The sequence below is a fragment of the Vulpes lagopus genome, chromosome 8 (genome assembly GCF_018345385.1).
Source record: "Vulpes lagopus strain Blue_001 chromosome 8, ASM1834538v1, whole genome shotgun sequence".
Classification (NCBI taxonomy): domain Eukaryota; kingdom Metazoa; phylum Chordata; class Mammalia; order Carnivora; family Canidae; genus Vulpes; species Vulpes lagopus.
Genome location: NC_054831.1, coordinates 50,584,297 through 50,706,192, shown reverse-complemented (window position 1 = coordinate 50,706,192; position 121,896 = coordinate 50,584,297). Strand labels below are relative to the sequence as shown.

The 121,896-nt window shown below is 41.8% G+C and overlaps 1 protein-coding gene and 1 non-coding gene across 2 annotated transcripts; one reads left to right on the top strand and one right to left on the bottom strand.

Annotated features, from left to right (window-relative positions):
- Positions 1-215: 215 nt before the first annotated feature.
- On the top strand, positions 216-102,493 carry FOXO1 (forkhead box O1). The gene is made up of 3 exons (XM_041765419.1): positions 216-866; positions 97,258-98,613; positions 99,081-102,493. Exons 1-2 carry the CDS (start codon positions 216-218, stop codon positions 98,593-98,595), a joined length of 1,989 nt encoding a protein of 662 aa, XP_041621353.1. The 3' UTR covers positions 98,596-98,613; positions 99,081-102,493.
- Positions 66,921-67,023, bottom strand: LOC121498289. The gene has a single exon (XR_005989686.1). It is a non-coding gene; the product is annotated as a U6 spliceosomal RNA (small nuclear RNA).
- Positions 102,494-121,896: the final 19,403 nt, after the last annotated feature.

Below are 121,896 nucleotides of genomic sequence, written 5' to 3'. Positions count from 1 at the left end.
GGGACCTGGAAGAGCTCCGAGGGTGATGGACGCGCGAAGTTAAGTTTTGGGCTCGCGCTTCCACTCCGCCGCACCTTCGTCCCGGTCTTCTTCGCCTCGAGGCGCCGACCTCGCCCCCCCAGTCCCGGACCGGCTCTTCGCGCCCCTCCCCCTCGGCCCCCCGTGCTGCGCGCGACCCCTCGGCTCCGGCGGCTGGGGGAGGGGTGGGGGTCACCATGGCCGAAGCGCCCCAGGTGGTGGAGATCGACCCGGACTTCGAGCCGCTGCCCCGGCCGCGCTCGTGCACCTGGCCGCTGCCCAGGCCGGAGTTCAGCCAGTCCAACTCGGCCACCTCCAGCCCGGCGCCGTCGGGCGGCGCGGCCGCCAACCCCGACGCCGCCGCCGGCCTGCCCTCGGCCCCGGCGGCCGCTGTCAGCGCCGACTTCATGAGCAACCTGAGCCTGCTGGAGGAGACCGGGGACTTCCCGCAGGCGCCGGGCTCCGTGGCGGCGGCCGCGGCGGCGGCGGCGGCGGTGGCGGCGGCGGCGGCCGCAGCTGCCGCCACCGGGGGACTGTGCGGGGACTTCCAGGGCCCGGAGGCGGGCTGCCTGCACCCCGCGCCGCCGCAGCCGCCGCCACCCGGGCCGCTGTCTCAGCACCCGCCGGTGCCCCCGGCCGCCACCGGGCCGCTCGCGGGGCAGCCGCGAAAGAGCAGCTCGTCCCGGCGCAACGCGTGGGGCAACCTGTCCTACGCCGACCTCATCACCAAGGCCATCGAGAGCTCGGCCGAGAAGCGGCTCACGCTGTCGCAGATCTACGAGTGGATGGTCAAGAGCGTGCCCTACTTCAAGGATAAGGGTGACAGCAACAGCTCGGCGGGCTGGAAGGTGAGTGGCTTTGGGGCGCACGGCCGGACGGGGCGGGGGGCGCGGGGACCCCCGCCTCCACCGGAGGTCGTGGTGGGGCAGGTGAGGCGCAGCTGGACGCTCGCTCGGCCTCCTGCGGGCAGCGCGTGCAGGGAGCGCGCCAGGAGCGGCAGACGCGAGCGGCGGGTCGGCCCGAGACCTGCCGGGGCGCGGGAGTCGCCGTGTGTGAGCGCGCCGGGGAGAGTTCGAGCGGGGCGGGGAAGGGGCTCCCGGAGAAGTGGGGAGTGAAGAAGTACTACAGGTGGGCGCAGAGCGGGCAGAAAGCTCGCCGGTGAAAGGGGAAGCGGATCCTGGGAGCTGCTGCCCCACGCCCGGGAGGACCCCTGCCGCTGCTCCCTTCCCCCGGGGCCGCGAGGGCCGAGGGCGGCTGCTCTTGGCCGCGGCGCGCGTCCCCCCGGCCTTGGGCTGCGCCGCAGAGCGGTTTCCGCCGCGCTGGGCGGAGGAGGGCGCGGCGAGGCTCCTCGGGGCCCCGCCGCGCGGTGACCGCGCTGTAGGTGGCGGGACGGGTCGCGAGCCGGCCCCGGGGCTGGCCGCGCATTTTGGAGGCCGGCGTCCGTCTTGCTTTGTTTTGGTTTCCTGCGGAGTGGCCTCGAGTACAGGGGCCGGGGTCCCGGGCGCGCCGAACCCGAGTAGTGCATCCAACACGTGCTAAGAGGCGGCCACCGCCTGCGGAGCGCGGGCGCGGGCGGCGGGCGGCGGGCGGCGGGCGGCGCGGGGCGAGCTAAAGTTCAAGTGTGACCCTCGGCGGCGGGGGCGGCGGCGGGGGCGGCGGCGGGGGCGGGGCCGCAGGCGCAGGCGGACCGCGCCTTTAAAGGGCCAGCGCGCCGGCGTGGGGCGCCGCTCCCCGCCGGGCCGCGGGGCTGCGCTGCGAGCGCTGCGCTGCGAGCGCTGCCCTCCGCCAGGAAGTGCCCCCAAACTTGGCCTCGCCCACGATCGAGGCCTTTAATTAGCGTGGAGAGGCTGCCTCGGGCGGCGGGAGCTGGGAGTGTGTGTACCTTTCTGTCGCGTGGCCACCTAAGTGTTCCCGAGCTTCGGAAGTACGAGGCGAGGGGCAAGGCAGGGGCTCCGTGATGAGTGTTTCGGGGGAGTTCCCAGTGGAGGTGCGCGTCACAGGAACGTGTAGGGGACGCCCCGCTTCGACCGAGGACTGCAGAGGGGGCGCCTGGCCCTCTCGGCCTGTCAGAGGGGACCCGGAGGGATTCCGGGCGCGGACAGGTACTTCCGTCCGTGGAGGCGGAGACCCCCGGGGTTTAGGGCAGGCCTGCGGAGGCCCCCCGGAGCCGCCGGCTCCTCACTGGCACAGGTCGCCGGTGGAGGGAGAGAGCAAAGTCTGGCGCAGAACCTCCTCCTCAGCCCCTCTCCCGCCGCGCGGCTGCCAGTCGGCCACACCACGGTCGTCCTACACGCATTGTCGTGTCTGTGGCTAATGTGTGTCAAAGGTCAAGTCACTCATGACGCAGTGAAGCCGGTGGAGAAGGAGCCAGGATTTTATTTTTCCCACAGTGTGTTTTAGAGTAAAGGTACCAGTTACAATCTCATTATTAGACATTATACGCAGTTTTACCGAGTGTTTCAAAAAAGTAAAGTGCGTCCTCCTCCTAAGGTGGGCGTGTGTTCTTTTAAGCCACAAGATCAGAATTGTCTGCGGAATCCAGCTTAACTTTTGAAGTACTTGACTGGCTCATCTATCAACCCTGCTTGAGTTGTTTATCATACAGAGTTTGCCATTTAAGAAAAAAAATTTTATTTTGGATGTTCAAAGTACTGTGTGTGCCTACCCCGTTCTTTTAAGTCCTTGGAAATGGACACAGTTTACCCCAGTTAGCTGGAGGGGCCTTTTCAAGATGGAGGCAGGCGGTGTTTGGGGATTAGGTTTAGTTTTGCCTCTCATGGCCTTAAACCAGAGGGTTTTTGTGTTTTTTTTTTTTTTTTTTTTAAGATTTTTATTTATTCATGAGAGACAGAGAGAGAGACAGGCAGAGACAGGCAGAGGGAGAAGCAGGCTCCACGCAGGGAGCCCGACGTGGGACTGGATCCTGGGACTCCAGGAGCACACCCTGGGTGGAAGGCAGGCGCCAAACTGCAGAGCCACCCAGGGATTCCAAACTAGAGTGTTCTTAAACTAGGAATATGACCTAGACTTTTAAATTTTAGTGCTTTATTTTTTTTTCTTAAAGATTTTATTTATTTATTCACAAGAGTCACAGAGAGAGAGGGAGAGGCAGAGACATAGGCAGAGGGAAAAAACAGGCCTCTCCATGCAGGGAGCCCAGTGTGGGACTCAATCCTGGGACTCCAGGGACTTCAGCCCTGGGCTGAAGGCAGGCGCTCAACTGCTGAGCCACCCGGGGGTCCCAAAATTTAAAAAGATTCTAAGGCCAAATCAAGCCCCCAACTATTTTTTTTATTGGTTTCTTAATTGTTCTAAATTTTTTTTGCCCAAATGCAATTATAATTTTATCTTTAAGAATATGCTTATCGTAGCTAGAAGATCCATTAAGTGATCATAGAATTTTTAATTTGTTCAGAATTGGAGGCGGGAGGCCCAGTGGCAGCTCTTAGTGCGGCTTTGGGAGGGAGCAGGCTGCCATTCTCGAGTGAGTAAATGTTTCAGGTGTAATGAGAGTCCGTTGGTGCAAGTCAGATTACAGCAAGTGCATTTTCACTTTGAGTAAAAGGATATTTTAAGCAGAAAAAAAACGACCTTAAGTATTCTAACTCATACCTAGTCTTCTGGTTACAGTTTTCATAAAAATGAGTTATTTGTTAAAACCAAGTTTCTCAGATTCGAAAAACATCCCTGTTTTAAAGATTCATAAAAGGGACAAATTTTATTCTGACTTTTAGCTTAAAAAGATCAAATTTAAAATGCAAATCAACCAAAACCTAACTGTTTTAGAACTGAGGAGAGGCTGCTTTGGAACTCAATATTTCCTGTGATTTACTACTGGGAATTAGACTGAATCTTTAATTAAATATAGTTTCTTGTGCTTTAACTTCCTGGGGCTGCCAGAGAATTTGAATTATTTGCATAGGACAGAATAGTTGAAAAGCTGTTAAAGAGTTTATAAACTAGTTCCATGGACACTGGTTGCAGGTTATGCATTTTGTATTTGTAGGGATAGTACATTACATCTGCTTTACACTTGTTTTAATATTGGCTATAACTGTCGTAAGGTTACACTCAAAGTGGGAGCTAAGACTTTTGGAAAACCCCGGGGTCTTTTAAACCATGTACACTATTTATAAATAGTGAAACTTCATTTCCAAGATCAGTCGTGTGTGTCGTCCCCCCTCCCCCCCCAACATAGAAAGCTTTCTAGAGCTTGGGAAGTAGTATCCTGAGCTCTGATTCTGTTTCCCCAACCCCTCCCCCCACAGTAGCAGTTTTAAGTTGACTCTTGTTTTTTGTTTTGACATTATTTGGAGCATCTGTGTTAAAAGAATGCTTCAACAATTAACAATGAGACTTAAATAAAGCAACTTAAAATTTTAACAGATATCTCAGATAATTCTTTATTTTGGAATGATGTTTCTTTAAATTTGGCTTGTCAACTGATTGTTTGAAAAATGTTTTTTTTTATTTTTATTTTAAAATTCATCTTCTGTAATTCAGATTTGTAATTTGCAGGTGGAGTGATTTAAATAGCCACAGTCCTTAGTGCAGGGATGACAGCTGTTTTCTTGCTGCACACTCTAACTTACAGAATGGCCTCCCAGTGAGGCCAACTTAATAGTTTGTTACTGAAATTACCTTGATGAAAACCTTGTTTTACAGCGTAGTGAAGATTTCAATATATGTATTGGGGAAGGGAGCATGAGTTAAGAACATTAAAAATGAGTAAGGGAATTATGCAGCCAAATTGAGATCATATTTGCTGAAGACTGAAAAAGGTAGGTGGGACCAATGTAACCGGTCTTAATGGCTGGCACTTTTCTCCCCCCCAGTAATTCCAAAATTGGTGTTGGTGTCAAGTATGAATCCCTTAATTGACGATTATAAGAATTTTATTTTTATTTTACCTATGGTTTTGTGGCAGATCTTTAGGAGAGATGTGGCCAGAGTGGTGATTTCTATTTTTGATTTTTTTTCAGCTTTTCTTAGAGTGGCAAACACTTAAATACAGGAAAGAAGACATTCTTTTTTTTTTTTTATTTTTTTTTATTTTTTTTATTTATGATAGTCACAGAGAGAGAGAGAGAGGCAGAGATACAGGCAGAGGGAGAAGCAGGCTCCATGCACCGGGAGCCTGACGTGGGATTCGATCCTGGGTCTCCAGGATCGCGCCCTGGGCCAAAGGCAGGCGCCAAACCGCTGCGCCACCCAGGGATCCCGAAAGAAGACATTCTTAATTGTCATGTAAACTTTATTTTTTAAAACGGTTTTATTTATTTGAGAGAGTGTGCGTGGGTGCCCGTGAGCAGGGGAGAGGGCCAGAGGAAGAAGCTGACTCCCCACAGAACAGGAAGCCCAACAAGGGATTGGATCTCAGGACCCCAGGCATCATGACCCGAGCTGAAGGCAGATAGCTGAAGGCAGATGCAATCGACTGAGCCACCCAGGCACCTTCATGTAAACTTAAAAAAAAAAAGTTAAAGTTCATTGAGACAACCTCTCCACCCCCTCTTACTGAGAGGCTATCACATTGGCATTGAACACAAATGTGGCTAGATACCATGCGCAGCACAGGGACTCTTTTTAAGGGTACATAAAAAACAGGGAGGGAGCGGAAAGAATACTCAGTGGTGAGTTAGAATCCCTGATAGGCTGAAAATGTTTTGCCTGTGTCTGTGCCTCTCCATCCAAGCTCCTAGACTACAATTCCTTATGATTTTTTAAGATAGCAGCTGTCTGTATTTGCCTGGAATTTCTTTGGAGAGCCTGAATTATTTGCATTTTTCTAGAACACTCTGCCCTTGGAAAGTACCCAGTACCTGGCATCATGGGAATTTAATTGGCTGATTTTTTTCTTTTTTTTCTTTACTGCATGTGTGCCCTAACTTTGGGGCTTCCTGGAATCCTCTTGGAGAGGCAGTATAAACCCTATGGTGATTGGAGAGAGCAAAGGAGCGTTTAGTTGTACAGAGCATGGGAATATTAAGTGAGCAGAATGGATCTAGCCCTGTTTCTTTCAACATTTGCCTTGGCCTTCAGTGACAACTTGCAGAGACTTGCCTTTGGCGCAAACCCCTGGGACCTGCCTTGGGTCAGATAACCACCTTTTTTTGATGTGTACAAAATTCTGAAGTTGGTATGGGCTTCTCCTCAGTTATCAAACAGAAGGGATCAGATGAACTTGAGAAGTGTATATTTTGGTTTCTGAAGGGGTGAGGGCTTGTGTTCCAGTGGATATGCTGTATGTAAATATACCAAAGTCTGGAAGAATTCTCCCTTTTTACTAATTCCTGATAAGGACTAACAACTCATGTCAGTGACACAGAAATTCTTTGTAGAGAATTACTGCTTATTTGTGGTTTCCTAAGGAACATATGAAATGTGAACATGGACTTTTGTACATTAGTGATTTCGTATGGTTTTTTAAAGCCTCCTCCCCCTCATTGGCATCCCACTTTACTTCATTCAGTCAGCCTATGGTTTATAAATTTGTGGGTTAAGCACTGCAAATACTGAGGCTTGGTTCGAATTATTCTTGCCACTTGGAAGGCTTTTGGGATGCTTTCCTTTTTTTCTTTTTTTTTTTTCTTTTTCATCCATCCTTATATAGCTCTGACATAAGGTTTAAAAAAAAAAAAGCGAACTAGTTTTGATATTATGCCAAATAAAATTAGAAAGCTAAATTTGCAGTACCTTTCCAGTTTATTAGTGAATTTTCACCTTAATGCAGTACTTTAAATTCTTTTTTTAAGTATTTATTTATTTATTTATTTATTTATTTATTTATTTTTATTTATTTATGAGAGACGCACAAGAGAGAGGGGCAGAGACACAGACAGAGGGAGAAGCCGGCTCCCCACAAGGAGCCCGATGTGGAACTTGATCCCAGATCGTGGGATCATTCCCCGAGCCGAGCCAAAGGCAGACATTCAACCACCAAGCCACCCAGGTGTCCCTAATGCATTACTTTAAATGAGGACAGAGGGATCCCTGGGTGGCACAGCGGTTTGGCGCCTGCCTTTGGCCCAGGGCGCGATCCTGGAGACCCGGAATCGAATCCCACGTCGGGCTCCCGGTGCATGGAGCCTGCTTCTCCCTCTGCCTGTGTCTCTGCCTCTGTCTCTCTCTCTGTGTGACTATCATAAATAATAAATAAAAATTAAAAAAAAGTAAATGAGGACAGAAATGCAACATGTGTCCTTTATTTCAGGCTATATTTTTTTTTACAGAAGAAAGTGAGCTGGAGCTGTGTGATGAGCTTCTGTGGCCCCCGATTTTTGGTTTCTCAGGATTACTGAAGCTTGCCGTCTTTATGGTCAGAAGTCATTAATGAGGGTATCCCTGGGTGGCTCAGCAGTTTGGTGCCTGCCTTCAGCCCAGGGCGTGATCCTGGAGTCTGGGGATCAAGTCCCACATCAGGCTCCTTGCATGAAGCCTGCTCTCCCTCTGCCTATGTCTCTGTGTCTCTCATGAATAAATAATAAAATTTATATATATAAAAAAAAGAAGTCACTAAGGATGCTCAGGGGAGTGTCTAAGTCTTCTTTCTCAGGTTCCCGTTGACCACTGCTTCCTTTCTTACCGGGGACTCAGTTACATTGGACTATCCTCATTTCATTCTGGCTTCTCCTCTGGTTGAGTAACTCATTAATTTTTTCTTCTATATTCAAACCTAAAGATACCTCCGGACAAGTTGTGGACTTTTTCTTGTGTTCTTTTCTAGATAACTTATTCCCTCTGTTGTCCTGGTTTCCAGTTACTTAAAGGCCATACATGTTCCACTTTTACCTCTCATGGAACATGTTTAAACCGAAGCATGCTATATTTCCTCTTACTCTGAGATGAGATTCCCATCCTGAGTTCCCTGATTGTGTTTATGGTCTAGGTGGTTAACCCTTTCCTTAATTGTCGACTTGGATGTTCTCTTTAGCACACTCTTTTCTTGCTGCTTGGTGCCCTCAAGTCTGTTAGCTCTTCTGTCTCTGGAGATGTTAACTTCCATCTTTTTAGTCATTCACCTAGGTTAGGTTTCTTTAAATTCTAGACCGTCCTGTCCCCAGGACTTGGGTCATCTCATGCCTCTACTGGAAGTTCTAAAAATTTTCCTTAGTCTGCAAAGCTCAGGTCTGTTCTCAGTTCCTGCCTGAAGGCATTTTTGCCTTCTCTCAGTGAATGCCTGGTGATCTCTTAATTCACGCTGTTGTGTATTATAATTTGATGTCTGCATGTTATATTGTCTGCTATATTGTAAATATATAGTTGCAAAAATTTTTTTCTTGAGCCATGGGTCTTTTATATTTTAGCTTTCTGTACGCTCATGATATGTTAGTGTTCATACTAGTATAACTATAAAGATCCATGATTATTTTATTTTCTGTAGATGGTCAAAGTACTTTTATTATTTCCCTCACTTATTAAATGATTTTTGTGTACAGGATATTGTTTGTACTAGATGCATCAGAATGATAGAAAAATGATTCAAACGTAGATCCTGTAGGGAGATGGTATAACCTATAAGTAACTATAGTATATGATAGAAAGGGTTAAATGCCATCAAGAAAAATAGTATTCTGTATTGGCTATTGAGATGGACCTTGAAAATGGGATGTTAATCTCCCAAGATTTCATTATAAAATTTTCAGGGGCACCTGAGTGACTCAGTCCATAAAGCGTCTGTCTTTGGCTCAGGTCAGGATCCCCAGGGTCCTGGAATCGAGCCCCGCTTCAGGCTCCCTCTCCATCTGCTGCTTCTCTTGCTTGTGTGTGTGTGTGTGTTCTGTCAAATAAGTTAAATAAAATCTAAAAAAAAAAGAAAAAAACCCAAACCAAAAGACCATTTAAAAAACTTTTTGAAAAAGATTATTTACTTACAAGAGACACCGTCAAAGGGAGAAGGAGGCTCCCTCTCGGGAGCCTGATGTGGGACTCCATCCCAGGACCCCGGGATCACAGCCTGAGCCAAAGGCAGACGCTCAATCACTGAGCCACCCAGACGTCCCTGTTCTAAAAACATTTTTCATATGTTCAGCAAAATTGAAAGAATTCTACATTGAACACCTGTATAACTGCTATCTAATTTCTATACTTGCTTTGTCATGTATCTATCCATTGGCACACCCGTTTTTCTAATCCATCAGATTATTCTTTAAATTGATTTTCAGAGTGATGGTTTGACATTCATAAAGGCATGAAAATGGGGAAGCATCAGTTTCTCTGAGTGATAATATGAAACACAGGAAGTTTGAAAAGTATAGGTAGACTATTGTCAGATTAAAATTGGACTTTATGGGGGATCCCTGGGTGGCTCAGCGGTTTATCACCTGCCTTTGGCCCAGGGTGTGATCCTGGAGTCCTGGGATCAAGTCCTGCATCAGGCTCCCTTGATGGAGCCTGCTTCTCCCTCTGCCTATGTCTCTGCCTCTCTCTGTCTCTCTGTCTCTTATTAATAAATAAATAAAATCTTTAAAAAAAATCGGACTTTATATATATTATGAAAATAATAGTGTGATAGACCAAATTTTTCTTTTTTAGACCAAATTTTTCTCTGAAATTATATCTTTGTTTTTATAATAAAAGGAATTATGAAAATACAGTCAAGTTTTTAGTTTTTAAAATTCAATTTCTTAGAGATACTCATAAACATAGAAACCCATGGAATGCAAATAAAGCGAATGTACTGCATCTGGTTTAAAATTCATATACAGAATTTGGTAATGGAACATATTACATAATTGACTTAATATGAATAGTAGACATGGGGCACCTGGCTGGTGCAGTTGGTTAAGTGTCAGACTCTTGGCTTGAGGTCGGGTTGTGATCTCAGGTTTGCAGGATTCTGTTTGGCTCTTTGCTCAGCAGGGTCTGCTTGGGAGTCTCTTCTCCATCTGCACCCCTTCCCAGCACCCTCCCTCACAAGAAAAGTATGTGAATAGTAGGTATTCACAAAATACTTAGCTTTTTGCTTGGTCTGTTCTTTATTTTTATTTTTTTTAAAGATTTTTATTTATTCATGAGAGAGATGGGGGTGGGGGGCACAGACACAGGCGGAGGAAGAAGGAGGCTCCATTCCATGCAGGGAGTCTGATGTGGGACTTGATTCCGGGTCTCCAAGACCACACCTGCGGGCTGAAGGCGACGCTAAACCACTGAGCCACCTGGGCTGCCAGGTCTGTTCTTTGAAACTAACCTTTAGGGGGATGTCTGGCTGGCTCAGGGAGTGGAGCATGTGATTCTTGATCTCAGGGGTGGTGAATTTGAGCCCCACCTTGGGGGCAGAGTTTATTTAAAAACAAAACCTAACCTTCATACTCTTGTGTCCTGGGAGCAGAGTGATTTAAACAAAGGAAGCTCATTGTTAAACATAATTCTTGTTTTTTTGAAAAAATGAGAAATTCTAAAGTTAAGAGTTAGCAATCTTAAAATATACTTAGGGCCACTGTGAGGGAAAGTTACTGGCTTCCAAAGATGCTTTAAAATTTAAATATCAGGGCAGCCCCGGTGGCCCAGTGGTTTAGCGCCGCCTTCGGCTGGCGGGATCCTGGAGACCTGGGATTGAGTCCCACGTCAGGCTCCCTGCGTGGAGCCTGCTTCTCTGCTCCCTCTCCCTGTGTCTCTGCCTTTCTCTCTCTCTCTCTCACTGTGTGTGTGTGTCTATGAATAAATAAATAAATAAAATCTTTAAAAAAATAAAATTTAAATATCAGTTCTAGTATTGCCTTAGCTAAATACTAGAACTTCTTGATAGCTTTCTTCTTATATGTCTTTACCAACACTGACTTTAGTGTAGGAATGGAGGCTATAATGAGATACTTAATTGGATCCACAGGAAGTTAAATTTGGATATGCTAAACCTAAAAGTGATACCAGGCAGGTATGGAACTTAATGCATTCTGAATACTTGTGAGTGAGCCACACTAGCTTATGGAGAACTTAAAGATATATGCAATAGGAAATGTATTGGGGTACAGCAAAAGGCACAAATACACATCTATAAAAACTATTAGCCATGTTAGAAATATCAAGTGTTGGAGAAATGTAGAAAGCTATTTTAGTTGTATATGCATACCTGTATGTAATACATACAGACAGCATATCTTGTAAAAGGTTTGGGGACAGGGGAGTGAGGGACAGGGAAACAAACCGAACCTCATACTATGAGGTTTTATTAAATGTGTAAGTTACCTTCCACGGGGACAAAACAGCTTTCACATCACACCAGGATTTTGCACCTGTGTGATTGCTAGTGATGTCAGGGTAAACTAGTCAAAAGCAACTAGGAAATCTGTAATTGGCCAATCTGTTTTATCCCCCACTGTTAATGTTTGTAGATAAGCGAGGTTCAAAATTGCAGCTCATCTTTGGTCTTTTCATTCTGTAAGTTGAGAGAGATGTAAAACATCTTCATTCTTTAACTTGTGTCTTATCTTAGTTCTGATTTTGTGTTTTTGTTTTTTAAAGATTTTATTTATTCATGAGAGACACACAGAGAGGCAGAGACACAGGCAGAGGGAGAAGCAGGCTTCATGCAGGGAGCCCGATGTGGGACTGGGTCCTGGGTCTCCAGGATCACGCCCTGGACTGAAGGCAGACACTCAACCCCTGAGCCACCTAGGTGTCCCTTAGTTCTGATTTTGAAGGGGAGGAGTATGGGGTCTCATCTCCTGGGAGGAGAGGCAGAGCCATTTTGTAGATCTATGGGAGGACAGTCATTTTTTCAAGGTAGCCTTTCCTTACTGATACTGAGTCACAGGACTTCTTTAATTCTTAGGGATGGTGGTTCACTGGTATGCACTGCAGCACCTGTGATCTGGGATGTGCCCTTACCTCCAACAACCCTTGCTCCTCACACTCCTGCTGGCCACAGATGTGGATGTCCCAAGGTGCTGCCTTTGTCACTGTGACTGGTTCCAGCATCTCTGTGTGGATCGTTGAGATCTGAAAAGATCTTTTCCTGCCTCAATTAACTTCTCCCCCTACATGATAGTGGTCTCAGTTACGGTGTGTCACTTCTTGTGGCTTAACTTACTGAGCTGATCTTGATCTTGTGACCGTAGTGGCTTGGAGATGCTGCTTAACTCCTCTGATTAAAGCAGAGCTGTTAGAAAGACGGTGAGTAGAAGGGGTGGTGGCCTGTTTTCTTTGATTCAACACCTTTTTTGGATAAACAGATTTTTCTCAATTGCCACTTCTCCCAAATCTGAAAAATGGGTCATGGTTTTATGAATCTTTCTTTTATTATACTAGGGATCTGATAAACATTAGAGTTGAGAAAAAATGTTTTTCTCTTTACAACCATGATCCTGAAGTTGTTACAGAGCTGCCTTTGCACTGCTCTGAGAGGCCTCCAATTATTGGTTTGCTGAGTTAACAGTTTGAAAGTAGTTAAATGAACCTGACATCAGGAAGGGGAGGGGATCTTGGTGGTTGCATTTTATAACTGCAGTAGGAAAGTCTCAAAGAGCATGATTAACCCTCTAAGTCTTATTTGGATTCTAGCCAAGAGAGAGGCCTAATGAAGGAAGGAGGAAGAGGAGAACCAGCTTGAATTATGTGGGCAGATAAAGATCTTTTCAGTACCTCTCAAATAGTTATGAGGGCCCCGGAGGCACTTAGCTTTGCCTCCTCAACTCCTCCCTGCTCTCTCCCACTACCAGTCCCCCTCCTCTTTTTTAAAAGTAGGCTCTCTGCCCACCATGGGGCTTGGACTCAAAATCCCTAGTTCAACAGTTGCATGCTCTGCTGACTGAGCCAGCCAGGTGTCCTTAGTTTTCCTTTTTTAATCTAGAAAATTAGTGCTTTTCTTCTACCATTTCCACGCCCAGAAGCCTGCCACAGGTGTCTTGACAGAAGATCCATCTTGTTGTCTAGGTGAGAAATCCCTGCATACAGAATGGGAAGGTCTTTATCTTTTCAGTGGTGGGGAGGGTAAGGGTAAAAAGGGCTTACCCTACATTCTTTGTTTGGGGAAAAAAAAAAGGGGGTTTGGGCAGCCCGGGTGGCTCTTGCAGTTAAGCGCCGCCTTCTGCCCAGGGCCTGATCCTGGAGACCCAGGATCGAGTCCCAGGTCGGGCTCCCTGTGTGGAGCCTACTTCTCTCCTCTGCCTGTGTCTGCCTCTCTCTCTGTGTGTGTGTGTCTCATGAATAAATGGGTAAAATCTTTAAACAAAAAAATGGGTTTGGATTTCAAATAGAATATGAAGAGAGCAATTACAGTGAATTACATAATTCCTAGCGTTTAAATATTATGTGTCCTTCAAAGCTTGAAAACAAAATAACCACATAAATATTTGGGAATGGTCTATACAAGTAAATATCAAATACCTTAGACAGTTTGTTGCTTGGAAGCAAGGTCAAAGGAAATGGTTTGCATATGGTTTAGCTGGAGGCTCTTATTTTGGCAGATTCTTGAGGTAGTGACAGTCAAAATGTGGATTTTATTGTACTATTTTGACATGAAAGTAATTTTTTCCCTCTCGTTCTCATATAACCTTAAGCGTAGGGTTACAGCAGGACAAATGCATCAAGATAACGGTCTTCAGCCCCCTAATTTTGTTTCAGAGATGATGTAGTTTCTTGAATTCGTGACATGTAATTTGCAGAATCATCAGTTTGTCACACCAGTGAAGTTTTAGTGTCAGGTTCAGCCCACTATACTGTGATTTGAAAGTAGGAGAAACCCACCTATCTTAAGGCAAGTGATATGTCACCTGTCTGCATCTGGGGACCTTTCTCTGTCTCAGTCTGTGGGACCAGCCCTGAAGGGGGGGGGGAGGGGTGGAGGCAGAGGGGAACCTGCAGATCTTGTAAATATCAACTAAGGTTGTTTGTGTACTGGCTACCAAGCTGATTGCATCTCTCTGAATTTCAATGTAATAAACCTTTTCTCTCTGGATGGGTAGATATGCGTGCCATCATGAAATTTACATGCAATGAATGTGAAAGCTTCCTGTGGACCATCATGCTGACTTTTATGTAATCTGGGGCTTAATTGGTCTCTCCTAATTTTCTTTTTAGTGTCCCGTTATAACATTTGCATACGTTGAATGTAAAAGATTCCTATACTTCTGTTACCTGTGTGTCTCAAATGCTTTCTTGAATCTCTTAGAATTCATGAAATAGAATGGATTATATAGGGCCTAGGTTTATATTTGTTATACGTATTTGCATTAACATGCAGGCTTTCAGATTATAACACTGGTTTTTTTTTGGGGGGGTGGTGGTGGTGGTAGTATATAATACTGATTTCAAACACAGTATTTGATGGTTTTACATTTTAGAAGAGATCACCAGATGATTTTTATTGCTATTTTTTCTTCTGGAGTATTGGGGAAAATTAAAAAAATAAATGCTAAGGAAATGTATTAAGGTTAAAAATTCCTGTAATTTAGGTGTGTGTTTTGATGTGACGTACATCATCTTTTTTGGTTCTATAATGGATATTTCCCCAGCTGTGATCACTGTGCTTTTTAGGAGCGCTGTAATATTATGTCCCAGTATTCCAGGGATGTTTTCTTGAAATGGCATTTTGATATCTTTGAATGGTTATACAGAGAACAAACTTAAAAAACAAGAACAACCAAAAAAGCAGATTTAGGATTACAAAAATAGAAATATAGAAGCATGGCTGTCACAGCTTTTAGAATTACCCAGCTCACACTTGGATGTTTAGATGGACCCCCTGTGTTTGAGGGCTAGTCCCCACACCATCTTTTTACACTTTTTCAGAGACTGCCTTTCTTCACGATCTTTCTAACTTGAGTTTCTCACTGTGGTGTCTAACTCAGAAGTAAATATTCTGGAGTAATTTTTTTTTCAGTTTAGTTGGATTTTTCAAGCCATTTATTTATTTATTTTTAATTTTTTTTTGTTTTTATTTATTTATGATAGTCACAGAGAGAGAGAGAGAGGCAGAGACACAGGCAGAGGGAGAAGCAGGCTCCATGTACCGGGAGCCCGATGTGGGATTCGATCCCCGGTCTCCAGGATCGCGCCCTGGGCCAAAGGCAGGCGCCAAACCGCTGCGCCACCCAGGGATCCCCTTTTCAAGCCATTTAATAAGTAGTTTGAATATTATAGTTTGTGCCATTGCATTTCTTAGTGTGTTTGCTTTATTTTGATCTAAAGGTAGAAAATAGGGGAGAGAGAATAAAATGGAGAGAGTATTATGTTGACACATACGTAGCTCACATGTATGCTGTTCATTCTGCTCCACAAACTGGGAAGGGTGCATGTTTGAAAGTCCGTTTCAGAATTCATTACCATTCAATTGCATGGCTTATAAATTGTATTTCAAAGAAAAAAATTAAAATGACTGCTGTGCCATGTAATTCTGTTGAACACCGTAAATGATCTTGGGTTATGTCAGATGCTGAATGTATTCATAGATTCTTAGACCCTGTTTAATATTTTTTGTGATGAACTTAATCAAAGACAAGCTGTTGATGTCTATGGTTCTTAGACTAACCATGACTTGACTTCTGCCTGTGTTTGTATAAAAGGCAAGAAGAAAAAAGGGAAAACACATTCAGTCCTGGAAGTCAAGAGCTGAGATCATTCTACTATCATTGACAGCTCAGGGCTTCCAATTAAGCCTCATTCACACTTCCCACCTCCATTTGTGTTTCAAATAACTTTTAAAGAGGACTGGGAGGAAGAAGTAAAGGTATCAGAGGCATAAAATTAAAACTTCAAACCTCTCAGATTCTAAGGTAATGAATCAGACGGATTCCTTTCCTGACTAAATTCTTTGTGATCCCTAACTGTGAATATACCCCTGGGATTTGAAATGGAGAGCCCTCCCTTTAGTCACATGCTCTGTTAAGCATGTTTCTGGGAGGCTTGCTGAGACTATTTCAGGGACTCATTTAAAAAAGTGACATAGGGGATCCCTCGGTGGCTCAGCGGTTTGGCGCCTGCCTTCGGGCCCAGGGTGTAATCCTGGAGACCCGGGATTAAGTCCCACATCAGGCTTCTTGCATGGAACCTGCTTCTCCCTCTGCCTGTGTCTGCCCCCCACCCCTGTCTGTCTCTCATGAATAAATAAATAAAATCTTTTTAAAAAATAAAAAAAGTGACATAGAATTTTATTAAGCAAGACTTTTGAGTTTGTGACTTGCCGTTTGCAAGAAGCTCATCTCCTGGCAGGGTCCACCTGCTCCCTCAGTCACTTTGTGACTTTAGCTTGACATACGTTAGCAGCCACTTTCCTGCAGACCTTTCTTCACAGGGCCCTCCCATTAGGGGCCCACTGATAAGAGCATTATGACTTGTTAGACCACATGTATTTTGCAGATGAACGTGAATGTCACTAGGACACCACACCTGTGTAGGCTTGGAAACTTTTGAATTTAATGCCTTTCTTTCATCTTTCATCAAGTTACAGCTTTCGGATTTATACTTATTCATTCTGGCTATAAAATATTAATAGTATTTTTCTTTGGCCAAATATAAGGTATGACCTTTGACATCCTGCCTGGCTGTGCTTGGGAATTTGACATCCTTCAGTTTAGGTGGAATTCCCTTGCTTTGTTTCCTGTGATAGAGTGGGGAATACACATTTTGGCTCTTTCAACCAGAGGTGGAGGAAGACAGGGAAAAAAATAAAATTGGACCGCACAAAGAGTGTATTAATTATTTCGGCTGGGTGTGGTTCAAAACTTGGCATGCTCATTATAGGAGTCTGAGCCTATGAAATTATTTAGTGCAGAATATTAAGAAAATACTATGATATTTAGTTTTTTTTTTTTTTTTGATCTGGGTTTAATTTTTGACTAGTTGGACATTTTAGGTTCTTTGTTGCATTTATAGTAGGAAGAAAATCTGTCTTTTTGGGATGCTTTTATGTCCTAAGTATGCTATCAACAGCAGAGAAAGTTGCAAAAGGGAACATATCGCTTCTCTCTTGAGTAGGAGAGTTTTGCTGTTACATGTGATTGTTTCTTGAACCCACCATTAGTCAGAACCACCATCAAAAATTATCCCCTCTGAATTGTCATCAAATTCAATATCTAAAATTTGATGAGGTCGAGGGAAATGTTGAAGCCAGGCTTTTGCAGCATTTCCCTTTTTAAGAGTCACACAAGTCCACTTTTGCCTAAGTGCTTTAAACAGAACCACCCCCACCCCCATTGCTTTTTAAAGATCATTTATTTTCTCATTTCCCATCTTAGGCTGATACCTGGGGTAGATTAGTAAAAAATGTGGGTTGTAGGGAGTAGGTCTGATCTGTTCTAAGTTATTCACTGAATGAAGATGCCACATAGTCTTCTGAGGTTTTGAGGGTACAATTCTAAATAGCTTATATAAAAGGGTCTTTTTGATCATTTCCTACTCCCCCTCCTTACTTTTTTTTTTTTTTAAGATTTTATTTATTTATTCATGAGAGAGACACAGAGAGAGGCAGAGACACACAGGCAGAGGGAGAAGGCTCCCCTCAAGGAGCATGATGTGTGGGACTCCATCCCAGGACCCCAGGATCATGACCTGAGCTGAAGGCAGAGGCTCAACCACTGAGCCCAGGTGTCCCCCATTCTGTACTTTTTCATTTCCTTTTTGCTTTCTTTCTCATTTCCAGTCCCCTAATTTATTCAATTTGAATACGTTCTCCAACCTATTAATCAGGTGAAAAGTTTCTTCACAAGTTATTACTGTTTACTGGTGCATTTTTACTTCATTACAACAACCCCATTGTATTAATTACTGCCATTGGAAATGGTCACTAAAGTATTGATAGATCTAATCCCATTCTCAGATAGTTAAAAGTAGAAGATTCAATGTTTGACACATTTTATAGGAGTTACCATAAAGTGTTTGTGTTCTCATTTATTTCCTAGGTCTTGAGTTTTGACTTGGGTTTTCAAGTTTATTAAGCTTTGTGTAATGAAGGTATGAAGAATCATGGAGATTTATTTTATTTTATCTTTAAATAATCTCTACACCCAGTGTGGGGCTTGAACTTTAAACCCCAAGATCAAGAGTAGCATGTTTCACTGATGGAGCCAGCCAGACTCCCCTGAAGTTTTATTTTGAGCAAATTTTATAACTACTACCTGATACAGAAGGCTCTGGTTGGCCATTTGGGAATTTTGAGAATCTGTTAATTCTTATACTGCTATAAAGTTTATTTCTATATTGAGCCTATGTGTTTGCCCATAATTCCCCCTTCCCCTGCCCCTGGCTTGCTTCTGGTTCTGGATTTGGTAGCTACTTTGAATTAGCTTAATTTATTTTCCCTTCAGGTACATGAAGCCAATTCCTGTAATTCTTCTTTTCCCAGCTAACCAGTCCTAACCCTTTAATAAGTCTTTCAGAAGACTTAGATTTCTCTATGTTGACAAAACACAGAATTCCAAACCTAGTCTTCTGTTGTGGTTGGGGAATGACCAATGAAGTACACAGTGCGGTTGGTAGTGCCCTTGTCTAGGGACACTGTGCTTCTGGGAGGGTGGCTTGAGAAAGCCTGTGCTAGCTTTTGGATCCTGTCACTCTTTGGCATAGGCATAGAAGAGTGGTAAAAGACTGTAGGGCTGGAGGGGCCTGTGCTGGTTCTAACCAGTGTTTGGAGGATGGTAGTAGTACTGTGCTTCATGGAGCAAGTTGCACATTAAGCAAGGCCCATAAAGAGGACTGTTATTGAGGGGAGTAAGCTAAATGGAAACAACTCTGTGTATTGTAGTCTTTAAGCTAAAAAATCTCTAAGAATGCATTTGCCTGTCTTGAAAGATTTTTACTAACTTCAGTTTGTACTGGTGATAGGCAGAGAAGGGAAGGCAACCGCTTTTCTGGCATCAGATAGTCTGGATGTATAGATGTACATTTCCACTGAATCTGTACTATCAAATCTATCCCATTATATGATGAATAGTTAATTTATATTTGACTTTTGGGAAGAGAGAACCATCCCAAGGTGCTGTAAACCACTTGGGAAGTGCCTGAGACAACACTGCACACGTGACCTATTAACATGCCTTAGGATGACCCATGTGCAGATCTTATGCCATGAGTATTTCTTGGGTTGCATTAAATTGAGATGTTCATCCTGTCTCTGTCTTCTCCTTGGTCCTCCCTCCCTGCATCATCTCCCACCCCTCCTAACATTTTCTGTTCTGTTCTAGGCAGTGAAGTTGCCACTCTCCTTTATCAGTCTTGGAAACATTGCCTACTTGGCTTCATTTGGGGGGTGAGCTGAGGTGGAAGAGGAAGATTTAGTCCTGTCTTAATTACAGATTGTTGGGAGATACATGTTTTAATTTCCTTCTGTCTCAATTTTCCCACTGTAATTTTGGACAGTGGTAATTGGCCAGCCAGTGTCAGTGTCTACAAAACATGCCTCTAGGTCTTTGGTTAGATATGTTTTCTAACACCCCTGGAAAGATGTCCTTAGATCACCCAAGTGTCCTGGAACTGAGGCTGGGGGCCATTGCGGAGCTGTCTTAATTCCCTTTAACGTTTGCATTTACAACAGGCCCCCATGAGCCTCGCCCAATCTGTAATTTTGCCATAAGTATTAGGAGTCCTAGATTCTGTTTTTTAGGTTGGTAATTAGATAATTCATGTTTAGATAAATCCCATCACTGCCCTACTAGCTTCTTGATCTATAAAATGGGGTTGTTGATACCACGGGGAAGTACTTGTAAGGGCAAATGGAAGTGTTCAGAGCAGGAACTGTATGATTATGCCATATTATACATTTTAGCATTAGCCAGAGTCATTGAACTTAAATTTCAGTGTAGCTGAGAGTCCGGGGCTTTCAGTCTTTTGTTTATGGGCTTGTGGATTATATGCACTACTTACTTACTTATTGATTCATTCATTCATTCATTCATTCATGAGAGACACAGAGAGTGAGTGGGGGAGGCAGAGACAGGCAGAGGGAGAAGCAGGCTCCATGCAGGGAGCCGGATGTGGGACTTCCTCCCTTTCTCTGTCTCTCATGAATAAATGAATAAAATCCTTGAGAGAGAGAGAGAGAGGGAGGCAGAGACCCAGACAGAGGGAGAAGCAGGCTCCATGCAGGGAGATTGATGCAGGACTTGATCCTGGGACTCCAGGATCACACTCTGAGCCAAAGGCAGGCACTAAACTGCTGAGCCATCCAGGCATTCTCTATCCCCATTTTTTAGACAAGGAAGCTGAGGCACAAAGTTAATTTGCCCAATGTCACATAGTAAGTGATAGAAGCGAGATGTCAGTGGGTTTTTATTGTAAAATCTCAGGCTCTTAACCATGAGAATGCGTATCTTTGGAATCTTGGAGGAAAAAACTAGAACTTAGATTTAAAGTTGGAAATACAAAGGTAAAATAAAATTAATGGATAGATAATCAGTTAATTAACAATTAAAATCTAAACAGTTAATGCACATACGGAAGGTCCCAAGACAAGTTTTGTTGGCTCATCAGCTGGTTAACTCTTGAGGATGACAAAATACTTGGACATAGAGAACCTTTGGGTTAGTGGATTTTCTTCTCTTCTGAGGAGAGGAAGGGGAGTGCATTTGTGGTGATGATTAATGAATGGTTGGGAGGAGACCATGTGACCAGAGGTAGTTCCGTAGTTCGAAGTGTGGCCTAAAGGAGTTGCCCACATTTTCCTCAGTAGGTGGGTGGATGGATTTCATTCATTTGTACTATGCACTGTCACTCCCTCCACATACTGCGTAAAAGGAAGAAAAGTGTACTTCCTTTCCCAGGGAGATGGGCTTGGCTAGTTCATTCTCTATGGTTGACAAATAGAACAAATACTGACCCTTTTGGACAGAAAAGACTTTGTTCTTGGGGTGAGCTTAAGCTTCAAAAAGATTACTGAGTCCTCAATAAGGGGCAAGGATAAGGTAAAATTCTCAGTTAAGCTGTTATCCAAACTTTGCTAAGTGCTGGTTAGTCTTCCTTACCATTTGGCACTGTCTGCATTGCATGGATAGGAAACTAAGGCCAAGGGAGGCATTGTGGCTTGTTCCAGACCACCCTCCTGGAATTGGAGGAGTTGTGGAATGCCAAGCTGCCCTTCTTACTTAGATCATCAGTTGGTCTGTGTAATTCCTGGGATTTCCCTTGTTGAGTGAGAGAGTCTTTGGTTTTGCTTTGAAAGATGCCTGGAGAGAGTAGTGTGGTTCAGAGGCAGTGATAGGTAGGCACTATCTGCCTTTGGATATTCTTCCAAATGTTATAAATTTTAAGAAATGATGTCAGCTCACAGTGGTTCTTTCTTTTAACTGCTTTTATATGTTGCTTGTATGAAGTGGTGGCATTTTAGGTGTCCTGAACAAGTAGTTCATAATAGATGGACAGGATTTGTGCCAATTTAGCATGAGATTATATAGAAGGTTATTAATATTTGTTTTATTAAAGTGATTGAATTTCTGTTTACCTATGTAAAAGGGCTCTTGGGGGGCCTACTATTTAGGTTCTACTATTTAGAACCTTGAGTATTGTCACCAAATTTATTCAAGCTTGTTGAACTGAGCAGAGCTTTGGACAAGTTGATTGTTGTGAGGACTAAGAGATTGGGGTTGTCGCATAAGAAGGCAGAGGTTGCTGTCTCCCCTGTCCTCCATCCATTTTATCTGCAGAGATTTTTCAGATAGAAGGGAGAAAGGAAAAAATTCTAAGTATTTCTACATTTTTGTATAAAAGGTGAGGCTGATGGTTCTCAACTAGGGAAGATTTTGCTCCCCAGGGCACATTTGGCAATTGGGGAAACACTTTTGGTTGTGGAAATGGGGTGGGGGGTGGCCAATATTGGCATATTTGGAGGTGAAAGGCCAGAGTTGTTGCTAAGCATCAAAATGTCCAGCAATGCTCAGGACAGCCCCCCAACAAAGAATGATCTGGCCCCAAAAGCCGGTACTGTGAGATTGAGAAACTCCGCTCTGCGCAAAATTACCCTGTATATTTTTCCTGCACTAACATCTCTTTATTTGTTGATTATTAAGTGTCTGCAAAACTTGGAGTGGCATGTATATAGAGTTTGCTTCAGTTCTTCTCATCACTGTCTTAAGAGGGCAGGCAATACTCAGGACAGTGCTGCCTTCTGAGATCTTCAGTCCCCCAGGGATTTGTTAGCAAAATGCTCATCCCTGGTGTGGTCCTCAGGCCTTCACGGGATTGGCTTCACTCACATTTGCTTCCTTCCTCCTCCAACACAATCTCTTTTGCCACCTTTATGGAGCTTTTTTTGATTAACTCCCACTTGAATGGGATCTCTGTCTTTGCTTGGATTCCTCATAACAGGTGTGCTTTCTCATGGAAATTCTCCTGGATCTGTCTCTTGCTTCCTGTGTCTCATTGAGCTGCAAGCTCTGTATGGCAGAATGCTTTCATTTTCTTTACTGGTCCTAGAAACACCTGAATGTAGTTCCTCACACATAACAGGCAGGAAAGAGTCCCCATTTAAATGATCAGGTCCGGATCTCTGAGGGATCTCTTGGTGGCTCAGCGGTTTAGCGCCTGCCTTTGGCCCGGGCATGATGCTGGAGTCCCGGGATTGAGTTCCGCTTTGGGCTCCTTGCATGGAGCCTGCTTCTCCCTCTGCCTGTGTCTCTGCCTCTCTTTCTCTCTCATGAATAAATAAATAAATAAATAAATAAAATCTTAAAAAAAAAAAAAAAAGATCAGATCCTTAAATTACCAGGTTTACTGTTATTATTGTACTAACCTAACGTAACCCAATCCATGTGATTCTTAAATTTATAAAGGAAGAGAGTATTCTAGTCTTTTCTGCCACTGAACTGTACTGGTAGAAAAACATTTTAAGAATTAAATAAAAAATAAATTTTAAGTAGGCAGATATCATTGTTAATAAAGTAGGTGGGCTCTAGGTAAAAATGTGTATTGTAACTTGGAAATGACTCTAAAGTGCTTCAGAATTTTAGTCTTGCCTGTAATTGATTTATAGAGAAACAAAATGTTTTTGAAATTCTGTAGTATTGGTTGTCTAAACCATAGATTTAAGTTATTCTCATAAAGTTAATAGTTGCTGCAGTAAACTAGAATGGCCAAGAGCTTGGTGAGCCGCTGATTTTTTTTTTTCCTAAAAAAGATTTTATTCATTTATTCATGAGAGATACACAGGGGCGGAGACACAGGCAGAGGGAGAAGCAGGCTCCTTGCAGGGAGCCTGAAGTGGGACTGTATCCCAGGACCCCGGGATCATGAAATCATGCCCTGAGCCGACGGCAGGCACTCAACCACTGAGCCACCCAGGTGCCCCTGTTTATCTGATTTTTTTTTAAATCTTTTTTTTTTTTTTAATTTTTATTTATTTATGATAGTCACACATACACAGAGAGAGAAAGAGAGAGAGAGAGAGAGAGAGAGAGAGAGGCAGAGACATAGGCAGAGGGAGAAGCAGGCTCCATGCACCAGGAGCCCGACGTGGGATTCGATTCCGGGTCTCCAGGATCGCGCCCTGGGCCAAAGGCAGGCGCCAAACCGCTGCGCCACCCAGGGATCCCTGATTTTTTTTTGAATCTGATTTTTGAATCCTGTCTTCCTCTACTTGTGACTTTCTTTTTTTTTTTTTTTTAAATTTTTATTTATTTATGATAGTCACAGAGAGAGAGAGAGAGGCAGAGACACAGGCGGAGGGAGAAGCAGGCTCCATGCACCGGGAGCCCGATGTGGGATTCGATCCCGGGTCTCCAGGATCGCGCCCTGGGCCAAAGGCAGGCGCCAAACCGCTGCGCCACCCAGGGATCCCTACTTGTGACTTTCTTAATCACTATGCCTCAGTTTCCTCAACTGTAAATTGTGAGAACTGATTGAGTTAGTACTTGTGAAGTGCTCAAAGAACGGTGCCTGGCACACAGTCTGTGCTCAAGAAATGCGGTTGTTTATGATTACTGTTATTCCGATTGTACTTAGGATTGTTGTAGATTTTTTTTTTTATTCGTCTCATGGCAGCCTATCCAAGTGACTATTATCATCAGCAGACCCAGAGAGTTGGAAGGACTTTCCCAAGATTGTATAGCTTGTGGCAGTTGTAAGTGGCAGAGGTCTGATTTTTAATTTATTTAAGTGATCTCTACATTCAACATGCGGCTTGAACTCAAGATGCGGAGATTAAGTTACATGCCTCTCCAGCTGAGCTGGCCAGGTGCCCTGACCCTTCTGATGTATAACTGATGTTTTGCACAGACTCTACTACTGTGCTACCGTGGTCCTGAGATGTATATATTGGGTCTGTGGGAGGAGGCAGTAGTTGGAGTGCAGTGCATCCTAGTGGCCAGGACCACTCAGGCCCCCAAGATGGGTAGAGTAAACCCCTGTGGAGGGTGAGGACACAAAGGCAGCCTTTGTGGCAGCCTTTGTCCTTGTCAGAGGGTGTGCTTGATGGCCATAGGCCCTTCCTGGAAAAGGCACAGCCCTGCCTAATTGTAGAGGGCACTGAGAGAGAGAGTTAAAGTGATTGCCCAGATAGAACATCTTCTAAATTTTTGTCTGTGTACAAATACTGGACCAGATTCATTGGAAAAATACTTTCATGATAGTTTTAACAGGGTATTTGTTCAAGAATTATAAACCCGATTATAGAAATTTAATTAGTGTTTGATGAGTAGATTATGAAGTTGAGTAAAAACTAAATGGATTGTAGTGATTTTTTTTCTTATTAAATGGCCTTGATGGTGTATAAAATACTTCTTCCTTATTCTCATGGATTGCAATATTAAACTATAAATTAAGCTTTAAATGTTACTCTTTTGTATTAAAGGGCTTTTTATTAGAAATGATTAAATTTTTTCTAAGTATTAGAAGAAGCATGTAATGTAACAGTTCTCCAAAGCTGCAGATACTGGGTAGTCTACAGAAAAATTTTATCAGCTTTATTGCTTCTTTCCTCCTAGGAGGAATTGTAGAAACAAAATGAATGGGAACCACTAGTTTTCTAAACTTTTTTTTTGTGGGGGGGTTTAATATGGCATTAGGCTCTATGGTTCCTTGATTCAAAGGCTCTTCTGTAAATATTTTTGGTGCCTAGTACTTCATTTCAGGCAGAACATTGCCAGGTGACCCATAAGGTAGGTGATTTATATACTTAATTGGTCATGACTCATAAATATTGTCAGTTAGGCTTAGAGGCTTAGATTTTGGTGAATGATGCTAAATTGACAGTGAATTTGTAGAGGTTCTTTCCTTCCTTCATTTTTTAGAAATAAAGACCAAAGCCACTTTTCTTAGTAATATACTGCAATGACATAAATTGTACATTTTCTTCTGCAGCTTCTTAGGCTTATATTCAATTCATTGAATGTCCATTTGCTCATTTATTAGTGTCTAAGTGAGATTGGTTATTTACCCATGTGGCAATACAATTATATGTGTTTGTATGTAGTTATATAGACACGAACTAGTTAAATTGCTGAATCTTCTCCTGCAGATTACCCCAACATAGAGCAAAGCTTTGTGGTGTCATTGGGAAAGCTCTTAGGGGACTTTGTCATGGGTAGTTTTATTAGAAAAGTGAAGCTTCTCTACATTTTGCTGTAAAATCATATATCTATGGAATATCAAGCCTTATTACTGATCGTATACCTGTCATGTGGGCAGTTTAATGTTGAAGAACTGTTGTCAAATCCTAGATTGTTAAGGAAACTTTTCATAATTGTCTCCAACCTTACTTAATACAGAGAGTGTTTTCCTTGGAACTTTAGTTTTATAACTCTGTGTGTTTGGCCTACTACGTATAATAGACATTTCCACTGATACGTACCTGGGCTGTTGTTACCAAGGGGGCTGCTGAAGAAAGGTGAGTTCCTATAATTTATTTTAAGGAGACTTGTGAATTCTTTCCTTTTCCACTCAGAGTTACTGTGACTGGTTTCTTTCGGATATGGAATGGATGGACATCTACTTTCGTATTTTTTTTCACATTAGCTTTATTGAGTTCATATAGCATACAGTGAACCCATTTAAAGAGTACAATTCAGTGGTTTTTAGAATTGTACAGTTGTCACTACAATTAATTTTAGAATATTTTCATCACTCCCCAAAGAAACCTGTAACCATTGCAAGTTACTTGCCCCCTACCTTCCAGCCCTAGGCCACTATTTATCTACGTTCTGTCTTACTGGACTTACTTATTGTGGGCATTTCATATAAATAGAATCGTACAATATGTAATCTTTTGTGACTGGCTTCCACTTGGCATGTTTTCAAGGTTTATCCATGTTGTAGCATATGTCAGTACTTCATTCCTTTTTAGTGCCAGGTAATATTCTGTTATTTGGATATACTGCTGTTTATTTCTCCATTTATCAGTTAATGGATGTTTGGGTTGTTTCCACTTTTGATGATTATGAATAATGTTCTGTGATCATTTGTGTGTGTGTGTGTGTTTACGGATCTGTATTTTCATTTCTCTTGGCTTGGTTATATATACCTAGGAGTTAAATTGTCTAGTCATATGGTAACTTCTTGTTTAATCTTTTGAGGCACTGCCAAACTGTTTTCTAAAGTGGCTGTACCATTTTATATTCCTACCAGGAGGGTATGAGGATTTTTTTTTTTAAAGATTTATTTATTCATGAGAGAGAGAGAGGCAGAGACACAGGCAGAGGGAGAAGCAGGCTCCTCATTGGGAGCCCGATGTGGGACTTGATCCCTGGACGTCCTGGGATCACGCAGGCGCTCAACTACTGAGCCACCCAGGCCCCTGGGGTATGAGGATTCTAATTCTTCCATATCCTTGATAATACTTGTTACTGTGCTTTATTTTAGCCATCTTGGTGGATAGGAAGCAGTATCTCACTGTGGTTTTGTTTTCTTTCTGATGGTGAATGATGTTGAGCATCTTTTCCCGTGCTTTTTGCCTGTTTGTATATCTTCTTTGGAGAAGGGTCTATTCAGATCCTTTATCCATTGTTTTCAAGTAGACTCTCTGTCCATTGTGGTTTCCACCTGGTAACCTTAGATCAAGAATTGCATGCTCTACCCACTGATCCATCCAGACACTCCTCCTACACCTGTTTTGATTGATAGATAGATCGATTGATTTTATTTATTAATGAGAGACACAGAGAGGCAGAGACGCAGGCAGAGGGAGAAGCAAGTTCCCTGTGGGGAGCCCAATGTGGGACTCTGTCCTGGGAATCCGGGATCAGGCCCTGAGCTAAAGGCAGATGGCCAACCGATGAGCCACCTAGGTGTCCCCTATACCCATTTTTAAATTGTGTTATTTGGGGCATCTTGTTGGCTCAGTCAGTGGAGTTGGTTTAAGGAATTGTGGGTTTAAGCCTCTTGTTGGGTGTAGAGATTACTTAAAAAATACAGTGTTACTTATGTTTTTATTATTGAGATTTAAGGCTCCTTTATTCTAGATAACAAATCTTATATCCTACAGTTTGCAAATAATTTCTCTCATTCTGTGGATGGTCTTTTCACTTCCTTGGTATTTTTCTTTTTGTTTTTTTGAATTGTGGTAAACTACACATAATTTACCACCTTAACCATTTTTAAAACAATTTTATTTATTTATTTTTTTAACCTTTTTTTTTTTTAAAGATTTTATTTATTCATGAGAGAGGCAGAGACACAGGCAGAGGGAGAAGCAGGCTCCATGCAGGGAACCTGACATGGGACTCCATTCCGGGTTTCCAGGATCACGCCCCGGGTTGAAGGCAACGCCAAACTGCTGAGCCACTCAGGCTGCCCACCTTAACCATTTTTAACTGTATAGTTCCATGGCATTCAGTAGTGTCACGTTGTTGTTCAACCATTACCACCATCTATCTCCAGTGTTCTTTTTATCTTGCAAAACTGAACCTCCACCCATTAAACAGTAACTCTCCATACCTTCCTACCCTCAGCCCCTGGCAACCACCGTTCTACTATTTCTGAATTTGAATATTCTAGGTACCTCACTAGTGGAATCCATTTGTGACTGGCTTTTCACATAGCATAAGGTCTTTAGTAGGCATACTACAGCATGTAACAGAATGTCTTTTTCAAATGCTGAATAATCCGTTGCATGTATATACCACATTTCCATTCATCTGCCAATAGACACTTGGATTGCTTCCGGTTTTTCTACGTGAATAATGCCATGAATACGAATGTAGAAGTGGTGGTGGTGGTCTTTGAAATGCGAAGATCCTACTTATTTAATTTCAGTATATAGTGTGAGGTTACGGACTCACTGTATTTTATGGACTGGTGGCTCTAAATTTGTCCTCCAGTCTGTTTTGGTTATGCCGCTAGGTTGGAACATAAACACTTGTGGTGGGGGGGAGCCCTTCTTCACCACCATGCTGCCACTCCTACCTCCTACAGGACCCCCAAAGCTCACCCTCCCCCCAACCCCAGAGGATTGAGAACTCTGGAACAAAGACTTGGGCAGTTAATTTTATTTTTGCATCCTGCTCATGTTTCTTTATTCAATGTGATGGCTTCATTCTTTCTCACTTCTCTATCCCCACAGCATAATTTCTTTTTTTAAAATTTTATTTAATTATTCATGAGAGACAGAGAGAGAGAGGCAGAGACACAGGCAGAGGGAGAAGCAGGCTCCATACAGGGAGCCCGACGTGGGATTTGATCCTGGGACTCTAGGATCATGCCCTGGGCCAAAGGCAGGCACTAAACCACTGAGCCACCCAGGGATCCCCCACAGCATAATTTCTGTTCAACAGAAAATCCTCCTCAGTATAAGCCTCTTAGGGAATCAGAAGTCACACCTCTGTGGGTACCTTGTCTCTTTTCTCTTCCGAGCCACACTCCAGCAGAATGGTGTGCCAGGAGGGGATCTTAGTGTTGTACCCCAAGGCACTTTCCCTCCCATTTAAGAAATTTACAAGGTTTATGTTTTATTTTATTATTATTTTTTAAAGATTTTATTATTCATGAGAGACAGAGAAAGAGAGGCAGAGACACAGGCAGAGGGAGAAGCAGGCTCCATGCAAGGGAGCCCGATGCAGGACTTGATCCTAGGACTCCAGGATCATGTCTTGGGCTGAAGGTGGTGCTAAACTGCTAAGCCACCCGGGCTGTCCAAGAAATTTATAAGATTTAAAACAAAATGACAGAGTGGTGTTCCCAAAGCATGTAGCCTTCACAGTACTTCAAGGGGAAAAATAGATTGTTTTAGGGCCTTTTCTTATTTAGCAGACCAATCATTAGATGACAAGCCTTTCCTGGTTTTTCCAGTGTGGACAAGTAAGTTTTGCTCTAAACTAGGAACAAAAACAAAAGTAGCCCAGGACTGTTTTGAAGGATTCCCTCTGGCTTGCGTGTATATAGACTACACATAATCAGAGATTCTCAGGGTTTCAGTTCCCCTTGCTGTGGAATTAATAGTACCTGAATTCCTAGAACAAAATGCCTAGCATTTTGGGACATCTGGGGTTCCTGGTTTAGCTAATTATGTTTTAAAACTTCCTTCCCATGTTTTTTGGAGGTGGAAAGGTAGAAGGTATTAGCCAGTTTTTAAGTGGTGAGCCTTTTTTAGTGAGTTAAAAATACTAAATGTGATTAAACTAAAGATAATTATTGCACCAAATGATGGGCTTGAGTGCTGAGCATGAGAAAATCCTAAACCCAGCTACTTGTTGTTTCTGGAGCCTTGGTGACCACCAGTTCCTATCTGCCTTCTAGGTCCTCTGGTTTCAGAATGATGTGTACTTCACTGTGCCAGCACTCATGCAGCCTGTCCTCTGTAGCTTCCTCTTAAGAGAACACAGTGCCCCAGGAGAGCCATGTGGAGGCCAGTGCTCCATAGGGAAACTGGATCTGAGCTTTCTTCCCAGGTCCACAACCCAGTTTGTGAAGGGAGGGCCTTTGGTAGGTAGGCCCCACATCCAGCCACTTTATATACCCACAGACTGTGAATGAAGTTGGAGGCAGTTTAGAGCTTACCCATTGCCACTTACTGGCTGGGCCTCTTCAGTGACCACAGTCCCATCACTGCAGTTCAGTATGTTACTGAATTCAGACATGGAGCTCTTAGGAAGTAAACAGCCAGGGTAATGTGAGGCTGTTATGCTTGTTTGCATAGGTGTATCTTGTTCATGAGGTATACTTGTGATTAACGTGGTAGACTGTAGGTGGCCTTGCAGAGTACCTGGGACAGTACTGTTTGAATTCAGGGGAGAGGGGGGCATGTGCAAGTGCCTGGGAGAAAACTTTAGGAAGAAGGTCGAGCCCGCAGGGCTTTAGACGCATGGAGATAATGACCACTCGGCATTACTTTGTATTATTTCAGTTTACACAGTGCTGTCATACTTTCTACCTCAGTTACTTGGACCTTAAGTTCCCCTCTGCATCTTGTCCGTAGGTGGCCATAATCCCCATTTCACAGATGAGGAACTGGCTTTGTCATTGACCACTTGACTTGACACAGTTTAGATTTAAGTCTAGCTGGGTGAGCCCAAATTTCACTGTTACTTTTCCAGGAAATAACAGTAGAATGAACAAAAAAGCAGAAGAAAGACAAACTCAGATAGTACGGTGAGTTCTTCAGGATTGTGGAAAGAAGGGTGAAGAGTTAAAGGGATCAGAGGGCCTCATGGTTATAAGGTGTGTTGAGACAAGTTGTTAGAGAGCCCACAGACTGAAACCCTCAGAAGGCTTTGAGTGTGTATATATGTTTAAGAAACCGCTTTTTGAGGTATAACTCACATGAATAAACTGCACATATCTTAAGTACACAATTTGATAAGTTTTGACATGTATATGCACTTGTGAAACCACAGTCAAGATAATGAACATATCTATCACTGAAAAGCTTCCTCATGTCGCCTCAAATGGCTAAAAAACAAAATTTTTATTTGGGAATATTTTCAAAAGATAAGCTTAAATAAAAATATAAAGAATTTTTATATACCCTTTGTCCAGATTCACCAATTTTTAACACTTGTCACATTTGTTTGCATTTTTTAAAGATTTTATTTATTTATTTGAGAGAGAAGGAGAACACAGAGGGAGAGGGAGAAGCAGATTCCCAACTGAGCAGAGAGCTCAGCGCAGGGCTCCATCTCCATCCCAGGACCTCAAGATCATGACCCAAGCTGAAGGCAGATGCTTAACCAACTGAGCCACCCAGTTTGCATTCTCAGGTATATATGCATGTGGGTGTATAAATTTATACAGATATACATTTGTACACACAAATTTTTCCCTGACTCATTTAGGAGTTGTTTATATAAATGGTGTAGCTTCATCACTTAATGTTTCAGTATGTATTACCAAAGAATAAGAGTAGACTCTTATGAGTCCATGGTACAGCTATCACATTCAGGAAATTTACCACCTGTTTTATTTACCACCTGTTTTATTTAAGTTTTTTTTTTTTTTTTTTGTTTTATTTAAGTTTTAAGTTTTTAATCCATTTTTAAATTTTGTTCTCTTTAGATTGATTTTTTTTAAAAGATTTTAATGTTTAAAAATGTTCTTTATTTATTTGAGAGGATGTGAGCTGGCAGAGGGCCAGACGGGGAGGGAGAAGAAGAGGGAAAGAATCCCCAGCAGACTCCCCACTGAATGGAGTCCCTGGCAGGGCAGATCTCAGGACCCTAGCTGGAACCAAGAGTCAGACTAACAGGATGGCTACCAAGCCATCCAGGCACCCCTCTACTTCTTTTTTTAAAGTAATCTCTACCCTTAATGTGAAGTATAAACTCATAACCCTGAGGATCATGAGTCACATGCTCTGCTAACTACGCCAGTCAGGTGCCCCCCAAATTTATTGTTACTACAGTGCTTTTCATTCAGGTTTTTATTCCGTGTTCCAGTTGTGTCAGCTTCCCAGTAGAGTCCTTACTCTAGTTGCTTTCTTTTTCTCCTGGTACAGGATCCAATGCAGGGTTGCACAATGCATTTAAGCATTACCTTTCTTCAGTCCCCTTTGATTTGAACAGTTCCTTAGTTTCATCTCTTATGCAGTTGACAGCTGAAAGAACACAGAGCAGTTAAAGAATGTGAGCTTTTGAGCAGGTGGTTGAAATGATCCCTCTGGGTCCAGGGAAGATGACAAGGGTCTGGATAGGAAGATGACAAGGGTCTGGATACCAAGGGTGGTAGAGAGAGGGTCTAGGGTAACAGCCTTGTTACTGAGATTCTGAGGGGCCTAGTTTAGGGTGGAGGAAGTGCTGATAAAATTGCTTGGCAGGGGTGGAACTGGGGAAGAGCAGAGGAGATTTTAGAGTTCTAGTAATTTTCATGATCTAGCAAATTGAAGAAGTTAAGAGGAGGTAGGAGTAAAGAAAAATTGGACAAGGATAGGTTTATGGCCCCAAGTCTCTCTCTCTCTCTCTCTCTCTCTCTCTCTCTCTCTCACACACACACACACACACACACACACACACACACACACTTCTTAATTCTTGACATCATGACACCTTGGTGGGTGCCAGCTTTGTTTAGAAAGAGGTGAGGGATGCCTGGGTGGCTCAGTGGTTGAGCGTCGTCTGCCTTTGTCTCAGGTCCAGATTCCAGGGTCCTGGATGAGTCCCGTATCAGCCTGCTTCTCCCTCTGCCTATATTTTTGCCTCTCTCTGTGTGTCTCTCATTAATGAATAAATAAAACCTTAAAAAAAAAGAAAGGTGAAATGTTAGGTGTTTTGGATCTTCTGGCCAGATAAGAGAAGTTTGTTGCATGAAGGGCAATTGCCAATGAAGACTCTCTTAGATACGTATTGATAGATGGTAGTCCTTCAGTTTCAGATGGAGGGAAGTTGATTCTCTCACTTTCAGGAATCCAGGCTAATGTCATCTTGGGCGGCAGAGTTTGGCTACCTAGTTTTAGGGAAGTTCCTGGGCCCATTGCAGTGAAACTAGACATCTTTCCACAACTCAGAGAGCACACACTTGGAAGGGAGAGAAGTGTAGATGAAGTTTACAACTTTGTTATATAGCCCATTTTTCATTTCTTACTGTATTTAAGAGTCTACTAAGTGGAAGGAGTTACCTCTGGGTCTTCTATATAGTTAAGTCAAGAAAATTTGGGAATCTCAACTGACGTGGAAGGCACCTGCCTGACTCAGTTGGTAGAGCATGTGACTCTTGATATTGGGGTTATGAGTTAAAGCCCCATGTTGGGTGTAGAGATTACTTAAAAACACAAAATACATGTATTAAACAGACCTGGAATTATTTTTATAACCTTGAGACACCAAGAACATTGTGAGGTTTGGCACAGAAGATCTCTCACTGATAGGACAACTTTAGAAACAGCATTACATTTTTAATTTTATAAAATGTTTATTGCTTTGTATTAAGCCATCATGATCACCTAAGATCAGTGAACTTATTACTTGGTTCCTTTGTTGGGAGTTTGGGAATATCCCAATATTTTAAAGTTTTTACAATATTTTAAGTAGTGACATTAGTTAAAATATATCCTATTATTACTAGAATGCCTTTGGGGAGGATTTCTCTTTTATTCAATCTTAGTGGAATACAGATGGCCCTTGATATACGATGGTTCAACTTAAACAGTCTCTTAACTTTACAATAGTGCAAAAGCGATACGGTGTAAAAGCAATAACACATTCAGTAAAAACCCTTACTTTGAATTTTGAATTTGGATCCTTTCCCAGCTGGGCAGCAGTGCCTCCCAGTCAGCCACGTGATGATGGGGGTAAACAATAGATACACTTATAATCATCAGTACCCATATGACCACTCTGTTTATCACTTTCAGTACAGGGTTCAATAAACTACATGTGATATTCAACACTTCATTTTAAAATATCTTTGTGTTAGGTTATTTCACCTAAATGTAGGCTAATAATGTCTGTGTTCTGAGCACATTTAAGGCAGGCTAAGCTAAGCTGTGGTGCTCAGTAGGTTGGGTATATAAATGTATTTTTGACTTAGATGTTTTTTTACATACAATGGGTTTATTGTTTTATTTATTTAAAAGACTTTATTTTTTAAAAGATTTTATTTATTCATTAGAGACACACACACACACACACAGAGAGAGAGAGAAGCAGAGACACAGGCAGAGGGAGAAGCACGCTCCATGCGGGGAGCCGATATGGGACTCGATCCGGGGTCTCCAGGATCAGGCCCTGGGCTGAAAGTTGGCACCAAACCGCTGAGCCACCCGGGCTGCCCAAGATTTTATTTATTAAAAAAATATTTTATTTCTTTATTCATGAGATACACACACACACACACACACACACACACACACACACAGTGAGAGAAAGAGAGGCAGAGACACAGGCAGAGGGAGAAGCAGGCTCCGTGCAGAGAGCCTGATGTGGGACTTGATGTGGGTACTCGATCCTGGGTCTCCAGGATCACACCCTGGGCCGAAGGCGGCGCTAAACCACTGAACCACTTGGGCTGCCCTATCCTAATGGGTTTAATCAGGATGTAACCCTATCATAAGTTGGGGAAGACCTGTGTATCATAGAACAGGTATTTTCTAAAATAGAGTGTAGTGAAGATGAAAAAAGTAATTCCACCTTGATCCGAGGTGCCCTCATTTACACTCTCTTGTTTCAGTTTTAGCTTATAAAATAGAGCTGATAATCCGTGCTATCCTGGAGAGCTCTTAAAAGTGTACATGCTAAGGCATGTATGTCTTCAAGTGGCAAGAGGGGAAGGTTGCTATCCATATAATGTACGTACCATGAGCCACATTCTCCTTTAATTTGCACCTAAAATATTTTAAACAGGCAGTCGCCTTATATAGAATATAACCACTGTCTCCACTTTTGTGGAAAATTAGACTTTCCTTTTTAAAGTAGGCTTCACATGCAGTGTGGCCTTGAACTCATGACCTCGAGATCAAGAGTTGCGTGTTCCCACCTCCTGAGGCAGCCAGGCACTCTGGAATTTAGACTTTTTAGTTAGGTCTAAGCTAATAGAGATTTAAGTATTAAAATGTTTTATAGAGTTTTCTTTTGGGCTACCTATGTGTTGTCTGCTCTTCTTAAGTGTTAATGGTGGGAAACTGGACACCTATTGAGCAATAGTCATAATTTGCAGGGTTTATTGGAAAAGTAATCTATTAGCAGTGGAGACCACAAGTAATATAAATTGTTGATACTGTATTTTACTTGAGTGGGAAGGAGATCCCTTGAGTTAGTTTTTGGATTACACGTTGCATACTTAACCCTTCAAGTAATATAATTTGTGCCATGTCAGATTAGCTCTAGGTCATAATAAATAGTTCATCAATATATGTATGCTATTTGTGGTAATGTTTTTATTTCCTTTTTTTTGTTTGAATCCAGATTAACGTTCTAGTTTATGTTTCTTTCAATTCAGTGTGGTAATTCTATTGCATTAGAGCTTTAAGCAGTTCTATCTTTACTAACAATCCACTTAATCACAATAGTATTTTCATGATTTCTGCTGACAAGTTTATGCACTCAAAACTTTATATATTACTAGACAAAAGTTACTTGCCATGTAGCATTTGAAACCAGGTTTTATAATTGGTTGGCAAAGAGCTTTAGAATATACACACAAATGTTTAATGTTGAAACTGGTATTATTTGGGTACCTAGGTGACTCAGTGGTTGAGTGTCTGCTTTCAGCTCAGGTCATGATGCTGGGGTCCTGGGATCGAGTCCTGCATCAGGCTCCCTGCGGGGGGCCTGCTTCTCCCTCTGCCTTTGTCTCTGCCTCTCTCTCTGTGTCTCTCATGAAGAAATAAATAAAATTTAAAAAATTATATTGTTAAATTTTCTACCTAAGGGATTGCCAGAAATATTGTTATATACGTAAAAAACTATGCATAACTCTCAATGAGACCATTATTTCCATTACTGTAACAATCTCATTGAAAGTTGTAATCACATATTCTTCTACATGTTTACAAAAAAGTACTAGATTGGGAGCGTGGGTAATTCCGTTCAGTTTCAAAATTTCCAGAAAATAATTCAGAGTATATAAGCTTTACAAAATACTAAATTCATATATAGTGTGCTCTTGACATTTGCCTGTCTGACCACCATTTACTTTAGGATGAGATGGTTAGCTACTCTGACCCTGTGACTCACACCACCCCCGCCAACTGCCCCCCCCAGCAGAGTGCCATTCTCATAATATAGCGTGAATCAGAACTATGTTCTTTTTTTTTTTTTTTAAGATTTTATTTATTTATTCATGAGAGACACTGAGAGAGAGATGCATAGACACAGACAGAGGGAGAAGCAGGCTCCATGCAGGGATCACACCCTGGGCTGAAGGCGGTGCTAAACCGCTGAACCACCGGGGCTGCCTAGAGCTCTAAGTTCTTAAGGGATGGGATACAGTAGGCTTTGCCTGGTAAATGATATTTAGGTATTGTTCTTTTTTGGTACAGTTCTCAGATGTGATAAAGCAAAAACAGTAGTGCAGGTTCTGGCAAGTTTCTATGAAGCTCCTGTAGTACTGTTCTTGTATGGTTTTAGTTTTTTCATGAGTGATAATATTTTTGCAACACTATTTGTTGCCAGTAGCTTGCTCGTTTATTTGGTTTCTTAAATTCCACATGAGGGGGGTCATTTGTCTTTCTCCGACTTATTTCGCTTAACATTATTATACTCTGGCTCCATCCATGTCCTTGCTAAAGGGAAGATGTCATGCTTTTTGATGGCTGAATAATATGCCATTATATATACACACCACATTTTCTTCAGCCATTCATCTATCTATGGATATTTGGGCTGCTTCCATAATTTGGCTGTTGTAAATAATGCTCCAGTAAACGTAGGGGTGTATGTATACCTTTGAATTATAGTGTTTTTGTATTTGGGGGGTAAATAACAATAGTATGATTACTGGATCATAAGGTAGTTCTGTTTTTAATTTTTTGAGGAACCTTCATACTGGTCACACTGCTAACCTGCTTTCTGTTGATGGCAGTATCAGCCTAGGATGGGGTTATTAACACTTCCCAGGTGAATGACATCTTGGAATTGAGAGTAGGTTCTATACCTTTTCAGCATCTCCTGCAGAGGGTCATCTAGTCCCTGTTTATCTGCAGAGATGGGGGGCGTCTTTGACCATAGCTTGCCATATTGGCTTCCATTCCTTTTACGGGATGCACTCTCACTAATCAGTGTCCTCCTTAGAGTGTGCTAATCAGGAGCTCTTCCATCCCGCTGACTATGATGTGGTCAGTTCTGAGCACAGTGAGACTTGAGTTTCTTGTGATCTCTCTTTGGTTAATGGCAGCCTGAGACCTTAACAGCTTGTTGAGTATCACCCTGATGGTTCATTTGAAGCTTGCATCAGCAAACGTTTCTCTTTCCCCATCTTTGTTTTATAATTCTGTTGAACTTTCAATTTCCTCTGGATTTTTAACCCAGCACTGTTGCTTGTCAGTGTAATTGTATTGTTGATTTTCTTGCCTGTCTCATTTTGCTTTTTGTCAAGTTTTTTGGTCTGCCTTCTGGGTTATCATGTGATACACAAGGGTATACACACAGAGTAAGAAAAGGCTTATTAATAAGAGTCAGCAACGGTAAACTAATGCTCCACGTGATACCTAGGGTTGCTTAAAAAACACTTTATGTGTTCATAAAGTGACCTATCGATGGATTAATGTTTTATGGTCATGTTTTTAGTAGTCAGAGAAATATATTTCAGTATGATTGTATTATTTTTCAGAAGTCCATTTCCCGTTTTCATTGTTCTCTTCCCCTTTACCTACATTTCTTTTTTTTTTTTTTAACTTTCCCTTTGGAGGATTAAAGGAAAGGTGATTAAATGCAAATGAGGTTGTTTGTTTTCACTTAGTAGTACTCTTGATAAAAGGTATTCTTTCAGTTGAGAATTTGTGTAAATGTATCCATTAGCATACTTAAAGCCAAATAAAATGATTGGCATAGGCTTAAACCTCTGAATCTAACCCTGGAGGCAGGTAATGCCCTAGGGTGTCTTCTCCTGTGTGGAGGTTATTACTAATAAGTAGAGCATCCTGCCTCCTCCAACCTTACTTAAGCTCTATAGTCATTCTTGGGGGAATGGGCATGACAGGAGTAAACTGGGAAATAATTTTTTAAAGGATTGGAATTATTCAGTAAATAATTAAAGAGCTAATTTTTATCGTGTTGTATGTCAGGTATAGAACTATGTACTTTGTATGATTTTCTTTAATCCTCAGGAATAAGTACTTTCTATTAACCCTATTTTATTTTTGAGGAAGTGAGTTTAGGGGATAGTGGAATTATGTGGAACTGGCAGAAGGTTTTGTTACTTTTGTTGAGATATCTTTGATTTGGGAAAGAGATTATTTTTTGCCAGAAAAGAAGGAAACTCCATGGGTGAACTGGTATTCAGGAGTGACATCTCAGGGTGTCATGCTGAGACTTAGACATTTCAGGCAGAGGGTTTTTTGTGTTGTTTTTTGTTTTTAAAGATTTTTATTTTTTTATTCATGATAGACACACACACACACACACACACACACACACACACACAGACAGGCAGAGGGAGAAGCAGGCTCCATAGAGAGAGAGAGACACAGGCAGAGGGAGAAGCAAGCTCCATACAGGGAGCCCAACATGGGACTCAAGCCTGGGTCTCCAGGATCATGCTCTGGGCTGAAGGCAGGTGCTAAACCGCTGAGCCACCCAGGGATCCCCTGTTTTTTGTTTTTAAGATAAACAGCCCCTTATTAATTGTAGCATTTTCCACAATTGTGAAATTTGAGATTTTAATTTTAGAATGAAGGAGAAGTCTTTAATAGAATATAGGCTGTACATAAGAGAGATGTCAAGGTCATTATTTTCCTTTTTTAAAGATTTTATTTATTTATTCATGAGAGACACACAGAAAGGCAGAGACATAGGCAGAGGGAGAAGCAGGCTCCATGCAGGGAGCCTGATGTGGGACCCGATTCCAGGACTCCAGGAGCACACTGTGGGCCAAAGGCAGGCACCAAACCGCTGAGCCACCCAGGGATCCCCAAGGTCATTAGTTAAGATACAAATCTTTTATCATACTGTATATAAATAATTACATAATGCTGCAGAATAATATTAATACTTCGGATCTCTTGAGGAGCTACCAGTCTCAGAGTATTTTAGGGTTTTAAGGATTTGGAAGATCCCTAGTTTTGTACTGCTTTCTACTGCTGGAATGCTGATAGAAATAAAAATTGAGCTTAAGTCGTAGATGAGCTAATAAGATAGCTGCTTTTTAGTTTTTTATTTAGTACTTACTTTGTACTAAATGGTAAGGGCATATCTAATTCTGATTCTTATCCCAGCCATATAAAGTAGATAATGTTGCTATTTCCCTTCTTTATAGTGGAAATCAAGGTTAGATATTTTAGATAATAATACAGTTAATAAAAAGGACAGGCTGGAATCAAATCCACGTCTGTCTGTGCCCAAAACTCTTAGTTTCAGGTTTTGTACTACCTTCATTTTTGTAACTCTGATCTTGAATAAAGTGAAAGTACTTTTCTCTGCCTTCATCATCCATTTGAGCAAAATCACCCACCATAGCGTAATCCTGAAACATGAACACAGCTCTTGGGAGCTTAGAAAAATGAAGAGTGTTTATTTTATTACGAATTGGTATTTATACTTGAACATTTAAAGTTAAATTAAATCTTGAACTAGTTTGGAGGGAATATTGGGAAATGTGGGTAAGGTTATTTTGACAGGTGTGTTGCATGTTGGTTTCTATTTTGTCAATAAAAGGGTAAGGTTGAAGTGCTTATTACTTGTTCAGTGGCCCAAAGTGTGTGAGAGGACTGGAACTCTTTATTTTTTGTTTATGATAATCTTAGGCTTCCACTCCAGAGCTTCCAGTCTCTCCAGATAATATCACATATAGTACATATACCTTCTTTGTCATGCCACGTATCGTATAGAATACCCATGCTTTCCTTACTTAGGAAACTCTGAAATTAAAAATAAGGTACTGTTTATAGTTTTGTGTTCTTCTTAGTTATTTAGCATTATTACTTTCCTGTTTTTAGATCATAATTTCCTTTCTTTCTAATAATTCAATTTATTTTTTTTTCTTGTTCCTTTCTCCAATATAAGTTAGGACTGCATAGATGCTGGCTTATTGAGGTTCGTGTACTGTGGCTCTGTGTCTCTATGCGCTTGGACTGTATTTCCCATCTAGCTCTTGCATACCAGAGACATGTTATTTGGTCTTCTCCTTTTCTGTCAGAAGAATCTGCGGTCTGTGGTGATGTCACCTTTCTTTCTTTTTAGTGGTAAACTTTTAATAACCTTTCACCTTTTCTATTTCCTTATTCATTAGGGATAGATTTGTTCTCTAAAGTACAAGTTCTCTTCCGGATTCCATGCAGAGATTCTAATTGAAGGATCCAAGCAAAGGTGAATACTTTTGTATAATATGTTAAAAGGTCTGTTTTTGTTTTTGTTTTTTTTAATTGAAAGTGATTTGGAATCAGCAGAGTAGGTAGGGGATGTCTGTGTATGTCTTTGTATGTTAGGGTTCTAGAGTAGAACGGGTATATACCTTGAAAAAAGAACCCCTGAAAAACTCAGAATTTGTCTTGTGTATCAATCAACTAACCATTACCAGTTAATTGCAGTTGGAACTGGAGATAGTTGCTGCTTTTTCCACATATCCCCTCTGCCCCCAGGCTCCCAACCAGACTACCAGGTAATGCCAATTTATTCTTTTCATTCCTTGGGTCTCTTTTAGGTCTTAATTTTATTGTGCTTCTTTACCTTTGCATTCACCCTAACTCACTGATTTGTCCTTCACAGAAGCAAAGCTTCATCTTGCCCCTCTGTGTTTCAGGCTGTACCACAGGTATTGTTTCCCCGATAGTTTCTAATACTTCCTCTTAGAATAAATAACATTCCTTATCCTAGCCTTTTTGTACCATCAAGTGTCTCTATTACAAAATGCCCTTTTGGCTACTCCTAGCTAGGAAGCCACAGGCTTCTCATCCAGGGTCTCCAGGATCATGCCCTGGGCTGCAGGCGGCGCTAAACCGCTGCACCACCGGGACTGCCCAAGGTATTTAGTTTTGATTCTTGTTTTTATCGATTAATATTTCCATTTCGTTCATACTTCTGCAAACATTAGCATCTTTGTAGAGATCTGAGAGAGCTCAGCATGGTCTACTGAAGATATTTGTGTTCCATTAAAGTAAATATGCCAAGTAACTCTTTTGAATTTGGAAAGAAGACCTTTTTCCATTCCCTCTTCACTCCACCTGCAATCTTATTGGCACATTCTGCCCTCTACCTTCAAAGTATGTGCAGATTTTCTTCTCACTTCTCACCTCCTCTCCTCCTGGCCCTGGTTCAAGCCGTGTGATTTCTCACTAGTTGCTTGCTTGTGTCTCCTAACTGGTTTCTCGCTTCTGCCTTTGTTTCCCACCAGCCTGACTTCCTTGGTGTAAAAGCTGAGATTCCTCTGTTGGCATGGAGGCTCCCATGGCCTGATCCCCCAGTCATTTCTCTGACCTCATTTCCATCTCCTTGGTATCCTTCTGATCACATTGACGTCCTTGTAGGGGCATCCTCCTGCCCCAGGACTTTGCACTATCTTTGGCCTCTGTTTGTAACACTCTTCTCTAGGTACCTAAATGGCCTACCGATTTTCTTTACTTCATGCACCTCTGTTACTCAGATGTCATCCTTTCTGTGTGACTTTCCCTGACCACTTTGTTGATAATTGTAGCGTCCTTCATGCCCAGTACATTCCCCAGCATGCTCCTCTCTGCTTTATTTTTCATGGTGGCATGTAATACTGTCACCTGACCTACTGCATGCATTCTGCTTGTCTGTCTCCCTGCTATAGCATGGGCGCCATGAAGACAAGCATTTTTTGTTACACTCATTCCTTTGAACCCAGGACATAGTAGGTGCCCAGCAGCTATTTGTTGTGTGAATATACCTTTTTCTATACTTGTGAGTTCACTGTGTTGCCTTCTGTTTTACTGGGGCGATTGGGGAGGTCTTTGGGAGCATCCACTTTTACAATTCCAGTAATCTTGAGTCACATAGGCTACTCTCTGGATAGCTTTTTCAGATGAATTAAATGTGATGCTATCCTACTGCAGGCTTGTGCTTTGAAATGGAGGGTCCCATTTCCAGCAGTACTCTTGTCTTTCTGAAGTAGATTTAGCTCATGGTCAGCACATATTTTGATGGTTTAAATGTATCTACCTTCAAAATTTTTGATTGCTGGAGGAGATGGGAACATAGGGCAGCAAACAGTTTACTGTTGCAGTAGGGCAGCAGACAGTTTGATACTTAGAAGTACCCTGGCATGGCGGGGTGAACATGCACATAACCACTGGCTGTAAGTTAGTTCCCAGGGACTTTTCCAACATTTGTCTCTGTATTGAATTTTGTTCTTATTCCTGAAACAGAGTGGCCACTGAAATCAGGAACTAGACGGCTGGAAAATACCTTTGGAAACCACTGTGTTGAATGGTAGAGGGAAGGTAACTACCAGTTAGTTGTCCAAAAACTGAGTTAGATGGTAGGGGTTCCCCCCACTCCCTTAAAGATGGGCTTTGATTTACTTTCTCGTCTGTTTAAGCTCTTCACAGACTTTTAGAAAAATGAGCCATTTAATGGTGCCAGCTATTAGGGGTGCAACTTGAAATCCTCTGAGCACCATCCTGTCGGTCCTCGTGGCTGGACTCTGATGAAGACCAGAGAGAGAACTGAAAAGGCGGGGCCGCCAGGCAGTCAGTCAGATGGTTCTAGTGTGTCCCACACTGATGTTTGTTCAAGTGACCTGAATGTGCTTCCTCTTTGGGGACCTGCTTTAAATGCAAATGCTAACGCCCCATAATCACCCACTAAATTCAACCAAGTGAGAGCCAGGAAATTCAAAATTCACAGTGCCTGTGACTTGGCCGCATTGCCCACACACACATATCAAGGTCTTAAATCAGAGAGACTACCATATACAGTAACACTCAAATTGCAGATGGGAGCAGAGTTGCTGTTGCTGTGGGAACTGCAACTTTGAAGTTCCAGACTTTGATGTGATTAAAGTCTCAGACTTGAAGTCCCTCTGTGTGTGGTAACTTTTTTTTCTTTTAAACAAACAAACTGAAAATAAAATTGATTTAGATTGAGGATGGGTTGGAGAAGCAACTTGTAAAGGGAGGAGGTCTCTTGTAACCCACGTGTAACTGTGACACATTTTTATGTGCCTAAGGAGAAGAGAGATGACAGGCCACTGACCATTTACAGTCTCTCTCTACTTCTAGCCATTTGTTCCTCATACCTTGTCCCCAGTACACATGCCACCCTCCTAAAAGAGAACACTTTGACTTTCCTAACAAAGATCCCTAAGTTCAGATACTTGGGATCATCTGACAGGTTTCTTAAAATTGTGGCTGGTAAAAGTTTACTTTTTTTGACTTCATGTTGCTGAGAAAAGGAGTATGGGAAAGTAGAGTTTGTAGGTCATTTCCTCTTTTAAAACGTTGCCATTAAAATTCTAGATCACTTGATACCAGTAATGGAACTGACTTTAAAAAGCAGATTTTTGTGCATAGGACTTTTTTTCCCCAAGATTTTATTTGTTTATTTGAGAGCAAGAACATGAGGGAGAGGGAGAAGCAGACTTCCTGTTGAGCAGAGAACTGGACTTGGGACTTGATCCCATGACCCTGAGATTAAGACCTGAGCTGAAGGCAGATACTTAACCAACTGAGCCACCCAGGTGCCCCTGTGCCTAAGACTTTAAAATATCTTTTGGCCACAGAAATTGTATGGTCAACTTTGTTTTTAAAAGAAATATCCTTAGGTATGCTTGCACTTGTGTATGTATTTGTGTATGTACATGTAACGTACACTTGATACATCTATATCAAGAATCCATTCTGTTTTTTTCTTTAGGTTGAAAACCTGAGGTGTCGTCCTAGTACTTAATTTTTTTTTTAAATTTTTATTTATTTATGATAGTCACAGAGAGAGAGGCAGAGACACAGGCAGAGGGAGAAGCAGGCTCCATGCACCGGGAGCCCGATGTGGGATTCGATCCCGGGTCTCCAGGATCGCGCCCTGGGCCAAAGGCAGGCGCCAAACCGCTGCGCCACCCAGGGATCCCCCTAGTACTTAATTTTACAGATTTATGGATATTCTATAACATTTTTCACCCTCATTAATGACACGTTCTCCTAATATTTAAGTGTCTTTGATGTGCTGTGCACCTGCCCTGCTCTATTCCCCTTGAGCTTTATAGAAGCCCAGATTTTGTGGATGGGATTTGAGGTCTCCATGGTGTGACTGCTAAAAAATGCAAGATAGAAAGTGAGAACTCCCAGGGGCAGTTCTCTGCCAGGCCTCTTAAGAGTCTACTGACTTTACCAAGAGTCCTTGGTAATTCCTACAGAAAGGCAGGGCAAAAAAATTATCCCTCTAGTTCTTAGGGTTTGGGTTTTTTGTTTATTTGTTTTTTAGGATTCATAATACTATAGCTGTGATAGGAATGAGATAACAAGGCTCATGAAAGAGCACAGAGTTTGCCTTTTAAAACTCTTGAAAAAGTGAGAAGAACACAGCAAAATATGCTTTCTGCTGTTTGCCTTTCCACATTTCCCCCATTCATGGTTAGGGACTTACAGAGAGTCTGGTGAGAAAGGAATGGGCAGGTAAGTCGGGAACATTCAGCTGGTTTTTCTACCTCTTAGTACCCTTTTCTTTTCAAAAGGAGATGGAATGATGGCTTAACTCTCAATGTAAACAGTCAGTGGAGCTGTGGATTCTTTGTATCCAAATGTATTGTACACTGAGAGCCTTATGTGATTGTAAATGTATTTGTCATATCCTGAAGTACATATGTACCTAATATTGGCTACTGTTTTGGGTAACAAACAAGATTGCATTCTGAAGTGGTGTCATCAGTGGCCTCTAGAACCCATAAGCTTCCCATAGAATGAATTTAAGTAGCAGGACAGCGCAAACTCATTGTTCCTAGAATGTACTGCTCAGTCCTGGTAGTTATTTTACCTGCAAACATGATGGGCTTCTAGTTTGTATGCAGCGTAGTTGTCATTGGGTAAGCATTTTTTGGTGAAAGTGTCCCTTTCTCCCCGACTTTTAGTTGAGAGGTTGTGATAGCCAAGACTTTGGGTTCTGGAATATACGTATGTATTTGTGTATACATATATGTAGTTTTATCAAACCTGGCAACCTTAACAAATGGTGGTGAAATATTTTGGCTGTCTTAACAGTATTATATGACAGCTTAAATAAGCAGGGCTTTATCTTGAAGTGAATGCATTTAATTGGTTATCTTGGCCCAGCAGGGGGTTTGTTGGTAAAAAATTTAATTTTCTTTCTGGATGTTTATATTATTTTTCCTTCTAGATGTTTGCAAGGTATTGTCTTTATAGCTTATGTGGAAAACATGCTTTTTCTTTTTAAAGTGGATTGTAGTACAGAGCTTTGTTAATAAAAAAATTAAAATAAAACTGGTAAAGCAGAATGACTTAGTTATTTTTATATTTTCCTGTAAAAACAGCCTCAGTTAAGTGAGCCACAATGAGCCATGATGTATTTCCTCCATCAGGATGGAAAATAAGCCATTTATTATTTCAGGTCTGACTCAGAGTGAACCTGCTGACACTGGGATGTTTTAAAATCATAATCATAAGGAACAAGTTAGGGCAGAAACTTGGACGCTGTGCCTAGGATTACCTGCTTATTACGATGTTTTACAACTTGGATGCTTTAGGTTTTCTGGCACAGTGTCCTAAACCTCATACACTAAACACCCCCTTGTTGTACAATTATTGCTTGCTGGTTTTAGATGGTGCCAAATAGACAGATGCCTCATCATAATTACCTTTTTAAATTTCACTGTTTTACACACATGCACGCACACACATACACACATTGTTACCTTCTCTGCCTTCCCCCAGTGTGCTCATCTCCCTCTCCATTCAGGATGTCCTTAGTTAATAAGGAGTGGAGAATGAGAGATGTGGCACAATACAAGTGATGGCAAAGAAAGCCAGTTAGGTATGGGAATAGGTGTACTTCTTTATCAATATATTAAAATAACAGGATCTTCTGGTGAGTCATCGTAATTCCGAGGTAACTCCTCATCACAAGTAAATATTTTGGATTTTTGATAGCAACTCTAATGTGAAGGTAACTAAATTTCCATTGGTGCCAAAGTCACAAGTCCTGCTAATAATATGTTGTATTGCAAGTTATGCTAAATTTCAGTGAGAGGTTAGTTTAAAAAAAAAAGTGCATGTCACTTGTTGCCTCCCAGTTTAGGAAATCTCTTGAGCTCTGCTCCATGTTAAGAAATTTGGCTTTGAAAAATAAATAAACAAACAAACAAATTAATTAATTTAAAAAAAAAAAAAGGAAATTTGGCTTTGAGGGATTTCTTTTCCTCCCTGAAGAATATCTTTAGGTATCAGTTTGAATATACATAAGTAAATACAGTCTTCCTAGAAGACAGTGCCAGTTTCCTGGTCTTGATTCAAAACTGAGGAGGAATGTTTGACTTTGTGTTTTTGGCCAAATTCTAAGGAAGTATCTATAGTCCAAAATGGACAAATGAATAGCCTTCAAAAGAGATCCACCAACTCGTTTGACATTAAAACAAAAGGAATAAAGATGCCTTCAAATACGTATTTTTGTTTGTTTTTTGTTTTTGGTGCTGTTAGATATATGGACACTCAAGTACAGGGACTCGTGTAATTCTATACACACTCCAGGCATATAATACTCTTGTACTGATATATGAACTTGGAAATTACATAGTTTCAAAAGAAAACATGTCCTTCTCATTTTGTAGACAGAAGAATAAAGAAAGGAGACATGCTAACCTTGTCATGACAACCAGAAGGGGAAATCAGCTGTGGGTTTCTAGTTTGGTATTCCATCCTGCGAATGACTATTGCATTAGGTGTTCTGTAGGTCTGAACGTAATTTTATTTCAAGTCTACTCAGCCTCAAAAGTTACAAATGATAATTAAGCTGTAGTAGTTTTAACATCAAACTACATGCTGGAATAAGAGATGGTTAAATTGAAGGATGTTTACATGAGCCTTTTTTTTTTTTTTGATGTTATCTTGATTTGGAGGCCCTTTAAAAATATCAGAAACCAGTGTATTTTAACATTAATCGTAGTTGAAGCTTTTAAAGCAGCCTTTTAAAAATCTTTAGTACCTGTGTTGAAAGATGTGTGTACTCCCTCCCCGTCGTATGAGCTGAGAATTATTTTTAATAAATTAGCTGTGATTGTGACAAATCTTACTGCTTTGAAGGGGAAAGAAGGCATTTTGTGAGGTGATACTGACAGGATACATTTTTCTCCAACTCTAACAATACCTACCTTAAGAATCAGTGAAACACTTGGAGATGACACTGTAATTTGGAGATTTGTTCTTTTTTGAAGGTAATTCAAATAAAAGACGGCCCTGGGGAATTAGTAAAATTGAATAAAAAAGAGGAAAGTGGGACTCCTGGGTGGCTCAGCGGTTGAGCGTCTGCCTTTGGCTCAGGGTGTGATCCTGGAGATCCGGGATCACGTCCCACTTTGGGCTCCCTGCATGGAGCCTGCTTCTTCTGCCTGTCTCTCTCTCTCTCTCTCTCTCTCCTCTCTCTCTCTCTCTCTCTCTAATGAATAAAGTAAATAAAATCTTTTTTTAAAAAAGGAGGAAAGTAATTGCTACTTTAACAGCAAGCTGATATTCTTAGGGGATATAGCAGTGACAGGTAATGACAAGTATGCATTTTTTACTTGAAGGATAAGACAGTATATCGGTTATCTTTTGCTGCATAACAGACAACCGAAAAATCTCAGTGGCGTGCACCTACCAAGTATTGTTTCTCATTTATGTATGAAGTTGCCCTGGGCAGCTCATTCTGTTTCTCACTTTGAGGCCCAACCTGGAAGGTCAGTAACTCTGGGATACTTTCTTCACATAATGATGTCAGATGCTCAGGTTCACTAGCATCCTATTGACCAAAATAAATCCTATGGCCAAGCCTGAAATGAAGGAGTAGGGAAGTGCATTTCGTCCAGCAAGAGGCCATAGAAATAGCCACATGGGAACAATTGGGACCAATTGGGACCCATGGGAATTGGGACCAATTGGGACCATGGGAACAATTCTATTTTCCACAAATGCTAAAAATGTTAGCAGCTGAAGGAAGCATTTGGTTATGAGATTATATAGTGCTACCTTGTCTTTGGCTTTTGTCATTTCCTGTGCTCCAAGAAACACCAGTTCAGGTTTTCATGTGACTGTGGACTAACTTAACACACTACAGAGGCCATGTTACTATCAGGTAAGGGGTGAGCTGAGATTTAGGAGATTTGGATTCTAAATCTGGTTCAGCTGTTTACCTTTTGGAGGACCCTAGGCAGTTCACCTAATTTGTCTCTGCGTTGGGCCACTTGTCCTGTAAAATGAAGATGTTGGGCTATTCTTTCTCTGTAGTTCCTTCTGCCATGAGGATTTAGATTTCATTCCCTGTCTGTACTTGCAGGTTGCATTTATTGGCACCTCCAGTCCACCTTTATGTTGCCGTATCTTGGAAAGGTGTAAAGTTTTAGGAAACGTTCAAGAGCAACAGATAGGATTTTATAACTAAAGGAGGTTAAGTAGCAGACAGGAATAAAAACATTGAATATACGGGGACTGATAATTTGTGTGTATTGTACTAAGTTGAATGGAATCGTGCCTGCTGAATGCTGTATTGGGGGCAGCAGGAGCTAAGCTTCTTGAGAGTGGAGACCATACTTTATCATTCATTCATAGTGCCTAGTACAGTGCCTGACATATAGTAGAGCACATTTGGAGCAAATGAAGGTTGTGTGAAGCCCCAAGTGGAAAACCTCATGGAAGTATATCTTAAAAGTGTTTCCCAGAAGACTGTGGGTTTTCTGGTGCTCCTATTTGGTGACTAGATGGATAGTTGTTTGCCTCTGGGGATTTGGAATGTTACAGTAGTCCAAGGATTCCAACATTGATGGAGACATCGCATGTTTGATTCCTTGCAGCCTCAGCAGCATTTTGTTAAGTACTCAGGATGCAGGAGAGGGAAACTTGTCGCTGTCCCCCATTTTTCCAGATGTTGCGGGGTTGCAGTACCATGTGTCTCTTTCTGTAACAGAGGCCCGGATGAGGCACAAGGGAAAGATATAGCGAGCAGTGATCTCTGGCAGGAGAAAAAATAACAGTTTCTTTTGCTTCAGTCCCTAGAAACGCATGAGCCCAGAGAAAGAGGCTTTTGGGTAAAGAGTTTCTGCTTCTCCTGGGGGCCTGAGTCATTCTGAGGATGGAGTCCACACTCAGGTCAGAGAGAGAGAACCAAGTCGGAGAGGCAGTGCCATTGGCATGGAGGAGAGGCAGAATGTGTATCAGTATGGGGTATAAATACTGCCACCGTGGCCCATTTCAAGCTACGAAAGGGATGCCATGAGATCACTCTCATGGCAACAGTGATCTCTGGTCAGGAGAGACAGGAGACCTCACTCAGAAGAACCTTGAGGGGTTTATGGAGAGCCTGTAGGAAATGTGAAGTGGCACACTATGTTTTGATAGCCTATGTACAAAGTCAGACTGTTAAGAGGCAGAGTGAGACAAGGCTGGAGAGAGGCAGGTAGGGTCAGATCTGAGAACCTTGCACGAAGTTGATCTTTACCCGATGGTACCTATACCTTGATCTTTATCTTTCCAGCCTGGAAAAAGAAAGCCACCAAGGGGTTTTAAGCAGGATCAGATTTTAGAAAATGGGGAACAGGAATGGCAGCAAAAGAAGTTGGGTGGTGGAGCTGCAGGATCCTCAGATGACAGTATGGCTTGGGAGAATGGAGCAACAGGGGGATACCTGGGATGCAGTCCAGCATGAACATCCACTTCCATAGTCCTGCCCTAGAATACATGATGTACAGCCCTTTTTCATAAGGTGACAGAAACTAGTGTATTACTTCTGAAATACTGCTAGCCCTTGAAATAGTCTGTTTTAGGTTAGACAGCTATAGGTAACAGGATGGGTGTGGTATTAGCTAATTGTTGAAGGATGTTAAAACCTCACTTTGGTAAATTGTCAACTTTGTATGTTTGAAACCACCTTGGTCACTAGAGTAATGGTTGTTATTTTTGATCTTCAGTTTTTACAATTGCTTTATATTGCTATCAGACATTTGAAAAACTTGTTTTTGTAGTATTTTGGTTAAGTAGACAGTGCCTTTCAGTAAATTCCACTGTATTATTATTATTTTTTAAAAGATTTTATTTATTTGTTCATGAGAAATACATAGAAAAAGGCAGAGACATAGGCAAGAGGGAGAAGCAGGCTCCATACAGGGAGCCTGATTCGGGACTTGATCCCAGGACCCCAGGATCACACCTGGAGCCCACCACGGCAGACACTCAACTACTGAGCCACCCAGGCGCCCCATTCCACTGTATTATGTCCGAATATCTTTTCTGTTGTTCCAGACTTGTTGATATTTTTATTATTATTGATATTTTTATTACACTCATGCGCATCTTCTAGATTATTAGGTTCATACTTAATGAGCTCTAAACACTGGCCAGCTGATATGAAGAGGCATCTTTTAGTGGTTAGTGTTGGCAGTATTAGTGATCTTATTTGTGGTATCCTTCCACACGCTAGTTGGTTGTATTTGCTAGCCCTGCATCTTCACTGATCACCACTGGTGGTGTTCCTTCCCTTTGTGCAGTTGATGATGACAGAGCCTCTTCTGTGAGAGGATATGGCTGAAGCTACTGATTTGCAAGTATTGTCTCCATGTGACTGGAGAGAACTGTAAAAGGGAATGCCATTAGGCTTTAGGGACTGGAAAGGTAACTTTGTGTGGAAGCACTGGGAAAAATACTGCTCTCTCTCTCAAATGGGTGCTGAAGTGAAGGTGAATTTCAACAGGCATTTGGTCTGGGAAGGAGGAAAATCAGGGTGATGGGGCAGCTGTGATCAGAGGGAAGCTGGTGGTAGAGGGTGAGTGTGGTACGGGAATTGAGAAGCGCATTGTAGTTGGAATTGGCTTACAAGAAATGAGGCTGGAAAAGTGAGGGCCATCTACCCATCATTTGTATTTTGAGAGTAGAGCATTATTGGGCAGGGAGTTTTTCATAGGTGTATTGCTGACAATAATACTGTTAAAGTTTTAAGTACCAACCGTGACACTCTAGACTTCTTAGAATTGTAATGGAGCATCTGCAAACAGATTGGAATTATCCTCAAGATATCCTGGAAATCACCCACTTATTACTTACTTTATAAGAATAAAATGATATGATTAAGCAATGGATTTTAAGTTTTATTTTTCTGTTTAGTTATTTACTTGTGTAGACCTGTACTGACTCTTAGTATTGACTTTTTTCTACAGCATGTGGTTTTGCAGACTAAAGGACTGATTACAGTTAATCAAAAGTGCGTGTGTGCGCGCGCGTGCTTGTATATTCAATCATTTTGGAAATTTAAGTTAACAATTTTGTCAATATGAAAGCATGCTTAAAAGAATTTCAACATAACTGAGCATAATTAGTATTCCTAGGAATGCCCAATCTTTTGCTGTAACAAACTTCAAAGTTTTAAAAGTTAAATCATATTTCTTTTGAATGAACAATGAAGAACAGCACTATCCAGTATTATTTGGTTTTTAGTAAATTATGAAATATGTACCAGTTTTTAAATTCTGGAAACAAACAATTCAGGTTTCTATGGCATTTAACAAATGTGATTATTCATAGCAAAATTTGCATTCCTGAAGCAATTTAAGAGGAAAGAATTTCTGTCAAAAAAAACAAAAACAAAAACAAAGAGGATCCAGTTGGATTTTAGGAGGACTTAAACGTATAGCTAGTTAACTCTGTAATGTTAAATACACTTTTGGTTTCTGTCTGGGGAAGAAAATAACATTTTAACTCAGGGGTTTATGGCATATTCTTCCACATAGAACTGTATTTAGGGATGACAGTAATATTTACAAATATGTGAACAAATACAGAACTGTCTGGTTTATTTTTATTTTTTTTTAATTTTTATTTATTTATGATAGTCACACACACAGAGAGAGAGAGAGAGAGAGGCAGAGACACAGGCAGAGGGAGACGCAGGCTCCACGCACTGGGAGCCCGACGTGGGATTCCATCCCGGGTCTCCAGGATCGCGCTCTGGGCCAAAGGCAGGTGCCAAACCGCTGCGCCACCCAGGGATCCCCAGAACTGTCTGGTTTAGAGCCATATTGCCTCTTACGACATTTTGAAAGAAAGCTTCCCACAGGAAAGGGCTTGTGATTATTAAGTAACATCACCTTTCAGCCATCTGCAGCATAGGTTATGTGTCTCCCCTTTCCTTGATGCTGGTGGCTTGGTGGTGTTGTCTAATACCAGACTGACACCGGGCTGAAAGCATCTGAATCCATTCTAATGTAAGTATGTAGAACACGTAGGAAGGTGAACATATGAAGAGAACCACATAGAGAAAATACGTATTCCAAAACTTAGGAGAATTAAAGAAAATTACCTGACATCAAGGTAATTATGAGATCATTGGGGATTACATGTGGTCATATGTGCACATTAACTAGCATGTGCATACATGCACATATATACATAATACCACTATTCAGATTTTCCACAAGATGGGCTTGTGGGAACAAGTAACATGCAACTCTTAGATACTTAAAGTGTTAATATAAGTGCTTCTTGGGTGGCAATTCTTTTTTTTTTTTTTTTTTTTGTAATCAAAGTGGAAACAATTCAGGTTAATTCTGTCACATTCAACCTAAATCAAACATTAAAAAAAAAAAATCTTTAGCCCTGCATGGCACAAAAGTGTTTGGGGTATGTGTTGGTGGTAACACAAGCAACAGCTCTCCTAAGTAGGCCTTCACTTTCCCAACACACACATTAACCTGTGCTCTCATTCCCTCCGTAAAACCACTTACTGGCTGAATGTGGTAAGTGACTGCTTGAACTACCCTCTAGTGCACTATGTTAGTTGTCTTTCTCTTGGAACTTGGTTGTGCTTTTTCAGACGTGTTTGTGCAGTTGTGCTTGTTTTCCCAATTAAAGTTAATTGTTAATCTATTAAATATGAATGAAATCATGTTTTTAGAAATATTTAGTCAAAGATTTTGGGAAGACTTAAGTTACTGATAAATTAGGTGTGATCAGACACTATAAAAGATGAGGGGGAAAGCATGAAGAATTCTGTAGTTGGATTACTATGCCGTGGGCAGATTCCCTCTCCACTTTCAACAAATAAAAATGTAAATATTGGTGACAGTGCATTGTAGATCAGTAAGAGACTAGAAATCCAGCCAGAGGACCTTACCTCAAAGGAAAGATTTTTTTTTTACTTTATGTCAAGCACATTTACATGCATATTTTTCCTGTGTATCGTTTAAAAGTTTTTTTTTGTACTAGCCTCTTTCTCTTTTTGTTTGTTTGTTTGTTTTTGTTTTTAAATTAATTGACCAACTAGGGTTTTGATCTGGTTTGGATTGGCAAACATGTAAGAACATCAACTACTGGCATGCCTGGGTGGCTCAGTTGATTGAACATCTGACTCTTGATTTTGGTTTTGGCTCAGGTCATGATCTTAGGGTCATGAGATTGAGCCCCCTGGAGACCACTCAGTGGGGAGTCTACTCTAGGTTCTCCCCTTACTCTGCCCTCTCACCTCTTTCTATCTCAAATAAATAAATAAATCTTAAAAGAACATCAAAGTACCAAAAAGCCACATCTAACTTACTTTATTTGTGATATCAGGGCTTGTTTTTCCTTATCAGTGTGTGTGTGTGTGTGTGTGTGTGTTAAGATCTTATTTATTTATTCATGAGAGACACATAAAAGCAGAGACATAGGCAGAGGTAGAAGCCCAATGCGGGACTCGATCTCAGATCCGAGGATCACACCCTGAGCCGAAGGCAGATACTCAACCACTGAATCACGCAGGTGCCCCCTCCCTTATCACCGTGTATTCAAATGGTGGATTTATCTTTTAAGTGTGTGCCGAGGGAAATGAAATGCAAATAGAAGGCATAGGCATAGTAAGCTGAAAGAGACTTGAAAGAGTATTGCCAGTGCTTCGATAAAAATGACCAAAGACATGACCCTAAAGGTGGTGTTACTGTTGAATGACTAAAAGAGTGAATGGAGGAGTTGAGTGTGTTTTGTGTGTTGTGTTCACATTCATCCCTTACTCATCCCATACAAAATTGCCTCTAGATTGGGACTTTGAACTAGTGCCAATTTTATGGTAGTGTGAGTAACTTGCAGAAAAACTGTACTTATCAAGCCAATAAGCTTAGTCGTGTGGTTTTGTTTGTTTTCTGTATTGCGTTTGTGACCATCTTTACATGTGTCAGCTAAAAAGGATGTGTTGTTAATCTCTGGCACAAGTCCTGGAAAAGCCTTAAAATTGTCAGTTAGGGGCCAAAGATGGTCTGTTAGGGGCTTTGTAAATCATGCCTGCTAGATAGAATGCATTGCATGGGGATGAAATTAAAATAAATCCTTTTTAAAAAGTTTTCAAATGATTTATTTATTTATTTTAAAGTAAGCTCCAGGCCCAGTGTAGAGCTTGAACTCACAACCCCAAGGTCAAGTCTTAAGTTCTATTAACTGAGGCAGCCAGATGCCCCTCTAAATGATTTTGTCTAGAAAAACATGGGCATTAAAGAAACCTGTAGTGCCAATTGAAGATAAAATAGTCTTTTATATTGCTTCTGTGAATTTCATGCTCTTTTACCTTAAACAGGTACATTGATTTTGTATCTTCCCATGTTCTTATTGAACCCCAAGGGATCTGTATTACTGAATTTTAAGTTTTGAACTTAAAAAAATTTTTCTTTTGAACTTAAAATTTTTTTCTTGCCCTTAAAAATGAGACTGGGGAGAAAAAGAAGGTTTTTAAAAAATTATTAAAGATTTTATTTATTCAAGAAAGAGAGGCAGAGACATAGGCAGAGGGAGAAGTCTCGGCTCCATGCAGGAAGCCTCGATCCCAGGACTCCCAAGAACTGCCCTGAGCCAAAGGGAGACGCTCAACCGCTGAGCCACCAGGCATCCCAAAGAAGTTTTTTTTCATATTTTCTTTGAGAGCTTCTTAAAAATCTTACATACCTATTTCTTTTAAAAATTTCTCAATTGTACAACAGGCCTAAATTTTTGCAGATGACTAGTTTAAATGCTAGAGAATAGATCCACTGTCCTTTGATTGTTTGCTTTCCACGTCCTTCACTCAGATTCACCTTCAGAGAGTTAAGGAGAGGAAGGTATAGGTTTGTTACTAAACCTGTAGCTTGTTGGTTATTAAATCTGTAGCTAGTCTAAAAAAAAAATTTAATTTGTTCCTATGATGATGGAACTGAAAATAAATGAAAAAGAAAACCAAAGTCTTTTGCGAAAGTTTACATGAATTTTTCTTTCTTTTTTTTAAGTTTTTTTTTTTAATTTTTATTTATTTATGATTGTCACAGAGAGAGAGGGGGGGGTGGCAGAGACATAGGCAGAGGGAGAAGCAGGCTCCATGCACCGGGAGCCCGACGTGGGATTCGATCCCGGGTCTCCAGGATCGCGCCCTGGGCCAAAGGCAGGCGCTAAACTGCTGCGCCACCCAGGGATCCCCTACATGAATTTTTCTGTTTATGATTTCAACCAATACTTCTTGGGTCTAAAACTATATATAGTAATTAGTTATATATAATTCAATATTTAATATATTTTATATTTACAATATTAATATAACCAATGCTTCTTGAGTCTGAAAGTTTTATATATATATAACATACATGTATTATAATTTATATATAATACAATGTATTTACTATAACCTATATTTATAATATTAACACAATATAACTATATAATAATTAATATGTAATATAATAAAGAAGTTTTATATTATATAAATAATTTCATTAACAACATATATACTCCCTAGAGTTCGAATTACCTTTTTGTTTTGTTTTTAAAAATTTCATTTTTAAGTAATCTCTGCACCCCATGTAAGGCTTGAATTAATAACTCTGAGATCAGGAGTTACATGTTTACATGCTCTACCCATTGACCGAACTTACAAATCTTAACGTTTTTTTTTTTTTTAAAAGATTTTATTTATTCATGAGAGACACACACACACACACACACAGAGAGGGAGAGGCAGAGACACAGGCAGAGGGAGAAACAGGCTCCATGCAAGGAGCTCGACGTGGGATTCGATCCCGGGTCCCCAGGATCACACTCTGGGCTGCAGGCGGCGCTAAACCACTGCGCCACCGGGGCTGCCCAAGGTTTGTTTTGTTTTGTTTTGTTTGTTTGTATTACACAACAGGTCTGAACTTAGGATCTTCAGTGATATATCCATTTCAAAGTATTTATGAAGTCAAGATTTTTTTAAAGATTTTATTATTTATTTGAGAGCGTAAGAGGAGTGTGGGCAGGGGCAGAGGTAGAAGCGGAGCAGGGATCCATCCCTGGATCATGACTTGGGTTGAAGGCAGACGCTTAACCATCTGAGCCACTCAGGTACCCCTCAAGTCAAGATGTTAATGATAAAACTGCTTGTACAAAGATATCCTTATCTTTTTCAAAAGAACAGCATAGCAAGAGTAGCATTTTGTAATATCTTGTAAAACATGTGCCAAAAAGTGCCAATCTGATCCAAAAAAAACCATTGTAACCACTTAGATTTTTAATAAGAATTCTGAAATGGGATTACATTGAAGTATCCGTGTTTAATGTGTTGGGCAGTTCAGAAGATTCATTTGTTCAGATTTGCTTGGAGACTTAATGAGAACAAATTTGACTTTAAATTTTTATTTATAATTTTAAAAATGTGATTATTAAAGAAAATTTGAAAAGTGGGAGAGTCTGCTGTAGTTTCTTTAATGAAACATCTGAATGTTTTAGCAATGCTTCCGTTTTCTGTGCATTATTTTTTAAAAATCACTACTTAATGCTATGTATAAAACTTGCCAACTTGTTTTTGATTAATAGAGTAAGCTCATTCAGGGAATAGTGTAAAATATCATTGGCAGCATAACTGAAAGTGGCTCCAGCAGATAAAAATTAACTTCAAGTCAAAAGCTATAAATTTCTCTTTTCAAATTATCTATTGTCATCACTTAGAGAAAAGAAGCATGCCTCATCCATAGGAATTCTTAATATCTCGGAAGGGCTGGGCTATCTATCTATCTATCTATCTATCTATCTATTTATTTATTTATAAAATATTTTATTTATGGGAGACACAGAATGAGGCAGAGCGAGAAGCAGGCTCCACTCAGGGACTCAATCCCGGGTCTCTAGGATCACGTGCTGGGCCAAAGGCGGTACCAAATCGCTGAGCCACCCAGGCTGCCCACTCAAGGTTGGGCTTTAACAAACCAATTTATCATTCGCCATTTGGTAAAAGTCATAGTCTGGTGATGGGGGGCAGTGGGGAAGAGATGAATGCAGAGCGGGCAAACAGAGGGGGATTGAGTTAAAATCCGTGCCTCTGGGATAATTTATACACTGACTGGGCATGGCTCAGGGTTTTTTTTGTTTGTTTGTTTTTGTTTTTTTCTTTTTCTCTTTCTTTCTTTCTTTCTTTCTTTCTTTCTTTCTTTCTTTCTTTCTTTCTTTCTTTCTTTCTAAAGGCTCATGTTTTTAGACATTTCTGTGCAGGCATTGATCTTGGATTTTTCTGTCTTTTCAGCTTTTATCTGTAGTGGAGTTCTTGAGGAAGAACTGATTGGTTGTTGATTGGTTGTTAATCATCTGGTATTTGTATGATTAGGAAATCTAAAATATTGGATCTGTTAGATCTGATTTGGTCAGAAATTTGAATGCAGTTTTGTGGATTGCCTTTTAATCATCGTTTGGTGATACGCAAATTGAGCTAGAGTCTTGAATATGAAAAGTACCTTAGGAGTAAATTAGACCGTTTGGAAGCTCTGTTAACTCTTTTGGAGTACTAGGTTGCTATTTAGTCTACCCAAACAATAATTTACTAAGTTTAGCATACCCAGACAGTAATTTGCAAAGTGATACCTTGAAGATGCTAGAAAGAGTTAATGAAGCTTCTGAAGTACCTTGTGTTTTCTTGGAGAACCTGTTTCAGCATTTATAGTGGTTGTACTTGAGAAAAGGGTCTTTAAATTGAATGCCTATTACAGGGATTTTTTGCAAAATTTGTGCTCTGATCTTTTGGTTTTTATCCCACTTGTACCCTATCCCCAGCCCTTTTTTAAAGACTCCTTTTTCGGGATCCCTGGGTGGCGCAGCGGTTTGGCGCCTGCCTTTGGCCCAGGGCGTGATCCTGGAGACCCAGGATCGAATCCCACGTCAGGCTCCCGGTGAATGGAGCCTGCTTCTCCCTCTGCCTGTGTCTCTGCCTCTCTCTCTCTGTGTGACTATCATAAATAAATTTAAAAAAAATTAAAAAAAAGAAAAAAAAATAAAGACTCCTTTTTCTTACTCTGAGTAGGGGTTCCCCACAGTTCAGTCCTGTACCTCAGGCTGTTTTGTGTTGGTTTCTCTTTTCACTGGGTTCAGCCAGGTGAGAACAAACGTGATTTCTGGAGACCCATTTAGTTCTTGCTGTCTTGTTCACCTCCCATACCCCCCATATCTACCTCTCCACATCTTTCTCCTGAGCTTTAGTCTAATTTTCAACCAGCAGGTGATCAAATGGTGCTCAATTCACCTTCTTCCCTAAAACAGGTTTCCAAAATACAATGTTGCATTCTATTTTGAATAGCACTCTTCATTATTTTTTCAAGAGTCTCATTCTGGAGCTGTGGAAAACAACTCCTCCCATCAACTCCAGCCTCTTCTGTCAAGTGTCAGGACCAGACACCCTTGGGGTTTTGCCTCTGTCCTTCCCTGTGGTCCACACCACCTCCTACCTGAACCTTTCCACTGGGCTTGCTGCCTCCAGTCTCATTCTTCCTCACTCTACCCTAGACAGGCTTCCACAACAGGTTCCTTGACATACACTATAATTACATCATTTATCCCAAACACTTGCAGACACTCTATACTGACATTCCAGGCCCTTCACCATCTGAAAGGCCCATCTTTCCAGCTTCATTTCCTATAGACTCCTCTGCCAGCCCACCTTCCATGCTGTGAGACCCTCTCCTCCCTCCTCTAGTTGTTTTACTCATTCTCCACCTCCCCCAGCAGAGCCTGCCCTCTTCCTGTCCACACTGATCCATCGGGAGCTATTCAGTGGAAGAAGTCACGCTCGAAAAGGTACATTCTGCATAATCCCATTTGTATGAATTTCAGTAAACAAGCAAAACTAGTGTACGTGGGGACACTTTGGGTGGCTCAGTGGTTGAGCTTCTGCCTTTAGCTCAGGTCGTGATCCCAGAGTCCTGGGATCAAGTCCCACATTGGGCTGCCTGCAGGGATCCTGCTTCTCCCTCTGTGTATTTGCCTCTGTGTGTCTCTCATGAATAAATAAATAAAATCTTTAGAAAAAATCTTAAAAACTAGCATATGTGGTAGAAGTTGGTATAGTGGTTACCCGTGGGGAAGGAGCTGCTGACTGGGTGGGAATAAGAAAACCTCCTACTGGGGTTCCAGAAATGATTCAACGGGTGGTGGTTGAATGGGGGAAAACATACAAAAATTCATATAGCCTTACACAGCAGACATCCACCCTTGGCTTGATATAAATTAAACTTCAGTAAAACATAGACTAAAACAGTGCCCACTTTCTGAGGCTAGATAGGCTTAAATTCGATAATGTGTTTAAAATGCCAAGCACATGGGGAAAAATCCTCATGCTGCAAGTTGGACAATTGTCTTCTTCTGAATTGTGGAGCAGATTTTCCCCAACAAGACTAATTTTGCAAATACTTTGACCTTGGAGACTTTTTTTTTTTTTTTTGTATTTTTCACTTGAATCTTTTATTGCCATGTTTATTGCTAGTTGGTATCATTGATTTAATGTGGATACCTGCTTTTATTTTTTAGTGTACACTTGATAGTAAAAATAGTGGCAAATGTGTGTTGTGGAAAGCTTGTAATAATTTTTAATCCCCCCCCCCCCCCGCATTGTACATATCAAAAGAAGAATTTTGAGTTTATTTTAAAAGTATTTTACACACGCTTAATTAACTTTGGACTTATTTCCCTGAGTATTCTCGTTACTAGGGAAGCATCCATAAATGAGATTTAGAGGAAGGCATATTACCTTTCAGTCTAGGGAAGGCTTCCTTAGCGGGCTGTTAAAATGGACTTAAATGATTTTTAAATAATAAATGCCTGGCAAGATTGTGGTTAGCAAACTTTAATGTGTGTATGAATAACCTAGGGATCTTTTACAAATGTAAGTTCTGGGTCCCTAGGCCTGGGGTGAAGCCTGAGCTCCTGCATTTGTAATGGGCTTTCAAGTGCCACTGTGTGTCCCTGAGCCACACTTTGAGTAGCACAGAATTAATGACATTATGGAGGGCAAAGCAAGAACAACTTAACTCATAAAAACCACTCCACCAATTTTGGTGGGTATCAACTGTGAGCCATATTTGTATGAATGTTCCTGAAAGAATCCATTCAAGAAAGCACTTAGTCTTTTCTTTTAAATGTTTAGTGTTATGTGATTTATTTTTTCATGCTAGTGGGTCAGACTAGTTTATTTCATTAATTTGTTTTTGTTCCCTCTTGAAAGTAATATTGTATCAGTCAGAATGGTCATGAATTCAGTCAGAATTTTTAAGGGAAGAACTTAAAAAATAACTTGGAATCATTTGTGACTGCCCCTCCTTAAAAAATAAAGTAAAATATAAAACCAGAAAAACTAAACTAAATACCACTGGCAAGACACAGTCCTTCCCCATTTGTCACCATATTCTGTGAACAATACTTGACAAAATAACCACCAGTGTGCGGTGTGCCATTTAAAGAGCCAAATTGACTACTTCATGTTCTCCTACTTACTGCGGGTAGATTTCCATTCCCCTTCTCTGAACTGGGACCTCTGTTGTTCCTCTTGCTTGTCATATTCTTGACTCAAGAGAAGATGATTTTATACCCTGTCAGACTTTAACATCTGTCAGACTATGATTTGAAACTGAGGAAAATCCAAGTTACAAATTGGAAATGAGATCCAACCCTTTGATGTTGAGAAAGCAGTGCTGTCAGAAGACTTGTCCCCAGAGCAGTGCCCGCCAGCCCACTATTAGCCTGCTTGCTGTTAAAGGCTAACAGGAAGAACAGCCACAGCTCTGCCTGCTGCCTCCTGGGCACATTCCTTTCTGTTTGGGACTGAAGTACCAGCCGCACACATTATTAAATAATTTAATGAAGATTTTGTAGCACACCTCTAATACCTTTGAAAAGGCCCTTTCAGCACAAGGAGGGTGTGTGGGCAGAGGGGATGGGAGGAGGAGGAGGAGGAGAGAGAGGAGCTTTCACACTGTTGAACAGGGTCCTCCGTGATCCTCAGGATACATGTGAGTGCTCCAAGGCTGGCTGTTCCTTTTCAGCTCTGAATTGGCAGAAGGGACTAATGCAAACTCAAGGTTCTTTCTAGGGCAGGACGCATTACCTAGGGGAAAATGCAGAGTTTTTGGCTTCAGCGTTGATGCAGTGTTGCCATTTACATTCTGACACAGGAGACCTTGTTTAAGCTATGGTTAAAGTCCTCCAGAGGGTAGGCTGTGGTTTACAGACCCTGATAACTTAGAGGGGTGCAGCTCACACTGATAGAAGTGGGCTCCAGTGGTCTCTGTCAGAATCGTACATAATTGAATTATGCAGATGGTTCCAATAATAATGATGATTCACCTCCCTACTACCTTCTTACTGAGGAGATCTCTGTCTTAGAGACTAAGAGAACACACAGAAAGACTGGGTGGCCATGAACTTGTCTCATCAAACTCTCTGAGATTTTATCTGTAATTTAAAAAGTATACTGGTCCTAAATACTTTGCAGGATTATTGTTGGGATTGATTGAGATAATATAGATGGAAGACTGTGGACCTTCAAGTAAGTATTAATCACATACACATTCATAAATAATGGCCTTCCAGGGTTTTGCTTTGCATAAATAGTACTTTTCACGTAATCAGTACTAAATTGGCAGAAATAAGGCAGTCCATTCCTGCTTACACTGTGCTGGGGGAAGTATGGAGTACTTTGGGATGCTGTGGTGTCTTTAGACAGAATGAAGGTGACAATGAGGGAAGACAGGGAAGGATTAGTGATGAGATGACATTGGGGACAGTGAAGAGAATGGTTATGCATACTGCAGACTTTCTTTTCTGAATATCATAGTGCTTAGATGATTACCTAGAAATCAAGAATTATGTGATGTTTAAAAAGTGGGTATGACTTACATGTGTTGCTGGCTTGGAATGTAAACTGGCTGAGAACAGAGTCTACCAGTGATGTGTGTATTTAGCACCAGGCAAATTGGGATTGGTTGGCTCCATTGGAGAAGGGGGGTCCTGACACTAACAGTGATAATCCTGCCCTTGAACCTCACAGGGCCAGCAGCTAAGCTGCTAGGAACTCAAAGTACGTGATCTTACTGGAACCTTAGGTGACTATTGTCCTCATTTTACAGTGGAGGAAACAAAGGTTAAGTAATTTGCTTAAGATCATATAACTAAAAAAAAAAAAAAAAAAAAAGATCATATAACTAGTAACTGGCAGGCATTTGAGTAAAGATCTCTAAAGAAAGCCACATTGTGGGGGTGCCTGGATGGCTCGGTGTAATGACTGTCTTTGACTTGGGTCGTGATCCTGGGGTCCTGGGGTGGAGTCCTGCATTGGGCTCCATGTGGGGAGCCTGCTTCTCCCTCCACCTGTGTTTCTGCCTCTCTTTCTGTGTCTCTCCTGAATAAATAAAATCTTTAAAGAAAAGAAAAGAAAAGAAAGCCACATTGCTTCCTAAGGCTAGGGCTTAAAAATTTTATTCCTCAAACATGGAGTGCCCACAAAGATTTTTAGTCTTCAGAAGGCTTAAATTTTCACTGAGGCACGGGAGACCATGGACAGAAATGGTAATACTACTACTAGTTTTGTGCCTGGATTAGAACAATCTAGCTCCATTGTCTTGGCCCCAGGCTTTCCGGTGGGCTGTCAGAATGAAAGCTTCAGGACTCCTGGAAAACAACACAGTGCCCATTTGAGAGCAAATGGGCGTTAATTTCCTTTTCATGTAAGGAAAGATGAGCTTTCATGCAAATGAACAATGGGTCCATTTGGCCACTCAAGAGGACTTAAATCAGATTCCATAACTATCAACCTTTACTGTCCCTTTGTTGTATGACAAAACACAGAGACTGTGTTATTCTCCCTGAGCCCAGAACAAATTCTGTTGTATTAAATAATCACAATGCTTTTATACTTAATTGGACTTAAACTTGTTCCCCCACCCCAAATTATGTTGATGTTTCTACAGTGCCTGTCAGTCACCAGGAGAAAGACTCATGTCACCATTTGGTGGCTAGCAGACCAAGTTGTGAAATAAACATACCTTGAAATGTGACTTTCATATCTCATGTTTTTTTGGCCTTGCTACTGAAAGTATGGTCTATGGGTTGGGTTGATGGCATCAGCATCACTGGGGAGCTTGTTAGAATCTCAGGCTTGATTCCAGGCATACTGAATCATAATCTGCATTTTGACAAGATTTTAGGTAATTCCTATGCATGTTCAAGTATGAGAAGCACTGGTTTTTATGGTACTTAACCCCCTCCAAGTTAATGGTTAAGGTTATTGAACAGAAGCTTTTTTATTCTCTATAAAGCTCATTTTAAGGATAAAATCTCATAGTTTAGAACCAGGCCCTTAAAAAAAAAAAAAAAAAAGAAAGAAAGAAAAGAAAAGAACCAGGCCCTAAAGAATAGAAATGTCATTTGGTTGTTTAGCATCAAGGGGCATCTTGCCATTTCTAGCAAAGTCTGACTTATTTATTAAGCCTTTTATTCCATCTCAGTTTTTCTATACTGTCTTTGTACTCTGTAATGCAAAGCTAGTAGGGTGTTTGGGGAGAGGAGTTAATCTTGGCCTCAAGTATACAAATCTCAACCACATTACAAACATAGTACCTCATGTGGATCCCACTGAAGATAGAAACCCATTAACCAGTTGTTATGATCCAGATGGCTCCTTCTGCAGTTGCACACCTATATTCCTGCCTCCATCTTGTGCTCTTCCTTAGAGGGGAATGTGAGGTATATAAAAAGGTGCTCTAACTCTTCATTTATTATCTATGCATCCTGACCTCAGCAGGTGACCTGGGCCTGACTCCTGTCATTTACTGGCTTTGTGACCATGGCCTCAGTTTTCTCACCTCCAAAATGAGAGTGTTAGATCCCTACACCCTGGAGAGCCTCACCAATCCATTTTTACCTTCTCCAGCCAAGCTCTTCATGACCTGTTGCTACTTCTGCCTATGCTTCTGACATCACTTCTTTCTTCCCTTTTCTTCCTTCTCTACCCCTGCTGCCCTCCCTTCTGCTATAGGCTTCACATTCCCTCACAGACATCCTTAAATTCCAGAATAGTATAGAAGTGATCAGTGTGTGGTTTTATGCACTATCAAGGAGGAGGGAGATTGCATGTTCAAGAACTCAAGAGTTGAACTTGGGATTTTATTTGAATTTATATTAAGTCACCACTTGATGATTGCATAGTTCTCTTGGAAGTGCTTCTGCGTGAAATAATTGACCTTTCCCCCTCCTATTTTTAGGGAGGAGGGCTATGTTTTTCAAATTCAGAGAAAGTAGGAATTCTTGGATCATTTTAGTATTAACTGTGGATTGTTGTCAAGCCAGCTCTGTCTCTAAGGGGACCTCATTAGGTAGTGCTCCATAATGGTGACAGGGCAGCTTAAAATGTCTAAGTAAATGTAAATGATCTCAGAGCCAGTAGTTGAGTTTCACTTGAGGAGCAAAGGAGGATGTCAGAAAGATCTAAAAGCCTGAATTTTTGTTATATTGCGGTAGATTTTACTGGAAGCTAGAGGATTCTGTATATAACAAATTTGGAGAAAAAATAGCAAATAACAAATAAAACAAACCCCTAATTTTCCCCTTTTCTTCTTTTCTTTACTTGTGGTATAAATAGAATGAGCTCATAGGTTGGAATATTCAGTAGTTTGTATTACTTATTATCAGAGTTCAAATTTGAACTTGGAATATTTAAGAGAGATGAAGGGGCACAAGAAAGAGGAAGAAAGAGAATCTTAAGCAAGCTCCATGCCCAGCACAGAGCCTGATGTGGGACTAGATCCAAAGACCCTGGGATCATGACCTGAGCCAAAATCAAAAGTTGGATGCTTAACCGATTGAGCTACCCAGGTGCGCCAAACTTAAAATATTTTAAAAGCTCACTATACAGTGGTAAAGCTTTTCTTTACAACATGTGTAATTATCCTGCTAAGCTTTTTAAACATTACATAAGGAGAAAACAGTAACATCTTGGAATGATTGTAAACTGCCACTTAAGGCCCTGGAAGTGAACTGTTTCTAATTACTGTATTATATGTGTGATTCGAGATTCTATACTCCTCCTCCTTGAATCTTAGATTTTAAATAGTCTTAATCAAAATACTTGCTTCTATTTTTGAAGCATAGTTGATACTTTAGCAGTGTTCAGTTTTATATACATAATTATTGTGTAGGCTGTGAAATTATTGCTTATTAGATTGGAAATATTGTAAGCTATGTACCTTTTAATTATGTTTAATAACGTGAGACCCAGAAATGCCCCCTATATACTTCTTTAATATTTCATAGCAGGACAGTAGGGGTGCACCATCACTGTAAAGTCATAAAAAGGACTGGGGGAAAAAAGGGACTGGAAAATGGGAATTGGGGTTATTGGAACTGGAAAATGAGAGAGAGTAACTGGTAGATTCTTGTGATGAAAACTCTGGTTTCCTGATTCCACTGAGCCCTGCACAAGGACACGTAATGGTTAAGACAGAGTGGTAGTCCTTTACGAGCTCACATCCAAGGCACAGCTCACCTGATGTTCCTGTTCTAGTCCTTGAATTGGAGCTATGCAGAAAATGTTCCTGATGTAGAAATCCAGGCATCCGTCCATCAGCCTTTCTTCTGCCTTGCTAGCATTGCTGTTCAAAAAGCGAATGTTCTTTGTTCTGGATCTTTGAAATATGGCTTGATCTGTTGCTTTTCAAAATTTGAGGTAACTCCCCGAAAGCTACTGTAGGCCTGATTCACTAAGCAAATTGCAGGCAGGAAGCAACTTTCTCTGTCTCCCAAGTTTTGGTAAGTTTTTTTTCCCATGGAGGACCAGGTACGCAGGTTCTCAAATTAATTTGTGTAGTGTTGAATCATCTGAATGCTGTTGGAGGAGGAGGTGAGAGTAGCATGAGGTTTAAATGAGATGGGTAGTGCACATTATGGTGACCCCAGGTTGGAAGAGTAAGACACATGTAGTATTTATTGTTGGCTGAGATGTCAGCCTGTGAGCGTTTAGCAAGTCTAATGATTTATTTCATTTAATCTACTTGCAAAAGTTTAACTTCTTTATTGACCTATAGCAACCAAGAATTGAGTCATCCTTGCTATAGTTTTTAAGTTATGTGTGTTCCCCAGGAGATGATATACAACCAGCAGCTCGTGGGGATGGTATGAAGAATGAGAGATCGAGTAATACCAGCCGTACCACGGTGGTAGGCAGTCTCATGGGTTTTTTGTTTTGTTTTCGTGTTGTGAGCCTTGTGTGTGTGTGGTGGTTTTTTTTTTTTTTTTAATTTGACCATTTATGTGCAGCCTTGTTTTTTGTTTTTAATAGTTTAAAAAGTTCATATAGTTATGAACTTTTATGTGCAGTTTTAGAACCATGAAAATAAGCTGTGATGAATAAAAATCATAATAGAGGCTGCCACTTTCGGAGGAAGGGGAATTGGCAGAATGCTGGATCAACTGGGAAAGAACACAAGGAAATTCTCAGGGGTGATAGAAGTGTACTCTTCTTGATTAGGCTAGTGGTTCCACAGGGTATGCAATTGCCAGATTCAACTGTCTCTTAAGATCTGTGCATTTAATTTACTATAAATTGTACCTTCTCCCAAATAAGAAACACTTCACGAATTTATGTGTCATCCTTGCACAAGGGCTATGCTAATCTTCTCTGTATCATTCCAATATTGGTACATGTGCTGCTGAAGCAAGCATGGGAGCCTCTCCTACTATCTGAAATTTTAAATTTTTTCCCCCAAAGAAGACTTAAATAATAAAATGATTGGAAATATGATGTAGCCACACTTCAGAATATCTGTAATGACTTTGACTTACAGTAAAATATCCATTGGAACCTCTTATCAAAAGTAGTATTTCAAAAAGTCATTGAATGAAAAAGCCTTCATTATTAGATGTTTCATTCTGAGATACACCAGGGCAGGGTTCAATGTTTTTGTAGAAAAGTCCAGTTTCTTTTGGAGCTCTCAAAGAGAGATAAAAAGTAACACATCTAGGATGAAAAGTGCTTTAAATTTAGTATCAGATATGAATTCCCACATCAGTGACCATGTCAAGAATATGCAGAGACTTTTCTTACCTCATCTCCTTATTATCCATGGAGTCACTGTGTACTAAATATCTAATACATAGGCCTGGGGGGCTAGAGACCCACCAGTAAACAACAGTAAAATTTGTACCCATGTGGAGTTTACAGTACTAGCAGGAGAGCTAGATAATGATTAGATAAGTATAATGTGAAGTATGTTATGATGACGAGTGCTTTGGAAAAAATTAATAAAGTGAGGCATGTGGGTGGCTCAGTTGGTTAAGTGTCTGACTCTTGATTTCATCTCAGATCTTGATTTCAGAATTGTGAGTTCAAGCCCCAGGTGGGCATGGCCTACTAAAAAAAAAGTTAAACAATGAGAGTGGAATTGGGGGGGAGGAGAACCCAGGATTTGAGGGTAGCTTTTTTGAGGTACATTTATGCAAACATCTGAAATGGAGAGGTCTTCATTTGAATCTTTCAAATTTTGCACCATATACATACATTTTATCATGACAAATAAATACACATTAAAAAAATTCATTTATTAGAGAGAGAGCAAGAGAGCAGTGCAGAAGGGCAGGGAGGGGGAGAGAATCTTCAGCCGACTCCACATTGAGTGCAGTGCCTGATGCGGGGTTTGATCCCATGACCCTGAGATCGTGACCTAAACCGAAACCAAGAGTCAGTTGCTTAACTGGCTGCACTAGTCAGGTGCCTCATCACAAATAAAAGAACATACTGTATCTCTCCCGATTACCATATGTCATTCTGTTAGGATTCTGTGTCCTAATAAAGTCTTTGAGCCCAAAGTTGAGAAGAGTCACTGCTTTGTACTAATTTCAGTTGTTTAGATTTTTGTATTGAAAGTTTCAGTGAAATGGAGTAGTTTTGCTATCAGTTGCTGAAAAACAACACATTCTGAAACTTAGCAGTTTAAAATAACACAGACTCATTATTTCAGTTTTTGTGGGGTCAGAAATCCAGGGTCTAGCTAAGGTGAGTGCCTGGAGGGGAGGAGATGACACAGGGCTTGACTATCAGGAGGAGATCCTTTGGGCCTCATAGATGCTGTCCAGTGTGGACAGTGGTGTCTCTTAGTAGTGACTCTGTATCTCTTCAGGTTGGCCTTGAGAGCTACATTTATTCCTGCTCCCTAAGGAGGGAAATGAAACTATTTCCTGACTTTTTCATCCAGTTTTCCAATCAAATGTTGCATACTTCACAAGGAAATAAGGGTTGGCAAAAAGAATAGTGGTAAATTTACAAAGTGACTGGCCTTTAATGGTTTTACACTCTCTCTCTTCATAGGCCCATTGGGGGTTTCCTCTGTCAGCTTCCACTCTAATTTCTTTCCTTTCCAGCACCTGGTTGGCCTGCTGGGAAAAGAAAGGCACTGGGCTTCCTGTTCTGGGCCTTGGATGCCTTGCACACTAATTTACTAGTTATTCCCTCTGCTCCTGGCAGTCTCAGGAACTTCAGTTGCTCAGAATTGCCCAGTTTGACTGAAGCTCCTAGCCAGTGATGGTTTTTTCCTTTTGTGGGGCTTGCCTTCTTCAGGAGTTGCTATCTAGACCATGCCTGGACCTAGTTATGTGCTACGTGTGTCTGGAAGGTAGGAGCCACCAGGAAACATCTTATATCACTGCCATCTTTCAGTAGCAAGGTACCATCTTCCCCTCTTCCCAATTGTGCGCTCCTTCTTGGATTTCTCAGGGCTCGCCCTTCCTCCTTACTGGTTGGCAGAAGGGCCTCTTTATTTCTTACTTTGTTTACAGAGCAGAAATGTTGAACTTCTGGTGAACTTCTTGTCCTTTCTGCTTGAGACTGCTAGTCTTCTTGGCCTCCACTCATCCTACAGCCATCAGTCATGTTACATACCTCCAGAGGTGTTGCAAGAACCTATGCATCATGTGGTTTGCAATACCTACTACTACTACCACCTTAAAAATCAGAAAGTAATGAAAGGAAGAGAATCATGGACATTAGGTAGAAGAGGATTTTGTTGGCCACTATATAAAGTGAAATGTTAAATGAAAAATTGTCATGTGCTTGGTGAAACGTTTAGTTAAATTAAGTCCACCCCCTTCCCGGAGCAATTTGATTTTCTTGAAAAAGGCTGCACAGAAGGTGTCAGTACAGGTCCTCGGTATGTTGCTTAAACTGGGATGGCATTTCAGTGTATCTCCACTTCCTCGTTGCATTTCTACTCCCAGCAAGTCTGAGCCATCGTAGCACATTCTGGACTTTGAGACTTTAGCTGGATGACCTATGCTGTGGAGATGGAAAGCTAACTTTTATCTCTTGCATTTTCTGGGTTTGTGCTGTGTTTGGTTCATCTTTAGAGGTCACTCGTTCTGGATTTGAGTGGACACATTTCAGCTCTTATTGGGCTACCACTGGGAATAGTTCCTATCTATCCTGTAGGGTATTCTTAGGTCCCTTCTTCTGTTTCCTCAGATTGGGTGGGATTACTAAAGTGAGGTCCTGCTTTTTTAGATTCACAGACTTTTACAAGAGTTGAAGTGTCTTTGGAGGCCATCCATTTCCTCGAGGGAAACTGAGGCTATGCTCAAGGTTGCCAGGCTGGTTAGTGACACCAGGCGGAGCAGGATTTCTTAGCTACCGGCTCAGTAGGCTGTCCTTCCTGTGGTGCTTCTTCCCAACTGTGTGCCTTGAAAGCAAGGTATAGGCATTCTCTGTTTTCATTCTGCAGCCTCAACAGATGAACACTTCTCTAAAACCTGAGTCAAACTCTAGAAGGAGTGAGCCTTTGGATAATGGGCATTTTGGAAAGAAAGCTATTTTAGGAACAGTAACTGCCAGGAGTCATTATGTAAGAAGGGACCCAAGAGTCTCAGTAAGGAGAGGATTTCCCTGTTTGTGGCATTTAAGTCATGGTGTAAATTCCTCTCATGGTGTTCTGTTTGCATCATTTGGCTTAGATGTTGTTAGATGTTACTAGCCTAATCCAATTCCTTGTTTTGCGGAAAATAGGTTTTTTGTTTATCTAAGTGGGTTTCTTTTTGTCAGTGTGCTGGAATAGTCATTCTTGGACCAAAATGATGGGTTTTGAATCACTCTGTTGTGTTTTCAGGCATGCCTTAGGGGTTGTAAGATGATACTGGTTACTGGGAGGAGTTGGATAAGGGCCACAAACACTCCGGGAGAGATAGAGAAGTTGCCATAGGACAAAATTGCAGACTTCTGCTAAAACTTCTTGATTGCAAATTATGGCAAGAGAGTAAGACTTTTTGTAGCTCTTCAGATTCCTAGTACTTAGGTCTTCATGTTGCCATTTCCAAGCACCCCTCAAACACCTGCTGCTTTGGGCCTTGTGCAGTCATGCTCTAGTGACCAGCCCCGGAAGTCTGACAACTCTTCCTGTATGGCCTCCTGCCAGTTCCAAACAGCTGAGCTCCCAGCACATGGGAACAATGGGGCCCCAAAGACTCTCCTGCTATTGACATTCAGAAGCACATTTCCCCTTCTGAACTTCCAGACAGTTACTGGGGTGGCTTTGAAATGTGTTCTGAAACGAATAAACTCAAAGGATTCTGTTAAGCTATTCTGCTTTATTTAGGAGGCAGCAGCATTCATTATTTGACTTATGTTAGTGGTTAATTAACCAAACCAGAACATGTTTCCTTTTTACAAATTGAATGCTGAAAGAGTAACAAAGACCAAATATTTTACAACACAGATCCTTGAATTTGCTGTGAAATAACTATATTGTATTTTGCAGCAACTTCCGGTTTGAGTGACAATTAAATACTAGTTCTATTATTAGCAAGTTTCGAATTTTAGTAAATTGAAATGGAAATGAAAGTTGTCTCTAAAAATAATGCTGACTGTGTTTATGTGAGTTTTTCTTTTTCTTTCTCTTTTTTTCCTTTTGAAAATTCCATGTCATTAGTGAGGAAAGGCCTTGATTGGGGAGAAAATGTGAATTTCATACCAATCTCTGAGAATTGGTGGATTGGATTGTTTATGAGAATAGTTGGAAGTGTATAAGGTTTCTTTTAATGTTGAACACTCTTGCAGTCATTGCTCGATGATCTACCTGGACTGTTCTGTAGACAGTGTGCATCAGTGGCACTTCTAAGTCACCATCTTCTTGTTGACTCTGTTTATGTTGAGTGTGAGGGACCTACCCTGTTTTCTACCAAGGAAGCTTCCATAGCTGCTCGTTCTGAAATCTCTAGAGACAATTTGGTTGAAGACTGCCCTGCTGAGGCTGGTACCTTCTACCAGTAGTGGTTGAGGAGATTAGATGGACAAAGGGGAAATCATACTGTTTCCCAGTCCTTTTTTAGTGGGGATCTTCTTAGAGTGACTTTTTGGCTTAGAGTAAATCCTTCCCTTACCCCCAGTCTTACACACTCATTCAAATAAAAGAATGAAGATATATTCCGAAGCCTAATGTTTTTTTTTTTTTTTTTTGGTAGGGACTTTGGGATTCTGGGAACATTTGTTTGGCGATTGTGGAGGGTTTAACACCTTCATTTTCTTCCTTTTCTTTCCTTTTTCCTTTTTCCTTTCCTTCACCCTCATTTTCATTAGCTAACTCAGTGGAAACTGAAAGGTTGGCAGGGAATTTAGTTTCACTTGTGACATCACTTGCCTTATTCAGATTCAGGTGAATCGGGCGTGGTAATGAAAGTAGAGCTCTGTTTTCCAGATTCACCTGACCTTGCGAGAAACAAAGTTCAAGAAATTATAGCCAGAGCCTGTCCTAGGAATATACTGATCAGTTGGAGAGGAAATGTGGGAGGTTAGCCTACCTTAATCTTCCTTTCTCAGTTTCTTTAGGGTTAAATTAATCTTTATTTAAATGTGGAATTCTTTCTGCCTGAACCCTTAACTTTCTATTAATTGAATTTAATCTGTGAGATTACAGGCTTTCTGTGTACCATAGGAGAGATATGGGCATATGGAGCCATAAATGCAGTATTCTGTCTGTATTCTGCTTTATGTAATTTGAAGGTAGTTTGGAAAGCACTGTTATATCCTGAAACAGTTTGTGCATTGGTTCTTTTTTTATGGAAGACCCCGTGGTCTACACAGAGGCAGAGGCCAATTTCTATTACTAAACCCCTAGCCATTTTCAAAGGCAGGGAAAGGATACTGTGCATGCCTAAGACAACGATTTATTTATTTATTTACTAAAAGATTTTATTTATTATTCATGAGAGACAGAGAGAGGGGGCAGAGACACAGGCTGAGAGAAAAACAGGCTCCCTGTAAGGAGCCCGACGTGGGACTTGATCCCAGGACCCCCAGATCATGCCCTGAGCCAAAGGCATACTCTCAACTGCTGAGCCACCTGGGGCGTCCCAAGACAGCACTTTAAATTGGATGGGTTTCATAATTAATGTCTTCTTAAGTGAAGACTTCTTTCTAATTGGCCTTTCTAGACCATTTGGTAGAAATTGCAAAGGAACAGTGTAACAATGGCACATGTCAGTGGACAAGAGCAGATGTGAAAGTGCCAGCTCCTTTGTTTAAAGGTGGCTGTTTTCTAGTGAGCTGTGCGGTAGGTGTTGAGTGACAGCCTTTGGGAGCATCCTAGTCATCATTATGGTTGGTACCAGTTTCTCCCTCAGTTCTTGGGTTCGTCTTTTAACAAAAATGACTTTTTATTTGACCAAGGTACCCAACCCTGGAGAGAAGATGCAACTTGGATAAATCTTTATTTTTATTTATTTTTTGGATTTGAAGGGGAAGATAAAAAACTATTCCTGTCAGTAACTGGCTTCTCTGAATTTGACCATCCAGTACTGTGGTCTGCTCTCTCCTTTTCTTCTGTGCTTTGAGCTTTTCCCAGGCAAAGGAGGTTAGGCAGGTACATGTACCTTTGGGAAGGAGATGGTGGGAAAATATGGGATAATGAGCCCTTCTGACTTAGGATTCAGCAGTTTAGCACTGTTGCAGTAGGTGGAGTTATTCTTGGAGCCCCCATTTGAGGATTGCTGTGCAGAAACCCATCTGTGCCACTGGTTGCCAACATTTCTGGTACAAATATTGTCATTTGCTCTTGAGGCAATCTGCTATTTCAGTCCTAGATGCAGTTTTGTAATATGCTGGGCAAAATAGTAGAGAAAAAATATCTTAAGTGGTGGTATAATCTTCAGTTTAAAAACACTTCAGCAATGTTTCCAGTAGAGGATTGTTCAACGTGTCTCCTTTCCTCATTCCCTTGGCTGTAAACATAATCCAAATTTCATTTTTTTCTCACTTGCCCGAGCCATGATTTCCTTGTGCTGCTCCCACCCAAAGGAAAGATGGAAGGGATAGATGAAAGTCTTAAGTGATAGGGCTTTAAATCACACTCTGGGAAGGTTTGATATGCTATGTTCCTTCTGTTGGTAAGAACCTAACTTGCTCAGAAGTTACTTGATAGAAAACGGCCCAGCATGACACTATATGGCCTTTTTCTTTGTGCACCCTTCCTCGTTCCAGGTGGTAAGAAGCACGTCTGTCCTGTGGGCCACTGAGAGGGAAGACTCATTTGTTGTTTGTGCAGAGTAGGAGCTCCCTGAAGGTTCTGGGACATTTCCAGAAACTTTGGGGTAGCTGTACTACCCTCTGATTGGGCTTTGTCAGTCAGCTTTTCCTAGAGCCAGGAAAGCATGTTCTCTAGGAAGTACTATATTTTTTTTCTCTGTCTTTTCCCCAGCTCGATGCACAATAAGAAATCCACTTTATAGTGTGACTCAGTGTACATGTGCACACACGACACAGGAGTTTTACAAAACAGTACTCTACTTGCTCTTTTGTGTGAGATACGCTCAATTTTATTAATTTTACAAAATACTAGCCTCAGTCCTCAAAATTGATTTCACTCCTTTATGGATTGCGATCTAGAGTTTTTGGCCTGAGGGCTTTCCCACACTTAACTCTTTTAAGACCTTCAGTCACCGCAACAGTGGTGGAGTTAGGGGAGAAGAGGTGGATGCATCCATATATGGAAGACTGGCCCACAAGCATGAAGCGAGGAGGAGGGAGTTCATGATTCGCTTGGGCTGAATTAAGAAACTAGTGCTTCTTTGGGTTAGTTTCAAACATGGAACTAGTTAAAATTATGTACTAAATGAAAGACCTCCAGAAGATGCTTGATGTGATTTGAGCCCTGATGTGACAGACTAGCCAGGATAGTTTGACACTTAGCTGGATATCCTCGTCATTTAGATTTTACATCCAACCCTTGAAAACTGGCAGCTGGTTGGATCCACTCTGCTGGATGGGGTTTCTTGCTCCTTGCATGAACCTTGCTTTCTTGCATGAACCTGACTCAGGCTCATCTGACCCATGCTCTGCTATCTGCAGAATCTTTGATCCCTTCAAAGTCCATTCCATTGTTCATTTCCTTAGGGCACATGTGAAGTTCATCTTCACCCGGAGCCAGACGGGATGTTGTCAATGTAAAGGAATTTTAGGTGATGTCAGCGTTTGATAAGAAATCATTACCCTTTCTCTGCAAAAGCAGGAGCTGTTGAAGCAGGGGTGGTCAGGCTGCAGTCGTGTTCCTCCTGCTGAGTCCCTGACTGGCCTATTGGTATCTGGAGCAATAATATTGTAAAGACTCCATTGTGAAGTTAACTGTGTGTGTGTGTCCAAGGGAAATAGTAAAGGGGAAAGCGGGGGAGGAAAATTGCAGGAAGTTGAAAGGTGAGGTTGACACGTTCACTAACGACGCTCCTGTTTTTCTTTCTGAAAAACAATGATGATTTAAAAATTGATCTCAGCATGAACTGGCTTTTATCCATAACTTCCATAACTGTAATTATATTTTTAAACATCTTAATCATTTATTAAATAACATTATACTAATAAATAGCTTTTTATTATTTGCTGTTAGTAAACCGAAGTGCCACTAACACAGCATTTCTCAAACTCATCGGAGATACCTATTCTGAGATTTTGTCCTCTTGCTGTTGAATCAGAACCTATATGAAATAACAGTTGAATTATTTTCCTAGATTATCAAAACTGAAAGGAATGTTGGTCATTTAGCTAATCCAGCTGTTTCCAAACCTGGTTTTAATACAGGTCCCTGGTCTCACTCTATTCATACCTGGTGAATCCCAGCCCCTGAGCCAAAGGCTTTCATGTTTTTGTTTTCAACAAGCTTTCTAGAAGATTCTGATCATTGGTTTGGAGTGACAACTACTCATCTGTTCAGACTCCTTCAGGAAAGGAAAATTGTCTTAATGTGCTTGGTTGTTGGACTAGATAATAGCAGAACAAAGAATCCTCTTCTGCTTATCTAATGATTTATTCAAATAATATTTACACCTCAGGTACTGACTAGGTAGGTAGGTGAGTGTGGGCAGTTTCGAGATGAGTGAGCAGAGTCCCTGCCCTTAAGAGTGGATTGTTACTCAGCCTTTCTCAAGGGATGAGTTTGAGGGTGGCAAGAAAATCACTTGGAGAGCCTTTTCAAGGCCCAGCAATCAGCTGGTTTGTGCCTGTGTAATGGGGCCAAGAAAGTACAGGGGCCAGCTCTCCTCCTTCCCTTGCTGGCTGCTAGCCTCCTCTATTTGTCTTTCTCTTAGAACTTTATGAAATATTCTAAACGTCTTGGAAAGCACGGAGGCTAACACAATTAGTATTCACATGACCCCACCCGGTTTTAACAAATGTCACTCATTTTAGGCCTTCTTGCGAAGTCTGCCTCCTGGCCAGGCTGATACATGTCAGTCCATTTACCCTATATAGGAACTTGCATCGCCCACCTAACATTTACTTAGATGTTGTCAGTTAATGTAGGTATCATTCTGCAACTTGATTTTTTTTTTAAGTCAACATTATGTTTTTGAGATTTATCCATTGTTGTTGCATGACCTGACATGACCGCATACTTAGTAAAATCAGGAAATTGAAGCCAGACAGTTTGAAAACCTTCTTAATGGAAAAAATTCAAGATGATGTGGGTGGGAGAGAGTTTCTGTTAAATTTTTAGTATAGAACATTGTTATTTATGGGAAAATAGTTGATTTGAATTATGCACTATTTTGAATAGCCCACTATGAGCTTAATGAGAATTAATTACGTGTTGTATGTGAAGTTAATTGCTTTTATTTACTGTGGGTATAGTTATTGCAGTTTGGTCTAAACAGGTGAAAGTTAAGATTTGTAGCATAAAACAGGAAGCAGATGGGGGCTAATTAAAGTTTTGTTGTTGATAGAAGGATGACTGATCAAGGAGCAGCTGGTTTCCCAATTTAAACACAATTTGTACTGTTGTTTGAGGGCAGCCCTCTGAAAGCTATTGCATCTTTTCAAAGGTGAAGGAATGTGTTTCAGCAACAAGTGGGAAGGCTGCTGTGCTCTATTTTTGTTCACCTTTTTGCCTTCAAGTAGTCTCTCTTCAGTGTCTGTCCAAGGTAAGGAAAGTAAGGGAAGGGATCATAAAACCTGGCTACAATTTTTAGTGGTGCTCTCTCTACTCTGGATACCTGTTAAACCAAACCATGGGAAAGCCTAAATAAATCCTTTTTTGTATTCTCCAAGAAAGCACCCTAGCATTTGATATAATATTGCATTTCTTGTTACTTCTCCCAACACACCCTCCTGATGGATTTAAAATGTTGCTGCCCAGGCCATAACCCAGGAAGGTCCATGTCTACCTAACCGAAACACTCTGTGTGTACAGGAGTGCTAAGAGGTGCTATGGAGACTGTTTTAACCTGAAGTGTGATTGTGCCCTGGATGACTTTCACCTTGAAATGACTGCATCTTTTGTTGCTACTGCTAATAATGGTTGGATAAACATTAAGACCCAGTACCCTGGATGTGTTTTCCCTAAAGAACAAATCAGCACTGAGTGCTTTTCGAATTTGTGCAGGGAGGTAACATGAGGTCAGATGAACTTACTACTTTGCCTGTAGTCAGAGGCTAGACATTTGCTTGAAATTTCGTACTTTTGTAAGTAAGTGCTTTGTGTGATTATCTGATTTTAATCTTCATAAAAACCTGTTGTAGTGGCAACTATCATTCCCATTTTGCAGATGAGGCGATTGAAGCACGGAGAGGTTAAGTGACACAGCCAAGGTCTAGTATTTGCTAAGTCCCAGGACTGGATTAGACTCCAGGTTTGTCTGATAACAAGCCCATGTTCCTTAACCACTGTACCCTACCAATTTTGTGTCACACTATTGATTTTTCTGCTTCCTTCTTAAGGAAAGAGCTATTGTTTCCTGAAAAAAAAAAATCTTAGGATATGGTTTGTAAACTCCATCTTATTTGATTATGTAAGTGTTTGTGTGTGTGTGTATACAGGTTCTGGCACTTGGTAGGAAATCAGTGATATGTTTTTTTTATTATTTTTTGAATGAATGCCTAAAAGAAGAATAGACATGGTTTTTTGTCTTCCATCCCCACTCCCCACCCCCAAAGGATGTAACTTTATTCTGATTATAGAAGTTATATATGTTCTTTCTTTTAGCAACAGCAGCAAAAAAGACAACCTGCAAAGGTAAACCAGAAAGTGAAAATTCCCATTACAGTCACCGTCCAAAGACACCATCATTATATTCACTAAAATATCTTGTAAAAGAAATAATATTTATATTAGTTCCAAATTCTAAAAAAAAAGCATGTACTGGAGGTTTCCGGGACATTTTAATTGACATTCATTGTCAAATGTCATATGCAGATTTTCCAATTGTAGTCGCTATTTTTGCCCAGTCTAGTTCTACACTAGTTCTGCTACTTGCTGTGCTAATGGGAGAGACTGTGTTGCAGGCTCTGTTTCTGTGTCCCCAGAAACTGTCCCTCAGCTCTCATCACAGTAAAGTGTGAGGAGCTGTGTCACAGCCAAAGCAGAAGTGTTTTCCTGACCCACTGAGAAGGCTCAGGATTCTTTGTTTCAGCTGTCTTCTGAGCAAATCAGCCTACTGCTCTCCTCCCCTGTTTCCTCTTCCCCCTCTCTTCTGCTTCCTCTACCTTGTCTGTCTCTTCCCCTCACAAAAGCATTTAGGGAGGTGGAAAAGATGTGGAGATGAAGTAAGAGTGGGCCCATTCTTCTCCCCTGGTAGCTCTGCTTTGTGTATTTTGAAGATACTGTTGTTGACTGTTAAGCTATTTGATGTTACGGGGAGGGGCCTATGCAAGACCTCCTTCCTGCCGAGCAATCTGATCTGGTTGGACAGTCTGTGTCTCCTTCATTCTTTAAAGAGCAAGAGGTGTGGTTCACAGAATACAGGGGCTTTTTTTCCAAGGTAGATTGGGACAGCTGGGTTTTTGGTAGGAAGCTTGGTGCAACTCTGCAGCTTCAGGTTAGTGGCCCCTTTCGCCTCGGGCACAATCCTAAAATCTCACAAATGCATAGTACTTGATTGATGCTTTTTGAAGCAGTGGTATCCATTATGACTCTTTTGTGAGGCAGTCAGGACAGACGTTATTTTCTCTACCTTGTAGACATGAAAAACCCAGACGTACAGGATGTAAAATTTGTCCAAAGTCCTATATACAAATAGACCGAGGTCTTCCTTTTGACCACCATCTTGCTACCAGGACAGCATTTTCCAAAGCGGGTGCCTCTAAACGTTGGTTTCACAGCATAATCTATCAAGAAGTGTCAGAGAAGTATGTATGTATGTGTGTAGGGGGTATATGTTAAAAACATAAACAAACATGAAACAAAAAGTCTAAGGAAGGGTGTTTTGTTTTTGCTTTGCTTTGTGTATTAACATGAAGGATCCTGTATGTTTTTGTGACAGGTCCCAATTCTATGTTCTCAGTGAGTTCCCTTCACCTTGAGGGGAATCATGGTTGTTTGGAGCACATGCTTAAAATGCTTCACTATGCTCTTAATGTGTTGCTTTGTCCTGGGTTTACTTTGGAGATGTTCCAGGAGACCTCAGTGCTTAGAGGAAAATCTAATCTTTGGGGACCTAGAGGGAAAGTCCAGGGGATGCTGTTACATGGCAGTAGTTGGGGATGATGCTTTTGGGAATAAAGGTTCCCCTGGGAGTGGAGTAGGAGGCTGGCCATGGGGAATCCTTGTCATCATGTCCTTGTCAGTTCAGGAGAAGCTTTATGGAATAGGCTCTTACCCAGAACACAGGAAAGTTCTTAATTGACAGGATCAGCATTCTAGGACCAGTTGTAGGACCAGTTGTCAGTGTTGTCCGGTAAAGGTCCATGAACTGTAACCTGAATGACAGTTGCCCTGATGGGCAAGGATGCACTTAAGAAATTTGGACCCAGGGGATCCCTGGGTGGTTTAGCGCCTGCCTTTGGCCCCGGGGCACCATCCTGGAGTCCCGGGATCGAGTCCCACGTCCCACGTCGGGCTCCCCGCATGGAGCCTGCTTCTCCCTCCTCCTGTGTCTCTGCCTCTCTCTCTCTCTCTGATAGATCATGATAGATCATGAATAAATTTTTTAAAAATCTTAAAGAAAAGAAAAGAAAATTGGACCCAGAACAGCATGCTGATGCATCTTGGCACACATTTGACAAAGCACATTCCCCGTATGAAGCCATCTGCATCAACACACCTACCCCCAGCTTTTCTTTAATATTTAATATTTAAGGGATGCCTGAGTGGCTCAGCGGTTGAGCGCCTGTCTTTGGCTCAGGGCCTGATCCTGGATTCCTGAGTTCAGGTCCCACATCGGGCTCCTTGCATTGGAGCCTGTTTCTCCCTCTGCCTGTGTCTCTGCCTCTCTCTCGGTGTCTCTTATGAATAAAGAAAATCTTAAAAAAAATTTAATATTCAACTTTGCCCTTGTTACTCATGCTAGATTGGCTCATGATGGGGGGGGGGATATGATGATAAAATGCCACTTGTGATGTGCAAGTGGCAGATTCTGCAGCCATCTCATTAATCAGCTCTCTTCCTTCCTTTCAGCAGAAGCAGAACTTCTCACAAAACTCTTATTTTGAAGTAAATTGTTCCAACCAGGGAGAAATAATGGCTTACTTTGCATTGAAATCTCCAACCAGGGAAGCAAGTCCAGCTCTTTAGAACTGATCTTGGATATCACACTTGATTGATGCCTTTTTTTTTCTTTTCTATCCTTCCCTTCTCCATTCTCCCTTCCCTCCCTCCCCCTCCCCCCCTTCCCTCCCTCTCCCCCTCCCTTAATAAGGGCAAAGGATCTACCAGCTTTCTTCCTTAAGCTCTTCCTGGAATTGAGTGCAGATCGAAAGTTTACAGTACAGTTGTATTTTAAAATCAGAAGATGTTCCCAAAAAACTGGAAGTGTTTTGTTCCCAAAAAACTGGAAGTGTTTTGTTTGGTTCTGTTTTGGTGGGAAGAATAAAATGATCTCAGTAGGACGAATGGCTGGGACAAGGTGCCGTGAAATAGATGAGAAAGTTAACAACCTAAGGCTTGATCTTCCTCTCAGCAAATGTTCCTTAGCTGTCCCTTCAGAAAAGTGGTCAGAGAAAGCATGACAACTGTGTGACTTAGGTTTTACAAAATGTTTTCACTATCTGCTGTTGTTTCTTTGTTTACTTGTAATGTTGTGACTTTTAAACCTGGTTGTAAGTTGGGTGGCACTAAACTGCTTTGGGACAGAAGGGAAAGGAGGCAGGAGGCAGGTAGAGGGCAGGGCATCTGTGCCATGGAATAAGAGAAGCCTGTGGGATTGGCCAAGCGTGATAGGGTTTATGTCCACAGTCATGTGCTTTTACAATCATATTCTGATGGGATAATTAACCATTAAAAATTAAGTTCCCAGCATTTAGATCTGTTTCGTTTGTGTGTGTGTGTGGCCTTTCATGAGCATGGGAGGGAGTATTGTGTGTGGGACAGTCAGGCAGCCAGATTCCAATCTCAGGTAACCCTCAATCACTGTAGTCCAGCTGTAGTGGCCATTTTTGGCTTTGGACTTAACATGCGCCCACCAGGGCACTGACTTAACAGTGAATAATTTGTTGTAGCTTTATCTGTGTTTATGTCAAATAGTCCATGGCTACATTGTAGGGCATTATTTCCTTTAATTTCCCTTCAGCAGTTCAGAAGCAACCTGAAAGATGTTATGGTTGAGATCAGACAATGACCTCAAGAAACAAAAATAAGCCTTTCAAAAAGTGAGAACTGAATTTGTATGCCAAATGTCGTGAACGATGGATAAAAGTATGAAAACACGGTAGACTTCACGAAGGGATAATTTAAAAATTTGTTTTGAAAACAATGGTCCCTGCCTCAGGATCCTGTCCTCCTGTAACTATGAAAAAGTCAGAGATTATGCCATGAGTTCCAAAACAACCAAGTAGCATTCAAGTCATGAGACAGAAGCCGAACAGCTGCTTCAAGTGTAAAACCCCATCATTTCCCGATAGATAGATCAGGTCCTAAAGATAAGATGACACTTGTGGGGCTGGTTCTGCACACCAACCTCACCCCACGTCCCTGAGGGGTAGAACCAGGACACCTTCAGGGTGGGGAAGAACTGTATCAAAACTGCACTTCCCCAATGATGTTTCTGCTTGTTAACAAAAGTTTGATATGCACATTAAAATACAGACACCCACACATATTTACATTTTTGGACAACCAAAAAAACCTCTTGCTTTCGAAGCAGGACACAGACTCTTCTTTCCCACCATCTTGTAGGGAGATAGGTTGGCACCTCCCTCATTATTCTGATCTTCGTTTACTCCTCCTGTGCGTTGCATATCAGATGCAATACAAGCTTCCAGCTCCTAGTGTTTGAAAGTGTCTTGCACCATATTTCTCCCTTTCTATGTCTGAACTCAGACACTGCCACATTTACCTCTTCTGACTTCTCTAAACATGTTTTGTTAGTGCTTAACATTTTTTCTCACAAATATTACTTAGTTGATATTTATTGGGCACTTTGTACATACTGAACATTTAGTACAGTGATTCAGCAAGATAAATACTGTTAGATTGTATGTCACTTGGATGGGAGTCCTCTCAGTATATGGACTGGATTTGAGTCCAAATCTGGGTCTCTCTGGTTTTAGAACACATGTTTTTTTAGTTTTTTTTTTTTTTTTTCTAAAGATTTGTTTATTTATTTATTCAGAGCAAGAGAGAGGCAGAGCCACAGGCAGAGGGAGAAGCAGGCTCCATGCAGGAAGCCCGACGTGGGACTCGATCCCGGGTCTCCAGGATCACACCCCGGGCTGCAGGCGGCGCTGAACCGCTGCGCCACCATGGCTGCCCACATGTTTTTAGTTTAACACACATGGTATACCTGTGAGCTTTGATTCATGTGCTGCCCTCACATTAAGAATCCCTTTCCCTGACCAGCCCCAGTGGCTCAGCGGTTTAGCGCCGCCTTCGGCCCAGGGCCTGATCCTGGAGACCTGGGATCGAGTCCCACGTCAGGCTCCCTGCATGGAGCCTGCTTCTCCCTCTGCCTGTGGCTCTGCCTCTCTCTCTCTCTTTCTCTCTTTGTCTCTCTCATGAGTAAATAAATGAAATCTTAAAAAAAAAAAAAAGAAAAAGAAAAAGAAAAAAAAAAGAATCCCTTTCCCTTTTATCCAGCAATCCAAATCTTGGCTTTGCTGTGTTGTCAGCCATGTATACCTAGTCATGAAAAACCCTTGGAAGCAGGGAAGAGCAGCATCATGCTGCTTTGTTGTTTCCAGGGTACCTAGTATGCAGTGGGGGCTCAATAGGTACTTGTTGAATGAAAATTACATTGATTGCTCTTGATTTGGCCATGTTTCAAGACCCTAATTTATGTTACTGACACGTGAATGTAAGTACGTTAATTTCTGAGTTGTAGGTAGATTTAAATAGTTCACGTTAGACTGATTTCAAATAGGCTTTGCTCAGTTTCTTGATTAACTTTGGATGATACAACAAAATAAAAATAAAATTTTATCTTTATTCCCAATAAAGACAACCAACTCCAGATCCTGTGAGACCTTTCCTTCTTGGTACACTGCCCTGGTGCTGGGCTGGGATTGACTGAGCATGTTCTATTCCAGCCCTGATTCACCCTGTGATATTTTTAGAACAGTCGGGTGTGTGTGTATGTGAGAGAGACGTACATAACACACACCTAGAAGACTAATGTTTTGCTCTAAAATTGTATGATGTTCTAGTTTACTGTTTAGCTACTTTGAGGACTAAAATATTTATCCAATATATTGGTGTCTGTTTCCATGAACTGTTAAATAGAAATGAATTGTGGGCTCTAAAAATGGTTACAATGTAAAATTTATCTTCTGGGGCTAGGGTGGCACTAAAGAACAATTATTTCAAACTTTGTTCAACCTAAGATTCTAAGCTATCCATTATAATCTTAACTAGGTTGTCAGAATTTACTAAATTACTTTTCTCAGTAATAAAAATAAATACGAAAGAGATTGGCATTTGTTTAGAGAAAAGTGATCTTTGAGAGGAGGTGACATGCTGGATGAAGCAGTCTGTTAGACTAATGTCAATGTTTATAGTTAAATATCTGTGATAACAGGGGTGATAACTTTAGAAACCCTTACTACTTTTGTTTTAGAATATCAAGAATTAGGGACGCCTGGGTGGCTTAGTGGTTGAGCGGCTGCCTTTGGCTAGGGTGTGGTCCCTGGGTCCTGGGGTCCTGTCCCACATCGGGATCCCCTCAGGGAGTCTGCTTCTCCCTCTGCCTGTGTCTCTGCCTCTCTCTGTGTTGCTTATGAATAAATTAATTAAAATCTTAAAAAAAAAGAATATCAAGAATTTACAGAAGAATTCTCTCATAAGTTGGAAATTATTAGCATCTTTTTATACTTCGAATATTCAGTGTGGTTTCCAAACATGTGCCCATTCAGTCTTCACAGTGCTCCATTGGGTTATATGATGGCGAGGCACGGAGGCACTATCTACTTTGTCATGTCATACCCATCTAACTTGGACCCAAATACAGGACTTGGCTTCTGGGAAGACCCTTAATATTAACTGAACCTTACTGGCAAACACATAATTTTTAAAGAAAGTAGAGAAGAGGGCATCCCTGAATATACTATATATATTGTTGGTGGGAATCCTAGCTGTGGTTCAGGATCCTTGAATGCAGTTGTGAGGGAGAGTTGTAGAACATTTGTACTGTGTGCAAGATTCCAGGCACGGTGGTTACTATTCACAGTTCCCTTTTGGAGGAAATGCAAAGTGGTAACACTGAGAAGAGTGAGCACAGAGTTCCAAAGAGGAGTTTAAGGTGTATCGTGTATCTCCAATTTTGGACTATGGCAAGAAGTTCTAATTTTTCATGGGTTTTTGAATAATCGTGGGAAATGGTTCGTTTATTAATTTTTCCCTTGCTGGTTTCCCTGTAAGTATTCAAGGTAGAGTCAGCTGTACAAAATTCTCCCTTTGCTTTCTCCACCCCAAACAGTGAATGAGCATAATGTGTAATGAGTGCACATCACTTACTTTGGATGAATTTTTCAATGATAAAAGTAAAGTTTTATCTTTAAAAGATAACTCCTTCCTAAACATGATACTTCTACAAGAAGTCGATGTGAGGTTTCTGTCTTTGGAGATTTATAAACAGGGTCTTGTACTTTTAATTCTTGGGTGCAGTGTTCATGTTTCCAAAGAGGACATGAGTTGAAACTGCAGCATTAGTGTAAAAAGTTTAATGCAGGGAAAACTGGAAAACTTCCTAGGTGGTACGTACGGTTTGTTAATCAGCTCAGGTGGGGATCCTCAGGTGATTTGGGGATCCTTTTTGTCTTGCCTGGCTTTCTCTCTTCTCTGGAATAAGGATGTGCCTAACTAGCTGAGCTCAAAAACTATGAAACACAAAGGATTCATAGTGCAATGTCCCCAGGTTATCTAAATCATCCCCCCCCCCCCCCCCCCCCCCCGTAAATCTTTTTTCAAGGGCAGACTCAGCTTGGAGCTGAGGGCCTTCCAACATCCACTGAACCCAAGAATGATCTTGGCAAAGTCCTTTCTCCCAGGGCTGACCCATCACCTTGACCTGAGGCCTGACAGGTTGCAGATCTGTGACCACCACTAACCTAAATGTGCTTCCTTCTGGGTGTTTACACTGGGGAGGAAAGCTTACAAGTGAGCACAGTACTATATTGCCTTGAGAGCCTTGTGTACAAATGCTGTTTGAGAAGTGAGATGTAGCCTCATGTTAGGACAGAGGATCTGTGCTGGTGGGCAGGTGTGGTTTTAGGGTGGACACGTTGTGGGAGGCCTTGAAGATTATGATATTTGTAGGCCTTTAGGTAACAACGAAAGCTGCATTTCTGAAACATTGCTTGGGGTTCTTTTGGGCTCCTGGTGGTGCTGAAGAAGCCTCAGTTATTTGGAAAGAAGGTATGTAGAGTTAGGGCTGTTAATGCGGCAGACGTACGGTCTCTGTGGTCTGCTTGCTGAATTGGATCCGGATGTCGGCAGGATGCTTGGAAACCTCCCTGGCTTGGGCCCAGTCTCCCACGGCAGGGAGGATTTTTCTTTATCATAACACAGATGGGTCCAAATGGTTTTGCTAATATTAGGTCAGCCAGTGATTCTGTTTTTTTTTTTTTTTTTAAATAGCTATTTGATTAGGGACAAGAATTTTTGAGAGGTTGCCCCCAAATGAAAAAAAAAATGTATGTGTTGCAGCCACAAATCATTGTTGCTTTGGGCTCCTTAGCGCAGAGTATTGGGCAAGCATGCTAGCTTCAAGATTCTTTATAACTAAGAAAACTTCACTTTGCAAATAATCTATAATTCAGAGTATTATATTTTTGCCCTTTCTTTCCATTCTTATCATCTGTATTTGTTATATTTCAGTTCCAAAATAGGGGGAAAAACCACTTTGACTTTATACTTTTAGATTCTGTTTACCGGGACACCTGGGTGGCTCCAGTGGTTGAGCATTTGCCTTCAGCTCAGGGTGTGATCTCAGGGTCCTAGGATTGAGTCCCATATCGGGCTCCTTGCTTGGGAGTCTGCTTCTCCTGTCTCTTCCTCTCTCTCTCTGCCTTTCTCTGTGTCTCTCATGAATAAATAAATACAATCTTTAAAAAAATAAATAAATTCTGTTTACTAAGAGTAGCAGTTCTTGGTAAATAGATTATGCATTCAGTGGGTTCATTTTTCCATAGATTTTCCAGACAGTGAACAACATGTTTAGGGTACAAAACAATTCTAGATCATACATTCTGTGGATGGGATGTTATCCTAGAGATTGTAATCCATCCCAAGTTTCAGTGTTCTTGCCTTTGAATTTATATTCACTTCATAAAATTTTTCATTGGCTCTCATAAACAGTTTGGGCACATACCCTGAATATACACTCACCTAACATGAACAGGTTTAATGGGCTCATCACTAACCCCAACAGATTATTTTAATGTTCACTTTGGTCCTTTAATAACCTTAGAAAACTTGAAAATTTTTTTTTTTTTTTTTTTTATTTATTTATTTATTTTTTTTAATTTATTTATGATAGTCACACACAGAGAGAGAGAGAGAGAAGCAGAGACACAGGCAGAGGGAGAAGCAGGCTCCATGCACCGGGAGTCGATGTGGGATTCGATCCCAGGTCTCCAGGATCGCGCCCTGGGCCAAAGGCAGGCGCCAAACCGCTGCGCCACCCAGGGATCCCAGAAAACTTGAAAATTGATCAAAGTATTATATGCTGTGTTTCATTTTATGCCTAATTTGAGTTATTTATCAGAAGAAAATAAATTCTGAAGTGTTTTGTTTTTATTTTTATTTTGTTTTACCTTAATCTGATAAATACATCAGTAGTTATCCTTTTAGTAGCCAAATATAGTTAATTGCATTGTAAAGTAGAGCATTTATGAGCCACTGAAGATGAGAAAAATGGTATGGCCTATAAAATAGACAAAAATTTTCATTAGAAAACAGCAGGAACACTTCAGCAACAAATGAGTTTTCTCGTAGCATTATGTTACAGTGTGGCCCTGTGTGTCTGAGATAATCATTAGGCAGGAGCAGAAAAAAAGTCCATATTCTGAGGAGTTAATTAAATGGAAGTTTTACGGGCCATCTGGGTGGCTCACTTGGTTAAGCATCTGACTCTTGATTGCTCAGGTCAAGATCTCAGGGTCTTGAGATTGAGCCCCTGTGCTCAGCGGGGAGCCTGTGCCGCCGCAGCCCCGCACAGCCCCCCCCTCCCCCCTGCCTCACAACAGCCCCCCTCCACCACTCTTGTGCTCTCTTTCTCTCTCAGATAAATCATTTTGAAAATAGATGGATAGGTAAAAGTTTCAGAAAGGTTAGGCTCCTTTAGATCACCTAAATGGGCAGGGTTGCAGGGGGGCAGGGTTGAAGCTCTCTGCTGTGGACTTGGCAAGGCTCATCTCTGTGCCTCCTTGGGGAAGGAGGTGAATGGGTTAAAGGGTCGCCAGGGATGCCTACATACTGCACAGAAAGTCCATTAATCCCAGGAGAAACGAGCTCCACGTTGAAATCCTTAGCCCATAGATCTCTTAAAACAGGCACACACATTTAAGAGAATTCTAGCTAAATGAAATTTACTCCCCGTATCCACCACTGGGACCTAATTAGCTAGAGTTGATGACACTCATTTGAGAGTGGCCTTGTTGGATTTTTGTGGCAATGTGATCAGGCCTAAGTATATGACAGCATGAGGTAGTGTCTGTTTTCTAGACTTTACTTTCTAGACATTAGCAACTTCTATGGAAGTCGTAGAAGAAGAGTGATTAAGATAAATGTCCTGTGACCTGGGACAGGAGGAAAGATGCTTGTATCTAAGGTTTCGATCTTAACTGCATTTTTTGGCATTTTGTCTTTTGTAGTTCTAGTTTCTCATAGTATGTAAAACATGGGCCATTAAATGATAAAGGAAAGACTTTTTTTCCTTTTCACGTTCTGAAAATTAAGGGGTTTTGTTGTAGGACACAGCAAAGGGAAGCATTGTGCTTCTTTTTGATAATGACCTTCTGAAAAAAATAAAAGCTTGGGGTAGTTTTGTTATCATTAACTAAATTTTCTGTTCTTTCTCTGAAAATTTTTTTTCTTAAATCCTAAGCCAATGACATTATTGACTGGCATGTTGTCCTGAAATTTTTAGGCTTTTGTCTAATATGAGAGCTTATCAAAGATCACGCAAGCATCACCTTGCATCCTGGGATTGTCATCTTTTTTCTGCATTGCAAGGTTTTCTCCTTGTCCTTCCTTCAGGGCTGAGGGTGCCTCTGGCTTCCCTCTTTGTTTCCTAGCACCAATGGTCCCATTCACTTGTAACTCACCTTTTTACCAAATAATTTTGTCCTGCAATATATTCTTGAAATCCCCTACCTCTTCAAGGCTCTCATAGACTTTGTTCTCTGCAAAGTAAACAGTGGTGAGAAACTAGTGTGGGAAAAGAAATGAGAAAAAGCACTGTTCTAATAATTGCCCTCCTGAATGTAGCCTGTCATCAGTCAGCTGGTCTGTCTCCTTCTTGAACAACCTCATGGGCATATGTGTGTTCTGACATAGGTCCTCCAAAACGCCAGCAGAACACATTAGTTAAACAATCACATTTTTGCATTTAAAATCCTCTTAAGGGGAGAAAGCAATTTTTCTGTAAAAGGATTGCATGGCCCCTGGATGGCTCAGTCGGTTAAGTGCCTGCCTTTGGCCCAGGTCATGATCCCGTGGTTCTGGGATGGAGTCTTGAGCTAGGCTAGGCTCCCTGCTCAGTGGGAAATCCATTTCTCTCTCTCTGTCTCTCTCTCAAATTAAGTAAAATCTTTTTTTAAAATAAAGGATTGCAGCTTAGTTGTGAGGACATGGAAACAAGTCTGAGGAAGGCTGGCAGCCTGTTAAACAGGAAATTTGTGATGAATTATTTATTTATTTATTCATGATAGAGAGAGACAGGCAGAGGGAGAAGCAGGCTCTGTGCAGGGAGCCCGATGTGGGACTCGGGCTCCAGGATCAAAACCCTGGGCTGAAGGTGGTGCTAAACTGCTGGGCCACCGGGGCTACCCCATGATGGTTTTTAATCAAGTTATAACCATTCATGAGAACTTTAAAATTTCTGTTTATATATCCCTTTGCTTCCTATCACAAAATAGCCAACCTTTATTTCCTCAGCTTTGTGTCCAGGGGGTACATTTAAGTGCTTTCCATGTATATTATGCTGTTTAGTCCCTAAGCATCCTATGTAAGAATCTTGTGTAATTACTGTTTCACAAATGGGGAGACTGAGGCTTAGCAAGATCAAAGCACTCACTCAAGGAAGTCCTGCAATGAGCCTGACTCTGGGCTCTGCCTCTCTGTGTGCTTCCCCGAAAACATGAAACTTCTTATGGTGCTCATGACTTCTTATATTTGTCTTTTTGGTATGGTTTTACATAAGAGCATAATCTCCCACATGCTTTTTTTTTTGTTGTTGGAGGTTCTTTAATGTAGTCATATTTTCCTTCTTTGGAAGGATTTGAGTCAGAGAGAAAGCTGTTTAGAGCTAAATGTGTATCTATAGCCATTTGAGAATCTATAGCTAAGAATTGGTTTGGCTAGGGGAGGGATGTTGCCCGTTCTTCAGTCTTGTTTTACATTTCTTCTAGGAATAAAGCCCCATGTGCTTCTGCGTTTTGTAAATGAACACTTAGAAGTTTTTCATCTGCATTTTAATCTTTCTTAATTCTATTTTCCCTGATATGAAATGAAGGTGTTAGGCCAGATGACCTTCTCATGTCTTCTAGAGTACAAATTTTATGTGGCTAAGGAGTCCTTTCTTAACAGCCCTGGGCTCACTGGGGAAGCCTGTGTCCTAGTGCAGACCTGGGGTGATAGTGGACTATGGCATCAGTTGGTGTCCAGGCAAGAAGGACAGGTTCTGGGAAATGATAGAAACCTTTTGGAAGAAGAGCTGAATGCTGCTGGAGCCTAATGTGTAAGCATGTAGATGAGCTGTTCACCGCAGATCTTCTATTACAATACTTTCCAAAGTTGAATCGATATGCTATTGGATAGCATGTTTATTGACATCACTTGTAAAAAGAACAATTGGCAAAACGGTCACATGTTTTCCTTCTGTTTGCAAGCAAAATGGATTATTTTACAAAGTTGTTTTATTAGCAACTCTAATGGCAACTCTGTTGAATAGAGATTATTGCTACTTTCTCCTTGGTTTTCACTCCTAGATGTGCAGGAAGAGCTGGTGTAAAAGAGAGGAAGCAGGAGGAGGGAGTCAAGCCCATGCTAGGAGCCTACAAAACAATTGCATGCTTTGACAGAGTTCACAGAAATTTAGATAAAATGCTTTTGGGAAAATCTAGTTTGTCTAGCATTTTGAAAGAATTTCTAGAATTTCTAGAACAACAAGTTCATTTAGTCATGTGTTCCAGTGTCTTAGTTTGAAGTTCTTTTTGTTTGCCTTGGTAACTGTTGCTCACACCCACCCTGTGGCAGGGTCATGGGCAGTTCTAGGCTGCAGGGGCTTCAGGGGCCTTTCCATTTTCCTGTGGATCCCCACAGTCTCCTTGCACAGGCTTTCCCCAGGGCGATGCTCATACCTGAAATTCACACTTCAGCTGCTATGGTTTCCTGCATTAACAAGCAGTAACCCATTAGAATTAAAAGTAGATATTTTGTAAATTTTTACCTAGTGAGGCAGAAGATGAGTTTTGTAAATTAGTATTTATAAACAGTTATTTCCACTCCCTCAAGATGCATTCCTATAACCTTAGTCTTAACTATGTTCTTTTGATTTTTCTTAACGACAACGAAGCCAAGGAGGTGGTTTTTCTACCTGGCACCAGTGTTGCACGCACACTCGTGAAACCTTGGTCTGGGTCCTAGTTAGACAATCTGTTTTCTGACCCTCAGTTTCCCCATTTCTAATCCAAGGCTGCCAACAATATCTGCTTTATAGGGATCTTCCAAGTGTGGAATGAGATGAAGTATTAGAAGTAGTTCGTGTATAAAGTAAAATGCAGACATAAAGTATGAAGGCCAATATAAGTTGATGGTTATATTTTATTTTTAGTTAAACACAAAGACCAGAGTGATCTTAAAACTGCCAAGCAGAAAAAAAGTGAAGTGATGGCAAGACCCATGGCTGAGAGGTAGTGGTCTGCACACATAGACTAATGGACAGGCTAGATGGAGCCAAACTGGCAGTTTGAGTCAGAAGGCAGAATTCAGGGTCGTGAGGGTCCAAAGTACCGAGAAGTGATCCAGAAGGAGCCCAGGGCAGGGCAGGGGAGGAGAGGTGCAAACTGAGGCCTAGATAAGACCATTCCTTCAGCCCAGGTCTGTGGGCCAAAGCATTTACTAGACTTGACTCTAGGGATAGTTCTGCTCCCTTGATTTTCCTTGTTCAGGCATCTAGTAGACTAGTGGTCTCTAAAAGTTTTTGTAAAAATCACATAACTTTTCCAGTGTTATATTTATTCGTCTGTACTGTACAATACATTACATATATTATACAACACATTTGCAAATAGAGATTTAAAAATGAGTTTAAAAATGTAAATGAAAGGAATGAGGATTTTTTTCTTGCTTGTGCTTCAGTGGCTCTCTGATTATTGCTTTAGATAGTACAGCTGGGAGCATCCTGGGGAAGGGCAGTTTCTGTCCTGTGTCTTCAGGGTTTCCAGGGGCCAGTCTCAGAGCCTGGCTTCTTTCTGCCAGGGAAGTGGGAGACTAGCAGGGCTCAGTCATAACCACCCCTCTGAGGAGCCACCAGACTGGTCTGTTGACTGTGGCCTGTGTAATCCCTGCTACTTTTCCCCCCATCACACACTGGCTGGGTCCAGAGCATGGAGAACCCGCAACTCTGTGTGATGCCCACATGCAAGGCTCCATGACAACACCTTTAGGAAACTTTAGGATTCTTGTGACACTCGCTGGTAAGGGTAGTAATAGACCAACTTTGGTATCTGAATTCCTTCATTATTAACATCTATCCACAGCACCCAAGACACTCTCTAGTGCAGAGAGAAAACATCTTATTCTTACCCCTAAATTGGTTTATTTTTCCAGTACCTAACATGTAAAAGCCTTATGTTAAGTGGCAACAGTGCAAAGTATGATCATTAAGAAGACTAGTGGCTATAATACAGATAAGTCTTTAAAACACAGACGTGTTATTTTATAGATACCATTATCCTAATAGTAACAACAGCTAATATTGATTGAGGTAAGCACTTTACACGTGTTATCTCATTTCATCTCCACAACAACCCTGTAAATGTAGAACCTATTAATCCATTCAACAGATACTTGAGTGCCTCTTGGTGATGGAGCGGTGAGGATACAGTGTACAAGAAGACAGACCAGGTCCTGAGCTCATGCAGCTTACAGTGTAGTGGGGAGCCAGACACACCCCCAAGGGACCACACATAGCAGAATCGTAATTGTGGTGAGTAAACAAGGTCCTGTGTTAGAGAGCTGTAGGATGGGATGATTCCAGAAGGAAGGGACATTTGGGATGAGAGAGAAGTTGGAGGAGGAGGTGGGGGGGTGGCCTTTGGCAGGAAAATGTCAGTGCTCCTAGACAGTTGTTTGTGCGTCACTTTCTGTCCCAGTGGCTGTTTAGGCGGACTTGTTCTTGCCCAGGTAGATCATAAAACACTTCGAGGGCAGCCTCTGCCTAATTCCTTCTCTTGTCCTTCACTGCATCTAGCTAGCACAAAATAGGTCCCAGTAAATATTATTTGGCACGAATTGGTACATGAACAGATGGATCAAAAATGTGTAAGAGACTACATCTTTCTTGTAGTTTGTTTGGGATGTCAGTCAATAAACATTCATTGACTCTGTCCTGTGTGCAGAGTTGTGTGTATGTGCATATGCACAGTGCGTCTGCTAGGCGCTTTAAGATTAGGAAATAAAAACATACTTTAGCCCTTGCCCTTTAAGATCTCATGAAGTCAAACACCTGGGAGTTAGAAACAGGTGGACAAACAAGCACATACCTTGTGCAGCTACTCCTGCCCCCAATATGGCCTACTGGGTTCCTCAAGTCAGGCTCCCCAAGAAGAATGTGCTTGCTTGGGGGAAGGTCTGGGGAGCAGGTTGCAGAGAGGGTATGTGCAAAGGAAATCCAGCTTAGCATTAGTAAAAAGCCCAGCTGCAGAGGAATATATAGCTGGTGGAGAGGAAATTTGCTGATGTGTCTTGAGGGGCGAGGAGTGGCGCTAATGGCATCATGTAAAAACTCAGGATTTAGGTAAGTGGTTGCAGTGCCTGAGTTTTCTGTCTTTACAGCCTGCCTCATTCCTCAGGTACTACTTTGTTTCATAGATGGAGAACTGAATATCTCCAAGCACTGACGAATCGCATGTGGCTCTGCGGCACGGTTCACGGGAGAACTGCAGTTTCCTCCAGTCATGGCTTTGTCCTGCAGGGATCTACAGGCATAATACCATTAATAGCAACACACATTTTTACAAGACTTGCCTACTCACCTCCCCCACCCACCCCACCCCTCGCCCCCTTCACCAGAGCCCTGCTGGCTGTATGAAAAACAGGAATTTTTGTAACAAGCCCTGCACAGCAGACCTTTTCCTGTTTGGAAAAAATTTTTTTTAATTGTTGGCAAAGTTAGAAGACAACTCTTACTCAAAGAGTGACCTGAAATGTCCTCTTAGAAAAATAGGGAGTGTGATGTTTTGATAAGTAGGTAATTGCTGCGGACCCCCTTTTTGGAGGAGGGGGCAAGTCTAAGGAGTGAGTTACTGTATATCCCACCTGAGTTTGTGAATGCTCCCTGAACTTTTTAAAGATTTCATCATTACATATTCTGCAGTCTTGTTAAAAATGTGTTCTAATTGCGGTTACAAACGACCTGATCTAATTAGGTGTGTTGTAGAGCTGTACCACCCTCTCCACCAGTCAGTGCAGACAGCCAGGAAGCCATTATCTAGGAGGATCTTCCCCCTTTATCATTAACGAAATGTGACAGGGACAGGAGTCAAGCTTCCTTTCCTCCAGAGATTTTGTCGTGGCTTATCTGTGTGTCTGTTGTGTTCCAAGAACAAGATAGTCATGATGGAATATTGTGCAAACGTCCAGATTTTCAGCCTATATAACATGTCACAGGGGCAGAGCACTTGGCTCCATTCCAGGTCCATCCCAAGGACAGGCCTGCCTCTTTAAAGACAAATTTAGAACTTGGTTTGCTGGTGTTGGTGGGCCCAGGAGACAAGGCTGTGGCTCTTGGAGCATTCACTAAGTGTGTGTGTTTAAGACCCTTCCGTAGGGTTTGGAGACTCTTCTGGGAATGAAATTAGGCCAGTATAGAAATGTAGTACTGGGCCTCTTTTAAGGGTTCTAATATGTAGTTAAGTCTTCCTCAAAGCTTGTCTTGAGTTGAGGTTAGGTCAAGAGGTGAGAAGAAAGAAGAGAGTCTAGGGAACAAGAGAAACCTGCATACCATTCACTTGTACACCTACCCTGCACCCAGCCTGGAAGCCCCTGTTTGTTCAGGGCTGCATCTGACCCACACTCACTGTATGTCCCGGCAGAAGGGCCTGTCACGTCGCTGCTCTGTTGCAATCCTTGGGTGGAATGTAGTACAGAGGGTCAGAGGGCATTTTGAAATATGGATTTCTCAGCCCTGGATGTCCGGCTTCACTCTGCTCTGATTTTTGCATCTCTTTTTAGAAAGGGAGATTTATTTTTCTTTTCTGTTTTCAATCTCTTTTTAATAAGAAAGAACTTGTATTCATAGTTTTTGTTGAAGCCCTGGTCTCATCCTGCTGTGCAAAGGCTTTTTGTTGGCGCAGCAATCAGCACTCAAAAGCATCTACATGCCACATTGATGGCATAAGGATGTGGGCATTGTGGCTGCATCTCTGGGTGACCACAGATCCTACCAGAATCTTTCCGTGGTTGGGGCGAGGGGCCAAAGATATCCAGGGGGCCCCGTCTGCTTAGCTTTGTATCCAGTTGCCAGAGGGCGCCAAGGAAGGCTTGGGAGTCCTGCACAAGGCTCTGCTCCCAGGTGTCTAGGACACCCCCAAATCCTGCTCCTGAACTTCAGCTCAGAGGCCTGATGACAGAGGCTACTGAATGTGCAGTTTCTAAGGGTCTCCTATGTGCCCTGTTCTGTATGAGGAACAAAAAGCTACAAGGCAAGGGACAGGAGTTCATTGGAGTCCCTTCTTTGGAGCCCATTTTTCCTTTTCCTTTTTTTTTTTATTTTTTTTTATTTTTTAATTTTTATTTATTTATGATAGTCACACACACAGAGAGAGAGAGGCAGAGACATAGGCAGAGGGAGAAGCAGGCTCCATGCACCGGGAGCCCGATGTGGGATTCGATCCTGGGTCTCCAGGATCGCGCCCTGGGCCAAAGGCAGGCGCCAAACCGCTGCGCCACCCAGGGATCCCCCATTTTTCCTTTTCCGTATGTCCTGGAGACTCTCCAGATGCTCACAGTCTCACCACTTGTCCATTAGAGAAATCAAATTGGGGAAATCAAATTCCTTCTTTGCAGCCTGACTTTTCTGCTTTACTGGAGCTTGAGACTGTCTCTGGCCTCTTGTGTGTATGTTTGGAGTTGTGAGTTTGTGTTTGTGTTTGTAATACCCCTAAGCTCCTACCTACACTCCAGTGAATAGGAAGAGGGTGAGCAGGGCTCATAATGACAATATTCTTGTGCCCTCAAAGTTGGAATCTAGTACCTACTTTTTGGTGACTGCTTACTTATACCATGTGCCCAAGACACCACTGAACATTTTATAATCTGTATCTCATTTAATCCATAGCATAGCCTTAGGTGGGTCTATTATTTATTTCCTTTACAGATAAGGAAACTTAAGATCTAGGGGCCAAGCAAGTTTCCCAAAGTTAAGTTGATTTTCTTTACTAATTGTGTTACGGATCCTTATGGCACAATTTAGTTATCGAACAGCTGTACTTAGTGACTGAAGTCTAGAGCTCTTTGTAACTGTCCCATCCCATCCTGTCCCGTCCCATGTGTCCCCTCTCTCCCCCATGTCTTTTTAGACAGAGCAGGACCTCTGATGCAGTGACCTTGAGTTAGGTGGTGCATACTACTGGTTATTTTGGGGAGGAGGGGGCAGTGAACAACACTGGGATTTAAATTTTCCCTTTTTTGGCAGTTCGGTTTTCTAAAATAAGAAATATGATCCCGTTTGCCTTATATTTACCTATGTTTGCCTAATGGTGGTTTCGTTCTTTCTTTCTTTCTTTTCTTCCTTTTCTTCCTTTCCTTCCTTTCCTTTCCTTCCTTTCCTTTTCTTCCTTTCCTTTCCTTTCCTTTCCTTTCCTTTCCTTTCCTTTCCTTTCCTTTCCTTTCCTTTCCTTTCCTTTCCTCTTTCTTTCTTTTCTTTCTTTCTTTCTTTCTTTCTTTCTTTCTTTCTTTCTTTCTTTCTTTCTTTCTTTCTTTTTCTTTCTTTTTCTTTCTTTTTCTTTCTTTTTCATTCACCTAATGGGCTTGAAAGGTAGAAAGTCTTACTAGTTTTCAGGCTTTTAATTCTTAAACTAAGAATATATCCTGCTTCACTTCTTTCTTTCCCATAATCATGTGGGCCCAGTAATATAAAACTTCTCACTTTTGTAAATTGCATATGTGCAATCTGAAGAGAATTGGCAGTAGTTTTAGGGGTGATAGAATGGAAAGAATTTTTGATAGCACTTTGTTGTAGAGTGCTATTTGCATAGCATTATTAACTAAGCAAAGATTTAAGTGGTTTTAAAACCAGTTCCTATAATTGCTCTATAAAATACAGCCATATAAAAGAATATGTTTATAATAGTGTTTATTTAATTTTGTCCCTTCATTTCATTAAGATACAGATCCTGTTTTTAAGGTAAGATACTATTTTTCTTGTACTGGTTTGAGCTCTTTTATAGTGGAGTTCAGAACCTGTATGGGTTGAAATCTGTACCACAAACTTCAAATTTTTTTTGTTTATACACACATACACACACACACACACACACACACACACACACACAGACACTGAATAGTAAGTATTCCAACTGGAGAAGTACTGTGTTTCTAACATGATGTTTTGCTTTACAGAATTCAATTCGTCATAATCTGTCCCTTCATAGCAAGTTCATTCGTGTGCAGAATGAAGGAACTGGAAAAAGTTCTTGGTGGATGCTCAATCCAGAGGGAGGCAAGAGTGGAAAATCCCCCCGGAGAAGAGCTGCTTCCATGGACAACAACAGTAAATTTGCTAAGAGCCGGGGCCGAGCTGCTAAGAAAAAAGCATCCCTTCAGTCTGGCCAGGAGGGTGCTGGGGACAGCCCAGGATCTCAGTTTTCTAAGTGGCCTGCGAGTCCAGGCTCTCACAGCAACGATGACTTTGATAACTGGAGTACGTTTCGCCCTCGAACTAGCTCAAATGCTAGTACTATTAGTGGGAGACTTTCTCCCATTATGACCGAACAGGATGATCTTGGAGATGGCGATGTGCATTCTATGGTGTACCCACCGTCTGCTGCAAAGATGGCTTCTACTCTACCTAGCCTGTCTGAGATAAGCAATCCTGAAAATATGGAAAATCTTTTGGATAATCTCAACCTTCTCTCATCACCAACGCCATTAACTGTTTCAACCCAGTCTTCACCTGGCACCATAATGCAGCAGACACCATGCTACTCATTTGCACCGCCAAACACCAGTCTGAATTCACCCAGCCCAAACTACCAAAAATATACATATGGTCAGTCCAGCATGAGTCCTTTGCCCCAGATGCCTATGCAAACACTTCAGGACAACAAATCGAGCTTTGGAGGTATGAATCAGTATAACTGTGCACCAGGACTCTTGAAGGAGTTGCTTACTTCTGATTCTCCTCCCCATAATGACATTATGACAGCAGTTGATCCTGGGGTCACCCAGCCCAACAGCCGGGTCCTTGGTCAGAATGTGTTGATGGGCCCTAATTCGGTCATGTCAACTTATGGCAGCCAGGCATCTCATAACAAAATGATGAGCCCCAGCTCCCACACCCACCCTGGACATAGCCAGCCAACATCTGCAGTTAATGGGCGTGCCTTGCCCCACACGGTCAACACCATGCCCCACACCTCGGGTATGAACCGCTTGGCCCCAGTGAAGACAGCTTTACAAGTGCCTCTGTCCCACCCCATGCAGATGAACACCTTGGGAGCCTACTCCTCTGTGAGCAGCTGCAATGGCTATGGAAGGATGGGCCTGCTCCACCAGGAGAAGCTCCCCAGTGACTTGGATGGCATGTTTATTGAGCGCTTGGACTGTGACATGGAGTCCATCATTCGGAACGACCTCATGGATGGAGATACTTTGGATTTTAACTTTGACAGTGTGTTGCCCAACCAAAGCTTCCCGCACAGCGTCAAGACAACGACACATAGCTGGGTGTCAGGCTAAGAGTGAGTTAGTGGACAGGTAAGATCACCCCAATATCAAAAGACTTTCTGAAGCCAGAGCTGAAAAGATAGGAACATGGTACCTTGCCACATACCTTACATAGTTGGGACTTTTTTGATGTCAGCTGGCTGTTCCTTACAGAAAAACATCTTTTAGCATGCATTCTCTGCCCCTTTTGCAGCAGAATTTTTTTCTTTTTGAGCTTAAGCATAAGGAAACTTCCTCTCTCTGACTGCTTTAAAGATTTTCTTTTGACAGTTAGGTGGTAGCTGGTCAATAAATGAATATGTTTGATGTAAATCAAATACTGCAGTTTTTTGTTGTTTTGTTTTTGTTTTCTTAAGTAGAGTTTTCCCCATTGAATGATTTCAGAGCTGTTTGCAAAAGCCCTAGCACCGTGCCCCTGCCCCCCGTGTCTGTCACTCTAAAATGTTAAATTGAATTGATTTTAATTTGGCTGATTTTCATTGTGTGTTTTTTTCTAGGCTACACTTAAAAGTACTTCAGATTGTCTGACAGCAGGAACTGAGAGAAGCAGTCCAAAGATGTCCTTCACCCCTCCTTTTCGTTTTCTTGATGAAAGAAAGAAAGAAGAAAGAAAGAAAGAGAAAAGTGTTTCTTTTTTCCTTTCGTCAGACTTGGCAGTGAAGACACTTTTCCTGTACAGGAAGTTTGCCCGATGTTTGCAGGTTATGTGCTGCTGTAGATAAGGACTGTGCCATTGGAAATTTCATTACAATGAAGTGCCAAACTCACTACACCATATAATTGCAGAAAAGACATTCGGATCCTGGTGTGCTTTCAAGTTTTGTACATAAGCAGTAGCTACAGAATTGTATTTGTGTGTATTTTTGTTTTTGTTTTTATTTTTTAAATATCCATTTGGTCCAAGGAAAGTTTATACTCTTGTAATACTGTGATGGTCTCATGTCTTTGATAAGTTAAACTTTCGTTTGTGCTACCTGTGTTCTGCTGAACAGATGAACTACAGAGAACCAACTCTCCTCCATCCTGCGCCTCTGTGGAACAGCTGTGGGCCTGTTCACACAGCCACACAATTCACATGAGAACCAATAGCCTGTTATCAATCTGCTGAATAATGGACTCATCAAACACCTTTCGGGGAAAAATAGTTTAAATGCCAGCCTTGTACAGGTCTTTTCTATTTTTTTGTTTATTTTGTTATTTGCAAATTTGTACAAACATTTAAATGGTTCTAATTTCCGGATAAATGATTTTTGATGTTATCGTTGGGACTTGAGATCATTTTTGGAATAGATACTGAACTGTAATGTTTTCTTAAAACTAGAGTCTACTTTGTTACATAGTCTGCTTGTAAATTTGTGGAATCCCAGATATTGGAGGCAGCATCCATAATTTTCATTTTGTATTTCTAACTGGATTAGTACTGATTTTATACGTGTTTAACTGGTTTTACACTTTGGGATGCTACTTGGTGTTGTTTCTGACTAATCTTAAAAATCATTGTAATTAGTACTTGCATACTCAACGTTTCTGGCTCTGTTTTGGCAGGAGAGCGATGTATAGTTGTGGACATTTTGCGTTTCATGTTTAGGAGAACGTAATATGTTTTTATGTACGTGTTTGAAAGAAATTCCATCTGCTCCTCTTATCCCGTGATCTGAGTTGCACCGCCAGAGCATTGAGTCTTCTGATAAATGTCCATGTGCTGTGTCATTTCAGTTACTCCTGAGGGGCCTTGTGATGTTTGTGGATCAGAAAAGGAGTCCTGTGTCTAAAACCGTGCTCTTCTCTCAAATTGGGAGTTTTGATCAACTTAACCTTTTTGAGTTGAGCTTTATTTTATTTTATTTTATTTTATTTTTTTTATTTTTATTTTTATTTTTATTTTTTTGAGTTGAGCTTTAGCAAGTGTTTTCCCACATACTACTTTGCTCTTATTTTGGTCTAGGTGGAGGTTGGTTTTGTAGCTCTGCCTCAAAGGATTATGTTAAGACTCACACTTAATCCTTCTCTCCCTTCTGTCCCACAGATTACTTAGCACACTGTGGAAACACAGGTGGATGGAGGAAAACTTAAAATAGGACTTTAGTGATTGGCAGAATGCTTTGTGTCCCTGTGTGCAGATGGCTACTAAAGGGAATAGAGCTTATTTAAAAATTGGATCAATTCATTTGAAAACCTAACACACCAGCTGTATGTTGTATTCTTGAATTTATTTTAAAAGTTCTCAATGTAAGTTAAAAATTGGAGAATTTCTTTAGCCCTTAGCAACCTGAACTATAATTCTGCATCATGATGTTTTAATATTCTGCACTGACCTACAACCAACAGACCAACGTTAATTTGGCTTTGCGTCCATCGGTATCTTCATTCAGGTCATGTGGAATGCCCTAAGTCAGCACAATAAAAGAAGCAGGTGCACAAAAAAGTTCCTCTTGACTTCTTGAGAAGGCTCTGATTCCTTTCTGTGTACTTAGCCCAGATCCCACTTGCTTTGTCTTGCATGTGAGTTGCTGATCTGTTGGCTTGGTTTTTCCTACGTGTTTAACAAGAACACGAGTGTTTCTGAAAGATTTTCTATAGGAGGGCCAGCTCTATTGTAAGCTTTCCACTGTGACTTCTGCTATTTTGAAGATTCATTCAGTAGCCGCCTCTCCAACTATCTTCACTGTTGGCCACTCCAAAATATGTCTGGTTTTGGAAACCCTCGTTCCTCTAAGCAGTGCCTTCTGCATATGTAATAGAACTTGGTGCCAGAATACTTGGGTTCTTATTCCTGTTGCCATGTCCACCTTTTTTCCTCCTCCATGCCCTCACACGATGAGCCTTAGACACCCCATTGTTCAATAAAGAGGCAACTACAGCTGAAATCGCTCTTAAAATCTTAACTACATCCTAGAGTAATTTTTTAAAAGATGTTTCTTCCTCCTTAGTCTGTGTAAATATCTTTTTTTCCCCTTCAAATTCTTTGTTGTGTTGGGATTCTAACATGAATCTTGGGTATCTCTCTGGGGTACAGTGAAGTCCAGTGAAAGGCACCTTGTCTATTTTGAAAAGAAACATTATGTGACCTCTGGTAATTCTTTTTCTGTACGAATACTGACTTTCTGGAATAATTAGTATATCAGTTATTGTACATGATTGCTTTGTGAAATGTGCAAATGATATCACCTATGCAGCCTTGTTTGATTTATTTCCTCTGGTTTGTACTGTTATTAAAAGCATATTGTATTATAGAGCTATTCTGATATTTTAAATATGAAGTATTGTTTCCGTAATATAGACGTATGGAATATATTTAGGTAATAGATGCAGTACTTGCAAAGTTCCGCTTCAGCAAACTGATAGAGTCTAAATTAATTAGCAAATGTTGTATCCCAGTTGGCAGTAAATCAATGGAATGTACCAAGAAGAGAAGGACACTTAAAATGGAAAAAAAGTTTTCCAAAGGTATATAATTTGGACTTGAGTTCAACTCCTGGGTATATGTTACCAACACCCCTCTCCCTTCCCCAGACTTAACTTGAAATTCTCACATTCAGCTCTTAAGAGTTCTTAATTTATAACTGACTTTTAAACGAGAAATTTTTCTAGTGGTTTTGGTTTGGGAGTAATCATTCATTAAAAAATGCAATGTGGTTTATGCAAATGAAACAGCCTTGCATTACTCTTGGCCTCCTCCCTGCGGGTGGTGTGCACAGATCCTGGCAGTATGGTCAGGTTTGGCCCTAGGAGTCCTGTCTGGACATGGCCACGGCCTCCTGCATTTCACTACTCGAGTTCAGTAACAGCGCAGATTCCATGTTCCTGTTCCGATACTCTCTGAGAAGTGCCTGATGATGCTGATGTAATTACAGACACAAGAACAATCTTTGCTATTATTGTATAAAGCCATAAATGTACATAAATTATGTTTAAATGGTTTGGTGTCTTTCTTTCCTAATTGTGAGGATAAGCTCTTTATGAGTGGGTTTGTGTGTGTGTGTGTGTGTGTGTGTGTGTGTGTGTGTGTGTGTGTGTTTAATGTTTAGCTTGAGTTAAATCTTGTCAGCCACAGTGGCATGGTGTCTTAAGATCTGATATTTCCCTTGCGGGGAAGAGGGCGGGGGGGGGGCGGGCGGGGGGCGGAAACCGTCCCCCTGCTAGTTGTAGAACAAGTAAAATCCCTGATAATAAATGACCCCAGGGTACTTCATCTTTGGAATGTTTGAAACTATATCCTGCATAGTAATTAATCCTTGGGCATACTGACTCTCATGTGAGAACAGACTGCTAAAGGCAGGTTAGGAGAGTCCTGGCTTGGAGGGCACAGAGTGGGCGCTGGCTGGTGCAGAAGGAGCAGTGGCTTTCCAGGGCCACATGTAGCTCATGTCCCTTCTTCACAACCCTGCTGAAGAGGGAGGATTGTGTCCTCTAAGTGGGCACTGGTTGGAGGTTTATATGTTTCCTTTTTTTTTTTTTTTTTTCCAGAAAATGCCTGAGGAATGAGCTAGGATTAGATTAATATGGTTAAACTGCTTTTTAAAGCCAGGACAAAGCCCAGTTTCCTTGCCCCTGACTCATTTACAAGGCAAGTGAATGAATGAGAGTAGCAACAAGGAGATAGGTTAATCTAATGTTTATCTGTTTAGACACCAGGTCTGTCCAGCTTTCAGGGTTGGTTGGTTGGTTTTCCTTCCTTCTAGCAAATAGAGCCGTTTCTTTAAAACATGATAGAAAGCCCAGAGTATAGAACAGATGAAACCATTTACTCCCAGACCCTGGGGCCCAGGCACAGATGACTTCGAAAACTTCTCTAGCACAAATGCAGAGAAATGCTCGGATTGTACTGCCAGAAATCAAGCCAGCAGGCTCTTTTCACAACCCTCTGTGCATATACACAAAATTGTGCATCTAATGTTACTGACTGAGGCCAACTCCCAAGTTTTGACATCACTTGATCAGAGGAAGCAATGCAGTGGAAAGATACCCCGGGTGCATCCCGGGGCTGGAACTCGGTGCTTCATGTAAAAGGAGAAACTTCTTGGGCTGAACATAGAAAGGCCCCTGCTGCGGCCAGACTGCTGACGGTAAAATCAGGATGTGTGCCCAGGACTTTCTTGACCAGTGAACCTGCCACACTGAAGGACTTTGCCTTAGCTATTGTTTCTTCAGGTCTGAGCTGGCTCCTCACAATGATGTGCTAGTTAAAGGTACACTGGTTGGTGTGGTTAGGTAGGTGAAGGGCTGGCTCTACAAGATGTATCGCACCAAGTAGCAGTCTCTGAATTAGACACTATCAACGTGCACATGGAACTTGTCTGTTCTTGCTCATCACAGGCCCATGAGCCTGTGACCAGCTTGGGCTGTGACATCCCAATGTGAGGGTGCAGTCATGCCAGATATCTTACTCCATTTGCTATTTCATTATTTCAATATAAAAAACTGGTGGGGCTCCTGGGTGGCTCAGTCAGTGAGGCGTCGTCTAAAGCTTGATTTTGGCTCAGGTCAAGATCTCAGGGTGGTGGGGTCAGGCTCCTCAGGACCGAGTCTGCTGGAGATTCTTTTCCTTCTCCCTATTCTTTTCCTCTCCCTATTCTCTCCCTGCTCCTATGCACATGCTCTCTAAAATAGAATCTTTTTTAAAATTTACACTGATGATAACTTACATATATGGACTCTCAGATGTTTTCCAGTTACTTAAACTGGAAAACGACGTTTCTGTGGAATGGAAGGGGGGGTATGTATCCTGGTGTGAGAGAAGGAAGAACGCAGGGAGTCCCATTGGGACTAGGTGACAGGTCAGGAAACCGGATGTGAAATGGGGACAGCTGCCGTGTGAGCCGAAGGTATCTAGATCCTTTGGAGGAAGCTACTGAGTGGCACCGACATCCAGAAGTTCAAGAGATCTCTTAGTTACTGAAGGTGGCTGATGAAGGGAGGCTGTCTGTGGACACCTGGCTTTAGCAGTTTTGCCTGTGAGGGGCAGTGGAAGAAGCTCCACTCTGAGAAGCCATTCATCTGTTCTAGTAAAGGAGGTTGGGGCCAACTTTTCTTAGCTTGACTAGTGGCAGCTTGATGCTGTCATCTCCCCTACTCCAGCCTCCCAGTCGCTTGTAAGCTCAAGCTAAATGAAATTTCTTGGCATTTGTACCTTTACCGTGTTTCTGTCTCCCAAAAGTGCAAGTCTTGTTTGCATTGGAAACCACTGGTGAAAAGTAAGGATTTACATCTTCCAGGAAGAAAGAGGGCAACTTTGTGAGGGCTTAGCTATTCATTCTTTACATCTCATTCCTTCCATGAGCTCCAGTCCCCGAAACAAGCAACTTTTCAGAATTTGTAAAGACCTTCAAAGTTGTGGATGGGAGCCATGTTCGGTACTGGTACTGCTAGAGTTTCTGCAAGCATTTTGGGGTAACTATAGGAAAATTGCCTCACTGAGATGACTTTCATTGAGACAGCTGCTTACTATAGGCCTCACAGTGGGCCAGTTTAAACCAGAGTTTTCTTTCTGCTGCTTTGGGATAAAGGGGAGGTCCATTCTGCACTTCAGTGCTTGGTTGCAGAACTAGAGCACTGATGCCCATTGCCTGGTTTGTGCTGGTGTCAGGGACACTAGGTACATTTGCACAGTGTGATCTTTGATGCTTGGGAAGTGATTGCCCCACAGATAAGGAAAGTGGAGGACACCTACTACTACCTGCCTCCCAGGTTTGATTTGAGGATTAGAGGATGAGGTAATGTCTGCTGATGGTTTCCTGTGTCCGGGAGAAAGACCTTGTATGTGTGAGTTGGTGTCAGTGTAGGTAATAGTAGGTTTTGGGGATTTGTTTCCTTAATGGGGCTTTTGGACAGTCAGCACGTCCTGCGGGATGAGTGGGAGAGGCTTCTGGTTCATGTCCATCTTTTCTGCATTCTTATTTGCACTCTTAATCTCTTAAGTGGGGGAGTGCAAACAATTGGCCAGGCCTATACTCCCAAGGGTAGGCCTTTCTTTTCTTGTTAACTTGAGAAAATAGTTACTAAGTTGTAAACCTACTATGTGCCGGGTTTAAACTAGTTGTGATATTGGTTTCCAAGGAGTTCTTCATGGACCCATACTAAGAAAATTGAGAGACCTTTTAGGCTGCTTGACCTTGACTTCACCCTGCTCATGTTCTCCCAGTAGACAGTGGAGGACACCAACTCCATGTGTCCCCGTAAGCCATCCTTCTGTGTGATAGGGATGGGGAAGGGAGGAAAACCTTGATGTTGTGGCGGCCACAGTGAGGTTTTGGAGCCTCCCCTTCTGGTTCATGAGAAGTGGTGCTTAGATTTGCAGGGATTTTGAGAGCTGATTTTTGTTTTTTGTTTTTTTGTTTTTCCCCAAGAGGAGTGGGAGGAGGGACAGAGGGAGAACGAGAGAGAGAATCTTGAGCAGGCTCCATGTCCAGAACCTGACTGGGATTTCAATCTCACAACCCTAAGATCATGAGCCGAAATCAAGACTTGGATGCTTAATCGACTGAGCCACCCAGGTGCCCCATTGAGAGCTGATTTTTAAATACCACCATTTTTTACCATTAAATTAGATAAACTATTAAGTAAGTTATATTAAGAAAAACAAGGGTAGTTAATGCTCAACACGCATCGCTAATGAGTTTCCTCCTAATGTACTACATTGTACATTGTCTGCTTTTGAGGTCTGTGGCTTGTGTCTGTCTGTTGGGAATATTGTTTATGGTGTGCTACTGTGCTGCTGAAGCTGAACAGTTTCCGTTGAACGAATGTAATTTGAATGAGGGTAAGAAATAGTTTAACAGTAAGTGCTATCAGTTAAATTTACTGAAAAAATACATTTATTGAGAAAAGAAGTCTGGGGATGCAAGTCCATTCATCTAATCCAGGCTGAGTCCCTGTAATATGTTAGCTCCAGTTAGAAGAGTTTGGCAAAAATTAACAAAAGCATTTTGTGAAAATCACTTGGCCTGACAGAATTTACAATACAGAGTATGGTATATTTTATTATTTGCAAATTGTATACTACACATCCTTCATGGCAGCAAATTCATAAGCTTATGTACATCCCGGCATCTAGTACTTCTCCAAAGAGCATGTTCATAATCAACCAACACACCACTGACGGCATAATGAAGGCACTAGAGGACTGTTGGGGTGACTTAGAACAGGTAGATGAGGAATGGGGGAGATACAACAGGAAGTTGTGGCGAGGCCTAGGGTGTGGTTGGAGCAGTGGGTGACTGGGCCGCCCTGAGGTTCAGGCCCTACAGAGGAAGAGGTCAGGGGAAGATGAGGCCTGGCGGTCGCATGGGGCATGCACTGCAGGCTTCAAAGCCAGAGCCAGTGAAAGGGACAGCAGCAGGACCTGGGGTGCAGAGAAAGTCTTAAATTCAAGTGCCAAAGCCTTTAATTTGACGGGAAGCAGAGGCATGTGGCAGCTGGATATCAGTGACTAGGAAGGGTATGCAGTAGAGTAGCTGGATGCCCTGAGCATCAACAGAGGTTTTCTAAACTTGATGGTGGATGAAAAAGGTTCTGGAGTAGGAAGTGGAATGCGAAAGGAAATCCATTTTTTTTTTAAGATTTTATTTATTTATTCGTGAGAGATAAAGGCAGACACAGGCAGAGAGAGAAGCAGGCTCCCTGCAGGGAACCCAATGCAGGACTCAATCCCTGGACCCAGGATCAGGACCTGAGCTGAAGGCAGATGCTCAACCACTGAGCCACCGAGGCGTCCCTCAGTTCTGCTTTTGAGACTCATCAAGGTGTGTCCCTTAAGGATCTACTCACTGGAGTGAGTGGGGGAATTAAATGACCGGAATCAAGACCCTATCATGATGCCTGGCACACAGAAAGGGCTCGAGAAATTGGGATGACCAAACATTCCAGTTTGCCCAAGACAGGTTTGGGCAACTTATGCCCGGCATAATTATTAATGCTGCTCTTATCAGTCTGGAGGTTTAAGTTTGATGGTTAATTACATGTTCACTGTATCCTTGAATAACTGCTGTTTAGTATCTACTTCCTGGATCCCTCACTTCACAGTGGATGTACCAAGAGCCCCTTGTGGGTGAGAGCACTCAGGGCTCCCTGGAAGAAACTGCCTTGGGCTGGAGGGTTGTAGTATAATCCCAGACATTTGAGGTCCTTCCCAGCCTTCTTTCCTTCTACCTTTCTCCACCAGCCTTTTCATAAGCTGGAGAAGTGATCGGGAATATCTCTCTCCTTTCCTTAACCAAGGCACAACTCAAAGCCTTCCCTATCTTTTAAGCCCATCCCAGCGTCTCCTGTTGGAGGAGTTACATGAACAGGTGGGCTAGCTGAGTTTCAGGGCTCCTTTTCCCAATACACACATGTGACTGTGTTGAGCTCTAGTTAAATAATAATAATCCTCAGTAGTCCTCCCAAGGCCACCCTGTGGCCAACCTACTGAGAAGTTCAGAGCCAGGCCTGACACTTGGGTCATCACCAAGCTCCCACTGAGCCTAAAGCAACTGGCTGGTACACTTGACCACTGGACACAGCCAAAGGCATTCTTTGGTGAGCCAGTCTGTGTCTGCCAACATTCCAACAAATTGAAAGCAGACCAAGAAGCCCAAGGTATTTTGACAAGTCTGGAACTGCTCAATTCGCTTTCTTCAACCAAGGAGACCTTAAAGGCGGGAGAGGAGTTGTGACCAATGATGAAATACCTATAAGGGATCATTGGCTTTCCTTCCACCTAATGGTCCCTGCAGGTTGCAAAACCCTGCCTTTCCATATAGCTTTTTTTCTGGGCTCAGGGGACAGCGCCAGTTCCTTGTGTTTACCACCCAACTCCAGAATTGCCATTAAAAACGTAATGCCAGTTCATCCACTTACTACCACTCCAGGAAGGGTTTTATGTCTGTAGCTACAGTTTGTGCCAAACCTAAAAGTCGAATTCTTTCAGTTTCGAAAAACGGTGGTGGTTGGGAGTGGGAGGGCCGCTGTTAACCCTTAGCTGCTGATGTGTTTTCACAGAACCTCTCCGGAAAAAGACATAAACGCTGTCATTTGTAATTTTTGTCTTAAGTGCTGTGTGGCATTGGGTTGCCTCTACTTCCCTACCAAATGAAATTGGATAAAATGTGTGGATTTTGCATCCTGATTTTTAAGAATATTATTTTGAAATTAATCTGAAGCATTCAAATGTTTTTTGAAATAAAATAGTTTGAGGGGATCCCTGGGTGGCTCAGCGGTTTAGCGCCTGCCTTTGGCGCAGAGCGTGATCCTGGAGTCCTGGGATCGAGTCCCGCATCGGGCTCTCTGCATTGGAGCCTGCTTCTCCCTCTGCCTGTGTCTCTGCCTCTCTCTGTCGCTCATGAATAAATAAATAAAATCTTTAAAAAAAAAAGAAATAAAATATTTTGAAAGGAAGGTAATTTTCTCCACAAGACTAAAGTTTTTCTACTTCAATTCAAAACCAGGGTTTGGTTAAAAAAAAAAAAAAAGACATTTCCTGAAGTCAGGCAGTTTTGTTTAGAAATACTGTTGAAGTTGTTGTAAAACCTACCCTGAATAGAAAATGTCATTTATTCCCGTAAACATATCTTCTAATAGATCTCAAAATTCTTTGAGCCCTATGGGCTATACTTTAGTTATCTCTAAGATTCCAGTTCCTTTCTGACTCCTTTTTTTCTGTCTTGAATAATTGATCCTCCATTAAAAGCATAAATAATTTTCAAAACCCTGGATAGGACAGGCTGGAAGCATTTAACAGCTGTATGGAATCTCATGTAACCATCATGTGCCTTTTTTTTTTTTTTTGGAAACAACACTTGTCCTTGTCTTTTGTAGGAAAATCACATGATTAAAAAAATTAATAACTAGCAATAATTCTGTCACTTGGTTACTGGCAGGAGTAGGGATAGGGAGGAAGACATAAAAATGCGTTCTTGGATCTAGCAGCCACACCAATCTGCAAACCTTCCTGGAGTAAATAATTTCCTTTGTCATTTCTGGGTAACTAAAAAAGGCTTTGGAATGTTTCCAGGACTGGGCATTCTGTTGTGTAATAATTTTGGGAGTTTGAATTTACCTTCATTTGGTCAAAGAGTTGGCTCGAAACCCAGCCATCTTCTCCCTCCTGGATCTGAGTGTTGGTGAAACTGATAGGAATTGAGTGAATGAAAATTCAGTATTATGGACAATAATACTCCCTCTGGGGTTAGAATTTCTTAATGTATTTGACAGCACAAAGAAGTTTGAATTAGCTCAGAATCCAAAAGATGCTGGTCGACCTCAGTGTCTTGAAATGAAGCGTGCCTTTGTCTCTGTTGTCTTTGCCTGCGACACAATACAGGTGTGCCACTGGAGGGTGAGCCTGCCAACGCGAGTGACAGGGGAGGCCTTGTGTCATCTTTCAGATTCCTGGGAATAAAGGTCCCAAAAGCGAAATGTTTGAAAACAGCAGGGCTAATCATCTGACTAGGAATTCAGCAAGGAAAGTGTTGGAATTGAGTGTTTCTTTGCGAAATGAGCCAATGTTTTTTGTTTTTGTTTTTGTTTTTTTCCAGGACACTTCTAAGACTTGTGGAGGAAAAACTATAATTAAGAAAAGTGGATGGGTTATTAGGAAAGGCTTTCTATTCAGAAGGTCTTGTGAATTTCATAGCACTTACCATTTGTAATACCTTCCATCAGAGGATACCAAACACCTGCCAATGTATGTTCCTCCTCTCTCCATTGAGTCAAAAAGAGTGAAGTGGCCCCTGGCTGGCTCAGTTGGTAGAATGTGCGGGGTTCGGGTTTAAGACCCCATGTTGGGTGTAGGGATTACTTAAAAAAAAAAAAGGGCAGAGCAAACCCAATCCAGATGAACCACAGACTAGGGAAAAATGTCCCCTGGGTGGGAGGTTTTGTAACTGGAGACCCTGAGGGAACCTGCTGATGTGAGACACAGTGTTTCCCAAAGTGGGAGCTCTTAACTGTGGGAAACATAATTATTTGAGAATTATTTAGAAATGCCACTTCCAGGGCTCCACCCAGGCCTATGGGTTCGGAATCTGCAACAGGAGTTATGATGTCTGAGAAATCTGCATTTTAACTATTCCAGATGATTTTTATGAACAGTGATTGAGAACCACCCCTAGGTGCTGTAGCATTTACTGCTACTCATTCATCTATCCAATAATTAAATCTCTACTGAACATCTGCTATGTCCCAGGCCCCCTGCAGAGGGCTAAGGGACCCAGTGTGGTGAAATGGGACAGGGACAGACCTGTTAGCCACCCTCCTTAGGCTCAACGTCTCCTACTCTCTTTAGCTGTGAGTGAGTTTATTTTACCAGAAAGATGTCATGAAGTACTCTTTAAAAATAGGTTACTTGGGTCAGATAAATAACTGGGCTGATAACAGACCCCGGATCTCTAAAATTTCCATCACCCATCAAAGGCTTTTTATCAGCCGAGTAAATGGGTTGACTAGGACTGCCTCCCCATCCTCTAGGTGCTTACGAATGGAGGCTTCATTTGGCTTCTCCCCAGCATGAGGCTCAAATATCTGAATAACACTGTGGAGTGACTTTTAAGCAGCTTGAGCCAAGAGGCAGACCTGGAAACACAGCTGATTTGATCCAGAGTGACCACATGGCTAAGCTAAATGCTTCCAGGTCTGAGGAAAATAACCCAGTCCATGAAGGATCTGTTTTCCATTGGAAATGAGGCTTAAAAAAAAAAAAAAAAGCAGTAGGAGAGAAGCAGCTCATCTCACAAAATCTTTGAAGGAACGTAAACTGGACCCAGTTGTTCTGGCTAAGATGAGCTTACCATACAGACCTCTGTGGCCCAGGCTGGGCAAGCACCTCCTAGCTCCCGGGCCAAGCCTACTGCAGCTCCAGGGTAGGGAGCTCCTCTTTCCAAAGTTCTGGTGAAGAGCAGCAGCCACAGTAGAGCTGCCCACAGCTCTGGGGCAGGGTCAAACACTCCATCATGATAATGCACTGACCATCATTTGGGTGGTGTCCTCAGGGTGAGCTCTGTTCTACACAAGGGAATGTTCCAGATTACCGGAAGTCGCCACCCCTATGGCTGCCTGGACTTTTTCTATTTTGTTTGAAAAGTGTCCCCAAAAGTAGGACATAAAACTCAGTTGCAAAAAGAATCTTACTCCATTCAACTTGACCTTTTCTGATGAGTCAGGGTCATCACGGGTCATCACAGCAATATCTGTGACTGAGCCACGTTGATGTTCAGAGATGTCTTCAGGGCTGTTGACACAGATCTTGACCCTCCTTCCCTTGACTCTCTCTCCCTGGGACCCTTACTCCCCCAACTCTTTATCATGGAAAATTTCCAACCGAAACAAAAGCAGAGAGAATAAAAGTGCAGTGGTCCTCCATGTACTTATCACCGGGGTTGAACAGTTACCAACTCTTGACCAAATTTGCTTTATATGTACCCAGCCTTCACCCTAGATTATTTTGAAGAAACTCCAGATAGCACACAATTTCACCTGTTTAAAAGGTATTTCTGTATAATTATTCAGAGAAGAATCCTTTTAAGTCTTAAAATATTTTTATTGTCATGTAGCTTACATACTTTCAGCTCCTCAGAACTCTGGCAACTCTGTCTCAAGGTATATCAACGTTTTTTAGCATCCCGTCCCCTTGTGCCTCTTAGCTCCCTGCATTGAGATGCAACCATTGATCTGATTTTTATTGCTGCTGGTTATTTTTGCCTATTTCATATAAATTTCATAAATGAAATTTGTATGAAATTTATGAGAATTTCATATAAATGAGATAATTCTGTACTCCTGGCTTCTTTCAGTTAGTGTATTTCAGTTAGATATGTTTGTTGGTCGATCCATTCTTCTGTTGATGGACATCTGTGCTATTTTCAGTTTAGACTAGTATGAATAAAACTGTTATAAACATTCCTATTCAAGGTTTGTGTGTGTGTGTGTGTACATATATTTTTATTTCTCTTGAGTAAATACCTAGGATTGGGATTGCAGGGTCATAGATACGTTGACCTTTTTAAGAAAGTGCCAGATGGTTTTCCAAAGTGGTTGTCTCATTTTACACTTCCACCAGGAATGTCTGAGAGTTCTGGTTGTTCCACATCCTCTCCAAAATTTAGTGCTTTTCATCTTTTTAATTTAAGCCATTCTACTGCTTATAGTGATGTTTCATTATGATTTTAATTTGCATTTCTCTGATGATTAATATTGGTGAACCCCATTTCATAGGCTTATTAGCCATTTGTACATCCTCTTTTGTGAAGTGTCTATATTTAAGTATTTTACTCATTTTTTGATAGTGTCTTTTTTAAAAAAGATTTTATTTATTTATTCATGAGAGACATACAGAGAGAGAGAGGCAGAAACAGAGGCAGAGGGAGAAGCAGGCTCCCTGCAGGGAGCCCGATGTGGGACTCGATCCCAGGACCCCAGGATCACGCCCTGAGCCAAAGACAGATGTTTGACCGCTGAGCCGCCCAGGTGTCCCTGATAGTGTCTTTTGATAAATAGTATTTTTAAGTCCAGTTTATTAAAAAAAAAAAAGTCCAGTTTATTAACTTCTTTCCTTTATGGTTTGTGCTTTCTGTATCTTCACCAAGAAATCTACCCACCCCTGTATTCTCTTATGTTCTCATCTAAACATTTTTTTACCTACAGGATCAAGAACTAAAACAACAATGAAAAAAATGTAATTGCAATACCATCATTACACATAAAGAATAAGACAATATTATTAAGGATCAAGCACAAAGTTAAAATTTTCTTAATCAGAGGATCCCTGGGTGGCTCAGTGGTTTGGCGCCTGCCTTTGGCCCAGGGCGCGATCCTGGAGTCCTGGGATCGAGTTCCGCATCGGGCTCCCGGCATGGAGCCTGCTTCTCCCTCTGCCTGTGTCTCTGCCTCTCTCTCTTTCTCTCTCTGTGTCTATCATGAATAAGTAAATAAATAAATCTTTATAAAATAAAATTTTCTTAATCATTTTCTGACTTTTCTTTAGATTTTGTTTATTCAAATTAGAATCCAAAGAAGGGGGATGCCTGGGTGGCTCAGCGGTTGAGCGCCTGCCTTCAGCCCAGGGCTATTTTTTAAATTCATTAACTGAAAACTTCTGCGAAGAGACCTCCCTGTAACAACTCTTTGGGAGCCCTATGGACTTTACCTTGAATAGTTCCTGGAATGTCAGTGATTTTAGCAGGTCACTAACCTGCTTTGTATCACCAGTTGTAAGTTCTCCCCACAGCATTAGGCTGATGTTGTTGCTTATTAGTATTTACAGCAATAGCAATAATAATCACTCTCTGCTGAGCACTTCTTGGGGTTGGTTCTAACCTAAGTAATCAATGTAGGTTTTATTAGATACTCCAAGGTCAGAATGATTACTCATAGATCCTCATGGCTTCTTCCGTAAGATAATTGATTTATCTAATCATCCCTGATCTTCCCTGTGGGTTTCCTGTAGGATAGTATTTCCACTGTGGGTATGTGGAAGGCTCCCCTCCTTTAGCTTTTTAGGTTTGAAAAGATTGATACCATAAAATGCCTTTCCCTGTGTGAAAAAATAAGAACTCAGGATAAATACTCCTATAACAGGATGTTGACTCTCCTATTAAAGGTGAAAGACTGGATCCAGCATGTGTAATCCCAACTCTGGATGCGTACTGACTCAAGCCAGAAATTTAACTAAGTCATGCGACCCTTACAAAGGCTGCATTTCTTCCTTGGTAGAATGGGAAAAATAATACTGGATTATGACATGTTGCCAAAGAGGTGTTTCCCACTACAGATCACATGGAGACAACTCAGGTAGATGATGGGGTTTGTGACTGTTTCCAAATAAACACAGGAGAGCAACATTCCAGAGAACACACCCTCCCTGGTAAGAGTCCCCATTTTTCTGTTTTAATGGCTTCATGTCTTTTAAAAGGAAATGACCTAAGTGATGAGATGTTTGAAGGAAATTATTAAACGGAATACTTAAAATTGGCTTTGACTTGAAAGAAGAAAATGTTTAAGATTTGAAAGACTAATGAGCTTATGCTACATAGCAATCCATTTTGCAGGGAGACATACCATTCAGCTGGTTCGTAGGCAAAGAGATACACTTTTTCCTGATTGGAGGAGGGGAATGGTTAGGCTACTTGTGCCCCATTGCTTTTCCTAGCACTTGACGCCCTTTCACAAATATATCTTACACATACCCAGCAGTTTTACCCCTTTGCACATTTAATTCAGTTATAAAACAGTCTATTTTCCCTTAAAACCTCACCAAGGATTGCTGTGGGCTTTCCTGAAAGTATACATATGCTCAGTAAGAGTTTACCAGTTTCCATTGTGGTTTTGTTTTTGTTTTGTTTTGTTTATAAGAGAGGAAATTGGGGCTAGGGCAAAGGGAAAGGGTGAAAGAGAATCTCAAGCAGGCTCCACACCCAGTGGAGAGCCTGGTACAGGGCTCAGTCTCACAACTGTGAGGTCATGACCTGAGCTGAAATCAAGAGTCAGATACTTAACTGACTGAGCCACCCAGGTGCCCCGAGTCTCCACTGTTTTGAGGTAGAGATTCTGTTTTATAAAGAATGATTGATTATTCATCCCAGTTTCCTTAGGACAGCTTCAACTTATACTTGTTGCCCTATAATATTAATAATAATATCCTCTTTCACTTTCAAAAGCATCCTGGTTAGGGTATGTTATATGGTCACCCTACTTATACACACTGTTTACCCATTACCTTTCTTCAGGCTCAGGTGTGAAGTGGGGGGATGAGAGCAAAAGTCCTCTTGGCTCCTCCTAGATAAAAGAATCACTGGCATTTCATGACTGTCCCCCTCTGATACAGTTGGTGAGATCAGAGTGCCCCATATTCTTTCCTAGCTTTGCTACTTTTGATAACTGGGAAACACCGTTTTTCATTTGAAGCCAACCCAGTCTATTGCCTTGTAGTTCATTCCAAGGCAGTGTAGCAAGTAAATAGCAACCTTCATGCCTGTACACCCAGAACTGAGCTGCAGTCTTTTTTTCTTTTTTTTTTTTTTAAGATTTTATTTATTTGAGAGAGAGAAAGTAAGCACACACACAAAAGCAGGGGGAGTGGCAGGCAGAGGTAGAGGCAGAGGGAGAAGCAGGGTCCCCACTGAGTAGGGAGCCTGATGGGGGACTTGATCCCAGGAACCCAGGATCATGACCTGAGCTGAAGGCAGACACTTAACTGACTGAGTCACCCAGATGCCCATGAGCTGCAGTCTTATAGAATGAGGCCAGCTGCTCATGGCTGCACATCATACTCCAGAAGCTTTTGCCCAACAAGTGAGAATAATGTTCAGAGGATGCTGTTCACTTCAGACAGCTACCTTGGTGTATGATAGTAGACCAGCACCATCCAGACCAAAGGAGAGGCAAGGGAAATTCAGCTTGATCTGAAATACAAACACACAAACAAAAACAACCTCAGATCTACTCATTAGAATCCTATACATAATTAGCCTGACTCAAAAGTGGCAACTAGGGGTGCCTGGGTGGCTCAGTTAAGCTACCAACTCTTGATTTCAGCTCAGGTCATGATCTCAGGGTCAAAAGATGGAGTTCTGTGCTTAGCAGGGAGTCTGCTTAAGATTCTCTCCTTCCCTCTCCCTTTGCCCCTCCCACACCATTGTGCCCTCTAACAAAAAAAAGGAAAAAAAGTCAACTATGTAAAAATAAAAGACTTAAAAAAAATAAGTGGTGACTAGATGTAGCTAAAATAACCAAGTATTTTGCCTGATAGTAGCTCTAGATTCAAATAAGCAAAAGTCAGGTAAGAGTCGAGTTCTTTTTTTTTTTTTTTTTAATTTTTTTTTTTTATTATTTATTTATGATAGTGAGAGAGAGACAGAGAGAGAGAGAGAAAGGCAGAGACACAGGCAGAGGGAGAAGCAGGCTCCATGCACCGGGAGCCCGATGTGGGATTCGATCCCGGGTCTCCAGGAACGCGCCCTGGGCCAAAGGCAGGTGCCAAACCGCTGCGCCACCCAGGGATCCCAAGAGTCGAGTTCTTTTTTTTTTTTTTTTTCCAAGAGTCGAGTTCTTAAGTGAGTTCAACTTAGGTATCTCTTTGGGCTAGACACAGAAATCACTCATTCATTTGTACATCCTTCTAACAAGGTGAAAAGCAAGATAATAGATCTGAAAACACTTTAAAAACTAGAATGTGTGTAAATATTAAAGTAGTATGATTGAGAATCCACTATATCCTTGACATTGTGTTCAGGACTCTGGGGCCAAACAACCAGTAAGACATGATTCTTATCTTCAAAAGCTTCTAATTCAGTAAAGCAAATCATCATAGCACAAATAAAGCTCCCAGTGGCCAAAGCTAGAACAATTTGAGCAACAGGATAATTAATGGTAGTATTTATATTTAATATAACTTATATAATTTAATACAATTCCTGTATAATACATTATACATAATCTCTAATTGATAGAAGAACATAATTATACATTCTGTGATGTAATATATAGCAGAACTCTAAAATTAATTTTATTTTTTTATTTTTATTTTTTAAAAGATTTTATTTATTCATTCATGACTGAGAGAGAGAGAGAGAGAGAGGCAGAGACACAGGCAGAGGGAGAAGCAGGCTCCTTGCAGGGAGCCCGACGTGGGACTCGATCCCAGGTCTCCAGAATCACACCCTGGGCCAAAGGTGGCGCTAAACCGCTGAGCCAATACTGATTTTAAATAAAATAAATATCATGCAGTTAATACTGAGAAGTGTAAATGACTGAAATAAGTACATGTGGAGAGACAAGTTTTCTTTACAGAAAAGTTCTAATGAATAAATATAGAAAGAATGAGAGAAGTAAAGCTCGCCATTAGAATACCAGAGTATATTAAAAAAAAAAGAATACCAGAGTATAATTGCTGCAGGAAATCCACTGATGAATGGTAAATTAGAAGGCAAAAGTTTGAGAAACAAAAGATCTGCATAGCCTCAAAGTATCTCCCCCAAATATTTTCTAACTGTGATAAAGGGAGATATAATGAAACTATAGTGGAGAATCCTGGAGGGGCCAAGTGATCAAGGTTAACATCAACAGTAATAAGACCCATAACATCATGCACTTGCTGACCTGATGTCCTGAGAAGGGCACATCCTGTCTGTGGTATTCTTACTGAAAATGAACAACCTCGGTGCAGCTGTGAGAAGACATCAGACCAACCCAAGTTCAGAGACGTTTTATAAAATACTTGACCAGTACCTCTCTCAAAGTGTCCTGCTTGCATCACAGATTAGAGGAGAGTAAGGAGACCTGATGATTGAATGCAGTGAAGGATCCTAGATTGGATCTCATTCTGGAAAAAAGGACATTGATGGAAAAATCTAAATAAAGCCCATAGTTTAGGTGATAGTATTGTACCAAAGTTAACTTCCTGGTTTTGACTATTGCACAGTGGCTGGCTACATAAGGTGCTAACACAGGGAGAAGTTGGAGTGTGTACAAAAACTCTTTGTATTACTTTTTTTTTTTAATAAAAGGATTTTATCAATTTGTTTGAGATAGAGGGCAAGAGAGAGAGTGAGAGAGAGAGAATGAGTGGGAGGAGGAGCAGAGGGGGAAGCAGATTCCCTGCTGAGCCAAGAGCTCGACCAGGGACTTGATCTCAGGACCCTGGGATCATGACCTGAGCTGAAGGCAGACACTTAACCGACTGAGCCACCCAAGCACCACTCTTTGTATTACTTTACTCTCCTGTATGTCTAAAATTAACTAAAAAAAAAGAGAGAGATTTATATACGTGATAGCTAAAAGTAAACAGTAAGTACTTGAAGTGTGAGAGTAAAGTTGATGCCTAGTACATTCCCCCTGGGGTGGTGGAATGGAATGAGTGACACCTGGGGTGGGAGGTGTGTGCCTGGCCTGGAGGATGGGGATAGGGAATTGGCGGGGAGGTCCTTCTAAGGCAGGGGAGTGTTTGGCTGTGCCTCAAAGGCTGAGGGGAATTGTGATCTGCAGGTTTGGATGGGATATGTGAGTCTTTTTAAGGTGGATGGTCCTTTCAAAGTCTGCACTGAAGCATAATGGCAGGAAAGGGGGAAAAGAGTGAGTGGATAGGTTTGCTTGGACCTTAGTAGCCTCCAGGAGTGTGGGTTGCTGCAAGCCAGACCAAAGTCACTGAGAACACTCCTTGGCTCTGCCCCAGGGACAGCTCACCCATTGAAGGATTCAGGGACAGTCAGAACCTATCCCCATGGCCTCAAGAGCAGCTAAAGGCATAGGAGACAGGTGGTGTCTTTTATTTATTAAAAAGATCTTATTTATTTGAGAGAGAGAGAGAGGGCACGAGCAGGAGGGAGAGGGAAAAGCAGGCTCCTCACTGAGCAGAGAGCCCAGTGCAGAACTCCATCCTAGGACCCTGGGATCATGACCTGAGCTGAGGGCAGACACTTAACTGACTGAGCCACTCAGGCACCCAGAGGATTCTGGACTGATGATTCTGGAACAGATAATCCAAGATTCAGGGGAAAAGGGGGTTGGAATGGAAGAAACTGTATTTTAAAGGTGTCTGTGGAGGTTGAGGCCTCGTGAGGGAATGACCGGGAGATCAGTATGTGCAGAGAGGCAGGTGAGGACTCCCAGCCCACAGACACATTCATTCCATGAACCCTGAGGTCAGGGGGGCTATGGTGGCATGTGGGGCTGTGTTTCCTGGTACAGGAAGATTCCTGTTGTGACACGGAACCTCACCAGCTCAGAATGAAAATAATCTCCTTGTCAGTCAGACTCTTCCACTTTCTGGGAACCAGCTGGTGGGCATGACGGGATCGCTGGGCCCAGGGTGTCAGGGAAGCTTCTGTGGGGTCGTTGAACTTCTGGAGTGTCCTACAGGGCTGTGCGGTGCTTGGCCCCATTCCTGTCACTCCCAGTGGAAATGCTGTGTCTTCCCCAGGTGTGTGTTAAGTTGGGATTTAGGCATGAATGCTTCTCTAAAGAAATGTGCTGCCTTCTTATGTCATGGCTAGACAGCCCCCGCCGGGCCTATTTGCTGTCCCATTCCCTTTGCTCCAAAGTGGTGTCAGGAGATCCTGGGAACTTCTGACTCATTTTAGCAAGTGACTGTGGCCATTCTGCTGAGAAGCTCTGTCCTGAGAGAGGAGGCAAGTGCAGCCTGGGAAGGTGGCTCTTTAGGATGACAAGCTCAGATGGGACTTTGTGATGGAAACCATAACATATGACTTTTGGGAGCAGGGCAGTGCTGGTTGCACAGGGGGTGGGGAGGGTGGGGGTGGGGTCTTTGGCTCTACTTATGTCTGAATTGTCTGACAGCAGACATAAATTTAGCAGCTGTGATGTGTATCAGGTACTGCCAGACTTTTGGAGCTGGAGTCTTGAGACTAGAACTTGAGCTTTAAAGAATTCAAGCAATGAGGCAACATGTACTTAGAAAAGTAAACTCTCATCTCTCTGCATATTCAGTTCTGAAGACTCTGCTGAGACAGAGCAGCCCTCTGTTAATTTTCAGAAGAGATGGACTTTAAATGTATTGCCATGTTTTTTCTTCCAGGTGTTGGTCCCTAGATGCCAAAAAATATCCCTTTGATCTTATGGGTGTGTGGGTGTGGGGGGGGCCCCACTGTATGCAGTAGAGGTGAGCCCCTCTCCCCCCCACAGGAGGGAGGTGAGCTGGGCCGGCCACCCCTTCCTCTCCTAACTGTGATAGGGCTTCAGGAAACCAAAGGGATGAGTGGACACAGGAAATTGTGTCCCACAGGGAAGGCAGTCTCTGGACATTTCTGTGTCCAGGGTGGGGAGCCGAGGGAGAGGGTAGAAAGGAATGGTTGGAGGGTTGGGATCTGTTCTGAGAGTCAGTGTCAAATCCTGGCTCTTTTGCCTAACAGTTATGTAACCTTGGGCAGATGCCTTCAGCGAGCTGAGCCCTTCTTTCCCTCCCTGAAAAAATAGGATAATAATGCCTTCTTTCTGGGATTGTTGTGAGGCTTACATAACACAGTGCCAGGCACAGAGGATGGCCTCTGTGGGGTTCTCTGTCACTCTCTCATTGAGGCAGATGTGAGCACCTTCATCTGCTAGGGAGGAGGTCAAGGATGCAGAGCCAGGTCTGTGTGAGCCGTTGGCCAGTGTGCCCTCTCTCCATTGCCGGGCCCACTCTGGGGCCTGACGGGGCGGGCAGTGTGGTGTCTGAGAGACTGCAGCAGACCTTTGAAGCCCTTTTAAACAGCTTTGCCATTGCAGAATCATCCCTGGAAAAATTTGTTCATGAGATATGTGCCCTGCCAGGTCATCCAGCAGCCCAAGTACTTTATTTTCAGTTTTTGATTATTCCTCCCACCCCTGCCAGTGAAACAGGCTGCAAGGTTCTCCAGTTCGAGTCTCAGTGTTAGGAATGATCGTGGTAATCCTGCATTATCTCATTGAAACCCTCCATCAATCCTGGGAGGGAGGGGTTGTTATTTCTATTTCCCAGATGAGGAGTCTGAGGATTCTACCTAGAAAGGTAGGAATGGACTCCAGCTTGTTGGACAGAGCTGGTCTAACTACGAAGGCCATGTTCCTGATCACTGTACTGTATTGCCTCTCAGACCAATTCAGAGGAAATGTTAGAGGTTTTCCTAAGCCGCATGTCAAGGGCAAGTGACTGGAGATATGGAGAAACATATTACATACCTGACAGGTGTAGCCCAACCCGGGCCCTGCCTCCTGCACTCCCAGCAGGTGAACATGACTTGACATACTAACAGTGTTCTGCATTAAGTGGCATCCCCTAACGTTTTTTTCTGGACTGATGATTCTGGAACAAATAATCCAAGATTCAGGGAAAAAGGGGGTTGGAATGGAAGAAACTGTGTAAACCAACAATCAGCCATTATGCAGAGCTGCGGGGAGAACTTTAGACTTGGCAGGGCTACTTTACCAATTTTTGCAGGGAAAGCTCACCTCTGCTCAGAATCTTCCTGCTATGACATTACTCATGGATGTGTAAGCTCTGATCTTCGTGAAACAGTGTAAAATATTTATTTTGAGAAGAACCCTGGGGCACCTGGTGGCTCAGTGGGTTAAGCATCTGCCTTTGGCTCGGATCATGTCCCAGGGTCCTAGGATCGAGCTCCAGGTCAGGCTCCCTGCTCAGCAGGGACCCTGCTTCTCCCTCCACCTCTGCTCTACCCCCCTGCTCATGTTCTCTCTCTCTCTCTCATTCTCAAATAAATAAATAAAACCTTAAAAAAAAAAAAAGAAGAACCTATTTAAAAGGTCTGAGGATGTTACCTCACCAGCTAGACTATAGTGAATGATAGGACGTCTGTGTGTGGTACTGGGATGCACATAAACCAGGAATAAAACATGATCATTGCTCAG

Excerpts from the sequence above, each read along its gene's own strand:
- FOXO1 (XM_041765419.1), top strand. The coding sequence starts at position 216 with ATGGCCGAAGCGCCCCAGGTGGTGGAGATCGACCCGGACTTCGAGCCG. Across the intron at positions 867-97,257 it reads ACAGCTCGGCGGGCTGGAAG|AATTCAATTCGTCATAATCT; the intron begins GTGAGTGGCTTT and ends TTTGCTTTACAG.